Below are 144,179 nucleotides of genomic sequence, written 5' to 3'. Positions count from 1 at the left end.
TGTGCAATTTATGCAAAACATCAACCCAAAAACGAGTAAAGGGCAGTAGTCGTCGCATGCCAAAAGAAAAGGCGTGTGCTTGGCAAGTGAATGAGGGAGAATGAGAAAGAGAGAGAAAAATGTGGTCTGATATGGTTGGTGAGACAGAGTCGAAAGAGAGGGAGAGACTGTGTGTGTGTGTGGGAGAGGTGGTGTAGAAAACTGTAGTCAGTGAGACAGAGTTGAAAGAGAGGTAGAGGTTGTGTGTGTGTGGGAGAGGTGGTTGGCAACGGTTTCCACTAGATTGCGGTTGTCATCACCGTATCAGTTATCCAAAAAAAAAAAAGGAGCACCACATGATGTCGTGAGAGAAGGGTGCCATGCAAGCTAAAGAGGTGGGGTGAACCACTGCATAAGTGGCATGAAAAGAACATAGGTTGAAGGTGGACAACAAATTTGTTGGTGTTTGTCGGTACAAGGAAGTCGCATGGACCTCAAGGGAGCGGCTTGATTCTAGGAGGAGGCACTCCATGCTTCTACTTGTGCTTTTGCTATCGGTGTTTGTTGGACGGATCCGTCGCGACAGACATAAGCACAGCGAGAACTCACCTAACATATAATGTCAGCTAAGGAGGAAGCTCGACCCGCAGGCGCGTAGAAGCAAGCATAAAATGTCAACCTACACTCGACCGACTCCTAACTAATTCCTACAGAGGTCTCTACCAATTGTCTAAGTCATAGTCTTCAAGAGTGCACAAGAGGAAACTTCCTACGACGCTGTTTAAAGCCGAACACCCACCAAACAATCTCGAAACACCACAGAACTTGAAGGACACCCTACTATCACCTAGGTCGCTCTCCCTAAGGTCTATGAACCAAAACCCCAACCCAATACACCCGGTGCAAAATCACGTAGGATGTCTGGCCGAAATTTGCAGGTCTCTGTTTCTAAAATCTAAAGTGCCTAACGTGTACCTCTACTCAATGTGAATGCGTGGATATGCTGCATGCAAGATCAGACAACGTATGCTCACCGAATCACCAAATGAAGCTCATAGAAGGAGCTCGCAAAACCGGACCGTACGCGTGCAATGTAGGTATCGGCGCGTAGCTCTCGTCGGGGGCAACACGTTGCACTTCTCCGCACTCGATTCCGACCACCGCTACACATGTAGCATCAAGATGAAGCTCACACTCTCTCGTACACAGTACGCTCACTCACAGACTTCCAAACTTCTTTTAAAAATGACAAAAGGTTTTCTCATTAAGGTCCAAATTTTTATATATACCTTACAATTCTCAAACCCTAAAGTTCAAAATCAACCATCTACTCAATTTAACTATCAAAACTGGGATACAATCTGGAAACTTCTGTAAGCCCCAATATTTACAAGGTGAAAAATCGGGTTTTCTCAATAAATGAATAATTACAAAAAATAATAATCTGCCGAGAGGTCAGTTTCCGTAGGGTGTGTCCAGCTTCTAACACTCCCCCCCTCCTTACTCATATCGTCCCCGACATGGCCGTTGAGCTGCTTCTTCATCATATGGTTTCGCGCATCTTGATCAACAATTCATATGTTGCATGAAAATTCATCATTGTTGGGCCGAAAATATCAGTGTTTATGGTAAAGAAGCCGGTGTAGAACGCTTCTTCAAAGGCCTGGAGGTGATAAGATGGTAGAAACATTATCCTTTGATACAACGCATGTATCACCTCCTTGAAAGGCTGACCAGACAGATCATAGGCACATCTGTAAGTATCTTGGAAGAAGAAGATACTATCTGTCACCTGGCCTTGCTTGAATGTCTCAAATACTGCTAAAAGAGTTTTGCAGATTTTCTTCATCATGATGCACGTAAGGTCAGGTGAGCCAGTGAACAATTTGATGGCACCCGTTAGGGTTTTCACCATGTATTGGACACTTATTCAAGCCCGGCAGCTTAGGAGAATTCAGCCAAGTGGGTTGGCTCCTTTGTAATATCTCCTGGGCCTTCCACGTCCTGATCCTTGGTAGAGGACAAAAGCTTAGGTTGTCTCTGATGTTTTTGGGTGCCTCTACCAAATGGATTAGGTACTGTGGGTACTTCGTCAGCCACGCCTTCCTCCATTTTGGCTGAGAGTCAACTATTAACCTGGACCCTTCTGGCTGGGAGATATCAACGTTGTAGAGTGGCACTGTCGGATCTTCTCTAATCCTCTTATTGATGGTGGCGGCTTCATACTTTAGCAAAGGATATGGGAGAGAGGGTTGAAGCCATTCGTGCCTGAGGTTGCTGGCGTCAATCTTCTGGATGGTCATGGATTTGAAAACCCTCTGCTCCCATTCCAAGGCTTCCTTAGTCGTCTCTCTGATCTCCACCTCTATTGCTTTACGCAGGTTTTCTTCCTCTTCCTGTGTCAGATCTTGTGTCTCTTGAGAGGATACTACTAGGATTTCCTCTTGCATAGGTGTGTCCATAGGATCTGCCACATTTTCTAAATCTATGCCCTCAGTGGCCGCTGGCCCTGTGCCTTCTTGCTCTCCGGTTTGATGTCCTCTCAGCTCCTCAATCCGCTTTAGGATTTTCTGTTTTTCTGTTTCAGCTTCTTCTCCCATGTTCAAAGGAGGTCATTCAATTCGGCATTTATCTTCTCCGCCTCCTCGAGCTTTCTTTTGATACTTTCTAATTCCTCTTGCATGGCTTTTTGTTCTTCTTCCATTCGTATTTGCATAACAATTGGCCCTTCTGCCATCATCAATCATTGCTTTTTCTCTAGAGTCAGCTCTGTCTGAAGTTCTTTCATCTGTTCTTCATAAATTTGGCTTTCCGTAGTGATGTGAGTCGAGCTAGTAGCTCTGACTCTGGCAGGAGATGCCCATAGCCTCTTGATGGTTTGATCTTTCACTTTAAGCTGGTCCTTGAGCTCAAGGACCTCATCCTGATTGGCTTCTTGATCTAATTACGCCTTTTCTTTGGCGTTTTGCATTGCTTCAACTTCTTTGGACTCCTCAGCCAGCTGTAGGGTCAGGTTATCCCTTTCCCTCTCTGCATCTATCAATGATTTGTTGAGTTGCTTACACTCCTCTTCGACTCCTTGCATTCTTTGGGTTGCTGCCTGATTTTCTTTTTCCATTTCCTGGCATCTTTGCAATGCCTTTGCGAGACTGGCATGTAGCTCCGCTTCTCTCTCTTTCTGCCTTTGAATTTGTCTTTGTAAAGAGTCTACTTCCAGCTTTATCTTCACTTCAATGGCCTTGAGAGTTGCCATCTCACTTTCTGAGGCCATGGGCTGCGCTCTTAACCCGGTTAACTTTGTCATCACCACATCCCAATCGTTGGAGGGCGGGTGCAGGTCCACTGTATCTGTGGCCATCTCCTAGTTCTACTAACCTGATGCTTTGCATTTGCTCCTTAGGCCCTGTGCTTGCCAAGTAGAATGCGATTGTGGCAGCCTCTTCTTTTGTGTATCCTGCAGCTAGCAGGTTCAGAAATGTGATGTATGCTTCATGTGGCTTTGGCTTCTCACTCTTGGGTTTAACCTCTTCCCTCTCCTGGCTTTCTTCTTTCTTGGACTCTTCCTGGCCTTCGTGTTTGTCTTCCTTCTCTTTATCTTCTTGTGGAGGGCTACGAGGAGGTGGTGAGGGCGGTGGGTTGGACTCAAGGCTGGCCGGTAGAGATGTAGTCTTTTTCTTTAAATCTCGGGCTGCCTTTGTCTTCTTTTCTCTCTCTTGGCTCTCCTGCTCGTCTAGCAGTTTCTGTACTTGCTCCACTTCCTCTTCTGTAAAAGGTACATGTGGAATATTTTCTGATGTGACATCAAGAATCTCAAAATTTTTAATGTAATCTTCGAATCTATCCCTTTGCACCCTTCGGGATGATCCAAACATTGCTTCTAGAGACGGCTTCCAGAGTTCACTCAAATCGCCTTTAAGGGCTCTTTCTGCTTTGAAGCTCTCCATCAACCGCTCTAGTCTTGCCGCTTTTTGTGACTTTGTCTCTTTTTTCGGCACTTGGAAAAATTCTTTCTTTCCCTTGTTTTGCTCTGGTTGCTCTTCTTGAACGGGCTCTAGCCGTCTTTTCAATCTTATGGCAACCCTTGGTGCTTTTTGTTGCTCGTCTTCTTTGTCTTCTTTGAGCCTCAGCCAGTCGTTTTGTGATGGAGGGTCGGGCCATCTTCCCTTGGCGTGCAATGCCTCATAAATCACCTTAGTGATTAGTTCTTCTGGCACAATATATGTGGGCTTCTTGTTACCCATCTTCACTAGGTTGTCATGTATATATACTGCATAATTGATTAGCTTTGGAGTGCTCTTCATCATTGCCCAAGTGAATGTCGTGGCAATTGCTCCTGGCAGCATTTTGTACTTTTGTGGCCGCTTCGTACACATATGGAAGTATTGGTTGTACAACTAACTCATGATTGCCACTTTTGGGTTGGCAATATCTTCAAAAGTGTAGTTATTTTTCCTCTCAATGTACACCTTGACATCATCTCTTCTTTTAGTTACACTATCCCCCTTGTTGGAGAGGTCTAGTGCATCTGCTACAACTTGCTCGGTGATGACTATTTCTGTTTTTGGCCTACCTTGCAGATCTGTAACTTTGGCCACGCCATCTTCTTTTATTGTTGTCACAAATTCCCAAACTCTCTTTATGTCAACCCCCGCCAGCACTGATTCAAAATAGTTGTGGAGATCAATCTTCTCCAAGTACCTAGCCATCTTGCTTCTTACGAACTCATTGAGTTCCCGCGGTAGCATTGGTAGCTCGATCACATTCCCTTCAGTGTCTTTGAACACTCCTTGGTAGATCTTTAGGTCGTTGAACTCTAGCAGATCTTCTTGGATCCATGTGCTGGTGGGCTTTAGTGTTCCTTCTGGTATTATGATGAAGGGCTCCACTTCTTTTAGGTGATCCTTAATGGTCATTCTTTTCTTCTTTGCCGGTGACTTCGCGGCTGCCATAGATCCTGTTGCACTCAGTAGTCCGAAGTTAGCATTTTTTCCATCTTAGCTGAGAAACTGAGTTTTAACTATCCAAATGGCTTGAAAATTGAAAACAAAGCTTAAAAGGAACTCTTGAAACTGTGCATGTGCTCACAGTGCAATTCTGGCCAAAAATTTCCATTTAGACATCTTACGCGTAGGATGTCTTTTTCATCAGAATTGGGTGATACTTGACATGCTGGTAGTCCTTGGCCTATGGGACATGGCTATGTGCTTGGATATGGATTTGGGCATCAAAAAGTGGATTTTTTGGGCTGAATCAGGCTTTAGGTCACAAATTGGGTAGAAAGTCCATAACAGGTAGCAAGTGATGTCCAAATGGGTTGAAAATTGATATATGGGCTCATTGCACCATGGTATTGGCTCCCATGATGTCACTCTTTGCACAGAAGGTCTAAATTATGCTGGAGACATCCTACACGTAGGATGTCTATTTCATCAATATGGCATGGGATTTGTTCTGTGGGTAGTCCTTGGTCTATGGAACATGGCCATGCTCTTGGATTTGGATTTGGACAAGGATTGATGCTTGTAAGAGCCTGTGTAGTGTTTTTGGGCTCAAAAAGTGTATCTTGAAGGTGTTGGGGGTCAAAAATGATTACAATGGCTTCAAAATTGGTATATGAGCTCTTGATGATGATGTGATTGGATCTGGAATGGACAAACATCCTCTGTAGGCCAAAAATGTCAAATAGACATCCTACGCATAGGATGTCTATTTCATCAATTTTTGCTTCTGACCACACAGATTGGTTGGTTATGTGCTAGTAAATGTGTTGTGCAAGTTTCATGTGATTTGGACAAGATTTGGTAGGTCTATGGCCCATTATTGCCTCTATGCCCTAACTTTGCGTTTTTCATGCATATGAGGTCAATTTTTGGTCCAAATGTGATGAAACTTGGTGGCTAGCATGTAAAGGTCACTCAGAAAATGTGTGTGATGAAAAATGTTGGGATCTATGCTCAGAAATGCCCTTGAGACATCCTACGCGTAGGATGTCTCCTGATGATTTTTTCATGGATTTTGTCACTAGTGCTTGCCCTTGGTCCCCCTGAGTCCCTTTTAAGCCTAATTTCAACAAAAAAGTCAAATGGATAGAAAGTAACTCTCTATGTGGATTTCAGAGCCTCCGAGCCATTTTTTGACTTTTGGAGTGCTTTTTGGCGATGAAATTTCTTGTTGTTGGTCTCCATAGCTTCCCGATCCCTTGGGGATCCTTGCTGTATGGTTTTTGTCGACTTTGGCTTCACTAGAGCTTCATTTGGCAATTTGTCGCTCTAGAAGCACCCGTGGTTGCGTTTACATATCTTCGATGATTTGTGGTGGTCTACCACCATAGGACTTGGTTGTTGATGGTCTAGGAAAGCCGCTCGTGAAGTTTGGTGGCAAACGGGCATGCGGTTTGGCCGCGAGAGCTATTTGGCGCTTTGTGTGTCTGATGCCGTTTCTGAAGTTTAGTGCCGCTTCGGGTCACTTTTTGGTCATGTGGGCCACATAGACTTGTCGAGCATGTTGAGATGCTCCTACCCATGAATTTTGGTAGCATTTGGACGCCTTCTCGCCGATTTCCCATTTGGTGGCCTCTTGCGGGATTCTAGGAATTAGGGTTTTTCCCGATGGTTTTCTACTGCCTTTGGACATCCAAGACTGGTCTCCTATGCTAGGGTAAGCTGCCGATGAAGTCTCGTTGCTTTTGGGTTAGCCGTTAGGTGGCCACCTCTACTTGTAGGTCTCTACTGCCCGCTTTGTGTGTGAACCCTACGCTAGTTTTCGCGACAAAACGACAAACATGCGCGAAAAGCTCAAGGTGGTGAGCCTACCTCTTATGTCTAAAGTCCGTCGGGTAGTCGTGCGCATCGTAGAAGCTGCTGGAAGTTCTGCTCACTCTAGGTGGCAGAAGCTCTCTCTCAAATGTCAATAGTGAAAATGAGCTAAAAATGAGGTGAAAATTTCTTATAATGGAGGTCCCCGAACCACTTTTCATGAAATTTGACATGTGCTCCCAACTTCTTGCGAGATGCGGTTTAAGCTCAAAAATTTCTTGATTTGGACTCCATTTGTCTTGTTTACCAGAAATTTGGCATTTCGGTCAAAACCTGGCTAAAACACGCTTTCCGCTCCAATCTCATAATTGCACCCCCACTGTACCATAGGTTTTCCTATAGTCACTGATCATCCCCATATTTTTTGTTTTTCATTATGATCGTTTTTCACCTGCTTTTTGTATTTTTGAAGTTTTTTTTGCCGAAAATTAGCAAAATTAAAAGGAAAATAGTAAATCAAACCCAAAAAATTCCCAAAAATTACAATAAATCACAAACATCACCGCAAAACATTATATACACTCACATGCAATTTTTATGGCCGGATTCTTCGTTTTACCAATATTTTGTCCGAAAAATGGCTATTTCTACTTATATACACACACCTATGGGCTTGATTTGATGTTTGGCCCCAGATACATGCTGTATAAGGGCATATGTACTTAGGTTAGTCCAAAAAATTTCGCAATCAAACAACAACCCTTAAAATAGTCGAAAATCATGCCCTTTTTTGCTCTTTCTGCTATTGGTTCCGTATTTGAGAATGCCTCTCCCCCTCCTAGCCGGAGTCCTCCCGGACAACAAGGTATTGCCTCGGAGTATGTGCCGTGCATAGATTGAAAAATTTATGCTAATGCTTGGCCGATTAATGTGGCCCTAATTTATGCATACTCGGTCAATGCATGGAAAAATTAATGTTGTGCAAGAGAAGGGAATAAGCAAGATGCTTATTGGCATTCGCCGTCGAGGTTTCCTATTTTCTTTGCAAGTAACAGTTGTAACTCTACTGCTCTCTGTTTAATTGTCTTTTTTGCAAAAGGCAGTCTCTTTGCCACTACTGTTGATATAGCCGTAGTTGTTTCTGTGGAGAGGATTGGCTTGGCTGGAATGGTCGTGGTTCTTTTGCTTTCCATTGGTAGCTTGTTTTTGCCGGTTTTTGTAGGTGTTTTGCTACTTCCTATGTTGTTACTGTTTTGTTGCTGATTGGCATCCACATAAGTCGGTTTTCCTTTTTCAAATGCAGTTGTCTGCCTTTCGTTGTTGCTTGTACTGAAGGGAGTTCCTTTTGCTTTTGTTTCGGTATCCAAATGCGAGTAACATTTGGGATATTGCTGAGCATTTTCTTTGGGATCCATATCTGTTTTATGCCCTTGGTTTTTGGTTGAACTATCTGCTTCGGTTGAATTCTTTCGTTGCATTGTTTCTGGTCTGCCATGTCATTTCTATCCTTCCGCATCCATACTTGTTTCCCTTGTTTTGGTAACCTAGATCTTTGTACTGCGGTCGATGACTTCATATGTATGTAGTTAGCATGGTTGGCTTTTACCTATTTGTTAGCCTTGGGTATCATGTTGTTCTTTGGTGGCATTCTGGCGTTTGGCTCTTTTTCCAGTGATTACATTGCTGGCAGCTGATTATTCCGGTATTGCTGAGCAAAGGCTATTACCTGTTGTTCTTGTGCATGCTGAATTTTGACTACATTCGCATTCCGATCTATCTTCACATTGTACTCTTTTTGCCAAGGTTGTCCTAACAACATTGTGTGTTGTGTGCTTTCATCCTCCACCACATAGAATTTGTGTGGGTAAATATATTGATGTAGTTGTACATGCAATATGGTCCAGCCCAATGTTTTCAACGAGTGTGATGTACTACTTTCCAGCACTTGAAGAGTAGGATGAAGTTGACCTGTGGATTTGAGATGTTGGTATAATCCGTAAGAGATCAAATTTGCTTGAGCTCCATAATCAAGCAATGTCGTCGATTCAACTTGATTGCTACCCACTTTGACTGCAATTATTGGCTCCACTGTGTCTTCATCCAGCTGCGTTATTCGAATGGCATTGATTCGCAATGTGTTTCACCTTGTTGTTGTTGTCGCAGAAGTCTTCGTTTTGCAATGCGTTCTTTTGCTTCTGCTTGAGCTTCTTCTCGTACTCTCTGTTTTTCCTTCATTCGTTGTTTTCCTCGATGAATTTGTTGAAGCATATCCTGTGTGAGTGGTAAATGATATTTCTTCAGTTGACATCCACTAATCCAGTTCGGCATTTCTTCACCTGCTAATGTAGCAAGCTTGACAGCTCCGCTTTGTGATGGATCACTAATCACAAAGGGTCCCATCCCTCGCTTTTTAAGTTTCTTGGCATGTTGCTTCAAAGTATAAACAAGTACATAATCACCTGTTTTGAACTCTTTAGTGCGCACATGCTTGTCAAAAAACTCTTTTTGTCTTCTCTTTTTAGCATAGATTGAAGCTACAGCTCTCAAGCGGAGTTCATCTAGCTTTTCAAGATCATCTATTCTTGAAGAGAGCTCATGTCATGTCCATTCTAAGCGTTTCGCTACTCATAGAGTTGGAATTAAAAACTCTATGGGTAGTATAGCATTTAGGCCAAACACCATGTTATACGGTGTTGTTCCTATCGATGTTTTGTAAGCTACCCTGTATGCACATAGTGTGGAGTGTAGATGCTGATCCGAATCTGTTCTTGACTCTGACACAATTTTAGTGATAACCGTGCATAGTACTTTATTTGTGGCCTCAGCTTGTCCATTCGCCTGTGGATGGTATGGAGCAGATTTCCTATGTATGACCATAAATTCCTCTCGCAGATATTCAATGACTTCATTAAGAAAATGTGTTCCACGATCACTAACAATTTCTATTGGTAAACCGTATCATACAAAAACATTCTCATACAAAAATTGTGCAGTGGTCCGTGCATCTGCTTTTTGCGTTGCCTTGGCTTCCGCCCATGTTGTGAGATTGTTTTTTAGCCACAATGATATATTGGGTATGGGTGCGATATGCAGGGGGTGAGATAGGTCCCACAAAATCAATGCCCCATTTTGCAAATGCTCTTGCTCCCATCATTGTCCATAGTGGCATCTCATCTCTCTTTATCGGCACCTTGGTGCGCTGACATGCGTCACAACGCTTTACAAACTTTTCAGTATCCATATGCCACCATATTCCTGCGGTTAAGACAATTTTTATCGTCTTGTTGCCCGAAAAATGGCCTCCACTTATTCCGCTATGTGCATGTTCTAGAATCAGCAGGTATTCACTTTCACTTGCACAGATTCTAAGTTGATTGTCCTTTCCTCGCTTATAGAGTTGGTTCCCAATTAACTGAAAGTTGCGAGCTTCCAGCTCTATAGTCCTTTTCCGTGCTCTTGTGATGTTCTCAGGAAACGTCCTGGTGGTTAAGAAATCAATGATATATTGACTCCATGCAGGTGCAATGTTTACCTGAAACAATGTCACGTGATCCACTGGTCGTTTGGCACTACATATAGTACAATTGGTAACATAAGAATGTGTGTCCGCATACATAGTTGGCCAATAAACCCCTAACTGTTTCAGTCTCTGGTGTGTTTTCACTGTTGAACAATGAAATGCACAATCCTGGACATGTGCTTCTTCAAGGTAGCACTCGAATTCTTTTGGATTTATACATAATTGTAGGATTTGGTCCGATCCTAGATGATACAGCCGTCCTGCTATCAACTGAAAGTTTTTTGTTTGTCGAATTGTTTGTTGTTTGGATCTGTATTCCGTATTATCAAACCTACTTCCAAAGGAAAGAATGCTAACAATTTCCTGTGACCATTTGGGTATCATTTCAATATTGAAAAGATAAGCATCTTATGAGATCCCTAGGAGCTAGAGACCTGGATCCTCCAGCCAACCGCCCAGGCCCGCAGGACCCGTGTCCTGATACATCTGGTATGTCATCATCTACTCCTTCAGGAGCTTCCCCGTTGTGTATCCTTGCAAGCTGATCCGCTCGTAGATGGGTTTTATCCTTTTTTACCACCACTATGAAATCAAATTCTAGCAATATAATAAACCAACGTACAATTCTTCCTGTATTGCATGGTTTATTTACCATATATAAAAGAGCTTGATAATCTGTGAAGAACACAAATTTGTTTGCAAGCAAATAATGCCGAAATTTCTTTACATCATAAATCATTCCTAACCCTTCTCGTTTGGTGGTTGTGTAGTTCTTTTCCGCACTGTTTAACTGTCGGCTTGCATAACAGACTGGAAAATCCATTGTTTCGTCTCCAGGTTGAACCAGAATACTCCCGATTGCATATGTAGAAGCATCAATGTGAACATGGAATATCTTTTCCCAATCCGGTGCTTTAAGTACAGGTGCTGATATAAGGTTTTCCTTCAGCTTTTGGAATGAAGTTTCACACTCCTCGGTCCAATCAAAATTGACTAGCAAACGATACAGAAGTTGTGCAATGACTACATACATGTATATGAATCTTCGATAATATCCGCAGTGTTCTATGAAGGATTGCACTTGTTTAGCATTAGTAGGCATGGGTAGGTCTACTATGACTTTGAATTTGTCTAGGTCAATGGTTATGCCATTTCTTGAGACAATGTGTCCTAAGATGCAGCCTTGCTTAACCATAAAGATACACTTTTCCGGATTAAGGCAGATTCGATATGTCCTGCATTTTTCAAATACCTTTTGCAAATGGTCAATATGTTCCTATCGTAGTAGAGAGTGTACACAAAGATCATCCATGTATATTTCTAAGAATATTCTCAGGTATTCTTTGAACGTGTGCGTCATTAACCTTTGGAAGGTAGCTGGGGCATTAGTTAGGCCAAACGGCATAACTCGATACGCATAAATTTCCCATTCTGTGGCAAACGCTGTTTTGTGTTGATCCTCCCTTGCAATTGCCAGTTGGTTGTATCCTGAAAACCCATCCAGAAAGGAATAAGCCCATTTTCCGGCCACCCGCTCAAGTACATGTTCTGTGATTGGCAAGGGATAAGTATCCCTTATGGTGGCTGCATTTACCTTTTTGAGGTTTACACACACTCACAATTTTCCGTTCTTTTTGGGAACTACCACAATGGGTGACACCCAATCTGTTTGTTCAATTTCATAGATGAATTCAGCATCCATCAGCTTGTCAATCTCCTCTTTGATTCGTTTAGCAAATGTATCATTGTATGTATAAGGACGTTGTTTGCTAGGTTTTGCATCCGATTTCAAAGGAATTGTATGTTGGCATATCGATGGATCAACTCCTTTGAGGTCTTTATAGGACCATGCAAACACATCTTTATATTTCTTGAGAAGTTGTGCTAGACATTCTTCTTCTTCTGGCTCTAAATCGTTTGCTATATAGACCGGCTGAGGTTTTTCACCAGGTTCCGCGAGGTCTATTCTTTTTGCATTTTCAGGCCCATCGTAAGATTCTTGGTTGGTTCTTTCCCTGACTGGTGGTGTCATGATGATTTTTCTGTCCTGGATGGTAAATTTCCGATAGTGTGATGATACATTCATGTTTCCCTTCTCTGACTCCCCTTTACCATCACTATCTTCTTAAGTAGTCCATATCTCATGTAAAGACCGTTTCAGTTCTTGGTATTTCTGTTTACGCTCTAGTTTGGTCCACTCTTGGTCTTTTGTTGTTTCTTTTTTTTATTTTTGATATTTTTATGATTTTGTTTCTGTTTTAGCTTTTTATACCTGTTTTATTTCCTCTCGCGTTCTTTCCCTTCGATCTTTTGAGAATCTTCATGATATTTGATCTTTTACACAATCCTCTGCTTTTACAAGCATCAAATAGTGAGTTTTACCGTTTATCCTGGGCATCAGGTTCTCTCTCGCTTTGTTTCCTACTTGTTTCCTCCTATAGCGCTCCTGGCGTCTAGGGTGCTGATTAGCAAAATCATAAAAACTTTCTATTCTCTGTTTCTCTTCCACGCTCACTTGAGGTGTCTGAACACTCATTATCTGCATCATCATTTACTTCCAGATGTTCAGAGGAGTTATAAAACTCTTCTTGTTCTGGTGGTTCTATCGTCTCATCTTCTCCTGGTATAATGCTTACCATGTAATAGGGTAGCACATCATAGCCACCCTTATTGCAAAATTTTGTTGTTGAACTATCTGTAATGGTACAGACATCCAATGTTGCTAGTATGTGTTCCCATTTTAGAGATTCCAAGGCATCTTCAGGGAAAGGTTCCGAAATATACTCCTTGTCCTCAATCGCTCTTTCTAAGACGCATTCCTCCCTTCTTAAGCTTCCACAATGTGAAGCTCCGCACATCCATGGCTCTTTTTGTTGCCCTAACCATGCTGGGAGTTCCGATCCTATTACTGTACCTGAATCAAACTCTTCCACAAGTGTTTGGTTCACATCTTTGTAACTATGGTCTTTCAGGTGTATTTTAGTTGTTGTCTCGCCATGTCTCAAGTATATGTGGTCGTAACCCCAATCTTGGATCATCTTCAATTGTCGCATGAATGGTCTTCCCAAGATGATCTCATAATTGTTCTTTTTGTCGAAATCGACTATTACAAATGTATGCTCATACTCGATTCCACACGAAGTGACAATCACTTTTTCTAAGAGTCCTAGAGGCTTCTCCATGAATCCATCTGCCAATTGCAATTTCATTCTGGTAGCTTTTAAAGCTGGTTTTCCCTATTTTTTCCAAATTTCCTTGGTGGCGATAGCAACTCCCGCTCCATTGTCAAGAATAGCTTTGGAAACTACTCCTTGGAATTCTATTGGTAGCGTGGTGTTTCTATCTTCTCCCTCACAATACTCTCCAACCTGTTGGGATCGGAGAGCATACACACAGAGAGCCAACACGAAGAAGGAGATAGACGCAGTGTGTGGCGGGGCGGTACTCACACTACAATGTGTAGTTGTGAGTATAGTTATTATGAATGAGTAAATGAATGGCTATACATGGGCGGCTGAACAACGGGCAGCCGGGCACACGGGCCTTTAACCCAACAATCTCCCACTTAAAGGCAGTGTGCCTTTAAAGTGGCCAAAGTACAGCAAAAGAAGTCAAGCCATACCCATCAGCGATCTACAGTGTGCAAACCGCTGTGAGGCTAACGACTTCGTGAGTAGATCAGCAGGGTTATCGTCAGTGTGTACCTTGACAAGCTCTATGCGCTTGTCCTCTAGCACCTCTCGTATGAAGTGATATCTCACCTCAATGTGCTTTGTCTTCGCATGGAAGACAGGATTCCGTGCCAACGCTATGGCACTCTGGCTATCACAATGTAGAATCGGAGCATCACAAGCAATACCAAGATCTCCCACTAGTCGTGAGAGCCATACGGCCTCCTTGGCAGCCTCAGTGGCAGCCATATATTTAGCCTCTGTAGTGCTCAAAGCAACGCATGGCTGTAAACGTGATGCCCACGAAACAGGTCCACCTGCAACTGTGAACACATAGCCGCTAGTAGACTTCCTCGAGTCCACTGACCCTGCATAGTCTGAATCTGTATATCCGCAAACAGACATATCCTTCTCACCATAACATAGGGACAACTCTGAAGTCCCTCTCAAGTATCTGAGAATACCTCTCACTGCATCCCAATGACGCTTGCCCGGGTTAGACATGTACCTGCTAACCACACCAACTGCATGAGCAAGATCTGGACGCGTAGCCACCATGGCATACATCAAGGAACCAACAGCTGACGCATAGGGAATCTGAGACATCTCTGTAGTCTCCAAATCTGTCTGAGGGCAGTCATCATGGCTGAGTTTTACATATGGAGGCAACGGGGTACTAATGGCCTTCCCCCCTTCCATATGAAAACGCTCAAGCACCCTGTCAATGTACTCTTTTTGACTAAGAAAGAGCATCTTGCGAGAACGATCACGAGTGATCCGCATACCCAAAATATGACTGGCATCCCCAAGATCCTTCATGGAAAAGGTCTCATGTAGCCTATGTTTCAAGGCATCCACATCAGAAATACACTTCCCTGCGATCAGTATGTCATCCACATACAAAACCAAAACAATAAGACTACCATCTGCAGCCTTGCGAGTATAGAGGCATGGGTCCTCATAACTGCGTACATAGCCCAATGAACTCATGAATGCATCAAACTTACGATACCATTCACGAGATGATTGCTTCAGCCCATACAAGGTCTTGAGAAGCCGGCATACCATCTTCTTTGAACCATGAATAACAAACCCACTTGGTTGCTCCATGTACAAATCCTCGTGCAAGTCCGGATGTAAGAAAGTTGTCTTTACATCCATTTGCTTCAATTCCATGTCTTCTGTAGCTACCAAAGCAAACAACATACGCAGAGTAGACATCTTCACCACTGGGGAGAAGATCTCATCAAAATCAATGCCCTTCTGTTGCTTGAATCCTTTAGCCACAAGCCTTGCTTTGTACCTAGGCTTTGCATCCATTGAACACAATTTTATCTTGTAAACCCACTTGCATGGTAGTGCCTTCTTACCCTTTGGCAAAGGAGTAAGCTCCCACGTTTCATTTTGGATCAACGAATCCATCTCTGACTGCATAGCCTGCTCCCACTTGAGCTTGTCAACACTAGACATGGCCTCATCATAACATGATGGCTCCCCGCAATCAGTCAACAATACATAATCCATAGAAGGCACAAAACGCTGAGGCTGTCTTGCACGCCACTCTGAACACCTCAAAGACTGTGCAGGAGGTGCATCTGGTTGTCCCACATCTACATGATCTCCCAACAAGGGCTGATCTCCCACTTGAGGGTCAATGGGCTGCCCACGAGCAGCCATGGGACCATCATACCGATGACCATCCTCCTCAAATATCACACGCCGAACCTCAACCGTTCGCGGTGATGCTCTATACATAGAGTCCTCATGAAAAACAACATCATGGCTGCGCACAATCTTCCTGTCAATAGGATCCCACAATCGATAACCCATCTCACCAGAGCTACCATAACCCAAGAAGATACATCTCTTGCTCTTTGGATCCAATTTGCTGCGTTTTGCCTTAGGTACATGTACATAAGCTTCACAGCCAAAAACACGAAGGTGACCATACGAAGGTGGCAAACCTGTCCATACCTCTTCAGGCACTTTGAAGCCCAAAGGAACACTAGGTGAACGATTTATCAAATGCACAGAAGTGGCAATAGCTTCAGCCCAAAATCCATTTGACAAACCAGCCATAGAAAGCATACTACGGACTTTTTCCTGTATAGTCCTGTTCATGCGCTCTGCCACACCATTTTGAGGAGGTGTATAGGGAGCACTAAGCTCGCGCCGTATACCCTTCTCAACACATAATGTTGTGAAAGCATGAGACATAAATTCACCCCCATTGTCCGTACGTAAGCACTTCAACTTACAACCTGATTGGTTCTCAACAAGAGCCAACCATTGCTTAAATATATCAAACACCATATCCTTCTTACGAATGGGGTATGCCCATACCTTCCTGCTAGCATCATCAATGAACGTAACAAAGTACATAGCACCTCCAAGAGAAGCATTGGGCATCGGCCCACGTACATCACTATGCACCAAAGCTAGCTTTTCCAAAGATCTGTGTGGAACACTTTTCTTATGAGAAGACCGAGCATGTCGACCATAAAGGCAATGCTCACAAAACTCAAAACCACCAAAATATGAAACGGGAATGTAATCTGCACGTGCCAACAACTTCAAACCTTTCAGTGACATATGCCCCAAACGCTGATGCCATAAAGAAGCAGGAGGTTGCTCAGTGATCCCCACAATGTGATCAGCCACACTAGCTACACAAAGGGAATACAACGTATTCCTCTTAGCACCTTTAACCAAAACAAGGTTGCCCTTAGTGAGCTTCCAACCTCCATCACCAAAAGATACATTGAAACCAAGTGAATCCAACTGACCCACACTAATCAAGCTTTTTGCAAGAGCTGGCACATGACGCACACGCTGCAAGACAAACATAGTAGAGTTTGGCATAGCCAAATGAATATTTCCAATGCCATGAATTTGCATAGAACGCCCATCGGCAATCCTGACAGTACCTGTGCTCGAAGCATCATAGTCATGAAACCACGACCTATGAGGTGTAACGTGAAAAGAAGCACCACTGTCAATGACCCAATCCATAGGCATACTACTCTCATGAGTGAGAAGAAAAGCGTCATCAAAATAGGATGCAAGCAACACATCACCAAGCTCTTCACTAGTAGCACTAGTCAGAGCACATACATGGTCATCTTGAGAGCTACACTCTCCCTGTGTTGCATTTAACTCCTCAATCTTGACATTGGATTTAGGCTTGTCCTTAGCATCATGGTCTTTCTTCTTACCATCTCCATTTTCCCTTTTCCACTTGTAGCAATCCTTTTTGAAATGGCCTTTTCTACCACAATGGAAACATTCCACATCCTTTTTACTTGTGCCTGCATGGGACCTGCTTCTAGATTTACCCCTGTTGGACTTATACTTGTCCATAGTCCTGCCTCTGACAACCATTGCACTAGAAGACTTATTACCTGCATTATTTCTTTGATTAATCTCTTCCGTGAGAAGACTAGACTCCACATTAGTACTTGTCAACTCATTCGCAGGAACCGAGTTACTTATGGCTGTCCTAAATGTGTCCCATGACTCAGGCAACGTGACAAGTAAAAACATAGCTTTTACATTTTCCTCAAACGTAATTTCCTGCGTAGCAAGTTGGCTGAAAATTGTATTGAACTCATTCAAATGCGCATTCATGGAAGCACCTTCCTCCATTCGCAAATCAATAAGCTTTTTAATCCAATACACCATAGAAGCAGCCGAATGCTTATCATACATATCGCAAATCTGCTGCCATAGCTCATAAGCTCCACCCTGTGCATCTTTCACATTGTAATAAACAGACTTTGAAAGGGAAAGCCTAATGGTAGACCTGCACATCTCATCCAACTCCTCCCAATCATCCCTCTCCATGTTCTCTGGCTTAACTCCCTGCAACTTTAGAGGTCGAATCTGTTTCTTCTGCACCAAGACATCCCAAATCTGATCTTTCCAATATGAGAAGTTAGCACCATCCAACTTCTCAATATTGAAAACTGTGTCCTCTTTAGTGCCCATTACAACAAGAATGCAACAATGAGAAACCTGTAACTAACCAACAAACTGCCACAACAAAGTAGTGCTGCAAATCTGACAACACCTGCTGCTCAATCAAAGAGCAAACGCATAGAGTATAAATCAGCCCATAATATGGTCAAAAAACGTACGTAGAAATCCACAAACAAATGCATAAACCCGTGACACCTGTAACTCAACCGGCCTAGGCAAATTGTGCCACAAAATGCATCAACAATGAGCTGTCATAGAGGCATAAACATACTCCATGTCTGAATAACCACAATAGAGACATAAGCTGACCAAGCTTACACAAATCCGTGAGCATAAATGGATCCAAGTGAGCATATAACCAATGCACAAGCTCAGCGAAGTCCAATCTCTACTGTCAACCAAGTACCTGTCCGTACTCAAACCGCAACACTGCAAGCAAGAGCAAACCCGCTCTATGTATAAGTGAACCAAATCTCCACAATATCATGCATAAAGAGTGTCTATCAAACTGCCATATCCACATCCATCAACATACATAGATGATGTAAACCTGTAGCTCAAGAACACGCATAAACAGACTGCCCAGAAGAGTAGAAGCTCCCACTCAAACCACAACCATATGCATGGCTGTCCCACAGTCAAAATACATGTTTTGTAACCACAGAAGAAACCTGCATCCAAAGCTCCCTGTAACCTGTAACCTGTACCCGTACCTGTACATGTACCTGCACCTGTACCTGTACCTGTAGTCGAAGAAGACAATGTCGCCAAACTCCCACTCTATCTGTGTGTATGAGGCCACTCCAAGAAGAGGCTACACACTCTCAAATGAGCTGTGGGCTCACGTAAGTGGAAGACACTACAACAATGGCACCTGTAATGGCTATGGAAGCTCTGGCAGCAGAAAACTACCAAAGAGAGCTGAAAAACGCAGCTCCTAGTCTGTAGCTCGGATGGGATTTCTGATGGCACGAATGGCTCCGAAAGGGGGGTTAAACTCCAGGACACCCGATGAAAATACTCGCAGAGTGCTGAACCTTCCAATGCCAAGCTCAGAAAAACCTTCTGCTCTTTAGAAATGCGCGCGTGCACGAAATCGAAAAACGGCAATGAAACAGCAGCAAGTTTCAACACACTCAACACTGATGATGAAGCTCTCAATGCTCTCACTACCAAGCTCTGATACCACTTGTTGGGATCGGAGAGCATACACACAGAGAGCCAACACGAAGAAGGAGATAGACGCAGTGTGTGGCGGGGCGGTACTCACACTACAATGTGTAGTTGTGAGTATAGTTATTATGAATGAGTAAATGAATGGCTGTACATGGGCGGCTGAACAACGGGCAGCCGGGCACACAGGCCTTTAACCCAACACAACCTTGTTTAATGGTACTGGCCTAGTGTTTAATTGAAGCATGTACAACTCTCTGATCCCTTCCTGTAGCCTCAAGGTGGGGTCTTTCACTCCAAAGTTTTCTAGGCATTTACCTACTGTGGTCCACATGTTTGGTTGTAACCTTAGGAGTTCGGCTAATGTGATTGTGCATGCTACCGGGGTGGACAATAACTCAATTAATCCTTGTGAATCCATCACTTTGTTAGAAGAAAATCTTTGAGATGGGATTGCTCTTACTTCAGACTTGGCTTCATACTCTCCTAGGTAATTATAAGAGGGTAAAGTTTCAGCGAGTCTGGTTGGGTGTGCCCCGAACTAAATGATCCCTGGTCTTCCCCTTGTGAATGTATCTCAAAGTTCATTTGTGACCTTGCCTCAAATTCTTCAATAGGAGGTAAGATCACATTCTTCTCTTTTTTCGTGCTATTCATGTGGTTACTCATCCTGTTAGCCTCATTGGCCTCATAGATTTGCTTCCACAGATCGTCTAGACCGTTACAGTCCTTACCCATTTCTGTCAATGTTTTAGGCTGGAACCCGTCACTTGCCTCATCTGTTGTATTTGGCACTATGATAGGTTCTCCTCTGGACTCATAGGCATTCGTGAGTCTTTCCTTTGTTTCTACTAGTTCCTCTAAAGTTGGTTGGATAGGGGTTGGAGTTGGTGCTTCATGCCAATTTGCAGGTTTATCCAGCGGGTCTTCCATCAATGATTGAGCTGTTTCAATCATCTTTTTACACATTTTCAACCTTTGTTTTTCTATTTCAGGATATGGATAAGTTATCCACCTTTGCTCTTGGGTTTGGTTCGTTTTGAATCTGGCTTCATAAGCTTTTAGAAGCACATCCAACTGCTCATTTACTTTGTCTGCCAGTACAGATCCTCTTGATCCTGCACTTTTGGGCTCTGCTATTTCCTTGGGTGCTATGGTTGCCGTGGTGTGTGAGCTTAAGCTAGCTAGATCCTCTAACCGCTCTAATCTATCCTTAGTATGTTTTAACTCCTCGGATAGAGCTGTTTGCTTCGTTCTTTCTGGCTTTCATACGTGCCTTTCTAGTTTTCCAAGTGCTTCTCTGATTTTTCGTTTCTGAACTTTGGGCATCGGTTTTTGGCTCTTCCATTATGGGTTCGTTTGTCATTCTTTGAACTTGGGCTCGTGTCACTGCCTGAATAGGTATGATTGTTTCATTTTCTGACCCTCCACTGGAAGGTACTGTTTCTAGCATGTTCAAGGTGGTTTTTTCTCCTTTGCTTGGGTTTTTAGGGAAATCGGGAATCAAATGAGTAACTCCACACTCGGTGCAATATGCGTTGACTCTAATAATTTCATCATGAGGATAGTCTCTTAGCCAATGGTCTCCACCACACTTGTAGCAGGGTCCCTTGGGTTGTTGAGGTGCTCTTTGAGCTCCCCTTTGTGGGTATGCATGTCTCTGTCCGTCCATGCCCCCGTTGGCTATGAACAACAATGTTCATTCATCTAAGCTATATCTTCCTTCTCCTGCTGCTTGTGCAACTGTTGGTGGTCCTGTACTCCTTATCATGCTCCATGGTTCTGGTGTCGAGGGTTCTTCCGGTGGATAATAGACAGAGTTTGCTGCATATCCATTGGGATCTTCATAATATGCATGCATAGGCACCAAAGCCTTATCCTCTGATTCGGTTACGGTTGGCGTGTATCTTATACCGACTGGTCGTAATCCTGGCAGGGGTGGTTGTTGCCCCAACACCGGTTGTGGTCTTTCTACACCTACAGGTCCTGGTAGGTTGCCTGCTTGGTACCTAGGCATGGGTGGAACTTGAGGAGAAGCTACCTGAGCTTGGGGAGCGTAAGGTCTCTCTCTCACATATCCCTTGTTATAATAACATTCCTCGGTCCCATGGTTTGTCCATTTTTGTTCAATAGCACACCACTTGGGCTGTTTAGCTTGGGGTTTGGCGTACAAGTTAATCTTTTTTAGCACTTCATCTACAAGCAGCTCTTGGTTTACAGCTACTTCTTCTTTCGGTGCTGTCTTAGAAGACTTGCTTCCAATTTGTTGTGAAGATGAATCGTCGTCAAGGTCCTTGAACTCCCCCTTTTGTAGACTGCACAATTGTCCACAAGGTAAAGAGCCTCCTTGGTCAACTCATTTAACATCGTGCTCCTCTTCATATGTAAGTCTTTCTAGAGATCTACATTCCTTAGTCCTTGGATGAATATAAGCATAAGTATGGACTGAGTTGGCAGTTCTTCCACAGGACAGAACTTAACATATCTTTTTAGTCTTAGGACTGCCTTTCGTACAGATTCCCCATCTTTCTGTTTGAATTTATGGATTTGTGAGACGGTATTATGAGCTATCCCCCTTTGTGAGAATTCCTCGATAAACTCGTCAAACACTTCCTCCATAGACTCAAAGTCTCTACGCTCTACAGAGTCAAACCAAGTAGCAGCGTCATCCTCTAGGGTTAGTCCAAACCCTGCAAATTGGGTAGGGAAGTCTAACACCTCTTCAGCTCTAATTACACGCACAAAGGCTGCTACATGATCTCTTGGGTCTCTGTTATTTTTTGTATACCCATTTTTGCACTTGAGAAGGTCTAATTCTACGATGGTCTACAAACCTCATCATTGGATCTCCACGTCCTAATCGATATACCTCCTCAGGTCTTCTATAGTAGGCTGGTTCCTCTCCCAGTGGTGCTCCTAAGCCATAATTTCTAACAGTTCTCGCCATAGATGGTTCATCTCTTCGAACTCGTTCCATGGGTGGTCTTCCAAGCTCTGTTGACCCTTGAGTTTTTGGCTTACTCTCTCCTTGATACCTTGAATAGAGTGGTGGTTCTTGCAGATCCCTTAGCCCTCGTGCGGCTTGATAATCATCTCAATTTCAGCCTTGTTTCAATGTTGCACTCTGTCGAAGCCATGCTTGCAATGATGGCTGAGTTGCTGATTGGTTTTGATTGTTAAACGTCTGCAGTCGGGTAGAATGTGAGGTGGCGTCATAATCTTCTGAAAAGGGATTCGTCGACTTGCTAGAGGTGTAGGTGGCTCTTGGCACTTCGTCTGGGGCATATGTTGATGCTCCTGGAACTGTTGCCTTTTCTACCTCCTCTGGGAGAATACGTTGGTATTCTCGCCCGTATCTATCAACAAAAACTATACCCTTCCCCATAGTAGTTTCATAAGAGAATAAGTAAAGAACCTTGTCTTTGCTTAATTTGTTTAAGTATGGTTCTTTGCTGCAAAAGTAAGCGACTATACCCTCACTCTCATGCTTGTAGATTCCCACGTTCTCATTATAAGTTGAAACTCTGGTTGTTTTCTTATCATACATAAAAATAGCTCCGGGCCGATCAATGATTGGTGGCGGTTCTTGAGCTTCTGAAACCATTTTCCCTTTCGCCACGTTATCTCCATATCTGTTGTAATCTTCTGGGTTACTAACTATCAGATAGTGGTTCCCCTTTTTGTATCGGAATCTATCTCCATCATCATAGACTCGAATTATCTCCAGTCTCTGAGCCGGCCTCTCTTCAATACAAATGCACTTGCGTCCTCGATAGTCAAAATAGACTAGGACTCCCCTCGAGTTTGTTCCCTCGAAGAAGATCACAGTGAGCTTGGAATCATTCAAAGGATTTAGGGAGGTGCTTCCTCCTGGCATTGGTCCGTCATATGTGAAACCTCCTGGCTATTGACTACCCATCATGAAGAAAGATTTGTCTGACGAAGTATCAGTATCACCACCTTCCTCAATAATCGGTGCTAGTGGATCTAACCTTGCCTGAGTTACACTCTCCTTGGTGCAATTTACCACAAATCCAACCACTCACCTGGCAAAGGATCAGTCTCCGCACAACTTCTTGCTTTGCTGCTGAATATACCTGTACACAAGCGTTTAATTTCGGCAATTGAATCAAAGCATTTATCTGCTAGAGGTTATCTTAGTAATGATTGGTATAACTGGAGAGTTAATCTCAACCACTACTGTATTTTATACACTGCCGATGTTCTGGATTAGGCCTGCTAATCTGGAACTATAGTTCCCTCGGATGTTGCTCAATTTACGTGAAAAAGTTTGAATTCAGTCTTTGCTCCGTCAAATGGACAAACAAGGTCCAAATTCACTTCTGAAAGAAGTTCTGGAACCCTTAAGCCAAATGGAATCTCACTGTCTAAGCCCAGTCAAATTTTCTCTTCAGTAGGTCCTAATACACATCCTACGTGTAAGATGTCTCCTGCTTTGTTTTGCATGGATTTTTGCACTATGGATTCCCCTTGATGTGCTGAGTCCACAGCTGTTTTTACTTTTTGATTTGAACATCTATAAGCTGGTCAATGGATCATAAATCTGTTCCGACAGCCTGTTGATGATCTTGATCAGTCTAATAAACTCCAATTTGGACCAAAATTGACTAGGGGGCTTGCCTCAGGCTATACAACACCTTGCTATGCCTCTGTCAGTATCTGGCTTTAATTTCTTGCTTTAGACATCCTACGCGTAGGATGTCTTTTTCATCAGAATGGCTTCGAATTCAAAACACAGGCTTCCCTTGAGTTTCTGATCACTTTGGTATGCTCAAATCTGGATTTGGAGTGTAAAATCATACAGAAGACATCCTACACGTAAGATGTCTTTTTGGCCTATTTGACCCCAGACTTGACCCAAAGCTTCCCCTTGATGTCAGCAACCCAGTCGTATGCTTAGATTTTGGTTTGGATTTCAAAAGTCCCTAATTTTAGCTGTTCTTGCCTTTTTCATTCAAAAGTGCTAAAGTCTGCTTTGAACCCAAATTTTCTCACCCAAATGGGATGAAACCCCTCTCAGTCACTCAATATATCATGCAAGTCATGCTCATGCAGCCATCATATGGTTTTGGTCTTAAAATAATGCTTTGGCACAATTTGGGTAGGATGTCTGGCAATTTCAGTCTATCTGGCCTTATCCAGTCAAGATATGGCCAAATTTTCACTTTCCAGTTGAAACTAGGGTAAACCCCACCTTCTGAACACACTGGTCAACTCAAAATCCCAAAATTCCCACCAGATTAGCCTGTAGACATCCTACACGTAGGATGTCTCCTGGCTTGAGATTAAATTTTTTTCCTGACAGAAATGCTCCTGATGCTCTGCAGCTCTATCAGAAACACTCACAGTAACTTTTGGACTTCACTTCAGCTTTCAAACACACTTTTGCGTCTTTTTGCGTCTTTTACAAACTTGTTATGAATTTACCAAGCAAGTATACATGCATGAAGTGCTCTAGATCTTGAATCATGATGTCCTACTTGCTCTACTCCTACTCATCATGTGAAATGGTGATAATGGTGTTTTGGTTGCTTTCTGGCCTCTCCGGACTCTCAAGCTCTCCTCTCACCGCTTCTACCACTCCAACTCCTACTCAAGAACTCAACTAATACCTAAAACTATCTTAGTCTACCTAAACCTACCTAAGTCGAAGGATCTAAGCCAAACACTCGCTTCCTAGACTCCCTCTAAGACCTAGAGAGTCCTTCACCCTCTGATTCTATCTAAATGTAAAACGAGACTCTTGGCAAGCCAAAAATCCCTATCCTCAAGGACTAGTCTCGGTCACCTACCTAAGGTTTTCGTCCCCGGCAGCGGCGCCAATGTTGGACGGATACGCCGCGACGGACGTTAGCACAACGAGAACTCACCTAACATATAATGTCAGCTAAGGACAAAGCTCGACCTGCAAGCGCGTGGAAGCAAGCATAAGGTGTCAACCTACACTCGACCGACTCCTAACTAATTCCTACAGAGGTCTCTACCGATTGTCTAAGTCACAGTTTTCAAGAGTGCACAAGAGGAAACTTCCTACAACGCTGTCTAGAGCCGAACACCCACCAAACAATCTCGAAACACCACAGAACTTGAAGGACACCCTACTATCACCAATAGGTCGCTCTCCCTAAGGTCTATGAACCAAAACCCCACCCAATACATCCGGTGCAAAATCATGTAGGATGTCTGGCCGAAATTTGCAGGTCTCCGTTTCTGAAATCTAAAGTGTCTAATGTGTAGCTCTACTCAATGTGAACGCATGGATATGCTGCAATGCAAAATCAGACAACGTATGCTCACCGAATCACCAGATGAAGCAAGTAGAAGGAGCTCGCAAAACCGTACCGTACACGCGCAATGTAGGTATTGGCGCGTAGCTCTTGTCGGAGGCAACACGTTGCACTTCTCCGCACTCGATTCCGACCACCGGTACACACGTAGCGTCAAGATGAAGCTCACACTCTCTCTCGTACACAGTACGCTCACTCACAGACTTCCAAACTTGTTTTAAAAATGACAAAAGGTTTTCTCATTAAGGTCAAAAAGTGGTATATATACCTTACAATTCTCAAACCCTAAAGTTCCAAATCAACCATCTACTCAATCTAACTATCAAAACTGGGATACAATCTGGAAACTTTTGTAAGCCCCAATATTTACAAGGTGAAAAATCGGGTTTCCTCAATAAATGAATAATTACAAAAAATGATAATCTGCCGAGAGGTCAGTTTTCGTAGGGTGTGTCCAGCTTCTAACAGTGTTCTTCTACATTTGTCTGCGCTTCTAATTCTAATGCCTTGTTGAGCATGCCCTTGCTGATTGGATGATGAAGGTGTCCCTTTAAGTTTATGGTATCATTGAAGTCTATTGGAACCATGTCCCATGATGTTTGAACTGTCATAGTTGTAGAGATGGCAATCAGTTTCCGTCCCTCAAACCTTTTATGCCTCTACCTTGATTATATTATTTCCTTTCTCTAAGATTACTTTCCATGATGGGGAAAGGGAACTAGAGAAAAAAATGTTTTCCCTTCTTCCCACTTCTGTCCGAACTCAATTCCTATGACATCAAAATTTATCTAAGCCTTCTTCTTCCTCTACTCTCCACCGTAATCGCTTACCTATGGTTTTAATACTCCTCTTCTTCTTGCAACATGGCATAGCTTAGCTTTCAAGGAGGAGGCTTTATTGACATAGTAAATTCTCTAATTAAGCCAATATACTATCCTATATTGTTCATCAATGATTCCCACATGATTAGCTTAACTGATTCTACAATCCCAAAATCATGGCATACATACCCTTATAACAAACATCAAGAGTGCTTATTATGTGTAATTAACATGATTACACTACTTATCTTACTACGAAGATAGAAAAAAATTTAAATTGGTCTCTAATCAATTCTCAATTCCACTCATGATCTTATGCAATCAACATGAATTTCCACCAATTGAATCAATTCAATGATATCTAGGAACATAAGAAAACAAAATACTTAGCTGTTGATGATCAAAATGTGTGGTAATTAGACCGTAACACCTTGCTCTGATAACACTGCAATAACATACTACAAGCCATAAAACAACAGATCTGCATACTTGGCGAATCCCACAAGCCCGAAATCAACACTACACACAATATGACAGCAACAGAGAATGGGAGAAATTAATAGAGCACGCGTGAGTGCACCTCCTAGAGCGGAGTGTGCCTACACATGCATGATGAGAGAGGAGAGATGAGTAGAGAGAAGGACACATGCAATGGGTGCAATCTTCTCTCATGCAAGAGTGAGTATTTTTCTTTGTACATATTTATTTATAGATTTCTTGAATGCTCAAAGTGTTTTACAAACTGTCCACCAAGACATAAAGCGACCGTAGCTCATAAAGAGAACTTTAGCACTAGGTTGGTAACCTAACAAGACATAAAAGTGTCATTTCAAGATTTTGAAAAAAACTTCCAAAACCATAGTAGATCCACTCATTTTGGAAAATAATTTCATGAGCTTATAGTTCAAGGACTACTATATATGGAAAAATGAGAAAACTGTAAAATTTCTCAACTCTTGGTCGCAACAAGTCTCCAAAGTTGATGGACCGGTCCATTTTGTCCAAAACAACACTTTCTTACGGTTGATTGCATATAAATAAGGATGAGGATTTTTGTAGGACATGAGATAAATTTTCCAATTAACTTCAATGGATTGCTGATTTGAAAATATGGTTTATTTTGCCTCACTATTTTGTTTTTTGGCAAAAGAACTAGGTGCAAAATAGTTGCATTTTTGCCATTCTGCAGACCTATCATCAAAGTTTCTATAGTCACGCTCAATAAAGATACTATATACATGTTTTCGTAGTTCCCTTTTGGCCTTTGGGTTCAAAAGGAGACATGGAGCATGTCAAAAGAATAATAGATCTCTTACCAAGTGGAATCTTGGGGACAATGATGAAGTGCTATATACAACAAACATAAAAAATTTGGATTTAACATTATGACATGTAGAATCCCATAGAAACTACTCAATATCTAGCCAAATTTGAAGTTTATGATAATTGAAAAACTCAATTATCGCATCATACTATGCTATATAGGGTATTATGTTCTTTAAAACTCAAGGAAGATTAACTTTATGTTATACATACCACTTACACAATCAAAGCTGCATTTGGAAATCAAGAAAGCCTCTTAAACAATCATAAAAGTGTTAGCTTTGGTAAAAAAACAGGATTATGTAATTCTTGTAATTTGGTTATAACTTTCAACTTTAACACTTAACTCTAGAAGCATCAAAACATGTTAAGAACTACTAAGGCTAATCCTCTAGCAATCTAAATATCCCAAGCATGAATTTTAGAGTGATATAGTTGCAAAACTTTGAAAAATGGTCAAAAACAGGATCTATTTTTCACGGAGTTTAAGTTGAGAAATATTGTGCAAGAGTAAGGTCCATGGTGAGATCGATATTAAAAAAATATCAAGTTTTTTTCAGCTCATAAGGCAACTTTGTGGATATATAGCACTTGAAAACACATTTTCAAACTCTTCAAATAATTCAAGCAAAATGGTGACTTAGCATGACATAAAAGTGTCTCAAGACATAGAAGTGTCCCATTACCAACCTAGTGTTAATAATTAAATATCCATAATCTTGCTATCCCTTCATATATTCCATTGCTTTTGCCACGTGTCAGCTGCATTGAAGAATTATTTAGCCATTTCATTACAATGTAAGTCTTCACTTACGAACAAATCGAGTGTGTTATCGGATTGGTAGGGCATTCACGTTGAATCTAGGAGATTGAGGGATTAAGCCCCACCCAACCCCATTTTTGCTTCCATGAAGAATCCATCGGCGTAGAATGTTTGTTGACGTAGATTCCCTCCAAGATTGAGGCTTGTGTCACGCACGAGCGCTTGACAAGCCTAATAAAAGCCTGCGTGGGCACCCTTGGTGTCACGCAATGGGCGGATAAGGTGTAATATTAGAATCTCTCTTATTGAAATCACTAATTGGTAATAGCAAGATGACATATGACGCATGTCGTTCAATGCCTATCATTGAATTTCAGTCCTAGCCTTTTTCAGCATGTCTGCTCAACATTAAGGATGGGCAAGGGAATCAAGGTGGAACAATTTGTGCTCTGCAGACTATGCACCCAACCAACCCCCTTTGGCCACGTTATCTGCACACACACGTCCTAGCAAGCTTGTGAGACAGGGACCTTCTGAACATATAATGTATATGGTTATATAAGGGCATGGTCACACAAGGCTTAGTTAGAACTAAGCCCTGACATCCTCTGGCAGGAGCTCAACGCCATGACCGTCTGTAGCGAGAGAGGAACAACAAAGCGCAAGCAGGAGAGAGAAAGATGGTGCTGACCGATAGTGGGTGGGCATAGTTGTGTAACTATGCCTTTTTAGGCATAGTTAGCCTACTATGCCGGTGGATGCCTACAAAAAGCTGCCGACCGTCAGACCTTGCCGGCTCAAGTTACGAGAAACTAAGCTCCGCGTGACCATAGACTAAAAGCGTGCATTTTTCCGGATTGAGCGATGGGCAGTTGCTTCCTACCTTTAGTTGGTCGAAGAGCCAAAGGTGGCTGCACTAGATGCGGGGGAACGTCGGGATACCCACCATTGCGCTATCAGTCTTCAGCTGACTTGCTGAGTCTATAATATAGGTTAACGCAAGAGAAATTTCTTGGGAAGTCTACTTTGTCGAGATCATGGTGGAGGACCGGAGGTCTAATCAGGAAGACAAGCAGCTGATAAGCCGGCGCCATGGATTTTGTTGAGCTCTCACAAGCCTAGCCCGGTAGCAATGGCAGTGGTTGGCGACACTAGTATTTACCGATCGTCTATCTCATCATTAGAAGCTCAACATATCTCGAAGGAAGGGCGCGTTGTTCCATTATCGCCATTTCTTCGGCTTTCTGCTGAATCTTGGACCCCCCCTCTATCAAGGCTCGCCATTCCACCTTCTTCCAGGTATGCGGGAAGCTCCCAATTCTTTTGTCATTCACGAAGACAACCTCATCCCCTGCATGTTTTAGAATTAGGTTTAGGTTCTGGGATCCAGGCTCGGTATTTTTTCCCCTTGGGTTGCTTTCATGGCATTCCTCTCCGCCAGGTTGCCCATATCTCCTATGGTACAGACAGCTTGAAGATGACTGAAAGCTTGACTCCATTGAATTTTCGAAGGCGATTATGCAACCTGAAACTGTGCAACAGCCATGTAAAAAGGTGCCTGGGGTGTACAACAGTGGCTTGTTCACCTGGTGATGGAAAAGATGGTGGAACCATTTTGAGTGTGGGAGAGAAGAATTGTCATAGTGGATTGTCATTAGATTGTGCCAATAGTGCTGGCACTTTGGCTGCTAGCGCTTTGCCATTGAATGCAAGTGAAGGTGAGGAAAATTCGATAGAGCATCTTAAAGGAATGCTTCAGTCTGCTCTTGAAGAGCTGGACTTGGCCAGATTGAATAGCTCCAAAATAGAAGAAGATGCTCAAGCGATTACAGAAAGAGCCATTGCCTTGCGCGATAAGGCTGTTGCCGCGGAAGCCAGGGCTGAGAATGCAGCTGCTACGGTCAGTGGCCTACATAATGAAGAGCTTGGACTAGAAGGTCACCTTTCAAAGGCGAGAATTTCGCTTGCAGAAGCAGAAGCACGACTCGTCCTTGCTCAGAATGCATTGAAGCAAGCAAAAGAAGCTGGGTCAAGTAGTTTGCCTGATTTTGCCCAAGCGGAGCTAGAAAATGTTGTCGAGGGTGCATCAGCGTTTGTTTCACGAGATTCTTCTGCAGAGCTCGAGGCTTTGGAAAGTATTGGTGCTGCTGGTGATGTAAGTGGAGAGTCAGAAAATGAAGCTTCTACATTGTCAAAGGAAGAAGAAGAACTAGATGCTGCTGAGGCAGAGTTAAAGGCTTTTAGGCTTGCAGTAACTCAATATGAAACTGAGCTTATGCGCTTCGCAGACTCGAAGTCGGAGTTGCAGAAGGAGGTTATAGAATTGGCAGAAGCTGCAAAGGTGGCAAGAGAAATTGCTATCAAAGCTGACGAAGAGGTTACTCGAATAATGTCTCTAGCTGAACAGGCAGTTGCAGTAGAAGTTGATGCTGCACAGAGGGTTTGCATTGCTGAGATAGCTCTACAGAAGGCAGAAAAGCTTGCCTCTGAGGAGCTACATATTGATGCTACTGAGGCAAGTACGCAAGATGTTGAGTCTGTTGGTAACGCTACTGCTGTATTACAAGGAGAGTCAGGTGTGGAATCGGACAAGTTTGCTAGAGATATGACTGATGGTCATGAAGTTGAAGCCCTAGAGAAAGTGCAAGAATTGGAGCAGATGAAGCCTTTCTCTGCATCTTTTGATGCCGCTGATATTATTGATGACACTGTGAAGAGGATTTCAGCAGCTTTGAAAGTAGAAAGCGCTTTTCAAGATCCAGAGGCCGAGAAGGTTAAATCAGGACAACAGCAAAAGGAGCCTGTTAAAGAGGCCACTTCTGCTGGAGTTCCCAAGTCTTCCACAAAAAGATCTTCAAGATTTTTTTCTGCGTCTTATTTTTCATTCAATGATGACGATAAGGAGTTCACACCCACGACTGTGTTTCAAGGAATCAGACAACATTTTTTGAAAGTGTCAGTTGGTGTATTGTTACTTTGTGGAGGGTGAGCTATATAGCTTACTGATTTATTCTTATTATCAAGCATTTGTCTCCTTGTTTTGGGCCTTGTTCATTACTGCATTTTGCACCTTGATTCCAGAAGTCTAATGTTGAAGAACCGGATGGAAAGTCAACCGCAGCTTGCAGAGCGCACTGAGTTTGTTTCAGAGGTCACCTCAAGTGCTACTAAGCCTTTGGTCATGGAGTTGCGAAGGCTTCCCAAAAGAGTACAGAGAATGCTAGAAAAGATTCCACATCAGGAGGTATATCTCTATCCTGGAAAGTAGTTTATATATGTTGGTGGTCTTCCTCTCAACAATGCCTTCATACAAAGTAGTAGGTTGTCTATGTTTGCAGGTTTCTTGTACGTTACTTAGTCATCTATGTAGTGGAAATTTGGGCTAACTTAGACTCATCTAGATACATGCTGAAAGTTTTTTGCAACAACTGTAATTGTGAGCTGAATATGCCACTTTTTGAAGACGGCCCAAAGAAAAAGCCCATGTGTAAAGCTTTACAGGAGAATGGACGATTTGAAAGATTTCTAGAATATTTTTGAAAACAGAAAAACAGTCGTAAAGCGTGCCTTGCTTCCTTTTTGGTCATATTACCTGTAAAACTTATTTTTAGATGATGCTTCATGCGTGGGCAACTCTCCCGTGTGTCCTCACAAATCTCACCAGCCAATGACTGGTGAACGCCTGGTCACCTTTTGTCAAACAGGTGAAAATTCGGTCAAGACAGTACTCTTACTGCCTTCTTTCATCATGCGCGATAATGTTTGCACAAAAAGGTACCTTCTTCTTGGCCAAAATCCCTGAAGTCATTTGCTTCTCTTCACCATCAGAACCCTCAATCTCTTGACCGAGAAAATAATTTCTGAAAACATTGCTCATTCCCTGGTTGTTTGCACAGCCGAAGTCTGTGGAGTTGTGCGTCTTTCATAATGCAATGATAGGACCACCCTTCTTGCAAACGGCAAGGAGAGACTGAGCTGGGGTGCCACTGGAGAAGGGTGATGATAGTGCTCTACGGATGGCCATATATAAAAGTTGGAAACACTGAATCTTCTTTCGTTTATAGAATAGCATAAACTGCTACATGTGCAACAGTTGCATAATCATACTAAACAACCGAAAACAACTTGATACAACACACACACACACACACACACACGTAATGATTGCCTAAGAGAAATCTTGAAGAGAGGGAATGGGTCCGCATGAGTACGATGGAACATGTAAGCATTACGTTGACTCCACAAGGTCCAATAAGCCCAGTATCTGACCCACATAAAGAAGACCGCAAAACGCTGTAGTGTCGGTGAGAATGCCCAGAACCTTTTGTGAAAGACAACCCCAGGAAAACGGAGTTGCATACAGGCCGATACACGACGAAGGAAGTCTCTAGTAACGCAGCAATCCCACAAGTGACAAATATCCTGTTCTGCAGTCGAGCAATAAACGCAAGAAGAAGGACGAATATGACGCTCCCGAAGAAAAGTGCCAACAGGAAGCACTCCAAGCAAACAGCCCCAAAGAAACCGGCGCTCTTTCAAAGGCAAATGGCTTTTCCACAAGGCAGAGAGGAGCCTCCTCCACCAGAGGTTAGATTTATGCATACGCCAAAGGGCATTACAATGACCATCAAGCCATGGTTGTGGTAGCAGAAGAGCATAAATTCGACCTGCAGAAATATCTCGAAAAGGCATTTCCCGTAGGGCCCAATCATACATACGATCACCATCAGGCAAAGGTGAATCAGGCAAAAAGTCGAGCAGCATGCGTTGAAGCTCTCTCTAAAACTGATGGTAATGCATGCCCAATCCAAAACGACGAGTAGCAAAGGGAAACTCAAAAGTATATCCGGCCTCATCGACCACATCCTCAACCACACGAATGCCACGTCCAGAGAGAAAGTGAGCCTGACGAGGGGAGCGGTTGACCAAAGTAAGAGAGAATGCCCGGCTCCAATGGAGACTTTCCAAACGGATCGAATCACCTTCGTGCCGAGGATTCCACGATAAATGCATCGTAACCTCTTTCCAGGCAGATACTAAAGTGGAAGCAAGAGGACATCCAGGAATGCGCCCTGCCATCTTGCCAAAAATCACCTCCCAGATAGAGGGTTTCCCATGGCCAAAAGTAGAAGTTACAACATGTTGACTGTAAGGTGCAGCGGAATGAATGTTGAACTTTGCTCAAGATGAGTGCTCCGAAGTGTGCTCAAGGTTCCTTTTATTTAGGGAAGGGAGAGTCCTCTGTTCTTTAATGAGAGAGTGCAAGTGATCACAAACAAAGTGGATGAACACTGTGAATGAAGGTGCATGAGACTGAGAGATAGAGAGAGAAGAGAATACGACACCAGGAAGTTGTCAAACCCTCCTCCGAAGGCCCCACTCTCTATGGCGAGAGCGAACTAGACTGAAAGAAAGTGAGACAAGAGAGAGAAAGAGATGACACAGGGTTGGCGGGTCCCAACTCTCAAGGGCCCCCTTCCTCTGTTGCCAGAGCAAGTACTTTCTTTATTCTTGCACAAATACTCATACAATGACTGAATGCTGAGATGCTGATGCTAATGGGTACTGATGGTACTGATGTTGCGTACTGGTAGTGGTACTGGTTACTGTGTCGATGACGGTGACGACAATGACAATGATGATGACGACGACGGCGGCTGCTGCTGAATGCCGAACTGCTAACTGTGTCGACGGCAAGGGGACTGCAACCTCGATGAGGCTAATGCGGGAATCTGCAACACTTCAAAGCTAAAACGCTGGCTGTCCAAAACTGACAATGCTGGTCATGGGAGGTTGAAAATACTGGTCAAGCAGGCTCAAGGCAGCCCTCACGATTCTATTAGATGGCTAAAGTCACTTATTAATTAAGTGACCCAACTAAGAGGTGGTTCATGCGGCACAAAATGCCTACATGTTGAAATGCTGTCCTGTGCAAGAGAGGGTATGCAACCATGACTGGCCTGGACATGCACGTTGTGCTAGAGGCTCACAAAGGTGACAGGCTCAGTCCTAAGCTACTGGATCATGCTAGATTGTGGCAGAACATGTCCACGTAGGGCAAGTGAAGTGCGTACGTGACATCCTGCCTTCAGGCACTTTGCTTTATTTACTTGCCATTTCTGGCAATGCAAGACATAGTCTTGAACATAACCGTGTAAGCCTGGCAAGTGAAACTATCGTTATACGAGTGCATAAGGTTTCTTTATGCCTGGGTACCCCGCACTATGACATTCATAAAGAATTTGGCGCTGAATGTCCGCGTGCGTTGGTACACAAACTCTCCCTTAATGGAGCAGGTATTGATGAGCGGGCAACAGTGTGTGCAAGTTATAGAGCACGAGGAGAAGTGCAGGGCTTGAGGCTTGGAGAGAAGGCACTCTTCTGCAGAGATGGGGGGCTAGGAAACGAAGAAGGGGAGAGAGAGAGAGCGCTACATGATATTGTGAGGGGAATAAGTGAGTGAGAAGGAGAGAGAGAGAGAGAGAGCGCTACACGATATTGTGAGGGGAATAAGTGAGTGAGAAAATTGGGCTCATATTCCCTTTATTAAAGTATAGGACCATTTTTAAGTTAGTGGCCAAGTTCAATGTGAACTTGGCCAAAGGTTAGTAACCTTTAAAAAATGTACATAAAAGGGGTCATTTGGGCCTTTAACCCAACAACCTCCCACTTAAAGGCATAAACGACGCCTTTAAGCTACATGACTCCCACCATCTGTATGCATAGCTGATGTTGTGCTTTGGGTAAGCACTTAGTGAGAGCATCTGTTGGATTTTGTGATGTATGGACCTTAACCAATGTGATAAGGCCATACTCAAGCACTTCTCGAATGAAGTGATACTGCACATCAATATGCTTTGTGCGTGCATGAAACATGGCATTCTTTGCTAGACATATGGCACTCTGGCTATTACAACCAAGCATAGGTGCCTTGTCAGGCAAACCAAACTCGTTGCATAGACGTGCTAACCAAATGGCTTGTTTGGAAGCCTTAGTGGCTGAAATATATTCAGCCTCTGTAGTAGACAATGCAACGATCTTTTGCAATCTAGAATACCATGAAACATCACCTCCTGCAAGAGTAAACACATAGCCACTTGTGGATTTCCGTGTATCCACATCACCAGCCATGTCAGAGTCACAAAATCCCTTCAACTCCAATGGTCCTTTACCATAGCAGAGACATTTGTTTTTAGTCCCTTTCAAGTACCTCATAATGGACTTCACTGCATCCCAATGCAACCTGCCTGGATTAGCCATAAACCGGCTCACAACTCCCACTGCATGGGCTATGTTAGGCCTAGTAGCAACCATAGCATACATAAGTGAACCACAAGTTGAAGCGTAAGGCACACTTTGCATATCATTGGCTTCTTCCTTTGACTTGGGGCAATCATCCTTGGAGATTTTGACATATGGCTGCAATGGCACGCCAAGAGGCTTTGCTTCAGCCATGTTAAATCTGTCCAACACCTTTTCAATGTACTTTTCTTGCGACAAATACAATATGCGTTGGTCCCTTTGCCTTCTAACTCGCACTTCAAGTATATGTTCAGCTGCCCCAAGGTCTTTCATTGAAAATGCAGATTTCAGCTGCCCCTTAAGAGCATCGACAATGCTTCTTTTCTTTTGCAGCTATCAACATATCATCCACATAGAGCACAAGAATGATAGGTCTGCCATCCTCATCACGTTTGGTATACAAATAATGGTCTGTAAGGCTTCTTTTGTAACCATGTTTGAGCATGAAGCGATCAAACTTCTTGTACCATTGTCTACATGATTGTTTCAGCCCATACAAGCTTCTATTTAGCATACATACCAAATGTTCCTTGCCAGGAATAACAAAACCCTCGGGTTGCTTCATGTAAAGCTCTTCCTCCACATCACCATGCAAGAAAGCGGTATGTACATCCATTTGGTCCATTTCCAAATCAAGGCCAGCCACTTTGGCAAACAATACACGCAAAGTGGTCATCTTCACAACGGGAGAGAACACTTCCTGAAAGTCGCCCTTGGTTTGAACATATCCCTTTGAACCTAGCCTTGCCTTATACTTGGGTTTTGCATCAAGTGTTTTGATTTTATACACCCATTTGTTAGGAATAGCCTTCCTTCCTTTGGGCAATTCCACCAAATCCCAAGTATGATTAGATGCAAAGCTTTAATCTCCTCCTGCATAGCAAGCTCCCACTTGTCGTTGTGCTCACATGTCTTTGCCTCTTTATACGTAAGAGGCTTTGCCTCATCTGTCAACATAATGTAATGCAAAGAGGGATCATATCTACTCACAGTCCTTCTTGGACGAGTAGACCGCCTCACCCAATGATCCACATTATCCGGTAATGGGTCTACATCAGGTGGCATGATAAAATCATCAACAATGGGCTGCTGTACATCATTTTCAGCACCATTTTCAGCATTGTTTCGTGGCTGCAAATGCCCTTGAGGAGCCTCAATTTGTTGCCCAACATCTTTTGGCTCAAACACCACTGGATCATCTTCATTTTCAGCCATATGTGGTGCATCCTGAGGGTCAATAATAGGCCTAACAGGTGGCTGGTCATGCTGAAATTTGACCCTTTTATGGTCATGCTTTGAGGCACAATTGTTTTGAAGCAGCCTTGCCTCATTAAAAACAACATCTTGGCTGCATACAACCCTTTTGAACTGAGGTAACCAAATCCTGTAACCCATTTTGCCTTCTTCACCATATCCCATGAAAAGGCCTTTAATGGACTTTGCATCTAGTTTGCTCCTCAACTCAGGTCTAACATGCACAAAAGCTTCGCAACCAAAAATGTGTAAGTGATCATATGAAGCAGGCTTGCCAGACCAAACCTCTTATGTCACCTTTCAAAGACATGTGAGGGAATCGATTGCATATATGCACTGCAGTTTTCAAAGCTTCTCCCCAAAATCCATTAGAGAGATTAGCTGTGGACAGCATGCATCTCACCCTCTCACAAAGTGTCCTATTGAATCTTTCAGCCACACCATTAGAAGAGGGGCTGTATGGCACAATAAGCTCCCTCTTAATGCCCAAATTTTCACAAAATTTGTTAAATTCAGTACTTGTGAACTCCCCCCCATTGTCCGTACGCAAGCATTTCAGCTTTCTACCTGTTTGGGTGGTCACAAATGCATGAAATTTCTTAAACGCAGCAAAGGATTCATCCTTAGATTTAAGCAAATAAACCCAAATTTTCCTAGAATGATCATCAACAAAGGAGACAAAATAGCATGCACCTCTCATAGACTTAGTAGGCATGCTATATACATCAGAATGTACAAGATCCAAGGTGGTACCAAACATACTGTAGGTGGCGTATATGTACGTACTGTACGTTGTTTCGTACAGGAAAAATTTTTATGTACGTAAAAATACGTACTCTTGTAAAAATACCGCAAATTACTACATTTTCTAGGACTTTTTCAATATAAATAAAGAGAGAAGCCGACAACTTATAGAGACATTCAAAGACATGTTTTACAAGACAACCACATGCTGTGTAACTACTGCAAGAGACTTAAAAGTTAAGACGACATTGATAATTGAACAAGAACATCAAGGCTCAAGAGTCAAATGAGATCTGAAATAACAATGAATACACCAATGCTGAAAACATCAAATGACAAAGTACCATAGGTGATAGCCTACAAGGCCCACGCCATAACAAAAGGCTCATCAGCCATCATAAATGAAAGCATCCTACTCGAAAAGTCTGTCTATATAGTAGTAGAAAGCACTAAATAGCTAGCTCAAAGCTAGCCCATCATCCATGTGATGGCCCCATCCTCAAAAGTCATCAGCAGATGCAGATGAAGACTCTGTTGAAGAGACCAAGTCCCCATCCGTCAGGACATTTCCCTCTTCGTCGTACTCTGGCTCTGCCATCACAGACACCTGTGCCACATGTAGATCATCCTCTACTGCCTGTGTCGAAGCCTCAATGAGATGAACAACCTCGTTTGCCCGTTTCCGAGAAGAACGAATAGGTAGCTTCCCTTTACGAATGCTCTCTCTTCAAGCACTATCTGGGTCCGGATCATGCTCACGTAGAGGAATAGCCAAAGCTCGTGCGTGTGACCTCGTCACACTCCGATCAACACTCTCCAACTCCCTGTGAAGTAGCCGAATAATTTCCTCCTGCTCATTTCTGATTTGCGCCTCCACTTGCTCATAGCACAAGGATCTGCCACCATCTTCACCTTGGTTGGGTCCGCCTGTTGAAAAATGAAAACAGAGGAAATGTTATTTAGTATGTACTAAGTACTCAATGGCCGAGTGTATCATGATTCATGACTCAATCAGTCATGTGAAAATTAATAGTAGACCTGCTTGGGTGTTCCCAAAGCGTGGTAGGCTCGCACAAGCCTCATATTTGCTCGGCAATAGACTAACTTCTCTAGTTGAGAAGTGCTGAGACGATTGCGGATCTTCGTATGTATCAAGGAATAAGCGCTCCAGTTGCGCTCGCATGCACTAGCCGAGCAATCCTACAACAATGAGCATTGAGATTTAATATATGCTATATGGCAATAGTAAGTACTAAGTACATTGTACAAAAATTATAAGTCTCAACATTCTCAATTACCTGCGAAAGTACCTGTAAAGCAAGATGTGTAAGCGTTGGAAGACCTTGTCTCCCATAATTCTGCCACCATGTAAGAGGAAACTTGGTAGCCTCTGGCCTCAAACAGCTCTAGCAAAGGATGGTCTTAGATTGTTCATGAAGCTGATCATCTCTGCATCAATCTTCAGCTGATCGTCAATGTTGTACATCATATTGATGTAATCATCCTTGAGCTTTAAGAGAGTGCTCTCATGGATCCTTTCCGTACCGTACGGTTGATAGGTAGATGAGGCCATAGTTGCACGAATAAGAGGGCTAATACGCTGAATTTTTAAGAAAAATGCACCAAAACCGGAGTATAACCTCACAGAAGTGTGCACTACAACTCCAAATGGTCACAGGAGCAATTTGGGGCAAAATGGGTCGATTTAGGTGCAAAAAAACAATTTCTGAAATTTATGCGCATGAAATTTTAGCGAGTGAATTTGTGCTCAAAAACAACAATTTTAGTTGTTTTTAGCCTCACAGAACATACATAAGGCTAATGCACAGCCTTTAGAAGCATGTATGAGCAAAAGCCCCAATTTGTAGCATCAAATTGCAGAAAATTGAGCCACAAATGGTCATACATAGCCAAAACTTGTCAAATGTGCATAAATTGCATCAATTTGCACTTTCCTCAATGTAGATGCATCAAATATACACTTGCAAAAACTTGCGTAAATCTGAAATTTGTTGAAAACACCTGTTTTGGGACCTGTTTTTCGGCAATTTCTTTGTTTTCGGGTAGCGGGGACCTAGTAAGGATGTTCCCACACCTTAATACATGATTTGCAAAACTTTTATTTTTCTGTCATAACCTGTAATTTGCTGATTTTGACCTAATTTCAGCCTGTTTTAGGTCAATTTGACTTGCCGGGAGCCCTCTAGTGTCCGGGGACGAGTCCTTGGCGATAAAATTGCAAAATCTCGCGTGAAAGTTGACCTCCTTGGCTGAAAATCAGCATTTGCAGGTTTGGGAGAAAACCCTAATTTTGCTCTGATACCAGTTGATGAGCGCGCAGCAGTGTGTGCAAGTGATAGAGCACGAGGAGAAGTGTAGGGCTTGAGGCTTGGAGAGAAGGCACTCTTCTGCAGAGATGGGACGCTAGGAAAGGAAGAAGGAGAGAGAGAGAGTGCTACACGATATTGTGAGGGGAATAAGTGAGTGAGCAAATTGGGCTCACATTCCCTTTATTAAAGTATAGGACCATTTTTAAGTTAGTGGCCAAGTTCAATGTGAACTTGGCCAAAGGTTAGTAACCTTTAAAAAATGTACATAAAAGGGGTCATTTGGGCCTTTAACCCAACAAGTATGTCAAGGTATGTCACGTGAACGGGCACCACGTGCCAACGGAAAAGAACAGAGTGAACAACTTGAAGCACTTCAAATAACAATTGAACAGAAAGAGATGCATGACACGAGACGGACAGTGGCGGAATTCCACCCCAAGACAGCACTGGCCCCAAATCTTGGTGCCCCTTTCAGTATTTCTTTATATTTGCTTCAACAAGGTACAACTCCCATGGCTGTGTTCTGTATTTCCCGCGGGTAGACTGCCAGAGTGAGAGCCCATGGGTCATATTTAAAGGCCCTTGGCCTCTTAAATGCAGTTTACATGAAAAGCATCATACTCAAAAGCATTTGGTCCAAAAGCATCTTGCCCAAAAGCTACCAATGCAAAACAGAGAAATCCGTACACTGCCACGTCAGCACATGTCAGTGCAAAATGCGGAAATCCGTACAGGCTGCCACATCATCAGCTTCTGCGCTTTTTGTATGTGTGTGTGTGTGGGCTGCTTTACTTTAGGCCCCATCGGACGGGAATCTTAAGTTGGTTGGAACTTCTGCTTCTGCTGCTTCTTGTAGAGTTTAGTCCCTCGGCCGGGATCCGCAGGTTGGCTTTGTTCTTTAGTGGTTTGACACGTCAGCAATTTGTGACATTCCCCCTTCTTGAAAGAAAGTAATTGTCCGCGATTATAGTATATCTACAAAACAACTCAAGTTAGCTAAAAAATTTCCGAGGGTCATTTCGAGGGACAATCTGAGAGACAATCAGTTTTCTCATTCCAATCGGAGCTCTTGATCTCCTGGGTCATTGGTTTCCCAGAAGAATCTCATCTAATAAGGAGTCTCATTCGAGATTGGAAATCTTGATATCTTGGGTCGTTAACTTCCCAGAAAAATCTCATCCAATAAGGAGTCTCATTCCAGATGAGAACTTTTGATATCTTGGGTCGTTGGCTCACTAGAAAAATCTCATCCAATAAGGAATATTCAGTGGTTGGCACATCACAATGCAACACAAATGCTCACATATGCATGTTACAAGACATAGAAACATAAAGTCGTCGATGAATACTCCTCGCGCATAACCTAACAAGGTCCGGCCGGGAGATATAGAGGCCTTTTACAATCAAACGCCCCCCAGACCGTAGCCTTGCGTCGTTTGGAGGTGCTGAGAGTAACCATTGCTGAGACTTCTTAATACTCCTCCCGTAAATAACCATTCAAGTCTGGGCCGAGAGTAACAACAACAATACTTTTCAAGCATTCAATACTCCCCCCGCAAATAACCACAAGGGTCCGGGCCATGAGTATGTGCAATCATTCTCAAACATTTTTTCTCACTACTCTACCCGGGAGTAAATCACCAAGCATTGAAACCAGTATTAAAACCAAAGTCAAACAGTTCAAATCGGCACCAAGACAAGTCCAAAATAGATACCATCCATTTCAAACAGATATCCAAACAGGATCACCAAACAAGTTCTCAAGCAGATTCAAACTTAAAAAGCAATCTCGACATCAAGTTGCGTACCTTGTCACGAACTGTTGACGTATCAAACCATTGAAGAACGGAGCCAACCTGCAGATCCCGGTCGAGGGGCCTAAACCCTAAGAGAAGCAGCAGCAGAAGAAGTTCCAACCAACTTAAGGTTCCCGTTCAATGGGGCCTAAAGTAAAGCAACCCACACACACATACAAAAAGCGTAGCAGCTGATGACGTGGCATCCTGTACGGAATTCCGCATTTTGCGTTGGCTTGCTGACGTGGCAGCCTGTACGGATTTTCCCGTTTTGCGCTGACATATGCTGTCGTGGCAGTGTACGGAATTTCGTGTTTTGTGCTGGCGGTTTTTGGCAAGATGCTTTTGGACCAGACGCTTTTGAGTATGATGCTTTTTATGTAAACTGCTTTTAAGAGGCCAAGGGCCTTTAAATACGACCCATGGGCTCTCACTCTGACAGTCTACCTGCGGGAGATGTAGAGCAGAGCCATGGGCGTTGTACCTTGTTGAAGCAATATAAAGAAATACTGAAAGGGGCGCCAAGGTTTGGGCCCAGTGCTCTCTTGGGGTGGAATTCTGCCACTCTCCGTCTCGTGTCGTGCATCTCTTTCTATTCAGTTGTTATTTGAAGTGCTTAAAGTTGTTCAGTCTGTTCTTTTTCGTTGGCACTTGGTGCCTGTTCACGTGGTAGTGGTATCAGAGCTTCAGGCGTGTGCTTTTCTGAAAGCATATCGGCTCTACCAAAGAGCAGACAGAGCAAGGTGGCGTTTCCAAAGTCTACTGGAATTTGATTTGAAGTATATTCGTGCCCCGATTCCAGACTAATTAGCCATTCCCACCCTTACTCCATCGTGCATCGGGCGCGCTCCCGTCTGCATCGCTCTGTCTGACATGGCATAAGCCATAAAGATCACTTGCAAGAGAAGGATCAAAGATTTTCTCGTGCTAAAAGCCACACTCCTTGACCACTGGTCACACCCCTTCACCCAATGGTTGCAGCTCTTCATCCAAAGGACGTGTCTTCTTTACGTCTAAAAGAAGCCCGAAATGAACTGCGAGCATACAAGAAATAAACAATCTTGGCTAATTTAGGACCAAACCCAAGACAAAGCATCGTGGCTGCATTGTAGTCCCATTGCACAGTGTCAAAAGCCTTTTCTATATCAACTTGCATTATAAGTACATCCTGTTGCGTGTACTTTGCATATTCCATGCCAATCTGAACATTAGCCAAGTTGTCATTGGTTTGACGACGTGGTATGAAACCATATTGAGCTGGATGTATTCCTTCAAAAAGATGATCCTTAATCCGGTTAACCACCAACTTAGCCAATATTCTATACAGTACAGGCATCAACATAATTGGTCTCCAATGCGCGAAATGCTCACAAAGTGCCTGCTTGGCCAACAATTTAAGCAAGCCTTCTTTCCAAGAAACTGCTCTTGTTTCTCCCATGCAACATTCATCATGAAAAGTAATGGTTCTTTCAAAGACTCCCAAAAAGAGATAAAGAACTTCATAGTAAGCCCATCCCAGCCAGGGGATCGCCAACGGCCCAATGAAAGCAATGCATTCACGCGCGCACACACACACACACACACACACACACACACACACACACACACACACACACACACACACACACACACACACAAAAGAATTGCGTGAAGATGATGAGGTGGCTGAACTGTACGGATCTGCCCGTGATTTGCGGAGGCTGCTAGTGACTTGGCAATGCTGTACAGACAACCCTCTGGGCGAGAGTTTCTGGACCAGATGCTTTTGGACTTACTGCTTTTCGTGTAATTGCTTATGGATGGGCATAGGGCCTTTAAATAAGCCATGCGGGCTCTCACTTTGGCATTCTACCCACGGGAGAAGCAGAGCAGAGCCACATGTTGAAGCAATATAAAGAAATACCAAAAGGGGTGCAGGGTTTGGGGCCAGTGCCGTTTGGGAGTGGAACTCCGCCATTTATTTAACTTTTCCACATTGGCGGCTACTGGTTTCAAAAGTTTCTTTTACTGGTCAAGTTGTATTTAGAATTTTCTTATTGGCTGTTTTTAGCAACCTGGTAACCAGATTGTGTGAGTTGTCCCTTAGCATCTAGTAAATTAAAGAATCACTGCTAGGGGCACCTAGTTTAAGGTCTATCGGGGCCCAAATTTGGCCCGCCTCAAGTATTCAAGGTTAATATGGTTTCAAACAAGAATGAAATTTGTGCATTGTGTTTCATTTGCTATGGGCTACGACACAAATCTATGCCAATATTTATGTTTGCATAGATTATTTAAAGTCACATCTTCAAGTAATTGGTTTCTGGTCAGGTATGGTTGTTTTGCTTTATGAACAAATATATCCAGTGTTCATAGCCAAACCAATTGTATTCTTGGACGTTGCTTAAAAATAGTAGGCGGGTCAGATCTTCAAATTTCTTTTGAGAAGTGCTATTGGCAGGGGCATAATTACATTACTCTTGTATACATTTAACCCAAAGCTGTTGTTATCACATTTATTTAAATGTTTCTCTACTGAATCAGTGTGTTTGGGGTCATTGTTAAGATTCAACAAGTTGGTTGGCAGGTAAATGAAGAGGAGGCCTCGCTTTTTGATGTGCTATGGCTACTACTAGCAAGTGTCATCTTTGTGCCCATATTTCAAAAGCTTCCTGGTGGTGAGTTAAAGGTGTACCTGTGCTCTTTTAAATATCAATCAGATTTGCTAACAAAGATTATTTTGTTTTAATCTTATAAGCACTGAAGTACAGAATTTTAATATGACAGTTTCCAAAAGCATGAGAGCCATAGTTTGCAAATGATAAAGTCTCATTTTGAAATCGATTTGCTCCGAAATTCTATCAGAGGAATAATGTTTTATTCTGGAATTGCATGAGAATCATAACTGAAATTTTCTCATGGATGACTATTATGACTCAACAACTTGTAAAAGGAATAATGTTTCATTCTGGAATTGCATGAGAATCATAAGTGAAATTCTCTCAGTCAAACCGTTTGGAGAAAATGGGAAAGCCCAGGAACCGTCATGAGAATGATCGGAAGCCTGTCAATGCATGAACTTGTAACCTAGTGTGGCCAGGTGGCTAAGCTGTGTAAAACTCTAGGAAGGCCAGATGAAGCAATCTGCACCATAAACCTCCTCCGAAACAAGGAAAGCCAGACTAAATAGTCTGCACTGTAGAAGCTACCGTAAGCTGTAGCAGTCACCGGGAGACCGCATGGACCACCACCGGATGGTGTCCTGTCAGTAGGTAGGTTAATCCAAGATGAGGGGAAAGCCAGACTCAACAGTCTGCGCTGTGAAGGGCCTCTGAGAAGAGGTGTGGTCAGACCAAGCTGTCTGCACCGTAATCATCCTCTCTGAAGAAGGGAAGCCAGACTGAGAAGTCTATGCTGTGAAGATCCTCTGAGAAGAGGAAAGGCCAAACCAATCTGTCTACGCCGTCTTGCCTATGTCTCCTGCCTCCAATCCTCGGGTGTCATCCAAAACAGAACCCGCGCCAACAACGCCACCAAACCGCAACTCGGTGTGGCTCTCAATGTGAATGAGCTGGGAGTGGCCTACTGCCCAGGTCGGGGGATAAGTCTGTTGTAAGATTACAGAGGGTGAGTGTAAGCAACTCTGAAGGTAGCAATCCAAATGATCAGGGGTGTAGAAATGCAACTGCACTACCATCCAAGCCAAGCTCCGAGTGACTCCGGATGTAGTCGTGGGATGCTTGATCTCCTGCATCTCTTGGGTAAACTCTCCAAGAGAGTCCAAAGCATTGAAGTCTCACTCTAGTCTGTAGATCCAAGCAATGAACCTGTCCAAGAAGAGATCCAAGATCCTCTCCCTAAGTCCATGTAGCTGCTCTTGTCTAAGCAAGTGATCTAACGTGTCGAGGTCAAGTGGTAAGTGTCTGTCCACCCAAGATGGTGGTGTCTTTTCTAGGAATGTTGGAATCCCATATGCCCATGAGCATGGCCATATCTCGTGTGAACTCCTCTGATGAGTGCATAGGTGTGTCCATAGCAAATCACAAGTCACCACCCCCTCTGGAGTGCGCAACCGCCGAATGATGGCTGGAATGAATGCATCTCCAAGGATAGTACGCCCGTAGATGATCAAGCCGATGTCGAAGATACTGTGTACTGCAGCAGTCAATGAGAGAACGCACAGACCACCACCGGATGGTGTCTTGGTAGGAGGTAACTTCACCTTCTATGATAAACACAAGCCAAGAGGCTTCTGTCCACCCAAAAATGCAACTGCGAGGTGTTGAAAATGCTACTGTCCAGCGATTTTCAGCGTGCTCGTACGCTCCTGGCAAGGTCCGGAGCGGTCCAGTGGGTGTAGGGAGGGTGGGGAATCAAAGTCACTACCCCTGATGGGCTGAAAACAGAGAAAACAGCAGGGGTAAGTGTCTGAAATCTGATGATTCGAAGAGGAATAGGACCGGCAAGGCACCGGATGCCGAGCCGGTGTGGAAGGCAAGATCTCGAAATGGGCATAGCGCTCTCCCATCCTCTGCTCTGCAAAAATGCTTCAGCCTGTAAAAAAAAACACCAGATCTAGTTGAAAAACAAAAATAGAGGAGAGGGGTTTTCCGTGACGAAAAGGCCCAAATAGGCTAGCACTGGCAGCCAGAATACAAAAACGCCAGGTATGAATGCAAAAACGCAGGTTGAGGTGAGGTCCTCCGTGACAGAAAAGCTCCTGTTTCTTTGCTTGCCTGGCTGATGCAAAAAAAATTCTGGCTGATGTGACCTTGGGAGGAGTACCTGATGCGGGTATGCGCCTTGGATCAAGAAGTTTGTGGAGCAACATCTTGGGTTTCGTATACCAGGCAACGAGGATTGGTCTATCAGTTGTGGAAAGCATTGTATGGGTTGAAGCAGGCTGGACGACAGTGGTACCTCACACTTGACCAGTTTCTCGTGAAGCTGGGGTTACGGCGTACCTCATCATATTCCAACAGTTATGTTGTCTCTGATGGCTCTTTGGTTGCGATAGTGATTGTCTATGTGGACAATCTCATTTTCACAGGCTCATGGACCAACAAGATCAAGTCGATCATGAGAGCTATGGAGACACTTTTTGAGATGACTGATCTCGGGCTTTTTCACTATTTTCTTGGATTCGAGATCTTTCAGACACCAGACGGAATCTTCTTTTCTGAGCGGAAGTATGCGAAGGCTATCCTGGAGAGATTCCAGATGACAGGCTGTTGATCGATTGACACTCCTCTTGAGCTCGGGGAGAACATGTCGCTTCACGATCCTTCCCCACGGATTGACTTGGAGCAGTACAAGAATGTTGTTGGCTGCCTCGTATGGCTTACTTATTCCTGACTAGACAACATCTGTTACACAGTTTCTGTCCTCAGTTCCTTCAACACCTAACCTCGTCAACGACATTGGCAGTGTGCCCAGTGTACTTTGCGGTACATCAGCGGCACCTTGGACCATGGTGTGTTCTATGGTTGCTCCAAGGGTTGCACCTTACTTGGTTGGTGTGATCCAGATTGGGCAGGAAATCCAGATACTCGGCGCTCTACTACAGGAGTAGTTTTCACACTTGGATCAAGACCCATTTCATGGAGCAGGAAGCGGCAACCCACAGTTGCGCTATCTTCCACAGAGGCGGATACATATCAGCTTGCTATGCTGCTTGTGAGGCCATATGGCTACGGAGATTACATGGAGAGTTGTGTTTCCCTAGTCTGCTGTGACTCATCTTTTGTGCGATAATCAGAGTTGCATTGCTATTGCCAAGAACCCTATCTTTAACGCTCGGACAAAGCACATTGAGGTGCAGTACCACTATGTTCGGGAGTGGGTTTTGGTTGGAGATCTTCATTTGGAGTATGTCCCTACAACGGACAATGCAATAGACATCTTCACGAAGGTTGTACCTCAACGGACCTTGGCTTTTCACCTTCGACTCATCTGTGTTGTCTCAGCATGTGGTGTTGAGAGGGGGTGTTAAGAGTTACACCACCGTTGCTTCGCCATTTTGTACGGCTAGTGATTGTCCCATGTTGGCCACCCATCACACATCATGTAGATTGCAAACCATTGAAAGGAGGCAACAAAGTGTCATAAATGTCCTGTGAGCTTACATTACTGTCTCTAGTACATGACATCAAGGGCCGAACAGAATCTTCTACAAACACTACATCCCGTGAAATCAGAATACGCTTTATTTGCGGATGATACAACCTGTAACCTTTGCATTCAACACTATAAGCAACAAAAATACATATGACAGCCTTATCATCCAATTTTCTGCGCCGTGTTTGTGGCACCAAAGCATATGCCAAACAACCAAAAACACGCATGTGCTCAATAGAAGGTTTTCTATCATGCCATGCTTCATATAGAGTAATAGACTACAAAGCTTTCGTAGGACACCTGTTAAGTACATCAGTGGTACACATGATAGCCTCAAGCTAAAAAGAATGCAGCAAAGCTTGACTTTTGACGATACATCGTGCCATTTCCGTAAGTGACCTATTTTTCCTCTCAGCAACACCATTTTGCTGAGGCGTATAAGGCACTGTACATTGGTGTTTTATCCCACGACTAGGCAGAAATGCATTAAATTCTTGATATATATACTCCCCCCCTCGATCGGAACGGAGGGTGGCCATAGTACATTTCGAGACATTTTCAGCCATAGCCAGAAATTGTTTGAAGCACATAAAAACTTCGGACTTCGCTTTAAGTGGAAATACCCATGCATGTCTGGAGTAATCATCAATGAAAGTCACGAAGTAAAGGTAATTGCCCAAGGACGGAGTTTGCATGGGCCCACAAACATCACTATGCACAAGCTGCAACCTGCATGTGACCCTAACTGAACTATCCTTTGGAAACTTCGAACGCTGCATCTTACCGAAAATACAACCTTCACAAACATGTTTGACAGGTGCTTCAAGAGGCGGCAAAGAAGCAACCATATCAGATTTCGGCAAACACAGCAAACTGACAACATTCAGATGACCAAAATGTGCATGCCAAAGTTTTGCATCTGAAATAGCCCTTGAATCTACAACTGCATTTGCAAAATTTTGTCTACACTTGTCATACAAAGTGAGCTTATACAACCCATGGCACAAAAGGCCAGATGCAACAATTTCATCACCAAAACTGAGATCTTGAACTGTACATCTGTCATCCACAAATTTGACTACAAGTCCAAGTCTAGCAAGTGCAGATACAAACGTCGTGGGAAAACGTAGCTGCATACACGCAGAAACCCGACGAAGGAATTCTCGAGTGATACGGCAATCCCACAAGAGGTGACAGACATCCTCATCGGCAGATAAGCAACGAACACATGATGAAGAGCGAATACGGCGCATCCGAAGAAAGGTACCCATTGGGAGCACACCAAGTAAACACCGCCAAAGAAACAAACGCTCTTTCAACGGCAAACGACTTTCCCATAGTGCAGATATAATCGTGCGCCACCAAATATCGGATTTATGCATGTGCCAAATAGCGTTGCAATGATCAGCAATCCATGGACGAGGCAGCAGAAGAGCATATGCCCGGCCAGCAGAAATATCTCGAAATGGCATTTCCCCAAGCTTCCAGTCAGACATGCGATCACCATCTGCCAAAGGTGAAACCGGCAAGAAACCTGACAACATTTGCTGTAACTCTCTCCAAAACTGGTGATAGTGCATGCCCAATCCAAAGCGGCGAGCGGCAAATGGAAATTCAAAAGTGAAACCATCTGCATCCACCACATCCTCAACCACTCGAATGCCACGGCAGGAGAGGAAATACGCCTGGCGAGGCGAGCGGTCAACCAAAGTAAGAGAAAAAGCCCGACTCCAATGAAGACTCTCCGCACGAAGCGAGTTTCCTTCCCTCCGAGCATTCCAGGAAAGATAAATCGTAACTTGTTTCCATGCAGAAAGCAAGGTGGCAGAAAGAGGGCATCCAGGAATACGAGCATTCATCTTACTGAATACTGCCTCCCACATGGATGATTGCCAGTGACCAAATGAAGATGTAACCACATGCTGAGTCAAGTGTGCAAACATAAGAGTCCAAGGCTGAGATTGTTGCACAAGTGTAGGCAAAAGCATAGCCTTCCTGGCAATGACATGCCTACGCAGGTCCAATATATTCAAACCACCAAAGCGCTTTGGTGTACATAGTTTCGCCATCGATATCAAGCGCAACCCTTTTTCGTGAGCACGCGTTCGCCACAAATGAGACAAAATGGCCGACATGAGAGAGTCAAGACAATGACGGGGCCAATGCAACAATGGCAAAAAGAACTGAACATATGCCACAAGGATACTCTGAACAATTCGAAGGCGAACATGTAGCGGCCAGGTAGAAAGCTTCCAGTAATGCAGTTTAACATTCACACACACACACACACACACACACACACACACACACACACACACACAGACCACTCGCTGCACCAAATCACAGAAGGTACAGCCTGCCTGTTGCTGAGGATTGACGAGCAAGAAGGCTGCGTGCTGGTAGGGAAAACGTCCAGACGCCTTCGTAGTTAGGGTTTGCGACCTGTGGCGGTCAGGGTTTGTGGCCTGAGACTGCTAGGGTTCGTGGTAGAGTACGCTGAGGGCTGGTCGCTCTACGTATGTATTATCCACACATTGAATGATTAGTTGTGACATGACATGATGTTGAAAGGTTGCCTTTCTTAATTGCAGGCTGTGTCATTAAGCAAACAACAAATACAAAGCTCTTTATTTACACTTAATATGTTTTTTTGTAGGTAGCCCTGTTTTAGGATACCTAGCAGCTGGTGTATTGATTGGGCCATATTCTTTGTCTATCATACGGCACGTTCATGGAACCAAAGCGATTGCAGAATTTGGTGTGGTGTTTTTACTCTTCAACATTGGACTAGAGGTGGTCTCCTTACCTTAATCTAACCATGTTCTGTTCTCACGTTTTTGAAAAACATTTTATTTGTGTGTCACAATGACTGTCCATGCATTTCAGTTTCACAGGATAGGTAATAGGACAATTCTGTATTTTCATTTTGAAGCTAGCTTTCATGCATGTTTCTTTCAAATTCAAAGTGGATATTGCAGTTTGTGTATGTGCAAGACTTGCGACAACCTGGTTTACTACATCTTGCCCGACTCTTCACTCTGGATTCATGCACAACTTTCTGTGGAGTGGTGAGATGGGTCTATTGACACATGGCTGCGAGTTCACCGGCATACCATGGTCTTGCCTAGGGAGGAGGGTGGATTGGGGATTATTGATCCAGAGATGCACAATTGTGCAATGCTTACCAAGGTCATAGTCCGCAGTTTGTTCCTTGGGGACGAACCTTGGAACCAATTTTTATACCATGCTTTGTCGCACACTTCTCCTCCTTTTGGGCCTATGGATAGTGACGGTCTATGGTGCTTGACGACTCTTTATATTTTCATAGATGTACCGTTGGCCAAATATGTCTCATTGTCACCTTTATGCGCTGCTTGTTGAGGATTTGGATGACTATGCATCACGCTTCGATTGGACAACCACCTTGTTGTTTGAAGGAAGTTGAGAGGCAACGACTGATTTGGAATGCTTATGTGACGGATCTAGAGGGTGGACAGTTTTGAGAGAGGACACAGATTGATTGGGCGAGATGGGAGGATGGTCCGGCACTATCTTTACATCAATGGTTGGAGGCCTTTTTGGTTGATGCAGAGATAATTGGCTCTACTTATGGGATTCGTAGATGTATGCAAGTGACTGATGCTGCTATTCCTACTGACTTGCATGACTTCATTGGGTAGGCTTTTCTGCTTCCTCATCAGGGCTGGTGGGCTGTCTCTCCTCTCGACAGGTTGCTGCTCAGCATGGGATCGGTTTTTGACATTGTAGAGACTGGCCATCCTGGCTATCACCCGAGACTTACTTTTCAGGGTGAAGTACCACTTGATCGATGTCTAGAGGCTCATTGGAAGCCCATTATAGTGGTGGGCTCTTTGGAGAGGCACTCTAATGTTGACCTTGATTTCATAGCAGAGGAGGCACCACTGTGGAGGCTTTGGATTTGGGAGGGCCACCTCCCCTTGACAGGGTGGGTTTGGGATCCGGGTGAGTGGCAGTGGCCTTCTGGACAGATGGACAGGGATCTTGTTTCATTCTCCGAGTACATTGTTTCCATGGGGAGGTGTGTGCCTGAAGCAGAGATGGTACAACGTTTTGAGCTAGCTGTGGTTCCTGAGATCAGAGAGCTGGTAAGGGGAATTGAAAATGAACATGGGAGAAGTTGGGAAGCATTTAAATTAGCCGTGAAGGAAGAGTATTTCATGGAGGACTTTAAAAGGGTGACAAAGAGAACATTTTTAGAGTGGGTAGTTAGGCCAAAAGAGGGACTTTCACCTACCGAACTTCTAAGGGAATTTGAACGGCGCTATGATCAATATTCAAGGACTATTAAAGCTACCCTAAATTTAGAGAAGACGGAGCTCTTTTTGCAGGTTGTAGGGAAAGAGATTCAAGAGAAGTTGGAGTAATTACTTGAGGACAAGGATGCTTAACAGGGCTTAAAGAGCGATTGGAATGAGGTCGAAGATGTAATATCACTTTTAGCTAAGGGACAACGATAAAGAGATAAGATGCAACCCTCTTAAAGTCCCAAGTGTTCCTGAGTGTTCCATAAAGCCTGCTATTGTGGTTCCAAAGAGTGACAAATCCATCTTCGATGATATTGTTGAAGGAATGCAAGAGCTAAAGTTAAAGCTTACAAGGCTATAAGAAAAGTGGCAACCATTAGGCCAATCTAGAGGGCAAAGACCTCAAACCGAGAAGTCTTTGTACATAGATGCATACGGTGTGACAATACTGACCATGCAACAAAGGATTGTGAAAGTTTCAAAGATGCTCTTATTAAGGAGCTTGTCGGCAGGATTCACTTAAGTGAAACAGGTAAGCCCTTGGGGACAATCTTTGGCAACGGAGGGATAAAGAAGCTAGTTGAGGAGATGGCTACTAGCATGCCATCTCAATGGTTGAGGCAGCCGTCTATGGGTTGAACGTGGAGCCTCTTAACAAGAAACGAGTTAGGTTTGGAGAAGAAACATCTAGTGAGATTGGAGAAATGTCGCCATGCGCAATAGAATCTACTATAAAGGGTAAAATGACTAAAGAGGTTTTGCATGAAGCTGGTGTCACGAGGCTGTGGCACCTACTAGCCTTAGTTGTTAGTTTCTTTCCCATGATTTTCATTTAATTTTTGGGACCCTCTTTATGAAATCACAAATGTCCAGACATTGTGTAGCTAGTGTGAAAAGACCGACCGCCAAGAGTTTCACCTGTAGCAGTAAAGGCCAGGTCGCCACGAGTTGGCCAATCGACACTGAAATCCGAGCAGTAAAAGTATGTCTAGGCTCAATTCAAAGTCATTTAGGCCCCACACGAAACTTATAAGTTTGTGGGTACTAGGAAATTAACTCAAAAGAGTCAAACTAGACACACGGCGGCTCCAAGTCGATTCTACAAGCCAACTCAGCTAGCGGCGCCCAAATTTGAGAGAAAAGGCTCGTCTGGGCTTCCATCTTCTTCATTAAGTGCCCACTGTGTGTGTGTGTGAGTAGTGGCTGCAGGTCTTACAGCTTTAATGGAAAGCTTGCCTTCTCCCTTGTCTTATGTAGCGCGATGATTCCGCTCTTGTGCATCTCTCTTCCCCTCTGAATACAGAAACGTGATGCCCTGCTCGAGGGCTTTTCATCTGTATGTACAATTGTGTGGGTTCATGTGCGATTGCCGAGGCAAGAGCTCTTGCATGGGTACTAGATTAACTAATTGCTAATCCCTTGGAGGTACATGTGAACTCGGAGAGATTTCATGCAAGAAATCGCGTCCGATTCAAAGGGCAAGTAGCCTTGCAGGTGCGGGAGCTTGAGAGCTTGCTACGGATGCGACCAACACTTGAAACGGAGCCCGAAACAGTAAAGTACAGCCTGCTGTGTATTTTTGCAGGTTTAGGGTTTTGACCATCATTGATCCCTAATACTTGTAGGAGCGTGGGGAAAGCTAGGGGATCACTGTACAAGTGTTCTGGTGCATTTTCGGGGCAGAGAACATAGGAATCAGCGTGCTGCAGATTCTCGCCAGGTTTGGGAAATTGCTCGAATGTGTCGCCAAAGTCACCTCTTGCATGGGGGTTCTGTCTGTGAAGCCTCTACTGCGGTTATGCTACCAAAATCAGGAGAGAGTAGGCCATTTTCAGCCCGGTAAAGGCGGGACACCTCCTAGGAGTTGGCGGGTTTTCTCCCAAGTCTAATAAGAATAAAGAAATACCGAAAGGGGCGCCAGTCTTTTGGGCCTATAGGGTGTCGCTGTTTGCTTGGAAGCACTCTAGCTCCCAGGCCGTGTTTTGTTTGAAGTATAATTTCCAGTCAGAGGATTATTTGTGAAGTTCATCTGTGTCATAAAATTTACAGTGTTAAGATTGGGTGAAAGCTAAAGTTGACGGGCCTCTAGTGAGTCTACGGGCTGATTTCATGGTTCTGTCGCCAAGACCGAATCACTTTTTCCTTAAAGAGTGAGCCTTGGTTGGTTTTCGGAGAGGACACAAAGCACAAGAACTTGGAATTACACTATGGCTGATAGAGTGAATCACACCAGGGAAGAGGGTTCCTCTTTATAGGACAGACAGACTGTTCCTCTAGTGTTCGAGCGTGGCGAAAGTTCGTGGCCACCCCTATCTCTACCTTGTTGATTTGAATGCTCCACAAGGTCAAAGGATTTATGATTGGGCAACTAGATGAGATGCTTTCAGGACACAATTGGTTGCTTCTGTGAATGTGTTTTCTCGGTTGGTGCAGAATCCTAGGTTTATGGAATTTCTGCAAGCGCCACCAATATCACAATAGACAAGGAAACTTTCTCATGGAGGAGAGCCCGCTCAGGCTCAAGCCCAGGTCCCTTATGTGTCCCAACAGGGCAGGTAGCACTTGCATGTTGCGGAGTGGGTTGGGGCTCCAAGAAAAATTCCTTCTATCCACGAACAAGTGGTTAGGATGCCGATTCCACAGGCTTTGCCAGTTCAGCCAGCCACCTTTCAGAGTCTAAATATTGCATTAAATGGACAAGGGGCCAGTTTCCAAGCTATATAATAGGTTCTTCCACCACCCACAATACATCGTGGGTATTTCAAGGGTGGATCTGTTTTTGAGAGCATGGCTGGTTATGCCCCTGGAAGCCATCAACATATGCCAGGAACAATCTTTGGGGGTATGCAAGGCATGATGCCAAACCCCATGTATCGTAATACTCGTATGCAGCAAGGGTTTCAGTGTAATCAGGGCTAGTTTGGGGTGCCACATGCAATGACATGGCTGGTTTTTCTGACGAGTAGGCAAATATGGCACCAATGACTCTTCAATGTCAATGGCCAAGGGGCGCCGATGATCCCTATTACAATGGCCATGTTGCAGACACTTCCCTATGATAATTTGGGAGCACTGGAAAAGCCAAAACCGTACAAAGAAGGTGGCGCAATTGTGAAGTTTGATACTTTTAGCGGATTTGAGGATGAGACGAAGGATCTTACTTTCCTCCAACAGTTTGATAGTGGGGGCACGGAGGAATTTTACAGAAGCTTCCAAGTTCAAATAAGCTGCCACTTTCTTGAAAGGTAATGCGTGTACATGGTGGACGACACTGTGATGCAAGGATAGACACCCGCCACATGGGTTTACTTCAAGAAAATGTTTGCATCTGTGTGGTTCTCAAATGAATTTGAAGTCGATGCCATGACGGATTGGCACTAACTCACTGCGGCTACTTGGAAGAGCCTAGAGGAGTACAATCGGAGGTTCTGTAAAGCGTTGCTCTCAGTAACCTCCTACAGGTTTGTGCCATTGACAGAACAGATTGAGAAGTATTGTTGTGGGTTGCCTAAAGGGCTTCGAAACACAATACAAAGAACAAAGTGGCCTTTACCCAACTTATGGAAGTTGCCAACATTGGTCATGCCTTGTTGAAGGGAGAGGATAGTGGGTTCCAAGGCAACGCGAAAAGGGTCGACCGAAGAAAAATTCAGCAAAGAAGCCCTTTGTGAAAGTGACTTCTGAAGCGTCCCAAAGGTCAGAAAAACAGATAAAGGCAAGGACTCAGCTGAGACGTTTGAAGAACAGGCTAAGAAAAGGAAAAGAAAGCCTTCGTTCGAGGAAAAGAAGGCTTTAATGGCTGAGAACAATTGTTTTATATGTGAGCAGCTTGATCATTTTGCTGCAGATTTTCCTTAGAGGAGGAGGCTAGCTGACTCAGAGAACAAGGAGGACAAGAAAGGGAAGAAGCCCAAACCCACTTCCCGGTTGGTGCAAAATATGGTGGGTGATAGGCCAAACTTAGATGCCAGTGAGTTATGGAGAGCGTGGGATAAAGTCAGAGACCCGACATCACTTATCTTCTTTGATCTAGGTGCTAAAGCATTATCTCACCAGAGTTGGCCATCAAATTGGCATCAGTGTTGAAGAGATGGGGTACACAACAGAGCCAGGCTTGGTGTAATGTGCAGCAGAAGAGAATGATGGGTCAAGCTTAGGATGAGTGATCAGTGAGTGTTCAAGGTTCCTTTTACTTAAGGGAAGGGAGAGCCTTCCTCGACTTGGTGAGAGATTGTGCAATTACCAAAACAAGAGAGTGGAAACTGTGAGAGAAAGTGCAGAGAGAGAGAGAGAGAGAGAGAGAGAGAGAGAGAGAGAGAGAGAGAGAGAGAGAGAGAGAGAGAGAGAGAGAGAGAGAGAGAGAGAGAGAGAAGATACGACACTAGATGGGGTCCCAAACCCCCCTCCAAGGGCCCCCCTCTTTATTGCTATAGAGGTATTTGCTTTAGATTGCACAAAAGTCTGGTACAAGGGTTCTAAATGTTGTAAGGCTTGACGACGACGACGACGAGGTCGAGGCTAATGGCTGAAATCTGAAAACGCTAGGGATGCTGATGGAAATCTACTAGTGCGGCAAGGCTATGGTGCTGAACTGTCGTCGTCGGCGACGACGACGACGGCTGAAAACTGAAAAATGCTAACTGGATTGCTGGCTGAATTCTGAAAATGGTGTTTTGGCCGCGATGGAAAGGGCGACCGTGATGAGGCTACGGCTGTCCGTTGTGGATCTGCTGCGGAATGCAGAGGCTGTTGCTGAAAATGCTGATGGCTGATCTGGAAAACGCTGGGATGGTGACCGTTACCGGGTGCTAGGTTCTGTTGGTCCTTGAGAGGCTCCTTCACTGCTCCTCTGGCTTCTACTAGTTCACCAATGGCTGGTTGAATAGGTGCACAAGGCTGGGTCGGGCAACCTTCCCAACAAAGCTCACGATTTGGAATTTGAAGAGTCGCTTTAATAATAAAAATCTGTGTTAAGAGGTGGTTCACGCGCGGTAGGGAAATTGGTTCTGTGCGGTGAAAATGCTTATGCTTGATGCAAGGTACTGATGCTAGCGCTAATGGGTTGTGCAATAGGAGGGTATGCAGACATGCATGTCCTGCGTACATGCTCACAAAGGTGCCAGAACACTTTCCAGGCTACCTAAATTCTAGAAGTAGGTACAACTTGTCCACATGCACATAGGGTTTAGATGTGCACGTGACATCCCCCCCTTTTCAAGGTGAGGTACTTGTACTGAGCTATATGGCTTCTATATAGTCCGACAACAACTCTTGGGAGTCTGCGAAGAACTCTTCGCCGGCCCAATCTGTTGCGTGGGTCCCTCGATACTTGAACTTCCAGAAAGTCTGCAATGCTTGCTTCTTTGGGCCGCACCAAAAGCAACACAGAATAATCTGCTTTGCCTCTATGTCTTTAACTTTGTCTACAATCTCGGGTTCACCTTCCTCAAGAATCTCCGTTGAGGAATATCCCTAAAACCACTTCAAACACAAAATCATACACATGTATTCCTTGTCGAGTGACTGAAAAGAGACTGTGCTTCATAAACGACTATGTATGGAATGCAGATGAACAATGTGGGTGAGTGCCAAACCGTTCATGCCACAAACTGTTGATGTGTCAAAGCCTTGAAGAATGGAGCCAACTTGCAGATCTCGGCCGAGGGGCCTAAACCCTAAGAAGAACAAGTGACAGAAGAAGAAGTCCTACCAACTTATGGGGACCCCGTCACGGATTGGACCCCAATGACATAAAGGAATTAAAATAAAGCAGGACCCACACACACACACACACCAAGACTTGCACAAAAAATTGATGACGTGACAGTTGTACGGACGCTCCAGATTTTCCGTTGACTGATGACGTGGCAGACTGTACGGATTTCCGTGTTTTGCGTTGACTGTTGATGTGGCAGTTGTACGAGTTTCCGTGATTTACGCTGACAGCTTTTGGGCATTGCTTTTGGACCAAATGCTTTTGAGTTTGAAGGCTTTTCATGTAAACTGCTTTTGGGGCCTAGGGCCTTTAAATATGAGGCCATGGGCTCATTCTCTGGCATGCTTCCTGGAGAAGGTGCAGAGTCTGGAGTATCGACTTGTACTGTGTCGATGCAATATAAAGAAATACCGAAAGGGGTGTCAAGGTTTGGGGCCAATACTCTCTGGGGTGGAATTCTACCACTCCATGTCGCGTGTCGTCTCTCTCTCTCTCTCTCTCTCTCTCTCTCAGTTCGGTTGTTATTGAAGTGTTGAAAGTCTGTTCAGTCTGTTCTTTTCTTTTGGCACGCGGTGCCCGTCTTGTGACAATGGTATCAGAGCATCAAGCGTGTTCTTTTCTGAAAGCATACCGATCCTACAAAAGAGCAGACAGAGCAAACCGGCGCTTCCAAAGTCTATTGGAATCTTAGTTGGAGTAGCTTCGTGCTCCGATCCGGACTTATTAGCCACTCCCACCCTGACTTCATTACGCATCGGGCGTGCTCTCGTCTCCACCGCTCATGTCTTACAGGGCATAAGCCATTAAGATCACTTGCAATAGAAGGATCAAGGTTTGTTTCGAGCTGCTGTTTTTCTGAGATGCAGTGGTGGATGTCTATAGCTACCAAGCCGCTCACTCCAAGGACTTGGCAAGCTTTCAAGAAATTTTTTGCCCGAAGTTATATGGTTTTTGGCAGAGTGGGGTATCCTGAAATGCTTGCCATGGAAACCCTAGCAGATTATAACTTGAAATTTCTCGACATCTCTTAGTAGGTGTCTCTTTTCGAGCTAAAAACCTTGGAGGTCCAGTGTGATTGCCAGGTGAAACCGGTCCGTAGGGCAATAGGCGTTAGCTTTCACCCGAAATTCTTTACCTTAGACACACACAGAGCACTTTGCAAAGGTAACCTGTAACGAGGATTAACACCTAAGTACACACACGGCTCGGAAGCTAGAATGCTCCGAGCAAACACCGACAACCTGTAGGCCCCAAAATTGGCGCCCCTTTCAGTATTTCTTTATTCTTTGACAGAGGGAATAAAACCTCTGATCTCCTACAAGCTGCCCCGCACAATCTAGGCTAAGAAACACGTGTATAGGCCCGATTTCGGCAGCATAACTGTACTAGGACGCTTCACAGTCAGTATCCCCACACAATAGGTGACTTTTCCGACGCATACGGACATTTTGCAAAACCTGGCGAGAATCTGCAGCACGCTGAATTCTCTGTTTTCCGCCCCGAAAATGCGCCAATTCACCTGTACAGCGGTCCCCTCGCGTCCCTGAACCTCTTGGGGGTATTAGGGTCCGTTTAGGGCCGAAAACCCTAAACCTGCAAAAATGCACAGCAGGCTGTAATTCCCTGTTTTGGGCTCCGTTTCGCGTGCCACTCGCATCTGTAGCAAGACCTCGAGCTCCTGCACCTGTAGGGCTACTTGCCCTTTGAATCGGACGAGATTTCTGACGCGAAACCTCTCCGAATTCACCTGTACCTGCGGGGGATTTCTTGCCTCGGCAATCGTGCATAAACCCACATAACTGTACATTGGTCAAATGAAAAGCCCACTAGTGGGGCATACCATACTGCACGTAGGGGAGAGAGAGCAGTGCGTAGCGTGCAGGGCATCACTCCTGGCATCGCACTGTACAGAAGAGGGAAAGGAAGCACTCCATAGCTCTTAACCTGTGACAGAGTGCAAAAGAGACCTCCTCCCAGCTTAAAAATCAGCGCCCATTTTTTTGCAAGAGGAACGTTCATGAAAAATCTACACTTGGCGCATTTACAAGCATTTGCCCGTTTCAGGTTCGCCGCTTAAAAATATCTCAACTGACGCGTCAGTTGACTTCGTGGCAGAGTTATAAAAAGTTCCCCTAGTCATACGGAAGGTAATGATGCGAACACATTTCTCAGCCCAAAATAGCAGTTCCCTAAATTTTAGGAGATGCTTCCATTGGGCTCCCACTGGTCTTCTGACCATCTATCCTCATTGGGACCGCATCCAAAAATGCAATGTGGCCCAACTATCGGATACTTTCAGTTGGTAGTCACACCTTGACTTTAGGCCTTTATTAAGTTCACTTCCTAGTATCCACTAACTTGCTAAGTGCGATGGGGGGACCTATATGATCTTGCTCTGAGCCTAGACATCCTCTTACCATACGAATTCCAGTACCGACCACTACCCATCTGCGGGTGAAACTACCGTTCACATTGGCCATGCAATGTCCGACCGTTTGCTACTTCAAGAAGAGGGTCTCAAAAATAAAACAAAACCCCTTGGAAAGAAACCAACAACTAAAGTTAGCAGTTGCCACGTCCTCGTGACATAGTTAACAGTTGCCACGTCCCCGTGACATACCTCCCTCTTGAAATCGCAAACGTCCTCGATTGCATACCATAAATACACGCCACTGATGATCTTGTGCTATCAACACTCTTTTATCATCGCATGTATCCGCAAGAAAGGAAAAGGGATCACATAAAGACGCTAACTAAAATACAGGAAACGATCACGAAGGAAACACTCGTACAATGCGTGCTGACGAATCATTCGAACACATAGTACTTCCTGTGAGGGTTCTTTGGACCTAGGCTCGAGAGCCAAGATCGGTTCTTCCTGTTTGATCGAATCTTCCTGTGGGGGTTTTGTGGACCTTGACTCGAGAGCCAAGATCGGTTCTTCGTGATTGATCGAATCTGCAATGTGGTTAGCTTCACTAGAGAAAGTATCAACTAACACATCATCCTTCTGAACAATCACATCATCTTCTTGCAAATCATCATGCTTGTGAGAAATCACATCTTGATCATGCAAATCATCATGATTGTCATTGTCATGCAATTCTTCATGCTTGTCATGATCATTCAAATCATCATGCAATTCATCATGCAAATCATGTGTGTCATGCTTTGGAGAAGAAGAGACTGAGAGAGTCTCCTTTTCCCGAATCTCTTGCATCTGTGCCTGCACTTGAGAAAAGAGTCTCAAGAACTCTTTCATGTGTTGGTCGCTCTTTTCTTTTCTTGCTTTCTTCTGGCGAACAAATTCTGCTTGTCTTTCCAGGCGTGCTTACTCGTGCTCACGCTCTATGGCTTCCATCCTTGCTTCGTATTCACGATCTATGGCTGCCCTTCTTTATGCGGATTCACGATCTATGACTGTCATTCTTTCTGTATTTCTTGCTTTGCGTTTTAACTTCCTGTCCATCATCCTCTTGTCGAAAGCCTCCATAGGAGTTAGTGCAATCGTTGTCATAGATGGGGAAGGGAGAGGGTCAGGAAAACGTCCATGGTGAGGAAATTCTTCTTCACCTCTCTCATGCTCATCACCTCCAAGCGAAGTATCCATTCCGCTTGGAGTGATGACCATCCACTGAAGTCGAGGGTTCTTGTGGTCTTGGGTTCTTAATTTCACGAGGAACTTGGGTTCTTGGGGGTCTTGGTTCTTGGGGTTCTTGGGTTCTTGAGGTTCTTCTTTCACTTGTAATCTGTGTTAGAGAAGGATCTTCTCTTCACCCGAGTTCTGCTCTTTTCCGCGGGCGCACCCCTTGGCGGCCTTCCGCTCACACCAAGGTTTCTTTTTCCCACCTCACGTCGATTGGCCCACCGCTAAGTGCACGGTCCGCTCTCAATGAGTGAAAAGAGGCACAAGGGGAGGCTGGACAAGCCCTTCTTTCTTGGGTTTCTTGTCACTCTTCAAAAACACGATTAGGAATCGACATGCCCAAGAGGACTTGGGTTACGTGCGACCGCAACAAGCAAAAAAAATTTCTGTGGTTCTTTCCTTGAGTGATATTGAACACTGCCAAAGCTCTGATACCAATGTTAGGTGCAGCGGAAGTGAATGTTGAACTTTGCTCAAGATGAGTGCTCCGAACTATGCTCAAGGTTCCTTTTACTTACGGAAGGGAGCGCCTTTGGTTCCTTAATGAGAGAGTGCAATTGACACAAACAAGTGAATGAACACTGTGCGTGAAGGTGCATGAGACTGAGAGATAGAGAAGAGAATACGACACCAGAGACGTAAAACCCTCCTCCAAGGGCCCCACTCTCGATGGCGAGAATGGTCTACTATTGATTGCACAATCTGATACAAGATGCTGATGCAAATCTAATGGGGCTATGTCGAGGTTGACGGTGTGGACGACGAGGACGAGACTATGGCTGAAAACTGAATGCTTCGAACCGGTAACTGTGGCACCAAATCAGGGGCTGATCTGCTAACTTGATGGCTGCAAAAATGCTGCTTCCTATCTGCTGAATTTTCTGCCTAAACGCTGAGGTTGCTGGTCCTTTAAACTGCTGCAAACCCTTGCTGAAAACCCTGCCAAGCTGATGTAAAAACGCTGGTATGGCTGGCTGAAAACGCAAGTTGCAGGGCTGAAAAACGCTGGCCTTCTGCGGTGAAATTGCTGATCTTGTTGGGCTTCACAAGCGCCGAAGGGGTGAGGTTTCCAAGGCTGAAAACGCTGAAGGGGCTGAGGTTTCCAAGGGGGAAAACGCCAGGCTGAGGTGTCGTTCTTGTTTTGCTTGAGAAGGTTCTCCATAGGCCTGCTGCACTGAGTGCCTGATGCTCTCCTTCCTCTTCTGCCAGATGGTGCTAGCTTTGGTTTGCTTATATATTATCTTAGCAAAATTGCCCTACCTAGTTCCCAACAAAAGTCACTTAATAAATAAGTGAAAAATGTCAAAAATAGGGAAAATAGGTTTAATGCACTGGAAACTTGATGGATTCTGATGGATTCTGATGGGAATACTGATGACTATGTTGTGTGCAAGCGGAGGATATGCATCTAATCTAAGTGACTGGTTATGCATGGTCTGCGAATAGACTCACAAAAGTGCCAGATCACTTCCTATTTTTGACTGACTTGACTGACTGAACCTGGTCATGCTGTAGCTTGTCCACGGACACATAGGATTGGATGTGTCACGTGACAACTTCACTCTCGTCCCATGAACCACGAACTAGAGACAGCAGCATGGATTCTATATCGTCTACCAAGTGAAGTGGCGGAGCTAGTCATTGACAAGGTCTTCGACACGGGGTTCGCTTGGCGGAGAGAGAAAACCCTCCACCTTCAAGGAGTGCTACTTGTGGATCAAGGCTATGACAACAACTTTGTAGCTTGCTACTTATCAATCCAACTAGGATTAGTATAAGTGGTAAGAGTCACCAGTTATCTCATCACATGTGTGTGTGCATTGGATGACTCTCTCTCTTGTAGGAAAGTGAAGCTGCTTAAAGAGAGAGTTCAGGCTCTTTCAAGAGATTGCTAGAGGGGCAATCCTAGAGCTAAAAGACGAAGACGACCTTGTCTTGTGGTACTACAAATTTGACCTCGACTACCAAGAGCTCTACACCTCCAACTATAGCATTTCATCACAAAGGAAGGAGGCCTTCCGTATTATCATGTGATGGATCCAACGCATTAACCTTTTGCAAAGGGATCAACCTTATGCACCAAACGAATTCAATCAATCAAAGTAATCTTGAACCGCAAGATGTTCAACTAGCAACTTATTACAACCATGTTCGATAGAGAGCGACTGCAAGAGATAAACACCTCTAATCTATCCTTTATCCTCCCTATGATTAACCATGAAGTATGCTTTCATGTAATTATTTTTATCATGGTATTGTATGTTTTCCATCTACCACGCACTCATGTTTTGAATCTTTAAAAAAAAAATCGTTTTTCAAGTGAAGTTAATTTTCTCACTCTTACAATGGCAAGTGTAGCATTTTCAACCTTCAACGATAAGGTGGGTGAAGATGCTACAAACTTTCTAGACAACTTGGAAATAATCCGTGTCATCTCTAAGAGAGATGATGATGCTTCGCGCTTGTGTATCTTCCCACTTCTAATGAAGGTGGAGGCAAGGTCATGGTACGATGCCTTTGCTCAAGCAACCAAGGAAAGGTGGGACTTATTAAGAGCAGCCTTCGTCAAGCGTTTTGGAGAGGGCACAACATCGGTGAGGCTATGACAATTGTTGAGAAATGTGAAGCAAGATAGCATGATAGCCTACGTATCATATGAGTGGAAGTTTGTAGATCTATAGGGGCGATGGGTTGCATTCTGAGAGAGGATGAGGGGACACCTGATTCGCTAAAGAAGGATCGGTTTGTGGCTGGGTTATGTCCAACTCTGAAAGAGAAGGTAAAGGAAAGGTTTCCTACTATTAATGAGCTAGCAGTTGAAGTGGCCTGCCTTAAAGACAAGAAGTTGCATCTACAAACTAAGAATGCCAATAAGGAAGAAGCCGTTAGGAACGGACCACCTCTAGCACTACTTGCAACAGCTACCTAGAGGAGTCAACCACAAGAACTAGTTGAAGATCAGTAAGACTTGCTCAACCGAATCACCAGCAAGCTTGAGAACCTCTGAGTCCATTTGGTGCAACAAGGGCATGCTCACAACTACAATCAAGAGCGAGGGAGAGGACAATAAAGGTAAAATTAGGATTATTATTGCAGTAATTGTGGAGAAGACGACCATGGCATGTATTACTACCCACACCCAAGGAGAGAGAATTTTAAAAGAGGAGCAAGGCAAAACCAAATTTCATAACCAAGAGAAAGATCACTACCACCCAGACCACCACAAGCATCACCTGTGCAAATTTTACAACCACCGGTTCAATCATACCCACCACCATAATAATTTCTCATTCAATCCTTACCCCCACCACCAACCGGTAACCAAACAGTGGATGCGCTTTGAAAGTAAGGACAAAGTAAAAGTGAAGGAACACATCAAAGAATTGCAAGAGGTAAGACTAAGATAGAAGAGGTAGACGCCATGGGAGTAAAGCGTGCTAGGCATGGTGAAGCTTCCCAAAAGGAAGAAAAGATGAAGACTAAGGGAGAATCCAACAAAAAGCCGTCCAAGTCACGACGTAAAATTGACATTGTAGATTTTTCTTTGGTTGAATGTTCTAAACCGTTTGATTTGGCTCAAGATGTCTCTATGCAGGACTCAAATATCACCTAAAATCAGCTACTTCATCATGTACCTAAGGTAAGGAGACAATGGATAAAGATGGTTAGCACAAGGCGAACAAAGCCGAAGATAGCTAGGGCTATCTCTGGGAGAAATCTAGAGCATATACAACCTATGATGGATGCTCACAGGTTGTATGTGCTCTAGATTTCTCCCGGAGATAGCCCTAGCTATCTTCGGCTTTGGTCGTCTTGTGCTAACCATCTTTGTCCATTGTCTCCTCACCCTAGGTGCAAGATGAAATACCGAGGCTAGGTGATCTTTGGGTCCTGCATACAAACATTTTGAGCCAAATCAAACGGTTTATAACATTTATCCAAAGAAAAATCTACAATGTCAATTTTACGTCATGACTTGGACGGCTTTTTGCTGGACTCTCCCTTGGTTTTCAACTTTTCTTCCTTTTGGGAGGCTTCACCATGCTTAGCACGCTTTACTTCCATGGCATCTATCTCTTCTATCTTGGTCTTACCTCTTGCTACTTCTTTGATGTGTTCCTTCACTTTTACTTTGTCCTTACCTTCAAGGCTGATATCACTCACTGCCTGGTTGCCGGTTGGTGGTGGGGATAAAGGTTGAATGAGAGATTATTATGGTGGTGGGTGTGGTTGAACCGGTGGTTGTAGAATTTGCACGGGTGGTGCTTGTTGAGGTGGTCTGGGTGGTGGTGGTCTTCCTCTTGGTGGTGAAATTTGGTTTTGTTTTGCTCTTCTATTGAAATTATGTCTCCTTGGGTGTGACCAGTAATATATACCATGGCCGTCTTCTCCACAATTATTGCAGTAGTTATCCTAATTTTGCCTTCGTTGTCCTCTCCCTTGCTCTTGATTGCAATTGTGTGTATACCCTTGTTGCATCAAATGGATTGAGAGGTTCTCAAGCTTGCTTGTGATTCGGTTGAGCAAATCTTGTTGACCTTCGATTGATTCTTGTGGTTGACTCCTCTAGGTAGCTGTTGCAGGTGGTGCTAGAGGTGGTTGGGTCTTAGTGGCTTCCTCTCCATTAGCATTCTTGGTTTGTAGACGCAACTTTTTGTCTTTAAGGCGAGTCACTTCAACTGCTAGCTCATACGTAGCAGGAAACCTTCACTTTACCTTCTCTTTAAGAGTTGGCCATAACCCAGTCACAAAACGATCCTTCTTTAGAAAATCAGGTGCCCTCTTATCCTATCTCAGCGATGCAACCCATCACCTCCATAGATCTACAAACTTCCACTCATATGATGCGTACTCTAGCATGCTATCTTGCTTCAACTTTATCAACAATTTCCATAGCCTCTCCGATGGTTCCCTCTTCAAAATGCTTGACAAAAGCTGCTCTTAATAAGTCCCACCTTTCCTTGGTTGCTTGTGCAAAGGCATCGTACCATGACCTTGCCTCCACCTTCATTAGAAGTGGGAAGATGTGGAAGCGCGAAGCATTATCATCTCTCCCATTATCATCTCTCCCAGAGATGACATGGGATATTTCCAAGTTGTCTAGAAAGTCTATAGCATCTTCACCCACCTTATCGCTGAAGGTTGGAAATGCTACACTTGTCATTGTAAGATTGAAAAATTAACGTCAGTTTAAAAACTTAAATTTTTTTTTTAATACATGGGTGCGTGGTAGATAGAGAACATACTATACCATATAATTACAGGAAAAGATATTTCATGGTTAATCATAGGGAGGATAAATAATAGAGAAGAGGTGTTTATCTGTTGCAGTCGCTCTCTGTCAAACATGGTTGTGATAAGTTTACCGAAGTAAGAATGCCCATGCACTCCTCCTTCACTTTGGGTTGCAGTCATTTCGGAGGTGTGGTTGTTGGCAACAATGTCAGCATGATGCGGCTCGTGCCTTGCTTTTACGTCTACGGTGATGATGAGAAATGTACACAGTTAATAGAAAAAGAGGGTCTTACTACCTCTTCAACACTGACGATAGAGCACCCTGGCAAGAGTGTCTTGATGACTTGCGTCAAGCTTTCTTGGAGCTCATCCTCTTCGGTGGTCCAGTTGGAGAATTCGAGAAGCCACTCATCCATGAAGAAAGGTAAACATGTCAGTTTTGTAAACTGAAGGTTTCAAAAGCCCTCCTCAGTGAGGGCACCAAATGAGAGGCAGTTTGCAGGATACACCCAGTGCCTCAATACCAAGGCTAACGCGTGATGGCCTCGTCACGAAAGACAAACAATAAGGGGCACCACCTAGCTTGGGGTGTGGCTAGGACGCAACGTGAGCATCATTACATCACTCATAGACCAGGATATGGAACTACTCACTCCCCATCACTTAAATATAACCAAAGGTGATAGACTCTATCCACCCAAGGGTGAGTTGATGCACGAGCGAGAGTGAAATATAATGAGGGGGGAGGGGAAGAAGGGGGGAGAGAGAGAGACCCAAAACGATCATACCATGCAGCCCGTCATAGATTGTGAATTACAATCGTCGCACAAATATGCTTATGTTAGAACACGAGAGGGTGACTTGAATTTACAAAACAGAAAAACTCTATTATGATGACTCAATCGTTGATGTTGATGCGTATGCCAAGATGCTCTACTATCACCGGATGTGTGTTGCCATAGAAGATCTACGGGCCGTGCTATTTCACAAAGCATCGCCAATGGTGCTAGCGACATTTTGCGGCATATGGTGCGTTGGATGATTAGTGCAATCTATACATGCGGCATGATAGAGAAAGCGACAAAGTGTGATAGTTGTAATTTGTGCTAATCATTAGAAGTGTGACATCATGAGAGAGAAACCTATCTAACGTATGGTGCATAATAGGTGTTATTGAGAATGGAGGACATGCCGGCGGTTGGCGTTGTAATGGTGTGTGTGATTATGTTTTTTGTTTGTTGGCAACCTCTCCTTATATAGAGAGAGAGGGTGGAATTTACTGTATTTTCTTATTGGTGAGTGACCTACACCATGTGACTATGGGTTGGCCATGTCCACTGCATAACGCTTGTGACAGAGGTCCACTGAGAGAAAATAGTAGCGGAAGAGAGAGATGGAGAGGGGAGTAGGGTAGAGGGATTGGGTTTTTTACAAGGTGTGTTAGTCGTAGCTAGCTTATTGAGAGAGGGGAGAGGGGCTTTTATAAGAAGTTACCAAGGGTAGCTTGTCGTTGGAGAAGATAAATCCGCCACTTATAGTGGTAGTGACTCTAACTTTGGCCAATACCTCATTTAATACGGTCTTGTCTCTCCAATCTAGAGTGAAAATATATACAATGATTGAGTTTTTAATACAAGAAGAGAGAGATCATGAGAGACGTAGGTGGAGTAAAAAGATGATTACGAGGTTTGATGTTGCCGTTTGAAACTGATGAGAGACAGCCATAGCCCACCTAGTTGGTGCTTTCGTAACTCGATGCTTTGCTTGGGCATGCCTTTTCTTGTGTCGTGTCGTTCTCAACGGTCATAATCGAGTGCCTTTGCGGCCATGACACAAAAAACATAATCACACACCATCACAACGCCAACCGTTGGCATGTCCTCTTTTCTCAATATGAAGCACCTATTATGCACCACGCGCTAGATAGGTTTCTCTCTCATGATGTCACACTGCTAATGATTAGCACAAACTACAACTATCACATATAATCGCACCTATCATGCCGTATGTATAGATTGCAATAATCATCTGATGCACCGTATGCTTTAAAATCTCGCTAGCACCATTTTCGAGGCTTTGTGGAATAGCAGGGCACCTAGATCCTCTATGGCAACACACATCCGGTGATAGTAGAGCATCTCGGCATACGCATCAACATCAACGATTGAATAGAAGTTCTCCCATTTCGTAAATTCAAGTCATCCTCTTTTGTTCTATACATATGCATATTTGGGTGACGATTGTGATTCACTGTCCATGACGGGTTGCTTGGTATGAACATTTTGGGTCTCTCTCTGTCTCTCTCTCTCTCTCTTCCCCTCCTCTCTCTTATCCTTCACTCTCGCTCGTGTATCAACTTACCCTTGGGTGGATAGAGCTTATCACCTTTGGTTATGTTTGAGTGGGGTTGGGGAGAAGAGTCAGTAGTTCCATGCTCTGGTCTGTAAGTAATGTGTGTTGATGCTCACCCTGTGTTCTAGCCGCACCCCAAGCTAGGTGGTGCCCCCTATTGTTTGTCTTTCATGACAAGACCGTCACGCACTAGCCTTGGTGTTGAGGCCACTGGGTCTATCTTGCAAACCGCCTCTCACGAAGTACCCAAGAATCCCAAGTTTCAACAATAAGAAAGCTTTCAAAGAGATGGTTTGGCCCTTATGTGGTTAAGCATGTATATGGGAATGCAACTTACACTTTGCATGAGTTGGATGGGACATAAATGAAAATTCCCGTTGCAGGAAAAATGATCAAGCTGTCCAAAAGAAGAGGTTACAGAGATTCTTTTGACACGCAAGAAAGTCAAAGTGACGATCATGATAAAAATGCTATGAATGAGGATGACGGAAGAGAGAATGATCTGCTAAACTTTATCGAAGATGAAAATGAGGTTGATATTCTGTTGGCCTAAATGAAGACCGAAGCTGCAAACAAATATGTGTCGCACATGCCGAAGGTTATGTAGGTTTAGAGGGGGTGAATGTCCTGTTCTGGCACGTGCATAATGTGAAACTATATATCTACCCACTCTTAATGTTTTTGTTATTTGGGACCAATTGTTATAATGTACACAGTGTGATTTATGTTACCATATACATGTGGTACTGATGTGTGTGAACACACTAGGACTGCCGGGGCATTTTTTCCCTCTCTAGGAGGTTTTTTCCCCCAAGGATTGTATATACGCCCATTTCTCTAGGGCTATCTATCTTTCCATTGCATACTAAGTAACACACTCTCTATTGTGTGCCTTGAGCTTTCTTCGTCTTCTCCAAGCTGTGCGCGTTTCTTTGCAACCCTAATTCCAACAATTGGTATCAGAGCAGGTTGCGTCCTCCTCGGCTTAGTCGCCAGCTGCTCCAGCACACGCCTGCTCACTTTCTCCGATTTCAGTGAGCTTTGGGAAGCGTTCGTAGGTCGCCAAAAATTTCGGGTGAGCTCGTAGAGCTCAATCTGCTCAGATTTTTGATTTGGCTCATTTCGGTCTCCGTTTCCACTACAAGTAGTACTGCACACGCTATTTCGTCATTTTGTGTAGAATTTTTGTCAGTGCCGTTTTCTGCATAACAAGTGCCTCATAGTCTTCTACGGTTTGTGCTATATAGCACGTGTTGTTCCCGCTCCGTTCTCCTATTTTCGGGCAGTTTTCACATCAGGTGCAGCATTTACCATGGCTGACAACAACACAGATGTGTTCAAGATGTTTGCTGCTGAGGACAGGTTGGATGGGGACAACTACCCTATGTGGGCTTATACGATGCAACATGTTCTTGTGTCAAAGGGCGTCTGGAACATTGTGCAGGGCATTGATGTACATCCTGCTTCTAAGGATGTAGGCGATGTTGAGGATGTTGCAGGTCTTGCTGCAAGGATTGCTGCTATTAGAGTTGTTTTGCCTACGACAGAACAAGCTCGTTGGGATGTATAGGATGCCCAGGCTCATGCATTGATTGCGTTGTCTGTGAAGCGCTCCATTGTTTCTCACATTCGTTCAGCAAAATCTGCAAAACAGTCTTGGGATATTCTAGCAGGTCTTTATGCAATCCGCAATGAGGCTAAAATTGCTTTGCTGCGTAAAGAGCTGGAGTCGAAGATTATGCATGAGGAAGATGATATGGACACTTTTCTTGCTAGTGTCAAGGATATCAATGAGCAACTTATTTCTGCAAGTGAAGTCATTTCAGACAGTTCCCTTGTGCAGACTGTTCTTGATGCCTTACCAGATTCTTATGAGACTTTTGCTAGTACTTGGAGACTTATGACCCAAGGAAATCCTGAAGTTGTCAAGTTTGATGCATTATGCACATTGCTGTTGCAAGAGTCACTTTCCAGAAAAAATAGGACTAGGCAGCATGCAGTTGAACAGGCTTTTATTGCTTCTCAAAGAAAGGGTGGTAACAGCAATGCAGCCACTTCTTATGGTTATGCTGCGAGTGGCAAAAATTGTGTTTCTAATGCTTCTGCTGGCAGCAATTCGTCTGGAAATTTTGGTGATAAGGGCAAAAAGAAGATGCGTTGCCATTATTGTAAAGCTAATGATCACTTGATCAAGTCGTGTCCTAAGTTGAAGGCCAAAGAGGCTAAGAAGAAAGAGGGTGGTTCCACTGCAAATGCTGGTTCCACTCCAAATGCAGCCATTGTTGAGTCTTCTGTGAAAAGAGACTGTGATGCTGATGTTGAGGGCTTTTAGCTCAGAGTGCACTTACAATCTTGCTGTCCATGATGCATGCTTGTCAGTTGTTGCAGATTCACATGTGTGGTATTTCGATAGTGGTGCTACAAAGCATATTATCTCACATCGTGAATTGTTTACTTCTCTCGAGTCTGTCCCTCATGGGAATTCAGTCACTTGTGCCAACAATGCCTCTTATCCGGTTCAGGGAGTTGAAAAGATTGTGCTTACTGCTGCAAATGGCAGTTCCTTCACACTTGTTGATGCAGTTTAATTCCTGGGATCAAGAAGAGTCTCTTGTCTGTATCCGCACTTGCTAGACTTGGACTTGTAGTCAAATTTGTGGATGACAGATGTACAGTTCATGATCTCAGTTTTGGTGATGAAATTGTTGTATCTGGCCTTTTGTGCCGTGGGCTGTATACGCTCACTTTGTATGACAAGTGTGGACAAAATTTTGCAAATGCTGTTGCAGATTCAAGGGCTATTTCAGATGCGAAACTTTAGCATGCACGTTTTGGTCATCTGAATTTTGTCAGTTTGCTGCGTTTGCAGAAATCTGATATGGTTGCTTCTTTGCGCCTCTTGAAGCACCTGTCAAACATGTTTGTGAAGGCTGTATTTTGGGTAAGATGCAGCGTTCTAAGTTTCCAAAGGATGGTTCAGTTCGGGCCACATGCAGGTTGCAGCTTGTGCATAGTGATGTTTGTGGGCGCATGCAAACTTTGTCCTTGGGCAATTACCTTTACTTCGTGACTTACATTGATGATTACTCCAGGGATGCATGGGTATTTCTGCTTAAAGCGAAGTCCGAAGTTTTTACGTGCTTCAAATAATTTCTGGCTATGGCTGAAAATGTCTCGAAATGTAATATGGGCACCCTCCGTTTCGATCGAGGGGAGGAGTATAGGTCTCATGAATTTAAAGATTTCTGGCCAGTTGTGGGATAAAACACCAATGTACAGTGCCTTATACACCCTCAGCAAAATGGTGTTGCTGAGAGGAAAAACAGGTCACTGACGGAAATGGCACGATGTATGCTCAAAAGTAAAGCTTTGCCGCATTCTTTTTGGCTTGAGGCCATCATGTGTGCCACTTATGTACTTAACAGGTGTGCTACGAAAGCTTTGTAGTCTATTACTCCATATGAAGCATGGCATGATAGAAAGCCTTCTATTGAGCACATGCGTGTTTTTGGTTGTTTGGCATATGCTTTGGTGCCACAAACACAGCGCAGAAAATTGGATGATAATGCTGTCAAATGTATTTTTGTTGGTTATAGTGCTTAAAGCAAAGGTTATAGGTTATATCATCTGCAAACAAAGCGTATTCTGGTTTCAAGGGATGTAGTGTTTGTGGAAGATTCTGTTCAGCCCTTGCTGTTATGTACTAGAGACAGTAATGTAAGCTCACAGGACATTTATGACACTTTGTTGCCTCTTTTCAGTGGTGGAAATACGAATGTAATTTCCAATGAGGCAAATGTACAGCCTATGGGGGTTTCTGAAAATGTTACAGATCAGCCTATTACTGATGCAGATGTACATGATGTACTTGATGAGGAAAGGGATGAAAATGAGCAGGCTAGAGATATGCCAAAATGGCTGGTGCACACATTGCGTGACAGTAAATTGGATGCATCTTTGTCTAGTCATACTCGTTCAGGCTCTCGCCATGCATCTTATGCATCAGATTGTTATGCCTTGGCTGTGTCTAGCTTACATGATGTTGAGGAGCCTCTGTCTTTTGATGAAGCACAGAATTCAGAAAATTGGATGGCGGCCATGCAATCAGAATATGATTCACTTACAGAAACTGACACATGGACTTTATGTGATTTGCCTCCTGGCAAAATGGCCATTGGTACGAAGTGGGTTTACAAGTTGAAATGCAAGCTGGATGGTGAGATTGATCGCCATAAGGCTCGACTTGTTGCAAAGGGTTATGCACAGCAAAAAGGCATAGATTATGAAGAGACTTTTGCTCCCACTTGTCGTATGACTACTGTGCGTTTTCTATGTGCATTGGCAGCTCATTTTGGTTGGGATGTACATCAATCAGACATTGTTACTGCTTTCTTGAATGGTGACATATTTGAGGAAGTTTATGTAACGCAGCCTTGCAGTTTTGTCATAAAAGGACAAGAGGACAAAGTGTGCAGATGTAAGAAGGCTTTGTATGTGTTGAAGCAATCTCCTCGTGCTTGGTATGAGAAAGCTGACACTCATTTGGTTAAACGAGGCTTTCGTAACAGTCCAACAGAAAGCACATTGTATGTAAAGCGTGAGGGTGATGTACTTCTCATTGTGGTTCTTTATGTGGATGATTTGCTGATCACTGGACCAAATGAGAGACATATTGCTGAATTTAAGGCTGATTTGAATGCTACTTTCAAGATGAAAGATTTGGGGCTGTTGCATCATTACTTGGGTATACAGTTTAAGCAGTGTGATGGTGGTATTGCTGTGTGTCAGAAAAGTTACATAGAGACATTGCTATGTAAGTTTGCACTTAAGGATTGCAAACCTATTGCCACTCCCATGGAAACAGGTTTGAAGTCGAGTCTACATGATGCTGGCGATCCTGCTGATGTCACTCTTTACCAAACTGCTGTTGGCTGCCTCATTTATGTATGCAACACGAGGCCAGATATTCAGTTTGCAGTCTCACATGTCAGCAAATTTATGCATAGCCCAGGGTCTAAGCATTGACAGGCTGTCAAGACGGTTTTCCGCTACCTTATTGGCACTTTACATCTTGGCTTGTTTTACCCCAAGGGGGGATCATTGCCGCCAGACTTACATGCTTTTTCGGACTCAGATTGGGCTGGTTGTTTTGACACGCGAGTGTCCACAAGTGGTTTTTGTTTCATGCTTGGCAGTTCATGTAAATCATGGTTGAGCAAGAAGCAACCTACTGTGGCCACTTCGAGTTGTGAGGCTGAGTACAGGGCAGTCTTCACAGCTACGGTTGAGCGTGTATGGCTCAGACGCCTTATGGCTGATTTGGGTGTTGGACAGGACACTGCCAACACTATCTACACTGACAGTCAGAGCGCATTGGCAGTTGCGAGGAACCCAGTTTTTCATGCTCGCACAAAGCACATTGAGGTGCATTACCACTATGTCAGGGAGAGGCTCTTAGCAGGAGAGATCAACTTGGCTTATGTGCCAACATAGGACAACCTTGTAGATCTTTTCACAAAGGCATTGTCTTGTGAGAAGCTTGAAGCTTTCCGCAAAGCTTTGGGCTTACTCCCCTATGTGGACTGATCATGTCCTCAGGGCATGGCACTTCCCTTTACTCATGTGCCAGCTCTCGTTCACCGCATCACTCTAGGGGGGATTTGTTTCCATATACATGTGGTAGTGATGTGTGAACACACTAGGACCGCCGGGGCATTTTTTCCCTCTTTAGGAGGTTTTTTCCCCCAAGCATTGTATATACGTCCATCACTCTAGGGCTATCTATCTTTCCATTGCATACTAAGTAACACAATCTCTATTGTGTGCCTTGAGCTTCCTTCGTCTTCTCCAAGCTGTGTGCGTTTCTTTGCAATCCTAATCCCAACAATGTATACAGACCCTATCAAGGTGGTGAGGCTCTTGACGTGGCACTATGGCGTACTGTGGCACTATGACGTATTTTCTCTCAATAAAATATGCCTAATTTGCAAAAATGTACAAATGTCAAAGTGTTTCGAAGTGGCACGTTCGTTTTGCTTAGAAAGTTCAATGCGGATGATTTTGGTCAAAAAATAGCGGGATTTGTGTGCAGCTGTAAATGATGCATCTAAAGTGCTTGCCAAGTGGAAAAACGAGGTTCCTCATGTAATTTGAGCCCAAGGGAATTTTGCCTCAAATTTAGGGATTTTTTCGATCTCGTTTGGGCTTTTTACGGATAAAAAGGCTTTTTTGGACTAAATTAGCTAAAATGGGTATGAAATAGCCCAAAATTAGTGTAGAATAGCTCAAAATTCCACATCAACGATTGTGTCGTCCTTGCTCAAGGTGAGGATGAGTTTATAGAACCAAGAATTAACTCATTTGGATATCTAGGGAAGGAGATACAACCATTGCAAGGGAAGGTGCTAGTGCAGTGAGGTGCTGCTTCCATCCTATATTCGAGGCTGTGAGGCCACCGATTAAGCTTTTCCCTCTTCACATTACCATTTGGGCGTGTCTAATGAAGTTCTAAGGCTTCCATGGAATGGTCACAACGACGATTTGAAGCGTTAATTTAGGGTTTATAACTTGGAGAAGATGAAGAAGATGAAGGCACACAATAGAGATTGTATTGCTTAGTGTGCAAATAGAAATTTAAGTTATCTCTAGAGTGATGGAGGTATATACAATGCACGGGGGAAAAAACCTCCTAGTGAGTAAAAAAGTGCCCTGACGGTCCTTAGTGTATTCACATACATCACTACCACATATATGGTAACAAATCCTCCATGGGAGTGATGTGATGAACGTGAGCTAGCATATAGTGTACGGAAGTGCCATGCCCTAAGGTCATGATCAATCCACAAAGAGAAGCAAGCCCAAAGCTTTGCGGTAAGCTTCGAACTTCTCATGAGGGAATGCCTTTGTGAACAGACCAACAAGGTTGTCCTGTGTCAGTACATAAGCCAAGGTGATCTCTCCTGAAAATCTGTCCCTGACATAGTGATAATGCACCTCAATGTGCTTTGTGTGAGCATGAAAAACTGGTTCCTTTGTTCCAACTGCCAATGCGTTTTGACTGTTCCTGTAGATGATGTTGGCAGTGTCCTATCCAACACCCAAATCAGCCATAAGGTGTCTAAGCCATACACACTCAATGGTAGCTGAGAAGATTCCTTTGTACTTAGTTTCACAATTGGAAGTGGCCAAAATAGGTTGCTTCTTGCTCAATTATAATATGCATGAACTGTCAAGCATGAAACAAAACCCACGTGTTGACACTCGTGTGTCAAAACAACCAGTCCAACTTGAGTTCGAAAAAGCATGCAAATCTGGCGGCAATGATTTCCTCCCCCCCCCCCCAAATCCCCGGGATTAAAAAACCCAAGATGCAAAGTGCCATCCAACTAGCGAAAGATCCTTTTAACAGCCTGCCAATACCTGGGCTATGTATAAATGTGTTGACTTGTGAGACTGCAAACTGAATATCCGGCCTCGTATTGCATACATAAATAAGGCATCCAATAGTTTGATAAGAGTGATATCAACAAGATCTTCAACATTTATAACCGGTTTGCAATCCTTGAGTCCAAACTTACCTAGTAGTGTCTCTATGTATCTTACTTGACACAAAGCAATAACTCCATCACACTGCTCAAACTATATGCCTAAATAATGATGCAAAGGCCCAAGTCTTTTATCTTGAAAGTTGCTTTCAATTCAGTCTTGAATTCAACAATGTATGTTTCATTCGAACCAATAATCAGTAAATTATCGACATACAAAACAACAATGAGAAATACATCACCGTCAGGCTTGACATACAAAGTGCTTTCAGTTGGACTAATACAAAAGCCTTGTTTAACCAAATGAGTGTTAGCTTTCTCATACTAAGCACGAGGAGTCTGTTTCAACCCATATAAAGCTTTCTTACATTTGCACACTTTCTTTTCTTGTCCTTTCTTGACGAAACCGCGAGGTTGCGTTACATATACTTCCTTAAATAAATCACCATTTAAGAAAGGAGTAAGAGTGTCTACGACAAGTGGGAGCAAAAGTCTCATCATAGTCAATGCCTTGTTGCTGTGCATAATCTTTTGCAACAAGTCTATCATTGTAGCGATCAATCTCACCATCTGGCTTGTAAACCCACTCCGTACCAATGGCCTTTTTGCGGAGAGGCAAATCACATAAAGTCCATGTTTCATTTTCTATAAGCGCATCATATTCTGATTGCATTGCAGCTATCCGATTTTCTAAATTTTGTGCTTCATCAAAAGAAAGAGGTTCCTCTTCATCACATAAACTAGAAACAACCTAAGCATAACAATATGACGCATATGATTAATAGGGAGAACCTGAATGAGTTAGACTAGATATAAGTGGTTCCAATTAGTGTCATGCAAAGTATGCACTAGCCATTTTGGTATACCCCTAGCCTCTTCATTCTCATCCCTTTCCACATCAAGTACATCTGCATCGGTAATAATCTGATATGTAACCATTTTGGAAACCCATAGGTTGTACATTTGCCTTATTGGAACTTACATTTAAGTTTCCATCATTAAAAAGAGGTGACAAAGTGTCATAAATGTCTTGTGCGCTTATTTTATTGTCTCTGGTACATGCTAACAAAGGATGAATAGAATCTTCCAAAAATACATCTCTTCGTGAAACCAAGATACGTTTTGGTATAACTTGTAACCTTTGCTTTCAAGACTTTAACCAACAAAAAACGCATTTTACTGCCTTGTCATCCAATTTTTTGCGTTGCGTTTGTGGCACCAAAGCATAAGCTAAACAACAAAAACGGGCATGTGATCAGTAGATGGTTTCTTATCATGCCATGATTCATAAGGAGTCATAGAGTGCAAGGCTTTGATAGGACACGTGTCAAGTACATAAGTAGCACACATGACAACCTCAAGCCAAAATAAATGTAGTAAAGCTTGACTTTTGAGTATACATCGTGCCATCTCCGCAAGCGTCCTGCTTTTTCTTTCATCAACACCATTTTGCTGAGGTGTATATGGCATTGTACATTGGTGTTTTATCCCACGACTAGCCTTAGATGCATTAAATTCGTGAGACATATACTCTCCTCCTCGATTTGAATGGAGGGTGCCCATAGGACATTAAGAGTAATTTTAGCCATAGCCAAAAATTGCTTGAAACACATGAATACTTTGGACTTGGCTTTAAGCAATTACACCCATGCATGCCTGGAGTAATCATCAATGAAAGTCACGAAGTACAGGTAATTACCTAAGGATGGAGTCTACAAACATCACTATTGACAAGTTGCAACCTGCATGTAGCCTTTACTAAACCATCCTTTGGAAACTTTGAAAGCTGCATCTAACCCAAAATACAACCTTAAGAAGCATGCTTAGAAGGTGCTTCAAGAGGTGGCAAAGAAGCAACCATAATAAATATTTGCAAACCCAACAAATTGGCAAAATTCAGATGCCCAAAACATGCATGTCAAAGTTTGGCATTTGAAACAACCTTTGAATCCTCTACTATATTTATAAAATTGGCACACTTGTCATGTAAAGTGAGCTTATACATCCTACGACACAAAATGTCAGGTGCAACAACTTCATCACCAAAACGAAGATCATGAAATGTGCATCTGCCATCCACAAATTGGACAACAAGACCAAGTCTTGCAAGTGCAGATATAAACAAAAGGTTCTTTTTGATCCTTGGTACTTAAAGTGCATCAACAAGTGTGAATGAACTGCCATTCACAACACTTAGCATAGTCTTTTCAACTTCCTGGCCAAATAAGAGGCATTGTTGGCACAAGTGATAGTATTCCCGTGAGGGAAAGCCTCCAGAGAGGCAAACAAATCACGATTCTAAGTAGTGTGCTCTGTAGCACCAATATTAAAGTGCCAAACGCGTGACTCTACAACAACTGTCATACATGCATCATGGACAGAAGGGTCATACGTACACTCGACACTGAATGCCCACTCTTCATCTACATCAATATCACAATCTCCATTTCCAGAAGATTCTACAATAGTTGCATTGGTAGTAGAGCCTCTTTCTTCTTGGCTTCTTTTGCCTTCAACATAGGACATTGCTTTATCAAGTGACCGTTAGCCTTGCAATAATGGCAACGTATATCCTTCTTGCCTTTTTCGAGAGAATTCCCAGACGAGCTGCTATCAACAGAAGGACTAGACAAAGGTGATATGCTACTCATAGAAGAACCACGAGAAGTGGCTGCATTGCTATTACCACCTCCTCTTTGAGCAGCCACAAAAGCCTGTTTTACTGCACGTTGTTTAGCCCTGCTCTTTCTTGAAAGTGACTCTTGTAACAACAATGTGCATAATGTATAAAACTTGACAGCTTGAGGGTTTCCTTGGGTCATAAGTCTCCAAGTACTAGCAAAAGTTTGATAAGAGTCTGGCAATGCATCGAGGACAGAGTGCACATGTGAATTGTCAAAAATAGCTTCACCTGTAGAAATGAGTTGCTCATTGCTATCCTCGATATCGACAAGAAGTGTCCATGCCATTTTCCTCTTGCATAATCTCCTTCTCCAACTCTTTACGCAGCAAGCCTCATTGCTACTTGCATAAAGACGAGCTAGAGTATCTAGGTTGCCTCTTGCTCAACCATGATATGCATGAACAAAGCATGAAACAGAAACCACTCGTGGAACTCGCGTGTCAAAACAACCAGCCCAATTTGAGTCCGTAAAAGCATGTAAATCTGGCGGCAATGATCCCCCCTTGGGATAAAACAACCCAAGATGTTGAGTGCCACTCAAGTAGCGAAAGATCTGCTTGATAGCCTGCCAATGCTTGGACCCTAGGCTATGCATAAATCTATTGACCTGTGAGACTGCAAATTGAATATCCGGCCTCATGTTGCATACATAAATGAGGCATCCAACATCGGTTTGGTAAAGATTGTCATTGGTAGGATCACCACATCATGAAGACTTAATTTCAAACCTTTTTCCATGGGAGTGGCAATAGGTTTGCAATCCTCAAGTCCAAACTTACATAGCAATGTCTCTACTTAACTTGTTTGGCACGCATGAGCTTGTGCATCTCTAAAGTCCTAAGGAGATTTTTTAATCGTAGGCAAAACAACTCTAGCAACAATAGATCTGCTAGAACTTGCAACATCCTCTACAGAGCCTGTATCCACAATAGGCGAACGTACATCAATGCCGTGCACAACATTCTAGACGCCCTTTGACACAAGAACATGCTTCATCATGTAAGCCCACATTGGGTGGTTATCTCCATCCAATTTGTCCTCAACAACAAACATCTTGAAAACATCTGTGTTATTGTTAGTCATGGCGAGTGATTGCACCTGATGTGAAAATTGTTCCGAAAGCGGAAAAAAGAAATAGGACTAACACTGCTATGTAGCACAACCCGAAAAGGATTGTAAGGATGTGTTGTGCAGAAAATTGCACTGAGAGAAATTCTGCACAAAAGGACGAAATTTCTTACTTAGTATTGCTTGTAGTCGAAATGGAGGCCGAAATGAGCCCGAATCAAAATTCTTAGCACACCAAGCTCTACAAGCACGCCCGATGTATTACGCGACTTGCTAACACTCTCCAAAGTTCACCTAATTCGGAGAAAGTGAATAGGGGGTACTGGCGACATTGGCGACTATGCTCGAGAGGATACAACGCGTTGTGATACCAATTGTTGGAATTAGGGTTGCAAGGCTGCACACACAACTTGGAGAAGATGAAGAAGCTCAAGGCACACAACAAAGAGTGTATTGCTTAGTGCACAAATAGAAAGATAAGTTCAGGTGTTTATCTATAATTTTAGCATCTTTTAACTTAGTCTTTTGCATCAGACATTGACAATGTGATGATAATGTTATTTTTATGGTCTCATAGGTCCTTTAGGCTTTTTTTTGCAGTTGTAAGTGAACATTTTATCTCATTTCATTTCTCTCCACTGCAGTTGAGCATTATGTTGCACCTCATGTGTTTTTGCATCTGGCAGCCAGTGGAATCTTTTACCTTATGCTTTCGCTGGAGACATAGTAGGTCTACCCTTTGCCTATCCCCTTTTTGGACATCGAGCGGTTTGTTGCATGAACTTGTGCTTACATGAGCTTTTCTACCCTCTGGTTTCTGTTTTATTGGATGACCTCGGCAGAAAAATTTGTGTTTATATGTTTTCGTGTCCCTAACTATGTCCACTGTGTATCAGCTGCCCCCAGTACGTGCCAAGTGACTGTTCTTTTTGCTCTGAAGACAATGTTTTGAGCCTTCCATAGTGGTGATTCAGTGTGGACAGCAGTGAGATCTTTTGCCATTCATGTGTAGACCTAGGTCTGCTGCCTCTTGTTGCCTATCTTCTCTCCTTGTCAGTGAGTGTACACTTATTTGGGCAATGATCTGTTCCTGTTTTAGTTTCATATTATCCTGTGAGGCAAGATTCCTTTGTGAGGCCGCTTTCTATTTGGTGAGTGGCATTATGGCAGGCAATGCATGCATCTTCGAGATCCTTCATGATTCCACCTTTGCCATACATAAGGTGGAATTGCAGAGCATGTTGATGGTATGAACCTTCTGTCATAGCGTCCTCTTCGTATCAAATGCCACTTACCAAGTTCTGACCCCATCTGCCTCTACATCTTCTGTCGTTTCTGGCCGTCGGTGGTGGATCTGGCCTTGCTTTGTATTGGCACGAAGATTTGATTGACCCATGGCATGAGAACTTATGCTTGGTACTTGTCCCTCTACCGTGATCCGTATCTTTGTTCAGTTTCTATACTTACCACTTATTTTTGTGGTATGGGAATCCATATGCAGTGTCTGCAAGGTGAAGATTTTTGGAGGTGACTTTGGTGCTGACTCTTATCTTCTTAAACTGGTGCTTTGCTCTTTGTGGTCTCTTTTAAGGATATGGCTTTTTGTTCGTTCAGATAATTAGTATTGCTTCTCTCTGCAAGGCAAGACCTGGAAAATCCTGATTTTTTGTATTTGAAGGAATTTGGACTTGTGGACTATGTCTATGGATTATGAATACTGAATAGCATGAGTTTGTTCTCATAAAGCTGGAAGGTAGAACTTGTTGTGAGGCTGTACCCATTGCTCTTTGGTGTCTAATATGCCCGTTTTAACATGCAGCTTTCTGTTGAAAGGCTTAGCTCCATGAAGAAGTACGTTTTTGGACTTGGAACATCACAGGTATAAAGTTACTTAGTTTATTGTTATTTTTTCCTTAGAAGATTTAATGGTAAATAAGTTTTCGCTTGAGTGGTGCTAAATGGCATTGTGGCTTTTTATATGGTGACTATGTAACCGACAATCAGCTTTTTTGCTGAAACTCTGTTCTCCGCGTGTTGCAGGTTTTTGTGACAGCTTTAGTGGTGGGTTTAGTCTCCCATTTTGTCTGTGGTTTTTCAGGACCAGCAGCTCTTGTTGTAGGCAATGGGCTTGCTCTTTCTTCAACTGCAGTTGTTCTTCAGGTACTTTTGAGTTGTTGCATATATCCGAGTTCCTAGGTCCTCTTATGCAGTCATTTTGTGCATAATTGTTTTCTTGTTTACAGCAGCCATTTTAACTTAAAAATCTGGTAGTCACATGAAGCTGAAAATTGTTAATGGAATGGACTGTTTTGGGGTCGAGGAGTATACTGTGATCGGCACTCTAATTTCGATGTTACTCTCTTTGCAACATGTAATTGGACAGACCAAATCTCTAACAATCTTTAACGTTACACAACATTACACCACATTTTGAAATGCCTCAGGAAAATAAAAATTCAGGCTTCCTTCATCATGCAAAACAAGGTACTTTAAATAGAGTCATGCAATGTTCCGGAAGGGCAGCAAGAATTATGCAATTCTTTGAACATGTTCCCTCGTTCCTTCACTCCCTCAACCGCAAGGCCATGGTCCACTTGACTATGTTATACATCCCAATTGCACTCTGCTGCACCTCTGATACTCCTGATTGCCCCAAGTAACTTGTGAATGTAGACATGTACCTTCTAGCAAATTCATAATTCTAGACATGGTAGGTACCTGGTTTGTCAAACGTAGTTAATGATGCTCACAATGGAAACGTAACGTGGGGCACCCCTATAGCTTGGCCTCCTTGCTGTTTGGAAAACACATTCCCTAAACCCAAAACCTTAGCCAAATACACAAGTGGGTCTCCTTTCTCCCAATTCTTTGCCTTTTAGGTTACAAGCACCCGCCAAACGAAAGATTTGCGAGACGAATTGTAAAGCGTTGGCTTGGAATTACGAGCACACGCCAACCAAGACAACTAAGAGAGGCACCAAAAACACCATTTCCTCAGCCAACAAACCTCCACTCTCAAAAACCTCTAAGAGCATCCCAAAACTCCAATTTCTCTCACTGTTTCTTGTAGCCTTGCCTTCAATGAGACAATCATAACTCCAATTCGCCCTACAGAAAGCCCTTCTCTCTTCCCTCAATTCTCCATTAACACACGCTCACAAAGACTTCAACACTCTCGTACAAAACTCTACAAACAAATCTGAAGAGAGGAAGCCCCTCAATTTTCCATCAACGCACACTCACAAGGACTTCAACACTCTCGTACACAACTCTACAAACAAATGTGAAGAGAGGAAGCCCTAATTTACTTCTTCACTCACCCAAAAACAAGAAGGAAGAAAGGCGGGACAGCATAGGAGCACCCCATGAAAGCTATTGTCTTCTTCTTCATAAGCACTCAAAGTGCTGATATTTGAACTAAGCAAGCAACCCCTCAGCTTGACCATCATGCCACCGTGACCGACGTGGCATTTTTGACCACTTTTGACCCATTTTTAATCAATTTTAGGCCAATTTACTACTACTGTCGGTTAATTTTCACTCTAAAATGACCTTAGTTTGAGCCAAAAAACGTGCATTAGGTGGAGAAAATTCCAAAATCAAGTTCAAAGCATATTTCAGCTCTAAACCCATGGAACCCCACATGGGTATATACCGCTCATGGCCTCTATACACATTTTTAATAGGCCCCATAACATGTGGATCCTGTATCCTTCGCAATAAGCAATCAACTTCAAAATTTTCCACAAAGTAATTCGTATCTTCTTTTCCAAGACCTTGAAACGTGGAAAATAGATGTGCTATAGATGCTTATTTCAAGAACCAAAAACCAAACCAAACTCTTTGACTACATCAATCCCACAATAAATTTACATATTGCAAAGCCCTCCCCTGTGAGGGCACCAAAAACTAACAAAGGAAGCAAAACATGGGGCACCTCTATCAGTGTAACAGGGAACGGGGGGAACACAACCCAAACGTTCCAAAACAACGTTCTGGACGAGTCCCGTTCCGGAAACGTAGTCGGGAACGGAACGCCGTCCCGGAACGAGGTGTAACCGGAACGGTGTTCCGGAATAGGACGGAACGGTGGAATGGGGGACGGAATGGTCAAAAGTAGGCATTTGGGGGCAAAAAAGTAAGCATTTGAAGGCAGATTTGGGGCTGTTTGGGGAACATATTTGGGGGAGTTTGAGGGCAGGTTTGGGGGCAAATTTAGGGGCAGTTTTGGGGTTGTTTAGGAGTTGATTTGGGACTTAGCTGAATGGAGGTATTAGTAGCCTTACTTTAGTCAACCGTTCCGACCGCGTTCCCGTTCCGGCCAGCCTCCTCCTCCGTGTTCCCGTCCCGTTCCGGGCCCTCCCGTTCCCGTTCTAGGTAACTATGACCTCTATAGCTTGGCTTCCTTGTTGTTTGGAAATCACACGTCTTAAACAAAAATCCTTGCCAAATTCACAAGATAGTCTCCTTTCTTCCAATTTAAGCCTCACGTTTTGGGAATTACAAGGACCCACCAATCAAAATACCCTGTGAGAAGAAGCATGGGCTTGGAATTACGAGCACATGCCAAACAAATCAACAAAGAGATACACCAAAACATCATGTTCTCAGCCAACAAAACTGGACGCCCAGAATCTCCAAGAACATCCCAAAACTTCAATCACTCTTACCATTTCTTGTAGCTTCCCGTATGATGAGAGTTGCAACTCTAATTCGTCCTGCAAAAAATCCTACTTTGTTCCCTCAATTATCCATTGACGTAGAACTTAAAACATTCCCATACACAACTCTATACGCAGATTTGAAGAGAGAAAACCCTAATTCACTTTGTCACATACCCAAAAACAAGAATAAAGAAAGATGGGCCAACATAAGAGCACCCATGAAAGCTGTCGTCTTCTTCTTCATTAGCACTCAAATGTTGATAATTGAACTAAGCATGATCATCACGCCATCGTGACTGATGTGGCATTTTTGACCACTTCTGACCCGTTTTTAATCATTTTTAGACCATTTTACTGCTACTGCTGGTTAATTTCACCCTAAAATGACCTTTTGTTGAGCCAAAAAACCTGTCATAGATAGGGAAATTTCCAAATCAAGCTCCAAAGCAATTTGAGCTCCACAGCCATGGAACCCCACATGGGTACACCTCTCATGACCTCTAGATGCATTTTTCACGGGTCCACAAGCTAGTTTCTATATATAGTCGGTGACTGCTCATGTCAAAATTTTTAGGTGAGATGCGAACTTGGCCACATTGCATATCACTTATTTACATTAAAGAAACCTTTTTTACATGTTTTAGAGCATCCCAAGAAGAAAGGCACCGCATTTAGGTACCCAACTCCCCAAAAACATGTAAAGGGCTAACTATCTCAAAAAAACGCACAGAGTTATGTACACTATCTACATTGCACTATCCACATATCATGCATAAAAAAAAGTTGGCAAGCTTTCTTTTTTTTTTTGATTTTTTTTTGCATTCCGAAAAATGTATGACGACGACGGCTTCAACAATTATTTTTTCAAGAAATCGTAGAAGCAGCTACTTTGCTTTTTTCACATGGGTTCATAGACCTGCGAGGTCATGATCACAATATAACAATTGTCCTTTGCATTCAATCCACTTTCTCTTCATTAGACAATTCAACGACGCTTCCATGGTGGTGAAAGTTTTAGCAAAAAGCCCGTTGTTCTTCCAGGTCTTGGGCGAACACCACAAAACCGCCCCCCCCCCCCCCCCCCCCCCCCCCCCCCCCCCCTTCTCCTTGCCCCTGATCTCATCTCTCTAAAACTTGAAGCTTTCCTGGTACATTGGAAAGTATGAGCCCTAATCTTTTCACAACTCCGTTCTTAGACATGAAAAGTTTTATAATTACATAGTGTAGCAGTTGTGGGCCTTCATCTTTAAAAACTTGCTGGCTTACTCAGTTTGTACTTCTTGACTTGGTAGCACTTTTGTCAACCCTAGGTAGACGAAGGGAAAGACGTCCTTCTTACTATATAGGAGGTTATGATGTGCACTACTACCATGTCTTGCTCATAAGAAAGACGGGAGGAAAGACGCAAGTAAGGGAGTGGAATAGAGTCATTGAATCCATTTGTGTTCCTATTGTTGAAACCAATTTTAGAACCCAATCCATTTTGAAAACAAGTTTTGTTATTAGATTGACTTCTCTTAGCTTTCATCTCTACACACCATGCTAACTTATCTAATCTAAATAATCAACCATGCTAACTTATAATCTATATAATCAAGCTTCGTAGCATTGCTAGACCAAAATAGACCAAAAGGAGGACTCTCTCTCCCCCCCCCCCCCCCCCCCCCCCCCCCCCCCCCCCCCCCCCCCCAAAACAATAGAAGTAGACCGCTCCTAAGTTTATTGAACAAGGTCTAGCATCTCATAAAAAATGATGTTTATGAGAGAAGCTCCCAAGCTCAGTATCAAAGAGTGCATTGTAGCATCTTTTTTTGGTAGCAGTTTGGGCATTCATGCTCGATCAGATACAAGAGCTCCTTCGGGCATTACTCGGCCGCTATCAAACCCATGGCCCATGTCACAAAGAGTAATGATAATGTTCCACTTGGAAGAGAAGATATCCCTACGAGAATAGAGGCAATGTTTCTTTGACCGCAGCAGCGAGTAGGTCACATTCTAGTAACATTTAAAAGGCCATGATTTCTTTCTATTCACAAGACTTTTAAGGCCCCTTAAGGACACTTGTCTAACAATGAAAATTGAACAACCTTCACCCTTTGGGTACTAAGGCCTTTAACAGGCCAAAAAGAAAAGGGAAGTTCTTTTTGGCTTTAAAAATACCCATTGTCTCTAATCTCGTTGCCGATATGCATGCTCCCTTGGGATCCTTCTTTTGAATCCCATGATGCATCCCAAGACGTGTCATGTGCGCACTTCACTTGTGCCATGTGGACAAGCTTCTGCTATAGTCTAGCGCCAGTCTTAGTTAGCTTAGGATCTAGCCTAGCATTTTGTGAGCCTCTAACAGGACGTGCATGTCCAGGCTGGTCTTAGTTGCATACCGTCACTTGCACAATTAAGTCACTTAAGCATATATGCATATGGACAATCATTTAAGTCATTTATTAATAGGTGACTTGACAGAACATTTATTAAAAATAGGTAGGGCAAATGGCTAAAGGACCTATAAAAGAAGCCCTTTGGGCGCTTGAAGAGGCAGAAGAAGTATCTGCAGCACCTCTTCTGAGCAGTACCCAGGAGCCATCGACGTTTTCAGCCAGCCTTGGCGTTTTCCCTCAGCCTCTCCCACGAGTGTTTTTCAGCCCTAAGAACCCTGAATTCAGTGATTAGCCTTGCAACTCAGCAGCGTTTTTCGATCAGCTAGTAGGACCAGGGTTTTCAGCTTTTCAGACATCATTGTCCTCGGAGATAGCAGATCAGCCCACAGCCTCCTCGTCGTCATCATTGTATCAGTACCAAGCATCTCAGCAGTCCCACAGTACAAAGTACCAAGAACCCGCAATTCCAAGTACCAGATACTGGCAGTACCCTTCACTATCTCGCATCTACATCAAGTACCCATTAGCATCTCAGCATCTTAGCATTTAGCATTATTGTATCAGCATTTTTGTGCAAGAAATGAAGCAAGTACTTTCTCTGACAAAAGAGCAGTGGGGCCCTTGATGGTGGTTGGGACCCGACATGCGGTGTCGTCTGTGTGTGTGTGTGTGTGTGTGCGCGCGCGCGCGCGTCTCTCTTTCATTCAATTCAGTTTAGTTCTTTCAAGTGAAGTAAAGTAACCTTGTGTTTGTGCGGAGTACTAGATCCGAGCTAAATCCTTAACCACTTCCGCTGCGTTTGACATTGGTATCAGAGCTCTGTGTGTGCTTCGACTTCACGAACTCAAGGGAAGAACCAAGACCTTGAAGCACTCAAAGTACCGGGAACCCAAGCAGAAGTACGAACCCAAGTATTTTTTTTCCCCGAAGAATCTTCGTGCCCCGATCCCGGACTTATGAGCCACTTCCATCCTTAGTCCATCGCGCATCGGGCGCGCCTTCGTCTTGATCGCTATGTCTTTGAACAAAGATCGACATCGGATCCACGAAAATCCAGATCTTGAGTACCAAGATCTACTTGCCTCCTATGCGGATGTGGAAGCTGTTGGAGAAAGGATCACTAACCCTCTTCTGCATTCGCATTCACATGTAGCGTGCATCCAATTTGTCCACAAGCAACCCTTGGAAATACCTCTGAGCAACCTTACCTTTCATCTTCACTCGCAATGTTTTCACGAAAGGCTTTTCGAGTGGTTGTACTTGCTCGCAAGGCAGAGTCAGCATCAAGGCTAGTATTCTGCGACAGTAAGGCTACATAGTAACTCGGTTGGTCGGTGTTTACATCGCAACAGAACCTACATCCGCAATATCCATCAGTTTGGAGAGTTTTCATCGGTTTATTTCGTCCACAAGCATCAGAAGCATTCAACTTCACAAGAACAGCAAGAATCCCAAGGTAGAAGTTCGGCAATTGTGCCTCGTCTTTAACAGGGGAATGTTATGCGCGTACTTCACTTGCGCCAAGTGGACAAGCTTCTGCTACAGTCTTGTGTCAATCTTAGTTAGCTTAGGATCTAGCCTGTCATTTTGTGAGCCTCTAGTAGGACGTGCATGTCCAGGCCGGTCATAGTTGCATACGCTCACTCGCACACTTAAGTCACTTATGCATATAGGTATATGAACAGTCGTTTAAGTCATATATTAATAAGTGACTTTGACCTGACAATTTTTTCCGAGAAGAAGATCCTTCTATTAGTTAATGAAACTGTCCATAGGGCTACAACCACCTCTACTAGAGAGGGCTACAATAGTCATTAGGGGGAGACTCTCCCAATGAAAAACAACATATGTACAATGAGGCTAAATCAAGAGATGGGAGGAGGGAAAAGCTACACAGGTGGACGGTAGTGCCATCTCAGCACACCCTGGACCATGGTGAAGAAAGGCCCAGGGAGCCAGAGTCGAAGGAAAGCCTCTCTACGCTCCGCATGCGGTCGGAGTTGCCTTGGAGTCTCTCAAACTCTCCTCTGAGAGTATGGACCAACTCTAGCCAAAGATCACGAACAGTCTCTGCTGGTGGTACAGGGCGAGCCTCAAAGATGCGGAACTAGTAGGCCCGCCAAACGAACCAAGAGTGTCAGGCCGCAAATGAGCTCCCAACACTCCTCTCTCTCACTACACCACTCCTGTGGAGTAAGCTCTATAGCAGGCTGGAGTGTAGGTCGACCCCCCTGCATCACTATCATCCTGTTGGTGGAGGATAGCTCAAACTGAAGTGCCGGGCCCGTGAGAGTGAACCAAGCAGCCCCAAGTGTACTGCCGTGCCGTGGAAAGAGCTGGCATCAGCCGAAGGACACGAAGCCAAACCTGCTGTGCCAAACAACAATCCCGAAGACAATGGCGCTGACTCTCCACAGGATGGTCACAAGTTGTGCATGCTCCTGAGAGACCACTATGTACAAGCCAGCTCCCAACTGCTATAGCTTGATGTGGAACCAGCCACTGAAACAAAGTGACTTGCCGCGGCTGTCTGGAGTCCCACAACCTCGCCCAAAAAGCTGACAAGAACTCATCTGTGAGCCCCTCCTCTTGCCAATGAGGTGCTGTAGCAGGACGAGCCTCTCTCCGTGCTGCCAGTATGTGACGTTGTTAGGCATTTTTCGGATGAGCATAAAGTCATTAGATCATGCCAAAAAGCTTGCCCACTAGCCTCATGTATGTATGTGTACATAGCCCTGCAAGTCTTAGAAGTGACCATGTAAAAATTCATGTATAAAGGTGTGGTTTTGCCAGGCTTGGGTGCTGATGTTTTGGATTGTTCAAGTCTCCAAGATATGATTTTTAATAAATATTTTCAGCCGTGCTTTATAGCTCATGAATCGGACTTCTACATCATGAGTTATGAGCATCCGAAGTGGGCGGTCTCAACTTAGAAAGTGAGTGCAGCTGCATAGGACAAGGGCAACTGGGCCAACTTGATAATTTGAATTAGAAATTGAGGTTTGAGAATTCTAGAAGTAGTCCAGGACTTGGGCTCCAAGTCGTGTGTTACGGTGTGTCATTCGATGACCGGAGCAGTAAGCTATGCTTCTAGAAAGATGGAGGTAATCAAGTTTGTGTGATCACACAGTCATGTGTCAAGAGACAGGGTCTCATTACATGCAAAAGCTTTGGGTTTAGGATTCGATTAGCAAACTATGCCAAAGTGAAGTGTGTGGGACTGATTAAGAATTTGGAAGTTGAAGTCTTTAACGTGAAGGTTATAGTGAACTTTTATGTTATGCCGGCGGGCCTGGGAGCTTTTTCTCTCATTTTGGGACGACCTTGGTTGAGAGCTGTTTGTGCTGTGCAAGATTGGGGCAAGGGCACAATCTGTGTGTATGACAGGAAGGGTGAAAAGAGGGTGTTTGATATGACTACCAAGCAACCTTTGGAACTAGAAGATGTGAGTGAAAATGATGAATCCGAAGTTACCAGTGAAAGCAGTTCTGAAGATTCAGAAAGTAGCACTACTTCCAGTTCCAATGATGAGGGTGAAGTGTCATTCTTGTTGTTGGATGAGGAGAAGAGAGAAGTGGGTGAAATGTTGCAAGTGTCAGGGGATATAAATGCTTCAAGCCGTTTAGAGCAACTTGAGGAGTTGATGCAGCTTAACAGGAATTGCCAGTGAAGAAGGAGTTGATTCAAAATATGTTGAGTACTGATTTGACACAAGGAGAAAGAAGGGAGTACTTAATAATGTTGGACAGGTTTCCAAATCTTTTCATCACTTCATATCAAGAAATAAGGGGTTTTGTTGGAGATCCTGTGAAGATCGAACTAGTTGAAGGGGGAAAGCCAATACGACAGAAATTAAGAAGGATGGGTAAGGAGCAAATAAATGCTTTAACGGAAGAAGTGGATAAGCTTTTGGATGCAGGGTTCATTGTGTCAGTTGATAATGCTGAATGGGTGAGTCCCTTAGTGGTCACTCCAAAGAAAGATGGATGTTGGAGAGTTTGCGTTAATTACAAGCCATTAAATGCATTGACTAAGAAAGATCCTTACCCTTTACCTTTCATCGATCAACTTTTAGATGCAGTGGTTGGCTTTGAAAGATATAGTGTCTATGATGGTTATTTTGGATATTTTCAGCTTATCCTTGCTCCTGTAGACCGAACAAAGACTACTATCACGCCATGGGGTTGTTTCTGCTTTTGTTACCTTCCTTTTGGGCTAACAAATGGGCTGGAGCTTTTGAAAGAAAAGTGGATTGGGTCCTTACCCCGTTCCTTGGAAGTTTGTCAAAGGGTTCATAGATGATTTCTATGTATACAGTTCAAGGAAGGAGCATGTTCAAAAGCTTGAAATGACTTTTACAAGGTATGATGAATGCGGGGGTCAATTGAACCCTAAGAAGTGTCATTTGGCGTAGCGAAGAGTGAAGCTTCTTGGACATGTGATTTCAGAAAATGGGATAGAAGCAGATCCAGAGAAAGTAGAAGCTTTGTTATTGCTATCATCTCCAAAGGACACCAGACAGTTGGCCTCTTTCATATAGAAGGTTAAATACTTGTCTCGATTCATACCCTTAGCATCACAGTTATTGTATCCATTGCAGCAAGCAATTAAGAATGATCCCTTGGAGTGGACACGTGACTGTGAAGATGTTTTTGACAAGAGTCAAAGAAGTTTTGAGTACATTACCCATTATGCAAGCTCCTGACTGGGAAAAGGAGTTTTATGTTAACCCATTAGTGGGAGACGATGCCATTGGGGCCATGTTGTTGCAAAGGGGGAAGGAATCTTAGTATATGAAGCTTGTTCATTATGCTAGCAGAGTGAAGACTCCTCATGAAAGAGATTACTCTGACATTGAATTGGTAATGACCAGTATGGTTTATGCTTACAGACGATTCAGACATTACTTGTTGCAAAAGTCGTTCACTTTTCTCACCAGTTATTCATTGCTTCCTCAGCTGTTCAATAATTCAAATATATCCAAAACAGTCATAAAATGGGTTATTGAACTTAGGAGTTTCAATTCACCTTTTTGGTAGAAGGGAGTACTCGGGCTACCTCGACAGATTTACTCACTTATAAAGATACTCCTGTTTTAGTTAAGGAAGAGGTAGTGTGAAAGAAGGAAGTCGAGACTCTTGCTATATCTGATGCTTCACTCTTATATTTTGATGGCTCTTATCGAAGAAGTCATGATGCTGCTTTGGAAAGCATTGTCATTTACAATGCACAAGGAAAACTTGTGAGGAAACAAGGGCTGAAACTTGATGCAAAAAGTAACAATGAAGCAGAGTACATGGCTCTTGAAGGTGGTCTACACATCTGTTTATGTCACGTGTACATCTAATCCTATGTATACGTAGACAAGCTACTTCATGACATGGGTTCAGTTCAGTTAGATTAGGAAGTGATCTGGCACTTTTGTGAGTTTGTTCGCAGATCGTGCATGTCCAGGTACTTAGAGTAGATGCATATCCTCTGGTTGCACACAGCATGATAATCAGATTACAGTCAGAACCCATCAATAGCATCTTTACAATGCATAGACCTATTTTTCCTATTTTTGACATTTTTCACTTATTATTTTTAAGTGACTTTTGTTGGAAACTAGGTAGGGCAATTTGGCCAATGATGTATATAAGGAAACCTAGTGCTAGCACTTTCTGGCACAAGAAGTAGCAGGAACTTCGGTTCAACAGGCAACTTCTCAACAGGAACCCCCCAGTAGACCTAGTGTTTTTGCACCAAGACCAAGATCAGCCCAGCGTTTTTGCATTGCGGCAGCCTGGCGACGGCAAGACCGTAGAATAGCCCTAGCGTTAGTAGATTCCCTGCAACAGAACAGTTTTCAGCCCTATCGTTTTTGGTTTGCAGAGCAGCCTCGGCGTTTTGCAGATTAATCGCGAGCGAACACCAAGAAGCACGAGCGTTTTCAGTTTTCAGCAGTCAGACATTGTAGAAGAAGTCCCAAACCTCGCAGATCTCACCATCCCGCAGTAGATCCTCGCCTTACGGTTAGATCTCGCGTAGTTTGCAGATTCAGCCCGGAAAATGCAGATTTTAGCATCTGCGTTTTCAGCGTGTTGTTGTTGCATCGTCATCATCGACATCGTCACGGACATAGAGTCAGAATTCAGCAGATAAAGATTTGCAGATTTTAGCAATTAGCGTTTTCAGATTTCAGCCCGTCTCGTCGTCGTCCTCATTATCGTCGACATCGTTGGCAAGTCCAAAGCATTGTAGAGATTTGTGCAATCATTAGTAGACTGTTCTCGCCATAGAGAGTGGGGCCTTCGGAGGAGGGTTTTGACAACATTCTGGTGTCGTATTCTTATCTCTCTATCTCTCAGTCTCAGTACCTTCATTCACAGTGTTTATTCACTTTGTTTGTGATCACTTGCACTCTCTTACTAAAGGAACGGAAGGCTGTCCCTTCCATAAGTAAAAGGAACCCTTGAGCACAATTCGGAGCACTCATCTTGAGCAAAGTTCAGCATTCACTTCCGCTGCACCTTACATTGGTATCAGAGCTTTGGCAGTGTTCTGTATCACTCAAGGAAAGAACCACAAGAACCACATAATTTTTTTGCTTGTTGAGGTCATACGTAACCCAAGTCCTCTTGGGTGTGTTGATTCCTAATCGTGTTTTTGAAGAGTGACAGGAAACCCAAGAAAGAAGGGCTTGCTGAGCCTCCCCTTGTGCCTCTTTTCACGCATTGAGAGCGGACCGTGCACTTAGCGGCCGGCCAATCGACGTGAGGTGGAAAAAAACAACCTTGGTGTGAGCGCCAGGCCACCAAGGGGTGCACCTGCGGGAAAGAGAAGAACTCGGGTGAAGAGAAGATCCTTCTCTAACACAGATTGCAAGCGAAAGAAGAACCTCAAGAACCCAAGAACCATAGATCCACAAGAACCCAAGTTCCTCGTGAACTTAATAACCCAAGACTTGAGTGGATGGGTCATTACGCGAAGCGGAATGGATACTTTGCATGAAGGTGATGAGCATGAAGAAGGCGAAGAAGAATTTTTCCCACCGGGAGGTTTTTTTGACCCTCCCCCTTCCCCATCTACGCCACGGTTTGCACCAAATCCTATGGAGGCTTTGGTCAAGTTGATGATGGACATGATGGCACAACAACAAGAAGCAATCGCATTGCGATGGCACAACTAGAAAGAAAAGCAGAACGACAGGAAACCTTGGAGCATGAACGCCAAAACAGACAAGAAACCTTGGAGCATGAGCTGAGCAAGCGCGCATGGCAGCCGTAGAAAGACAGGTAGAGCGTGAGGCACAAAGAGAACTATGCATGCAAGAATTGGCTCGACAGGTTCTCACGTCGAAGTTCGAGCCAACCAAAGATGTTGGTAATTCATCAAGTGGCGCAAGCCGAGATTTGGACTCCAATAACCCCGTTACAGAGAAGATCACGTTCAGTAAGTATGATGGTAAGATGGATGCTACGATTATTCATTCTTGGTTGCATCAATTTAATGCTTATTTTGCGACAACTAAGAAGACAGGAAATAGCAAGGTTTCGACGGAAGCTAGGTACCTTATTGGTACCACGCATGGCAAGAGGCACAGTTGACCGCGCATCTAGAGGAAGCCGAGGATGGCACGCCTCTTTCTTTCAATTGGGCCGACTTTCAAGACAAGCTCAAGGCGCGGTTTATGCCCCCACAATACCTAGCACGGTTGAAAGACGATTAGCGCAGTCTCAAGCAAAATGGTATGCGAGTTATGTCTTTCTCTAATCGTGTTTTGCAACTTGGCACTCAATTACGCAAATCGGATGCGGAGCGCAAAGAGGCATTTCTTTATGGATTGGACGAGTATATCAAGTTTGATGTGGAGGTACTTGATCCAAACGATCTCAACAAGGCGGTAGCGATTGTTCTCGCACAAGAGATGAAGCACAACAAGGAAAAGCCTAAGGAAAACAAGACTTCCACAAGTACCTCTCAGACTTCTCAGAACCCTCAGAACGGTAAGAACGGTAACTCTTCTAAACAATCTTCTAATAGTCTCTCAAAAAAGAATTCTCAAAATGAATCTAAGGGTAAAGGTAACACAATTGCTAAACCTAAGCTCACTCCATATGAAAAGGCAGAACAAGGAATTTTAGGAGGATACTTCACGTCGAAAGAACAAAGCATTTATTCTAAGGAAGGTCGTTGTTTTCATTGTCACATCAAGGGTCACATAAAAAGAACATGTCCTAAGCTTGAATCTAATGAATCTAAAGAACCCATAGAACCCACTTCCTCTGTCAATGTAATAAATGAGAACACGAGTGTGACCCAAGTCTCTCATGATCCTCCCATTGATGAGTCTCTCACTAAGTGTTATAGTTATGTGAAGGGTCAGCGTTTTGTCATATTGTTTGACCCAGGCAGTATGCATAATTTGATTAGTGACTCTTGTCGAAAGAGCCCGCTCTGCGGTTCGCAAGACATCTCCTTTTGAGGTGTTTGGCTTCTCTCTCGGTATGGACTCTCTCATCACGCAAGAGTGCCTTGATGTTTTGTTCACTGTTCAAAAAGTGTCCTTTCGCAGAAAATTTGTAGTCTCTCCTCTTTCAGGATGTGATATGTTTTTGGGCATTCGATGGTTTTGTGAGCATAATCCTCTCATTGATTGAGCGGAAAATACGTTCATTTTCAATGCCAAAAGTGACTCTCCCCTTATCATTCGTGGAGAGCAAGTTGTTCATTCTTCATCTCTCATTTCTAATGTGCAGACGAAGATTGGAAAGAATCCAGAAAAGGAGACTCTCTCAGTCTCTTCTTTTCCAAAGCATGACACACATGATTTGCATGATAATGATAAGCATGATTTAGATGTGATTTCTCACGAGTATGTGATTTGCATGATCAAGATGTGATTATTCACAAGCACGATGATTTGTAGGAAGAAACTGTGATTGTTCACAAGGATGATGGTTTAGTTGATACTTTGTCTAGTGAAACTAACCCTATTGCAGATTCGATCGATCACGAAGAACCGATCTTGGCTCTGAGTCGAGTTCGAAAGAACCCCCACAGGAAGTATTATGTGTACGAATGATTAGTCAGCACGCATTGTTCGAGTGTTTCATTCGTGATGCTTTCCTGTATTTTAGTCACCGTCCTTATGTGATTCCTTTTCATAGGCATGACATATTGCACAATGAACACGATTCACTCATGAATGAGCACGGATGTATGCGGATTACTGATGGAAAGATGAAATGTTTGCACCCAAGGAATTCACATTCCATGTCTCTTCCTTGGCATGACACAGTATCCAAAAGAGCACAAAAAAATTGAGCATCAAGCATCGGCATTTCCATTGTGTTTTGCCACAGTTGATTGATTTAGATCAGAAAGGCGAGATTGGACTCCATTGTTTGCGTGTGTTTGATGAACGGTTTGGCACTCCGTCACTTTGTTCATAATCACTTTGGGTTGATTATGTCCCAGTACTCTAAGAAAAAGCTGGGAGTCAAACCATCATCACTTAGACAGCTACCACGGGGAAGTGCTCTGAGGGCCGCGAGGAACTCCTCTAACTGAAGAGGCAGCTCGCGCATCTCCTCAGTCACAAAACAAGGCGTTTGTGCCCACACCTGCTCTCTGCATGCATTCTGACGCTCTGATTGAGGCTTTGCTGACAGCAAGTCACGATAAAACTACACGCATGTCCTCTGGCTCTGAAGGAACTGACCCGTCAGGCCTCCTCAACTTGCTGACCCTAGCATGTGCATGTCGGGGCCCCACTGTCTCAAAGAAAGCCCCTGTGACTCTGTCACCCACCTGGGTCCACTGAGATGCTTGTTGATGAGAAGCAAACTCCTAGCGCCTCTCCTTTGTGCTGGCAAGCTCCTGGCGAGCCTGTTGCAACTGCTCCTCCAACCAAGGACTGTCTGGATGTTGCTCCTGCGTCCTCTGCAAGGAAGCAACGCCTCGTCAGAGACGCTGCTCCGAAAAAGAAGTCCCAGCCAGAATGCAAACTGACCTACCTAAGTCACAGAAGTGGTCACTAGTGTAGAAGCGATCTATCCGAGATAGATTCACCGCTCCCACTTTGCGGTCCGAACGAGAGAAGGCCAGATTGTCTGGGGGCCTCACAAAGCTAGAATGCTGCCACACATCTGAAACCCGCAAAGTCATACATAACCTCTCCCAAGCTGCCAACTCAACTCCATGCACAGTAGTATGGCTATCTCCAATCCTGTCAGAGGGGTCCTCCAATATTTTGAAGTCACCCCCAGTGCACCACTGCTGTGCCTGCAACAGAGACTCTACAATATGAGACCAAAACTCTGCACGTGCACTCGCCACATTGGGTGCGTAGATGTTCAGGAAGCCCATGAGGCAACCCTGAATCTGCATAGTAATCCACTGAGCCCTGCCTGGCACAATAATCCCTCTGTCCACAATGGCTTGCTGCAAAGAATCCGCAGTAGTCATACACACCCCACCCTGGATGCCTCCAGGTCCGGACCAAAACGTCTCATACTACATAGCGACCACGCAAAATCTTACCACACCGTCTAATGCGGCTCTCACAAAGATGATGCTCCTGTAGCATAAGAATGTCAATCTCACCACCCACAAGGCATCTCTGAAGCTCCTGACGTAGCCACCCCTTATGACGCTGAAATTGGGGCCCTCCTAATCCCTGCACATTCCATGAGATGATCCTCATGGAGTCAGTGGGAGAAAACAGATGGTGCCACAACAGCCAACCTCGCTATCTTTGAGGCCGGTTTGGATGGGGAGTAATCCACATTTGAAGGACCTCTAGACAAGCGTGAAAGATGTGACTGTCCCGCCCAGGCCCAAGCCGAGCGTGTAGCCCGAAGGGCTACATCCTCTGTCCAAGAATCCTCATGTACAAATACATAACAAGGAGGGCTCTTAGTGTCAGCAAACAAATGCACCACAATGTGCCTGCAACCCGCTGCATCCGGAGGTGTCATGCTGAACTTGGCAAGAGGCCAAAGTGTCTGCACCAGATCTGTCACCCCTATGTCCCCCTGTATGGTGTGTGAACTCAATAATCCGAGTCTGGAGCCAATCAAGAACTCTGTGCTCGGTCCGCTCTGTGAGATCCCTACCGCACAGCGGAAAGGAGAAACCCACCGCTGTGTCCAAAGCTTCAATGCTTCTAGCTGCAAGAAAGAGGACGTGGACTTGAAAGCAAGCCTCCTCCAGGTCAGGAGAAGAGTCACCCAAAAACCGTGTGAAATTGTAGTCGAATAAGTCCCAGCGTCTGCGAATGTCAAAGCTAGTCAAACCTCTAGGGACTGCTGCAAAAGGAGAAGTCTGCACCAAAAAAGGCGGCCTCAAGTGGGGTTGTCTCTCTCGAGCCACACGGCTCGTAGCGAAAGCACTACCAAGACATCGCCTCGCCACAGACGCGTCACCAGTCCGGTGCGTTTGAGGAGGAGTGGTGGAGGGGTCGGGAGATGAGGTTGTGGCCCCCACCGGGGAGAGAGGAGGGGCGGGAGGCGAAGGTGGAGGAGGGGGGGGAGGGGGAGGAGGTGGAGTGGCAGCGTCTGAGGGAGGAGGGGGTGGAGGTGGAGGAACTGAAGTGGACGGGGTCTCCTTAGGTGGGTCCTGCTGAAGGGGGTCAAAATGATTCCCAGTCGGAACCCAGTGCTGTTGAGCTGCAGAAGTTCGGCCATCAGGGGGAGCAGTGGGGCGAGCCCGCCCCTGTCGGCGGCGCCGAGGCACCTGCTGCCAACCGCCAATTGCCTCATCACTGGTCTTAGTCGAGGTCCAGCCTGTGCGTCCTGTGTCTGGCTGCTGGGCTTGCTCAGCCTTAGGAGGCTGCGCATGCGCTGTGGGTCGAGGTCTCCTGCGAGGACAGGCCTTTGCTAAATGGCCCATCTGTCTGCAAATAAAACATTGATTCGGGAGGCCCGAATACTCCACGCTTTGACGGAACCAACCCCCACTCACTCGAGGTAGTAGGATGACCTTCGGGAGAGTGTGGTTGTCCCGAAACAGAACACGTACTGAGGGGATGCTGGCCGCCTTGGCAGCTCCAGAGGCTGTTGTCCGATGTTTCCCCCGGACAGTCCCAATCTCTGGGCCTATCCTGGACAAGAGTGGCAAGGACTCCCTCCTCAAACCGGGGAAGCCGACGGAGATGGGAAGGTCTTTCTCCTCTACCAGAACATCTGTAGCTGGATCAAAACCATGCCTCCATTGTCGAAAGTGGGCTCGAACTGCTCGGATGGCCACGGGGCTCATTGCAATGACCTTGCACGTCATCTCGGAAGTCTTGAACTCTATCTGATAGTAGCTGCGTTCGAGGAACTGAACATCCAAGATCTTGCCCACCTCTTCGAGAAGGCGGGCGTGGAGAAGATCACACACCTCTTCTCTGCTGGGTGTGGTGCCGAGAATCTTGCAGATGATGGAAGTCGCTTGAAGGCGTTTCTCCTCTGCTGCGAGGCTTGCTTGCTCTGTCGGCGAAAGAGCAAGTCGGATGGTAGGCTCTGCAGGGTCGGGCGAGGGGGCTTCTTGAGAGTCCCTCTGAGGTGGAGCATGAGCCTCCATCAGTGTCTGTTGCTGTGGAGAAGGGGCGAAGTGACGTCGGCGAACGAAGGCCTTCTGCTGGACCGAGCACGTCGAAGGTACCCCAAGAGAATGGGGGAATGCCATGGCGAGCAGGGAGGCGGGGGGGAAGAGCAGCAGCAGCGAGCGCGTTCATTCTCTTCTACTTTGACCTGACATTTATTAAAAGTAGGTAAGGCAAATGGCTAGAGGACCTATAGAAGAAGCCCTTCGGGAGCTAGAGAAGGGAGAAGAGGCAGAAGAAGAAGTATCTGCAGCACCTCTTCTCAGCAGTACCCAACAACCATCAACGTTTTCAGCGAGCCTTGTCGTTTTCCCTCGGCCTCTTCCACCAGCGTTTCTCACCCCCAATTCCTGAATTCAGCAATCAGCCTTGCAGATCAGCAGCGTTTTCAGATCAGCCAGCAAGACCAGCGTTTTCAGTTTGTCAGCCATCGCTGTCCTCTGCGACCCATTACCTTAATGGCAAGTCTAATTGTAGATTTTGGCCTGGTGAATGGAGTTGTTTTGAACTTGGACTTTTTCAATAAAGGACATATTCCTAACGTATGTTGAATCTGAAAACATACTTCTCATGATTTATTCTTTCAAAGGGCTTCTTAGTGTTTCGGAGCAAATTAAAGAGTGAATGTTTTGCTTAAATGATTCCGCAACAGGTTCTTGAAGAGCTTGGATTACGTTGAAAAATACTTTTTGGCGGTTTTACCTTCCACTAACTTAAACTGTCTGTCAATCATATGGTATCAGATCTTGATTATTAGAGACATGGATCTGAACAATACTCCCACAAAGGTAATGGTAGTGGGGCAAGTGTATTGCTCACATTGATATGCTAAATTACGTTTATTTGGAGGTAAAAAACTGGAAGATAGGTGGTTGAAGTTTCTGATGTTATTCCTCAGTAGTCTCTGAATCTTCTGAACTAGCTGATTCCTAAATAATGCAACAAGCTTCCAAATGTAAGTAAGCTTATACTTAGATATGGCTGTTTTGAATGTGTGCTATATTGAGAAGCGTCAAGCTTTAGTAATGATGGTCTCTACCACTGTAAAGAGTTTTCTTTGAGGAAGCAAGTGACACTAGCAATTTTGGAGACCAGCGCAGTTGCTATTAACATAAGCAATTTTGGAGTCCAGTTAAGTACACTGTCAATAATTTTTACAACTGTGAAGTATTAATACCTGTCTTTACTCAGAAGTGTCAAGACTTCATATTAGGTCCTTCCATCTTCAAATGGTTTGAGACTAGGGATGGATGACAGAAGGAGACACGGGTTGAATCCTGGAAACGTGCCCTCAGGATTTGGGCATTCGTGGAGGATTTATTGGAGAGAAAGGTGGTTGAGAAACGTCATCAGTCGTTTCAAAATGTGCTTGTTATGTAGTAGGGGTGGTATAGATGGATTAATCGTTTCAGGAGAAAAATTTCGGATCCAAAACATGCATGCAAATATACACTAAGATGTGGATAGACGCTGTTGATGCTAAACTTGAGTTGCTATGGGATTGCTACCTTCAGTGGTTGGCTTGCACTTGAAGTCTCTTGAATGGCAACCCCCACAAGGAACTTTCTCCCCTGCATTGGCGCTGCGACCTGCTCACATAATGAGACCTTGTGACTGTTCCCAGGGAAGAGGGATCCTTACTTTCTCTGCCCCAGATTTACGCTTGTAGGGACAAGGCTTGTGCAACCATGACACAGTAGTTTCTGTGCAGGACTTTTCATGCCTCTGCTAAGTGTTGCAGTGCGTATGCCAACACTCAGTCTGAAGGTTGCCTGTTATGTTTCTAGGGGAGGCATCAGAGTTTAAGACAGTTACAGAGTTTTATATTAAGCACGCATGTTTCCAAGAAAATTTGTTTCTGGCTTGTCTTACAATACAACACCCTTGGTCGGAGGCAAGGCAGCTTTGATTCTTTTTAATAATATTCTCAGGATCAAAGCCATAATGTGCTAAAATCGTGTTCAAAGAAAATCTTCAGTCTGATTCTCTGCTTGTACTACCCGCGGCTTTGGTACAGCTATTTTAGTAGGAGATGGTGTGTTTACTCGTTCTTGATTTTAAGCTACTGGTTTGTGATGTTTTTACCAGGTTCTTCAGGAAAGAGGAGAGAGCACGTCTCGGCATGGTCGTGCAACATTCTCAGTTCTTCTGTTTCAGGTATCGTGCTAGAAATGTTTCTGGGAGTCTTGTCTCCTTCATGCACCTCTATGTGAATGGGCCTGGACATGACAATCTTTGAGAACCTATTTCGCTAAGGTTTTTCCTCTTTACATTTGGAGTACTAGCCTGTACAGTTTTGCAACATCTGTGTGGAGCCAGTGTTCTGGCTTCGAAGTTTTAGTAACTGCAGAAGCTGCTTTGTTTGGTTGTTGAATGTGCAGGACCTAGCTGTCGTTGTCTTGCTTATTCTGCTTCCTTTGATCTCCCCGAGTTCTTCAAAGGGAGGGGTAGGAAAAGTCTTCAGGCTGTCTTTTCATTTATTTTAAAGAATTTAAGAATGAATGAGTGAAAGTATATGATGATTGCATTAAAGGTTTCTTGCATTGCAGGTTGGCTTTCAAGCCATTGCGGAAGCTCTTGGAGTTGCTGCGGTTAAAGGTGTTGTAGCTATAGCAGCCATAATTGCTGGTGGACGTTTGGTAGGTGCTTACTGTTGCAGAATCATCTTTACACTGTTCATCCGGATTTCATATTTTAACACGTGCTGCTCTGTGCAAAGCTTCTTCGTCCGATCTATAACAGGATGGCTGAGAACCATAATGCGGAGATTTTTGCTGCGAATACGCTTTTTGTAGTACTTGGCACTAGCGTGTTGACTGCTAGGGTAAGATATGTTTTCAGGCTGTACTCTTGGTGAGGACAAATATTGTTTTAAGGAAGAGATGAGTGCTGATGTTGAAGTTCTTCTGTTTTTGAAATCAATCAAACCCTTTCATAGGCGGGTCTTTCTATGGCTCTAGGAGCATTCTTGGCTGGTTTGCTACTGGCGGAAACAGAGTTTGCTCTGCAGGTGGAATCAGACATCGCTCCATATCGTGGCCTTCTTCTTGGACTCTTTTTCATGACTGTAAGTTTCTACTCCTAAAAATGGAATGGTTGTTTAGTTGGATGTAAGACGGATATCCACCTTCTTCACTGTCAGTATGGTACGTGATGCCATTGATATACTAGACACAGGCAGATCACACTAAGCATTTATGTCATCCCTGAGATACATTGGCACCTATGTTGGCAGACATGTTTAATAGGGCCACATGCAAAGGATTTCCTAAGAAATGGAGCACTAACACTATTGTACAGGGTTATAAAGGTTCTTCCAGGCTCGCTACTGCTGCTCGCCCCCCCCTTGCTGCGCCATCGCTACCCTCCCCCCCCACCCCCCCCACCTGCTGCCCCTACACTGTCCCCCCACCCCCTTCAGCCCCTGCGCGTTGGCCCTCAGTCCACCCGCTGCCTCCCCCTGTCTGCGCGCTGCCCCAAAGGCTGCCCTCCTCTCGCTTTGCCTTCCCCACTCCATCCCCTCGCTCGCTGCTGCTTGTGCACCCGCACATTACATGGCTGCCCTCTTCGCCCTCGCCGTCCCCCCATTTCCCCCCCCCCCCCCCCCCCCCCCCAATCCTCTTCGCTCTCGAAGGCCCTCTGCACCTGGCTCGGCAGCACTTTCTCTTCAGAAAAGTGCCTGGCTGACTTGTTTGCAGGTTTTTTCTTCACCACCCGCTTCTTCGACTCAGCAGTAGACACAGATGGAGGCTCCAGCTTCACCACAGAGGGACTCGCCTGAAGCCCCCTCGCCCGACCCCGCTGAGCCCACCATTCGACTCGCTCTCTCGCCGACAGAGCAAGCGAGCCTTGCCGCAGAGGTAGAACGCTTGCAGGCGACTTCTGTCATCTGCAAGATTCTCGGCACTGGTCCTAGCAGAGGAGAGTTGCGAGACCTGCTCCAGGCCTGCCTCCTCGCAGAGGTGGGCAAGATCTTGGATGTCCAGATTCTCGGACGGGGGTACTACCAGATTGAGTTCGAGACTTCCGAGATGGCCTCCAAGGTCATAGCTATGAGTCCATTGGCCATCCGAGCATCACGCGCCCACTTTCGACAGTGGCGACATGGTTTTGACCCGACTTCGGATGTGCTAGTAGAGGAGGCGGACATCCCCATCTCAGTCTGCTTTCCGGGTTTACGGAGGGAGTGCCTTCCACTTCTCTCCTGGATTGGCTCCGCCATCGGGACTGTCTTGGAGACACCTCGTACGGCAGCATCAGTAGCCTGCCAAGGCAGCTGGCATCCCTTCAGTTCGAGTTTTGGTCAGAGATACCCACACGCTCCCGAAGGTCATCCTTCTGCCTCGGGTGAGTGGGGGTTGGTTTAGACAGAGTGTGGAGTACTCGGGTCTCCCCAACCAGTGCTTCATTTGCAGACAGATGGGCCACCTAGCGAAGGCCTGTCCACGGAGGAGACCACGACCCGCACCTCAACCTCAGCCCCAGCTTGCCAAGGCTGGGCCGCAGCCACAGCCAGCGACACAGCGCACAGATTCAGCGCCACCCTCCGAGCCTGGGGCTCCAGCGGAGGAGGGGTGGCAGCAGGCCCGTGGCAGTCGACGCCAGGGGCCACAGCGACAGCCTGGCACTTAGAGTGGCCCTCAGGTTCCTACTCAGCAGCAGTGGGTTCCCACGGGGAACCGCTTTGGTCCTCTTGAGTAGGAGGAGCCCCCTACGCCAGCCTCCACCTCTGCTTCACCCTCGCCAGCCGCTCCGCCTTCCGATCTCCCCTCCTCCTTCTCATCCCCCCCCCCCCCGCTCTCTGCTCCCGCCCACTCCCCACCTCGCCCCCCCCATGTCTCTGTCGCCCCACCCCGCTTCTCTTCTCCCCCCCTCCCCCTCAGCCCCTTCTCCCCCTCCTCCTGCTTCAGTACCACAATCGGCTCAGGAGACTGGTCCCTCGCCGGCGGCTAGGAGATCTCTTGGCAGCGCCTTTGCCACGAGTCGCCTAGCGAGAGAGGGTCAGCCCTTCATGCGGCCCCCTCTGCAGATTCAGACATCTTCTCTTGCAGCTATCCCTCGTGGTCTGACGAGCATTGACCTCCGACGCCGTTGGGATTTCTTCGATTACGGGTTCACTCGCTTTCTCGGCGATTCCGCAGCAGACCACGAGGCAGCCTGCTTCAGAGTCCACGCTTTGTTCCTCGCCGCTATGGGGACAGAGGCCTTGGACTCAGCAGTTGGTTTCTCCTTCCCCCTCTGTGGTAGGACTGAGATAGAGTGGTCCCTCGACTCAGTGGTGGGATGGTTGCATACACAGGTTCTCGAGTTACAGATTTGCTGCAGACTTTGTGGCCACTGGCCAAGTTTGCGGTGACACCCCCAGACTCAGCAGGATGTAGACACATTGTGGTGTACTTTTTTGCTGATACGCAGTGTTTGCCTTGCTATGTATACATTCATGAGGACTCCTGGACAGAGGAGGTTGCTTTACGCACGGCTCGCTCTGCTTGGTCTTGGACCAGGCACTCACTGCAGTCTCGCCTATCTAGAGGACGCTCGGATGCGGATTACTCCCCATCCAAGCCAGCCTCGAAGATAGCTCGTCTTGCTGCTGCGGCAGCATTTGTTCTCTCTCGCTCCCCATGAGGATTGTCTCGTGGAACGTGCAGGGACTAGGTGTGCCCCAGTTTCAACGACAGCGGGGCCGATTGCGTCAGGAGCTTCAGCGTTGCCTTGTGGGAGGAGAGATTGATCTCCTTATGCTTCAGGAGCATCATTTGTCTGAGAGCCGCATTCGGCGATGTGGTCAGATTTTGCGTGGACGCTATGAGACCTTTTGGTCAGCTGCTTTTGGACCTGGAGGCATCCAGGGAGGGGTATGTATGACTATTGCGGACTCATTGCAGCAGGCCATTGTGGGCAGAGGGATTATTGTGCCAGGCAGGGCTCAGTGGATTACTATGCAGGTTCAGGGTGGCCTTGTGGGTTTTCCTGAACATCTATGTGCCCAATGTGGCGAGTGCTCGTGCAGAGTTTTGGTCACAGATTGTTGAGTCTTTGCCACAGGTTGACCAGTGGTGTGTAGGAGGGGACTTCAACATGTTGGAGGACCCTTCTGACAGGATCGGAGGCAGCCATGCTACTGTGCATGGAGTCGAGTTAGCAGCTTGGGAGAGGTTGTGTATGACTTTGAGGGTCTCGGATACATGGCAGCATTCTGGCTTTGTGAGGCCTCCAGAGAGTCTTGCCTTCTCTAGATCGGACCGCAGAGTGGGAGGAGTGAATCTATCGCGCATAGACCACTTTAGTGACTTGGGGGGATCAGTGGGCATCCTGGCAGGGACATCCTTCTCGGACCATGCACTAGTGATCCTCACAGTGGCAGACAGACAGAGGAGTGGGAGCACGATGCTTCGCATCCCAGAGCGGGTCTTGTTGGACTCAACACTCAGAGAGAGGGTCGAGGCTCTATGGACAGAGGGCATGGACAGCCAGGCTCCACCTGCAGACAGAGTGGCCTCAGGCCTAGCTCAGCTTAGCCACTTCTTTCTCCAGGAGTCTCTGGCTCGACGGGCTGTAGTGAGAGAGGAGGAGCAGCGTCTCAGACGAGGCATTGCTTCACTACGGAGCATGCAGGAGCAGCATCCAGATAGTCCATGGTTGGAGGAGCAGTTACAGTAGGCTCGACAGGAGCTTGCTTGCACAGAGGAGAGGCGCCATGAGTTTTTCTTTCACCGATAGGCATCTCAGTGGACTCAGGTGGGTGACAGAGTGACAGGTGCTTTTTTTGAGACAGTGGGACCTCGGCACTCGCATGCCAAGGTCAATCAGTTGAGGAGACCCGATGGGTCAATTGTTTGTGAGCCAGAGGATATGCGTGCAGTTGCTACTGACTTTTATCGTGAGCTACTGTCGGCTGAGCCTGAGTCAGAGAGACAGGATGCATGCAAGGAGCAGGTTTGGGCACAGATGCCTTGTCTTGTGACTGAGGAGATGCGCCAGAGGCTAGAGATACCTCTTCAGCTTGAGGAGCTGCACACGGCTCTTAGGGCCCTCCCTCGTGGTAGCTGTCCAGGTGAGGATGGGCTGACTCCCAGCTTCTTCTTGGAGTACTGGGATCTGCTTGGCCCAGATCTTTGTAGTGCCTTTCAGTACATTCTGCACACAGGAGTGATGCCGGATAGCATGAGTGAGGGCCTAATTTACCTCATTCCAAAGGAGGGTGGCTCCTTGGATGAGATTCGACAGTGGCGCCCCATCACCATTCTAAACTCAGCCTACAAAATTCTTGCCAAGGCTCTGAGTTTGAGGATTCAGCCACTTTTGGAGAGCCTTATACATGGGACTCAGACAGGTTTTGTCAAGGAACGCAGTATCCTTGACAACATCTTCACTTTTTGGGAGGCGTCTGCCCTTGCACGGCTCCGTGGGGAGGACCTTGTGATTCTTCTTCTTGATTTTGAGAAGGCATACGACAGAGTTGACTGGGACTTTCTAGAGGGCACGCTATGCAGGATGGGCTTCTCAGATGCTTGGATCAGAGGGGTGTCAGCTTTGTACAAATAGGCTCACAGTCAGGTGCTGTTGGCAGGAGGTAGAGGTGAGCGCTTCATGCTCACACGTTCGGTTAGACAGGGCTGTCCTCTTGCCCCTTTTCTCTATGTGTTCTATGCGGAGGCGATGAGCAGATTTTTGGTGTCACAGCAGGTTGGTTTGAGAGGCTTAGCACTCCCTGTACGGGGAGATGAGCTTCTGGACACTGAGTTTGCCGACGACTCAGCCTTGTACTTAGAGGGCCAGGAGGCCAATCTACACAGATGTGAGCAGGCTTTGGAGACCTTCTACTGTGCATCGGGCGCATTGATCAACTGGAGAAAGACAGTGGCTTTCTCGGTTGGCAGTGCTCCTGTGCCAGATTGGATGCCAGGAGAGGGTTTCAGGTGGATTTCTCCAGGGACTGCAGTTCGGTACTTGGGTTGTCAGGTTGGTCTGGACTTGTCCCCGGAGCAACAGATTGCTCCTCTTCTCTTGTCCATCAGGAGAAAGCTGTTACATTGGAGCTCCGCACGACTTTCTTTGGCTGGCAAAGTTGTAGTGGCCAACCAGGTGCTGTTGGCTACTATGTGGTACATCACTTCTTGCTGGATCTTCTCGAGTTCTTGTATTAGCCAAGTAGAGAGGCTGATCAGGAACTTCCTTTGGTCAAGTCGCAATACTCAGATTGCCCGAGCCAAGGTGGCTTGGTCGGTCATTACACTTCCTTGTTCTCAGGGAGGGCTTGGGATCATTGATCCTGCACAGCAGAGCAGAGCCCTTCTTGGGAAGTTTGTCGTCAGAGGACTTCTTCCAGGCGCGGAGCCCTGGAAGGAATTCTTGTTGCAGAGGCTTCGTGCCAGGGTGCCTCAGTCAGAAGGCCCTTGGCAACCTTCGACCAGATGGATCTTTTGAGAGCTGCGCCGAGTTGGTTTGAGCAGGAGACTGGAGGACAGATTCGCTGTCAGTTTGCTTCGATCTTGGGAGCTCTTACGGCGTGGCCTAGAGCAGAGACAGCCGACGTGCACGGAGGAGCGCCTACGACAGCCCCTCGTCTGGAACCCCATGGTTAGCACTCAGAGAGGCTACTTGGTTGGGAGTCGACCTCATGTTTCTTGGGGTCCCATGGCGGCAGGTCCAGCGCGTTCACTAGGTGACTGGCTAGAGTTCACAGGTTTGTCAGAGGAGGTGCAGGCTGTCCAGCTGCAGGGTATGAGAGGGGTGCAGAGCATGTGTCAGGACATCTCAGAGTCAGTTCCATCTGAGTGGCTCACGCCTCTCGAGCCAGTAGCACCCCGGTGGATGGGAGCCTTCACACGACTAGAGGTTCTCATTTCAGTCAGGGCTTGCTCAGAGACTGTCCCAGCCCTGTTCTTCGAGCTTCAGGGTGGGGGACGATTACAGCGAGTTGCAGTAGAGGCCCCGCAGGTAGCAGAGTGCTGTTTCCAGAGGATCCGAGTTGTGGGCATCTGTGGGAGGACTTGTGTCATAGACCCTGACCCAGCAGCTCTTAAGACTGGACACTGGAGGCTATGGGCTTGGGAGTGTTGTCCACTGGCATGAGTACAGTGGGATCCTGGTGAGTGGCTATGGAGGGACCCCTTCTCTTCTGCCGACCGCCCAGGAGTCCCCTTCTTTCAGTACACTGTTCAGCTTGGACGTCATATACTTGCAGCACAGAGAGAGGCCCGCCCCGCTGCAGCACGTCATTGGCAGGAGGAGGGCCTCACAGTCGAGTTCTTGGCAGCTTTTTGGCAGAGGCTGTGGGACTCCAGACAGCCGAGGCGAGTCACCTTGTTCCAGTGGCTGGTTGCACACAGAGCCACAGCAGTAGGGAGCTGGCTGGTGCATAGTGGTCTCTCGGCCGCATGTGCAGCTTGTGACCAGTTGGTGGAGAGTCAGCGTCACTGTCTCTGGGACTGTCCCTCGGACCAGCACGTGTGGCTACGTGTTCTTCGGCTGATGCCTGCCCTCTCCACGGCTCGACAATACACTTGGGGGGCAGCGGCTTGGTCCGCCCTCACGGGCCCAGCACTTCAGTTTGAGCTATCTTCCACCAGCAGGATGATAGTGATAAGGGGGGGTGACCTACACTCCAGCCTGCTACAGAGATTACTCCACAGGAGTGGTGCAGTGAGAGAGAGGAGTGTTGGGAGCTCATCAGCGGCCTAGCTCTCTGGTTCATCTGGCGGGCCCGTTGTTTCCGCATCTCTGAGGCTCGTCCTGTGCCACCAGCAGAGACTGTTCTTGACTTTTGGCTAGAGTTGATCCATACTCTCAGAGGACAGCTTGAGGGACTACAGGGCAGCTCCGACCGCATGCGGGAGTGCCGCGAGGCTTTTCTTCGACTCTGGCGCCTTGGGCCTTTCTACACCATAGTCCAGGGGGTGCTCAGATGGCACTACTGTCCACCTATGTGGCTCTTCCCTCCTCCCATCTCTTGATTTAGCCTCATTGTATATATGTTGTTTTTTCATTGGGAGAGTCTCCCCATCATGCTTGTTGTAGCCCTCTCTCGCAGAGGTGGATGTAGCCCTATGGGCGGTTTTCATTAACTAATAGAAGGATCCTTTTCTCGGAAAAAAAAAAAACACTATTGTACAGATATTGAAGGTTGGGGATTCTGTGTTTCCTAGTAGCTATCTTATCATCATGATAGGCCGCACATTGGCCGAGCTTTATGCTTCTGTGATCGAGCATGAGCTGAGTGGTTGGGCAGAGAGAGAGGGTGTCCAAGCAGGAGAACAGGCTGGGTATAGGTGAGGATTCTCTTTCCCTGATCATTTACTTACACTCCGAGCTATCATTGAAGAGGGTTGAGCACATGGATGTTGTATCTATTGTTGCTTTGCTTAGGTTTTGCCACTGTACTGAGAGCGAGATTGATGCATAGATTGTATGATTTGGGTTTCGAAGCGACTTTACATGGGGTATCTTGGCACTTATTCAGACAGTGATAGGTAGAGTGTGCGCGCTAGAGGGGCCAGCAGAGACAGTTCACTCTACCGTTGAAGTGAAGGAGGGACTCGTTTTCTCCTACAGTTTTTGGTTTGTTTGGGCCTCTGTCCAGGGTGATGGATTACTTGACGTGAGAATATTTTTGCTAGAGCTATGGAGGCACCGACATGCTGTTACAGGCTTGGACACCCAAGCGAGAAATCAATAGCAACACACCAACAGAAACTGCAACAACTGAACTTGAAGAGAGAAGAAACGAGAGTTGACACAAAGCGGTTGAGTTTTACTTCCAAAAATGCACTGGCCCCAAAGATTGGGGTCTCTTTCGATATCTATTTCTTTATCGCCAATCACCAAGGTACAAGTCCCGAGGGTCCAACTCTCGGCGACTCTGCTCCCAGATGCTCTGCTAGAGAGTGGCCTCTAGGGGCTCCTCTTAAACTTACATGGGATGCTAAATGTAGAGCCCCCCAAGTCATCGGTTTCCAAAGGCTGTTCTCCCAAAAAGCTGGATGCTAAATGTAGAGCCCCCCAAGTCATCGGTTTCCAAAGGCTGTTCTCCCAAAAAGCTGGTGTTCCAAAAAGCTTGAGCAAAATTACGATTTTTGTACTACGTTCCCACGTCAGCATATTGTCAGTGTAATTTACAAGTTGTCCGTACTGTTTTGCCACGTTGGCAATTTTTATGCAAAAGCTGAATTTTGGCCTGTCAACTTTGTCCCTTTGCAGTATGGTCCCTTGTGAACCCTAATCCTTGTTATGCCAGTCCATGCCATGTCACCCTCTTGTGACATACCCCCCTCTTCAAAGAAAAGTAATCGCCCTTCATTACTCTTATAAGACAAACAAAGGCCATAAACTAGCTCAATAGACATTGTCTCTATGTACCTATGTGCCAGAGACCACAATCACTGAACATTCACAGTTGCCGTCAAGACCTCAGATGTAAATCATGATAATTGAAACATATTTAGCAATCACATCCATTTCATGAATCCTTAGTAAGTCTTGTCACTATCAAATTCATATGCTTTCTCACATTTCAAGCAAACATTTGTGTCATTGTCAATGACCATCTCAAACAAGATAAAACATTCACAATGCATGCATTTCACAAATCAAACACTTAGTTCACTTTGAACACTCAGGTGCAAACATTCAATAAAGTCACCTCATATAGTCCAAAACTCTTGATGCACCTAGATCTCTGTGTAGCCATCTCATCCTTCCTGAAATCTTGATGCATTAACAACAGTATCCAGGTATCTTATTCAAATAGAAATCTTAATGCACTGGAATCATATTTCTGACTCACTTAGCCATCACATCTAAATTTCACTGATCTCTAGCAGATGTCTAGATGCACTAAATTCATCAGATCAATCATGAAACAAAATGGTTCACTTTGAACACTGAGGTGCAAACATTCAATGAAGTCACCTCATATAGTCCAGAACTCTTGATGCACCTAGATCTCTGTGTAGCCATCTCATCCTTCCTAAAATCTTGATGCATTAACAACAATATCCAGGCATCTCAATCCAAATAGAAATCTCAATGCACTAGAATCATATTCCTGACTCACTTAGCCATCACATCTAAATCTCACTGATCTCTAGCAGATGTCTAGATGCACTAAATTCATCAGATCAATCATCAAACAAAATGGTGCACACATTTCATCTTTGCAACATATATTCTAACAACACACACGAAAGATCTCATGTAAACAAGTTCAATCTAGGAAATTTCCAATTCAATATACATCTTTTCATAAAGTCATTATGCAGAGTATTTTTTTTCCGAGAAAAAGATCCTTCCATTAGTTAATAAATCTGCCCATAGGGCTACAATCATCTCTACTAGCGAGGGCTACATCAAAAACAAGGGAAGACTCTCCCAGTGAGAGAACAAAATATATTCAATGGGGGCTAAAACACGAGATGGGAGGAGGAAAGAGCCTCATAGGTGGACGGTAGTGCCATGTGGGTGCACCATTGACCAGAGTCGCAGGAAAGCCTCTCTGCGCTCCCGCATGCGGTCGGAGCTGCCTTGGAGTCTCTCTAACTGACCCTGAGAATGTGAATCAGCTCCAACCAAAAATCACAAATAGTCTCTGCTGGTGGAACAGGGCGAGCCGAAGATGTGGAAGCAGCAGGCCCGCCAAATGAACTAGAGTGTCAGGCCACAGACAAGCTCCCTAACACATCTCTGTCTCATTGCACCACTCTTGGAGGGTAAGCTCTGTGGCTAGCTGAAGTGTAGGTTGACCCCCTTGGATCATTATCATCCTGCTCGTGGAAGGCAACTCAAAATGAAGCGCAGGGCCTGTGAGAATAGACCAGGATCCAACACCCTAAGTGAGACCCTCCTCTTGCCAATGATGTGCTGCAGTAAGACGAGCCTCTCTCCGTGTTGCTTGTATGCGACGCCCTAATTAAACCGTGTACTGAAAGAAGGGGATCCTAGGGTGATCACCTGAGGAGAAGGGGTCTCTCCAAAACCACTCTCCAAGGTCCCACCACTCGTGCGAGAGGGCAGCTCTCCCAAGCCTAGAGCCGCCAGTGGCTTGTCTCAAGATCTGCTGGGTCAGGATCTATGACAAAGGTCCTCCCACAGATGCACAAAACTCGTATCCTCTGAAAGAAACACTCTGCAATTTGTGGAGCTTCTACAAAGACTTTGTGAAGGCGACCCTCTCCCTGAACCTCAAAGAATGTGGAGTACAGACTCTGAGGAAACCTGAACTGCGTGGAGGACCTCTAGCTGCGTGAAGGCCCCCATCCATCTGGGAGGTGCTGTCTCTAGAGGGGTGAGCCAATCAGCTGGTAAAGCCTTTCTAATGCCCTGGCACATGCTTTGCACTCCCCTCTTGCCTCGTAGCTAGATGCACTGAGCCTCCTCGGAGAAACCTGAGAATTGGAGCTAGTCCCCGAGAGTGCGGGCTCGACCCTTTGCCATGGGACCCCAAGAAACATGAGGCCTACTACCAACTGGGTGGCCTCTATGAGTACTAACCATGGGGTTCCAAACAAGGGGCTGTCTCAAGCGCTCCTCCGTGCAAGTGGGCTGATGTTGCTCTAGGCCACTCCTCAACTGCTCCCAAGACCTAAGCAAGGTCGCAGCAAAGCGATCCTCCAGCCTCTTGCTCAGACCAACTCTGCGCATCTCTGTGAAGATCTACCTGATGGAAGGGCTCTAAGGGCCTCTTGCATGAGGGAGTCGAGCTCGAAGTTGGTGAAGCAACAACTCTTTCCAGGGCTCCTCCCTTGGAAGCAGTCTTCTGACCATAAACATCCCAAGAGAAGGGCTCTGCTTTGCTGTTTTGGGTTGATGATCCCTAGCCCCCCCTGAGAACATGGTAAGGTGATGACCTACCAGGCTAGTTTGGCTCGGGCGAGCAGGGTGTCACGCTCTGACCAAAGAAAATTCCTGATTAGCCTCTCCTGCTGGTTGATATAGGAGATAGTAAATATCCAGCATGACATGATGTACCACATAGAAGCCAACATCACTTGGTTGGCTGTCACAAACTGCTGACGTGTCAAGTCACTGAAGAACAGAGCCATCCTTCAGATCACGGCCGAGGGGCCTAAACCCTAAGAAGAACAAGCAATAGAAGAAGAAGTCCTACCAACTTATGGGGCCCCATCCGATGGGGCCCAAGTGACAAAGGCATATAAAAAAAGCAGGACCCACACACAAAGCCCAGATTTTTCGTTGACAGCTGACGTGGCAGTTGTACGGATTTCTGCAAAACGCGCTGGCAGATTTTAGGCATTGCTTTTGGACCAGATGCTTTTGAATTTGAAGGCTTTTCATGTAAATTGCTTTTGGGACCTAAGGTCTTTAAATATGAGGCCATGGGCTCATTCTTGGGCATGCTTCCTGGAGAAGGTGCAGAGTCCGGAGTACCGGCTTGTACTATGCTGATGCAATATAAAGAAATACCGAAAGGGGCGCCAAGGTTTGGGGCCAATACTCTCTGGGGTGGAATTCCACCACTCCGTGTCACGTGTCATCTCTCACTTAGTTCAATTGTTATTGAAGTGCTATAATTTTGTTCAGTCTGTTCTTTTCTATTGGCATGTGGTGCTCGTCTTGTGACAGTGGTATCAGAGCATCAGGCGTGTGCTTTTCTGAAAGCATCAAGGTTGCATCCATACGCATGTACTGATCCGTACAGTACGGTACGGTTCCGTACGTACGGATAGGTAGTGTACGTTTTTTTTTCACTTTTTTTTTGTTTTTTTCTTTAGGGACATCTTGCCATTAGTATCTAGATTTTAGACGTATTCAATCGAATACAGAATGGGGAGGTAGTAGCGGGATATTCCATTCGGGATGGCTACTTGATGAAGAAAACGTTGTTGTGCTTTACACAGCCATTAAGATTGTTTTTAGGAACCAGATTGAAGCAGTATCTAATGGATGTTTGAAGTAGTATCTATGTCTAGACTCTATGTAGTTCCTAGTATGTATAGGCTGAAAAAGGCTAAAGGCACTATTCTTTATGTTGTTACAAATGTTACGTATTGGTCACGTACCTTAAAGGCAGATCCGTACAGAAGTACGTACCTTACGTACTGATTACGTACTGTACACTCCGTACCTTTCATCCTTTCAAAGCATACCGGTCCTACCAAAGAGCAGACAGAGCAAACTGGTGCTTCCAAAAGTCTATTGGAATTTTATTTGAAGTGATCTTTTTGACTTATTAGCCACTCCCCCCTTCATGCAACACGCATCGGGCGCGCTCCCGTCGTCACTTGCAAGATAGGATCCAAGATTTGTTTGGAGTCACTGTTTTTCTTAAAAGCAGTGCCATGCAGATGTTGATGTCTATAGCTACCAAGGCGCACACTCCAAGGAATTAGCAAGCTTTCAAGAAAATTTTTGCCCGAAGTTATATGGTTTCTGACATCTTCCTTCAGAGTGGAACTTCTGGCAGAGTGGGGTATCCTGAAATGCTTGCCATGGAAACCCTAATAGATTATAACTTGAAATTTCTCGACATCTCTCAGTAGGCGTCTCTTTTCGAGTTGATAACCTTGGAGGTCCAATGTGACTGCTATGTCTTGGGACTACCATCAACGTCACAGGAACACTGTCTGTCTAAGAGCTGTGGACCATGCTGTGGTCGGCTACAACCTTATGGAAGAAACCTAACCCTAATTTTTGATGCAGGTTTTAGGATGAAAAGTCAGTCGAATTTTCGAGCTCAGTTAATGTCGAGATTGCTTTTTAAGTTTGAATTTTGTTTTGAGAATCCGTTTTGAAAATTTGATTGAAATGGATGGTATTTGTTTTGAACTTGTCTTGGTGCCGATTTAAAATGTTTGACTCTGGTTTTAATATTGGTTTCAATGATTGTTGATTTTACTCCCGGGTGGAGAAGTGAGAAATACTGTTTTGGTATTGTTCGAATCTCGGAAGGACGAAGACCGATGCCTAGGGAGCGTTTCATTGTATGTTTGAAAACCTTGGAACGACGCAGGCCGATGTTTGGGGAGCATTCCGTTGTATGCTAGAGCGTTTCGTTGTATGTTTGAAAACCTCGGAACGACGCAGACCGATGTTTGGGGAGCGTTCCGTTGTATGCTAGAAAACCTCCGAATGACGCAGGCCGATGCCTAGGGAGCGTTTGGTTGTATGCTTGAACCTCCAAGCGACTCAGACTGCGGTTTGGGGAACGGTTGGTTGTATAGTCCTCTAAGCTCATGGCGCGGACCTTTTTAGGTTATATTCGGGGGGAGTGACGAGGTAGTCGTTGAGTAGCTCCATACCGCAGACCGTTTGTCTCGGGGGAGTGCTTAGCGGCGCTGTTTGTTGTGTCTTGTAACGAGCATTTGTGTTGCATTGTGATGTGCCAACCACTGAATATTCCTAATTGGATGAGATTGCCTAGGTATGTAATTTTAGTGCATCAAGACACCCATGGAAGATCAACGCGGTCTTGGTGTGATGGCTAATTTTACTATGCCGGAATATCAAGAGTTCTGATGTGGATGAAAGGAGAAGCCAACTCCTTGATCAAAAGAGCCGCAAGGAGAAGCCAACTCCTTAACAAAAGGACCAAACTGATTGTCCCTCGGAGTGACCCTCGGAAATTTTTGAGCTAACTTGAGTTGTTTTGCAGATATGTTGTAATCGCGGATGATTACTTTCTTTCAAGAAGGGGGGATGTCACAAACTAGTGACGTGTCAAGTCACTGAAGAACAGAGCCAACCTTCACATCACGGTTGAAGGGCCTAAACCCTAAGAAGAACAAGCAACAGAAGAAGAAGTCCTACCAACTTATGGGACCCCGTCCGATGCGGCCCAAGTGACATAAAGGCATATAAATAAAGCAAGCTCCACACACACACACACACACAACCCAGATTTTTCGCTGACAGCTGACGTGGCAAATGTACGGATTTCCGCAAAACGCGCTGGTAGGTTTTAGGCATTGCTTTTGAGTTTGAAGGCTTTTCATGTAAACTGCTTTTGGGCCCTAGGGCCTTTAAATATGAGGCCATGGGCTCATTCTCGGGGATGCTTCTTGGAGAAGGTGTAGAGTCTGGAGTACTGGCTTGTATAGCGCTGATGCAATATAAAGAAATACCGAAAGGGGCACCAAGGTTTGGGGCCAATACTCTCTTGGGTGGAATTTCGCCACTCTGTGTCGTGTGTCGTCTCTCTCTTTCTCTCTCAGTTCAATTGTTATTGAAGTGCTAAAAGTCTGTTCAGTCTGTTCTTTTCTATTGGCACATGGTGATAGTCTTGTGACATTGGCCACTACAACCCTGCCTCCCAAAGAGAGAACTTCAATGCAACAACTTCCTCTTAATGGACATGAGGAGGGGAGCAGTCTGCTGCTCAGGGGACAAGTCCAGGACAACCTGACAACCCAGATAACGAATTGAAGTCCCTAGGACGTGAAACCCTCATGTGGCAACCAATTAGACGCAGGAGCATTGCCAACCTAGAAAGCTACTGTCTTCCTCCAGTTGATCAGTGTGCCTGATGCACAACAAAACACCTCAAGAGCCTGCTCACACCTGTGCAGATTGGCCTCCTTGCTCTTCAAGTACAAGGTTCAGTCGTCGGCAAACTCAATGTCTAGTAGCTCATCTCCCCTAATAGGGAGCTCTAAAGCATGCAAGCCAACCTGCTGTGAAGTCAAAAATCTTCTCATCGCCTCATTATAGAACAAAAAGGGAAACCCTATCTGACCGAACGTGTGAGCATGAAGCGTTCCCTTCTTCCCCTGTTAAGAGCACCTGACTGTGTGCACGCCTGTAGAGAGTTGACACACCTTGTCATGTGACACATCCAACCCTATGTATCCGTGGACAAGCTACAGCATGTCCAGGGTTCAGTTCAATCAAGTCAGTCTAGAATAGGAAGTGATTTGGCACTTTTGTGAGTCTGTTCGCAGACCGTGCATGTCCAGACACTTAGATTAGATGCATATCCTCCGGTTGCACACGACATGATCATCAGATTTCCATGAGAACCCATCATGAGATTTTTTTTACAGTGCATAGACCTATTTTCCCTATTTTTGACATTTTCACTTATTATTTTTAAATGACTTTTGTTGGAAACTAGGTAGGGCAATTTTGCTAAGTTTGTATATATAGAAACCTAGCGCTAGCACTTTCTGGCAGAAGAGGCAACAGGGACTCCGGTTCAACAGGCACCTTCTCAGCAGGACCCCGAAGATTCTCTAGCGTTTTTGCATCACAGCAGTTGATAGCGTTTTTGGATCAAGAACCAAGATCAGCCAGCGTTTTTGCATCTGCATCAGCCTGGCGACAGCAAAGGACGGATCATCCCTAGCGTTAGTGGTTTGCACTAGCAGATTCAAGCGTTTTTGCAGCAGGACCCATTTTCAGCCCTAGCGTTTTTGGTTTGCAGATCAACCTCAACGTTTTTGCAGATCTTCGCGACGGAACAGTTGAAGCATCAGCGTTTTTAGTTTTCAGCACTTAGGCACGGCAGAACGACCCCAAACGTCGCAGATCTCACCTTCCCGCAGCAGATTCTCGCCGCACGGTCAAATCCTGCGAAGTTTGCAGTTTCAGCCCGAAAAACGCAGATTTCAGCATCTGCGTTTTCAGCGCGTCGTCGTCGTACCGTTGTCATCGACATCGTCACCAACATAGAGTCAGAATTCAACAGATACAAGATTTGCAGATTTCAACCATTAGCGTTTTCAGATTTCAGCCTGTCTCGTCGTCGACATCGTCGGCAAGTCCAAGCATTGTAGAGATTTGTGCAATTAATAGTAGACCGCTCTCGCCATAGAGAGTGGGGCCTTCGGAGGAGGGTTTGACAACATTCTGGTGTCGTATTCTTCTCTCTCTATCTCTCAGTTTCAGTACCTTCATTCACAGTGTTTATCCACTTTGTTTGTGATCACTTGCACTCTCTCATTAAAGGAACATAAGGCTCTCCCTTCCGTACGTAAAAGGAACCTTGAGCACAGTCCTGAGTACTCATCTTGAGCAAAGTTCAACATTCACTTCCGCTGCACCTTACATTGGTATCAGAGCTTTGGCAGTGTTCTGTATCACTCAAGGAAAGAACCACAAGAACCACAAGAATTTTTTTTGCTTGTTGCGGTCGCACATAACCCAAGACCTCTTGGGCATGTCGATTCCTTATCGTGTTTTTGAAGAGTGACAGGAAACCCAAGAAAGAACGGCTTGTCCAGCCTCCCCTTGTGCCTCTTTTCACTCATTGAGAGCGGTTTGCACTTACAACCGGCCAATCGACGTGAGGTGGGAAAAAGCAACCTTGGTGTGAGCGCAAGGTCGCCAAGGGGTGTGTCCGCGGAAAAGAGCAGAACTCGGGTGAAGAGAAGATCCTTATCTAACACAGATTGCAAGCCAAAGAAGAACCTCAGGAACCTCAAGAACCCCAAGAACCAAGACCCCCAAGAACCCAAGTTCCTCGTGAACTTAAGAACCCAAGACCACAAGAATCCACAAGAACCCAAGACTTGAGTGGATGGTCATCATCCGAAGCGGCATGGATACTTCGCATGGAGGTGATGAGCATGAGGGTGGTGAAGAAGAATTTTCCCCACCTGGAGGTTTTGGTGACCCTCCCCCTTCCCCATCTACGCCAAGGATTGCACTAACTCCCATGGAGGAGTTGAAGCAGTTGTTTATGGAAAGGAAGTTAGAACTTGAAGAAAGAAAGGCAACTATTGAGCGTGAGCGTGAGCAAGCACGTTTGGCGGCCGAAGAAAGAATGGCAGCCATAGAGCTCGAGCACAACGAAAAGAAAGACGCCTTGTTCTGATTCTTTTCTCAAGTGCAGGCACATATGCAAGAGATTCGGGAAAAGGAGACTCTTTCAGTGTCTTCTTCTCCAAAGCATGACACACAAGATTTGCATGATGAATTGCATGATAATGATGAGCATGATGGTTTGGATGATAAGGACAAGCATGATGATTTGCATGATGATCAAGATGTGATTTCTCATAAGCATGATGATTTACATGAAGATGATGTGATTGTTTACAAGGATGATGTGTTAGTTGATACTTTCTCTAGCGAAGCTAACCTCATTGCAGATTCGATCAATCACGAAGAACCGATCTTGGCTCTCGAGTCGAGGTCCACAGAACCCCCACAGGAAGATTCGATCAACCATGAAGAACCAATCTTGGCTCTCGAGCTTAGGTCCAAAGAACCCCCACAAGAAGTACTATGTGTTCGAATGATTAGTCAGCACGCATTGTTCGAGTGTTTCATTCGTGATGCTTTCCTGTATTTTAGTCACCGTCCTTATGTGATCCCTTTTCACATGCATGACATATTGTTCGATGAGCACGATTCTCTCATGAATGAGCACGGATGTATGCGGATGATTCATGAAAAGATGAAATGTTTGCACTCAAGGAATTCGCATCCCATGTTTCTTCCTTGGCATGACACGATATCAGAAAGAGCACAAGAAAGATTGAGCATCAAGCATGGGCATGTCCATTGTGATTTGCCACAGTTGATTGATTTAGATCAGAAACACAAGATTCGATCTCATTGTTTGTGTGTGTGTGGTGAATGGGTTGGCACTCCGTCTATTTGTTCATCTATATTACATTCACAGTCTTTCAAGAAGACGAGATTTTTTCCAGTCACTTTACATGGAATGGATATGTTCATGTTTTTGTGTTGGAAGTGGTTTCAGGAATTTTCAGCCACAGAGACGCATGACTCTAGACGAAGTGGAAGCATTTAAGATGACTTTGTGTCGCTTTCGGCGCAGCCCAAAGAAGAAGACTTTGTAGACCTTTATGAAGTTCAAGTATCGCATGACCCACATCTCAGAGTGGGCGGGCGAAGAGTCCTTTCGAGGGTTCCGGATGTTGTTGGCGATCTCCCTCGATGCCATACAGTTCGGTACCAGTATCTCCCTTTGAAAAGGAGGGGATGTCACGTGACACATCCAACTCTATGTGTCCGTGGATAAGCTACAACATGACCAGGGTTTAGTTCAATCAAGTCAGTCTAGAGTAGAAAGTGATCTGGCACTTTTGTGAGTGTTCGCAGACCGTGCTGGAGCTTGGACCCTTTGCCATGGGACCCCAAGAAACATGAGGCCTACTACCAACCAAGTGGCCTCTCCGAGTGCTGACCATGGGGTTCCAAACAAGGGGCTGTCTCAAACGCTCCTCCATGCAAGTGAGCTGATGCTGCTCCAGGCTTCTCTGCAAATGCTCCCAAGAACGAAGCAGACTCACAACACAGCAATCCTTGAGTCTCCTTCTCAGAACAACTCTGCGCATCTCTGTGAAGATTCATCTGATGGAAGGTCTCAAGGGGGCTCCTCCCTGAGGCACTCGAGCTCTAAGCCGCTGAAGCAAAAACTCCTTCAGGGCTCCTCCCCTGGAATCAGTCCTCTGACAACAAACTTCCCAAGAAGGGCTCTGCTCTGCTGTGTTGGGTCTATGATCCCCAACCCCCCCAAGAACAAGGTAGACTGATGACTTGCCAAGCTACTTTGGCCCGGGCTATTTGAGTGTCGCACCCAGAACAAAGAAGGTTCCTGATCCGTCTCTCTACCTGGCTGATGTAGGAACTCGAAAAGATCCAGCAAGACTGCCTGTCAGAGAAAGTCGTGCGGAGCTCCAATGTAACAACTACCTCTTGATGGATAGGAGGAGGGGAGCAATCGGTTGCTCAAGAGACAAGTCCAGGCCAACCTGACAGCCCAAGTAGCGAACTGCAGTCCCTGGGGGAATCCATCTGAAACCCTCACCTGGCAGCCAATCAGGCGTAGGACTATCTTCCTCCAAGTTGATCAGTGTGTTTGATGCACAACAAAAAAGTCGCTAGACCCTGCTCACATCTGTGAAGGTTGGTCTCCTAGCCCTCCAAGTACAAAGCTGAGTCGTCTACAAACTCAGCATTCAATAGCTCATCGCCCCGAATAGGGAGCACTAAGCCACGCAGACCAGCCTGCTGTGAAGCTTTTTACAAACTTAGCTAAGCTGAATTTTTCTTTAGCTTATCATCTTCAGACAGATGAACAAAGCGAAATTGTCCTAAACATTTTAAAGTACAATGTCTGAGATAACCAATGAGAATGGGAGAAATATCTACCTCTTGCAGAATTTTCCTATAAGAACACTGTCCATTCCTCTACAGGAAAAGCTCCTTTTGAGGTTATTTATGGCAAACCACATCTTCCCCCCATCCTTCTTACCAAGGATAAGATATTCGCAATTGATGAATTTGTTCGAGACGTGAATACCGCTTACACACAAGTGAAACGCGTTATCCTAAGATCTCAAGAAAAACATAAGAAAGCAACAGATAGACATCGTCATGATTTGAAACTAATCGAAGGACAATTTATTCTTCAGAAGTTTTATAAAGCGCGAGTGATGAAAAAGACTAATCAAAAAGGGAAAGTTGTCAACAGCTTTTATAACCTGTTTAAGATTACCAAACAGAGAAATGAAATTGCATTTAGATTGGATCTTCCAAAGACTTAGAAAATCCATAGTGCTTTTCACACGAGCCTTCTACGACCTTTAGTTGCCAAACCTCCTACAGAACTAGTTACTGAAGATCCCTCTGACACAGATGAAGCTGAAGAAATACTTCTTCAAGAACAGATCATTCACCGTGAAGAGCGCCAACTAAAGTCTAAAAGAACTCATCGTAAGTACTTAGTAAAGTTTAAGAATTAGTCCCCTCTAGATGCTCAATGGATAACAGAATCAGAATTGCAAGATTTTTCAGACATGCTGCATCAGTATCATGAAGCCCTACAATTGAGGACAACTGTTTAGAAGCCAGAGGGATGTAATATTTTTAGCTACGGCTACAAATAAATGAAATCGATTTTTATGGATACAAAATGAATTTATGAATTTATTGGTACCAATTAAGTATGGACGGGTAGATTTTCCGGTGCAATGTGTCATCTGGAAATTTATCCTTGTCCGAATAGTATGATAAGTAGATAAGTAGCTGGACAAAGTTCAGAATACTACAGAACAAGCACATGAAAAAAATGGTGTCCCCAACTCGCTCCAAAAAACTATAATTTAATAGTTCTGCGGCGGCCGCCCAAGAAAGTGGCCGACTGGACATAGTGGAAATATGATTTGGCGGCAGTCGGCAGATTGAGTCGGGAGAGACATGAAATCGGGCAAGTTATTAATGCTCCAGATTGGCCGGAAGACCGGGTTTTTAACTCTCCTCCATGTATTTGTCGAGGGATGTTAGGTGAACATATTTATCGAATCTCACGCCCTGTGATGGCTCAAAATGTCCATAGAGAGCAAAAGTGCGGCAGCTTGCTCTAGGTCACAAATAGGAGCTCTCTCTCTCTCTAGCTCAGCAAGTGAAAATGAGGCTTGATTTCCCCTAATTTGCCTATAAGTGCTCAACTTACCTAGTGTCCCAAGTGCATACTTATCTTTCTTGCCTTGATTGCCCATGGTATATCACCTACGGCCCAAACGGCTTGTCATTTGGACTTTTGGTCATTGATTGCCCTCGATTTTGCAAATTTGATCCGTCGTAAGTTTGCCCATTCTCAATTTGTGTGCTTAATATCCTCTGTTTTTCTGCTCACTCCAGAGCCTTGAAGCTTTGCATTTGGCCCCCATTAGCCCTTGATTCACCTTTTTCAAATAGGTGTGTGGTTGTGTGTGTGTCCTATTTGTGGGAGCCACCTCCCAACATTGTCTTGCTCGACAGCCTCACCTATTGCCCTTTGCAAATCCAGCGAAGCCTTTTATCTTTTTGATGTTGAGCTGTACGATCTTTTGCAAGACCAATATCTTTTGCAGACCCGTGCGTTGACCAGCCTTCACCTTGTTGTCCACCATAAGCTATGTGTAGCTGTCGTCATTCAAACCCCGGCCATCTCCTTAAGCTACTAATGTGCAAGACCTACTGCCATCAACAACCGGCCTCACTGCATCATCAAGCTAACCTGTGCATCCAGTTTTCCATTAGCACAGCATCCACTGCAGAAACTTCTCCATTGTCAGCTGCTTGTGACAACATCTACCGCTTCTGCAACTTGCCAGAGGCACCCGCTACCCCACACTACTCGTCATCCACTCCCCGCCTGCGAGCTTGACATCTCTTCCTCGTCAAAGCCCTGTTGTAATCGATGACGACCGACTGTCAGATCGGCACGTGTGCAGCCTATTTTGACTTATCTATTTAATGTTTACAGTTTTTGCTTTTCAAGGTCTAGTTCCTGGCTTCAACTTCAAACCAAGTAGCAAGAAGGAATTTGAGTATTCCTCTAGTCACACATCTTGCCTTACCGATGTTTTGACAGCAAGCGCGATAATGAATATTCACATTATGCACCATTTTGAATTAACAAATGATGTGTATGTAATACTTGTGAACAAAATCACTATCCACACAAGCACAGGACTAGACACTGCCATTGATCATGGTAAGACCTTCCCTACAGACATGAGCACACGCATGATGAGCACGCACACAAGCATCACGCTTGAAATGTGTGTGTTTTACACCATTAGCCAAGAAGGATGCATCCTCAACAAATCGGACCAATGATCTACATCAACAGGAAGATCACGACATGAAGAAAAACAACGAGATCAACGACATGAAGATCAAGACAAAGATCAACAATGAAGGGGACGTCATCTATAACCCTTTACTTATGAATTAAAACCCATGACATGAATGATGTAAAAAACCTTAGGTCACTAATGAACCTACTAAGTCCCACTTGTGAACCATAGCAATGAATGAGAGAACTGCTATGATGTATCATGGGACATTGAACCATGGTCACTGAATCCGCTGAGAATCGTCACGATGAATCTGTTTGAGAAACGTGAAGTGTTAAATCTAGTGAGGAATTGCCATGATGTATCAGATAGATGAATCATGGTAGCCTAGGAGTACACCATGACACGAACATATGAATCCAAAAACACATGAAGTCTTTGTAAAACCCCCAAGTTTCGCTGAAGGGGGTGTGCCTCTCCGCAGGTGTTGCCAAGATGGAAGCAAGCTCATATCATAGCAAACGGTCCTTCCATCTCTTGCTCAAGTCCACTATGCACAACTCTGGAAACCGAGCAAGTGGAAGGGCTCCATGGGGTCATGCGTATGTGGGACCCAAGCACGAATTTGATGGAGCAATAGCTCCTTCTAGGGGTCCTCCGTTGGAAGGAGACCTCTCACAATGAGCTTCCCTAGAATGGCTCTCCTCTGCCGTGCTAGGCCAATGATCCCAAACCCTCCTGGAGAGCAAGGTTAAGTAATGACCTGGTACGAAACTTTGGGCCGAGCAGATTGTGTCTCGCCCTGACCACAAAAAAAATTCTTATCAAACTCTCCAACTGGCTGATGCAAGAACTAGAGAAAATCCAGCAAGACGACGTCAAGAAGTACGTAGTGGGGCTAGGAAAGTGTTGGGTCTCTGATTGTGAGAGTTCGCTACACAATCAAGCAAATCGTGGAACCTTCCAAGAAAAAGACACTAGAAAAGAACAAAACTCAACCCATGAAAGCTTCAGTCTTGAAAACAACCAAGATAACTCAAAACTCTTTTGTGTGTGATGGCACTCGAATATGAGGGAAGAACAATGGGGGACTGCATTAGCACACCATAGATGAAGCCTATGTATCCCTTCTCAAAGAGGCTGAAAGTGTTGATATCTTTCTTCAAACATGCTCCTCATTACTCATAGTCAGGCATCGTGAGTGATGTGGAATTTTGAGCCATTTTTTTGCCCAAAATGGATATTTTTTGGACGATTTTATGGCCTTTTTTTTTGGCTACTTTAGCCCAAAAATGACCCATTTTGCCCGTAAGATACCTAAACGATGTGGGAACAATCCCTAAAATTGTGGTAAAATTCCCTTAGCTTAATTTACATGATGAATGTCATTTTTCCTCTTAGCAATCACTTTAGGGCTACGCATGAAACCTGCTATTTTTGGACGAGATCGCCAACATTGAATTTTCTAGGCAAAATGAGTGTGCCATATCAACGCACTTGACCATGTACATTGCTAAACCAAATAAAGCATGCTTTATTTTGAGAAAACACGCCATTATTGCCACGTCCAGGGCTTTGCTTCCCCGGTAAGGTATGTATACGATTACAACCATGGCAACGGTTTTCACACGACATTATGTATAGTGTAGCATTTGGTGCCACATATCAAAAGGCATAAAAAGTAAGGTGAATATTTTAATCGACATTGTAAACGTGCCACTACATGACATCCACCCCCTCTAAACTTGCATCTCCTCCGGCATGTGACAGGATAGTCTTTCGTAAGCATCAATACTCATTGTCAATGAGATATCTTGAGTTTCACATCGAGATCCATCATCTTCTTGACTTGCTTGTGCATGAAACGGATCAAGATCTCCTCTTCTTTTGAACAGTGTAATTCTTTTTCTTGCAATGGGAATTCTCAATTCTGTCCCATTTAACTCACGCAAGGTACAAGTTGCATTCCCAGGCACATAGTTAACAACGTATGGAACAAACCATTTCTTTGCAAGCTTCCTTATTGTTGAGTGTTGGTTATAAAGACTACTGTCATACACCAACACCCTATCACGTCCCTCAATATCTTTTGGCTTAAGCCTATGCCTCTTATCAAACCTTCCTTTATTCTTCAACCTTGCATCTTTCAATCGTGATATTGCAAGCTCAATATCTTCGGGCCTTCTTTCTAATTGCTGGTTTTGCAAAGCAAAAAGGTCTTCCCTAGTCATTCCATTCTCCCAAGGCAATATATTCCATATAGAAACCACATCCTCAATTGGCATTACATGTTTTTGACCATACATCAACTCAACAGGCATATAACTAGTGATTGAGCTATGAGTTGGCATAAGGCAATAATCTTGGCCGCTCTCCAAGTTTACCTTTGCAAGCATTAGCCGAAGCTTTGATGATTGGAGAGTACCCATGCTCAGATTTACCATTCTCTTCAGGATTGTAAGTATAGTGAGAGCAAGTTTGATACCCAACTTGGAAAAGAACTCCTTGGCTTCTTCAACATCCAACTCACTCCTATTTGCCGTTTTCCCAACACAGCCATAACGACAAATTACATCTTCAAGGAGAAACTTGCATACTACCTCTGTTTGTTCTTAATGCCGATCTTCCACTTGGTTTGACAAATCCGCTCTTGCAAGAACTATGTATCTCATTTGCCATAATCCCAAGGGCAGAGTAAGTAGATCTACAACCCAATTGTAATGCATGGCTAAGGGTAAGTAGGGTGCAGCCCATCACGATGCCTTCCATTTGAATACATTGACAGGTTACACAAGACTTCATACATTGAGATACATCCTTGTACATTCCTTTCCACCTATACCTTTCTTTTATTTTGGCAAATGTTGCCCATACACCTCGATTGACCAGCCTATATAGTGCCATCAAACTCCATGATAAGCTTCATTTGAGTGTCCTTGTCACATACTACCCTTGGTGGAATTCCACCCCTTTGTTTTGGATGCTTCCACAAGTATCCATTCTTCAAAGAGTACCCATATGCCTTCCTTATCCTCTTGAATTCGTGTTCAGACCAATCTTCTTGCTTTTGCAAGGTACTTAAGTAGCGCCCAATAAGCAACCACTCACCCTCATACATCTCCTCTTGAAATGGCTCAAATGACACTACCGAACACATTTGATCACCCTTAGCATGAGCATTGGTGTAACACTTTGTACCTACATCATCTCCATCAACAACCACATTCTCTTCATCGCCAGGCGCTCCCATGTGGCACCTACAGTCCTAACCTGCCCACATAAGCAGAAATTTTGACAAAGTAAATTGTAAATATGGGTAGGTCAGCTTCTTTTAAGTTTGTGCTTCAACAGATTGATTGCCTCATTTTTGATACGTGCCAGGGGAAACCAATGCAGACAGATCAAGGTAGGCAGGTAGGCAAGCATGCACACAGATACCAGTGTTTTCTACCCTGGCAGACATAGTGTTTCAGAGACCTGGAATGATTTTTACTAGCTCAGGGTTGTTCACTTTTCAATTTCATGCCTGAATATACAATTTTTGTACCGCAGGTTGGAATGTCGATTGATCCAAAGTTATTTATCTCAAAATTTCCCATTATAATTGGAGCACTGAGTTTGTTGCTCTTTGGCAAAACTTTCCTTGTGGTCACTTTGGGCCGAATTTTTGGACTTTCTACTGTGGCAGCTGTTAGAGCTGGGCTCTTACTGGCACCAGGTGGAGAATTTGCATTTGTAGCCTTTGGTGAGGCTGTAAATCAGGTCATTTATTCAACTCTACTTATTTTGATTTGTTTGTGCCTCCTTAACAGTATAATTTTCAACTTTCAAATTGGAGCTGTAGGTTATACGAGTAGTGGAGACATTGTGCAACTTGTTTATGCCGATGTTATGGCTTTTGTCCTCTCTGCAAAATAGCATGAAATGCATTTGTGGCTTTTCTTAACTTGATGGTATTGTCTCTTTTACATGACAGCGGATAATGACACCGAGTTCATCTTCTTTACTATTTCTAGTTGTGGGTTTGTCCATGGCTCTAACACCCTGGTTAGGAGCCCTTGGCCAGTTTATATCATCCAGGTTTGAGCAACAGGATTTACGCAGTTTACTGCCTGCTGAAACTGAGGCAAGGGAGACAGTGGTTTTTTGTTGAACAGTTTTTAAACAGAAATTGATGTGTCCTATTTGGTTGAAAAATTCTCACTATAACAAACCTATTCTTGCAGACAGACGACTTGCAAGATCATATTATAATTTGTGGTTTTGGTCGTGTAGGGCAGGTGAGCATGCTCAAGTCTTTCAGTTTATGACCTCAATACTATACTTTCTCACCTAATCTTTTTTTATTGGGGGCTAAAAAACCAGATTATTGCACAGCTCTTGTCTGATCGTCTGATACCTTTCGTCGCTCTTGATGTCCGAAGGTGAGTAGAGTGCCATGAAGCCTACTTGTCTTAAGCTCAATATTATTGGAACGAATGTCTTACATGAGCGTGGAGCACTCAGTTTTCCAGTATGAAAGTGACTTTCTATGGATCCTTCTGATGCACCCTTTTTTTGGATGTATCAACCCCTTTTTTGCAATCTTCTTGCTGTATCCTTCTCAAGGGTGGGAGGGTAGGATTGCCCCCCTGCATGGAAATTCTTGAAAAGATAGCAGCTGTGATCAGGGTCTTCCCTACCTCACTGTTGACTCTGTCTTACTGAAAGTTCCATGGTTAATGATTGGTGTTTGTTCTGCATATTCAGTGAACGTGTCAGTGCCGGCCGTGCACTTGATCTTCCGGTGTACTTTGGTGACGCAGGCAGCAAAGAGGTAGTGCAAGCTTGTGCTTTGAATTTGGTTTACCATTATACTGAGTTCTTGCACATGATTTCAGGTGTTGCACAAAGTTGGTGCAGAGAGAGCTGCATGCGCTGTCATAACCTTGGATACACCAGGTGCAAATTACCGAACAGTCTGGGCTCTTAGCAAACATTTCCCTAATGTGAAGACTTTTGTTCGAGCACATGATGTGGAGCATGGCATCAATTTGGAGAAAGCAGGAGCTACAGCTGTAAGCCTAAAACATTTTGTATCTGTGTTCATGAGTAGCAATTTTCTTCAAATAACATGTGTAATCTATTTACTTTAGGTGGTACCAGAAACGTTGGAGCCTAGCTTGCAACTTGCAGCAGCTGTTCTAGCACAGGTAGATTTCGGATGTTAGAAGCTATTACGTGATAGACCTTTGTAAAAGTGTTATTGCTTAATCTTTGCTTGTAAAGGAGAAGGTAGTATTATTCTCATCTGTGTCAATTGTCTCTCTTTTTGTACGGACGAATGTTGTCCATTGGTTTCAACTTACCAGTGTAATGTCTTCAGCATTATTAGAGGGGTTTGTTTCTGATGGTTGGCTAGTCTTTGCTTGTTTTCTCAAGTTTTTCAAATTGAGCTTTATTCCCCGTGTTCTGTAAAATTTTCCGGCTCAAAGAAACGCTAGAGTAGACCTTCTGCAGAAAAATATTTTTACTTCATATTTAGAGCGAGACTGCTTATTACTTTCAATACCTAGAATGATCTTCTGTTTTGCTTCTGTCATCATGATTATGGAGTGCTTGTTGCAGGCAAAACTTCCAGCATCAGAGATTGCAGCAACAATTGATGAATTTAGAACTAAGCATTTATCTGAGCTCACAGAGGTACAAACTTCTGAACCAGAATTTCAATGCCCAATTCATGCCAAGTGGATTTTCAATTTGTATCAGTTGCTTGTTTAGCACTCTTTATTGATTTTTATTTTTATTTTTTCGTTTTTGATAGCTCTCTGAGATCAGTGGAGCATCACTGGGTTATGGATTCTCTCGTAATGTGGGGAAATCAAAGGTGTCAAATGAACCCAGTGGGCAAGGGATAGCCGGAAATGATATTGTGAGTGAGGCCCAGCAAGAAGCATTGATGGTTCCTTGAAATAGGAGATAGGTTCTGTGGTTGATGATTGTTACAGGCAGGGGCTTTCATACTGAAATTTCGAGAACGGCTACTTTACCAGGTGAAAGCTCTACCTGTTGATGTAAGCCTTCTGCCGTATGCCAACACTTTGTAATGTCTAAAGGGGTTCAGAGCGCTTCTCGTGCACTTGGATGGGCTTGTAGTTCTTGTGGTGGTGTGTAGCACATGTTTGGAGCTATATGAGATTGAATGTACTGCAAGGAACATGGCCCTAATTTCCTGGTTTGTATCAGAGCCTGGAGGATCCATTGTCTGTACAACATCTTCTGGTGAGGAAGGTTATCGGTGCAAGCAAAGCAGGTCCGTGAAAAAGGGTGAAGCCCAGAATGTATAAATCAGTCTTTCCAACCATTTTGCATAGAGGTTGCTTGTACAGGATGTGGAAGAAAGGGGCCACTCACACCTTACAACTATGTATATTAGCTGATACTTCAGATATTTGTTGCATGCCCCATTTACATGAGACGATGATGAATATACTCCATTCTTTAAATAAGGAATTTGACTCTTCACATTGCTTTTACTTGTAAATTTAACCTATTCATGAACCTGTGTATAAGGGGTTCTTCGCCTTTTTTTGTTTTTGGTTTTATGGTTGCTTAGTTCCTTACATAGCGCGATGAAAATCACATGTTCTGGTTGTGTGCAACCTAGTTTTAGCCCTTGTGATTTTGTTATGGTGCTAATTTGCTTGAGGTGGCCTGTGAAAAGATGGGCTCTGTTGCTAGTTGTGGGATGACCCTTCCTCAATATTTATCACTTGCTCTGAGCTTATACCCCTGAAATTGATAATGAGAAGGTGATAACAGTGCCCCTGGCGCCTTTGAAGCCCACCATCTTGGCAGCTCCACAGAGTTGAGTTGAATGGTGATGGCCCCATTTGTGTGAAGATATTTGTCTCTTTTGATTGCATTGAGTTGCTGTTGTAGCCCTATCTTTTTAACCTTCTCACAACTGTGGTAGATTGGTTATCCTAGTTTCCATTGGAGTATGTTCAAGACTCTCGTTGAGAAAGCTTAGGAGCCCTTATTTTTAGGAAAGTGGCCATTAAACTATTTTGTGATCCTCTAGTAACTTTAAAAGTTTGTTCAAAAATTGAAAAGGGATATCCGTATTCAAAAGCAAAGGGATAGTTGAATTGATTGCATGATACGCAGAGATGTGACAGTTACCAAGTGAAAATTAAAGACACGCGAGCCAAAGCTGAAAGCCGACAATACCTCGGAGGTCTAAATAAATAAAAGGCAAGGAGCGAGAGAACTCGACAATAAAAATTTTGTGCGGCGGTGAGAGCACAGGACCGAGCTTGCAACTCCACCACCTTCTCTCTCCATGACTCGTTCCAAGGCAATTGACAAAGATGGCGATTAAGACATAGTCCTTGCTATACTTGGTAACGAGGCTACGAAGGCTTTGCTGGTGGGCCTTGCTATATAACAATCATAGAATATAGCAAGACATGCAAATTAACATTTAGCATCTAGCACTAAAGGGAACAAGATTGTGACTTAACTCGGCAACGGCCTCACTGCCTGAAAGGGAAATACATTTAGAAATTGTTATTATATTCTTGGTTAGAGACAAAGTGAAGTGACATCAATTAATAGAGATTATAGGGGTGATTTTTAAGAGAGTTAGTTGAGTTTTAAAGAGAAGCACACATTTTAAAATTGTTATTGTGTTCATGGGAGGATACAAAGTTAAGTGCATCAATGAACTGCAACAGGAAATGAGGTGCTTTACTGACCTTCAATGTTGTACTTGTGCTTTTTGATTGTCCAATCTATAGGCCGATATTTGAGTCAAGCTACAAAAAAGCAGTGAGAATAGTTAAACATATCATCTTATAACAAAACCTCACAAACTGGAAGTGCAAAATATGCAATGCACGTCATGCAGAGGTGCCATACAAAAGTATGGTGGAGAGTTGGCATTGTGGTCTCTCCAAAAAAATTATAAGAAACGGAAGCCGTGTCCTACCCCGTAGAGTTTATGTGTTGCGCCAAGCAAACGCATGCACATGGGAAATTGGATGCAAATAACGGACCTTGTATTGTTGTCGAGCTGGAGATGCACTTGCAATCACAAAGTCCAGTGTTGTGAATATATGTCCTCCTTACACAAAACACACATTAAGAGAAATACAAAAGATGTAGGATATTTATTAAGCTTAAAGAGAAGCAGATGTAACTTTATGTTCTATGTCCTTTAATCAATATTAGCTTCTCTCTCTCTCCCTCTGTGTGTGTGTGTGTGTGTGTGTTGTAAGCTACTTCCGTCGATAAGTTTGTCTTCTTGCCTCCATGATGACTAACATGTAATTCTCCATGATAATGGGCGTCTTGAGTTCGGTGTCCCCATAGCAGAAGGCACCATATTCACTCTCTTGCATGCACATCAAATTCACTACCCTGTGCTTTTAGCTTGGGCGTGCAGTTTAAACGCCCCCTAAAATTTGATTGGGAGAAATTGGCCCAATCCGCCTAATTGGAATGGGTTCTCTAGCCAAGTTCTAATTATATATATATATATATATATGTAAAGGGATTGAAGCCGCTATTTTCTCACCACAACATTCGAGAGACAACCACGTGCAATTCTAATGAAGTAATGAATGGCCTCCAGAGTCCAAAGCCTTTCAAGCACCAACAGCATAGGCCGCGTTAGCTCCAAACACCCATCCCACCAACACCCCCTCCTCCCTCCTCCACGTACAGCTCGCCTTCTAACCACACACTCTCTCTCTCTCTCTCTCTCTCTCTCTCTCTCTCTCTCTCTCTCTCACCTCTTAGCCTCTCATTCTCTCATCTCTTGCTCGCCCTTTTGCCCTCACCTTGGCGCATAAACTCGCGTGGGGTTGTGGGCTTGTGCATTGAATCAAACTTAGAGGCCATGCATATGTGTACTACACACATTTTAAATTAATTAAATGGATTGAAAACTCTCTCTCTCTCTCTCTCTCTCTCTCTCTCTCTCTCTCTCTGCCATAACTAGAACCGATGTAAAATAAAAGACTCGGATCACATCTATCGAGGCCTTCAGCAAAGGGCAGAACATCCCTCCATACTAGAGAAGAGAGTTGCTATCTCACATGGAAAATATGAAAGAATCCACATGTGGGATCATTAAATGACAAACAAAGACAAAACTAAATGAAAGAGCTAGCTCAGTGGAAAAGGAGGTCAAGAGCAAATAGCAAGGATACTGCTACAGCTTAGCCTCAAGGTCCAACTAAATCAGCGCGGTTGTTTCCAAGCGGTGAAGAAGACGTATTGTTGTGTTGGAGACGTAAGGGCCGCAGATTGCGTTAGCACTGAATGCCGAAGCTGGGCAGCGAGACTCACTGGCGTGCCAGACGGGGCAAAATATGGTATCGGGATTTCGACAACTAAGCAGAGGATGGGGTCGAGAGTGGAGACCTTGCAGGCTGGGGGTAGCATCAGGGCGCCTGTTATGTTGATGTCGTGAGGCTCTGTACGGAAGGTAGAGTTGTAGAGCTAGTAGAGGCATTGTGGTGCAGTCTGGACGATGGAGGATAGGTTTCTACAGTATGTAGATTGGGATTACGTGTTCATCATCCCCGACACATACCCCAGGCAGTCCACCAACTCCAGGACCATTACTGTGCCACATTCGCCAGCTCCGCTCGTTGGAGTTGTCACATGCGCCTACCATGTTACCCCATATGCTATCATCATCATCGGCATCATGATCGCACACATACCCAGTACTCCATAAGTGGCCTTGCTGCTACCCATGATCTTCTGGGATTTGACTTTAGCTCAAGCTACTCTGCGTTGTTTCTCGACTCCACTGTTCTCCCTTGTTTTTGAAACACGCACGCTCTCTTTCTTCTTCTACAAAACCTTGCGTCTTCTCTCTCTCCCCCCTCTCTCTCTAGCGTAATTTGTTGTCTGTATTAGAGGACGACCTCATATATCCATGAAGTTATTCTTAATTACAAGATGAGAATTGGTCTTCCCTTGAAAACTACAGATTGCGAGGCCTGTTCCTTCATGCTACAGGTCAATCTTAAAGCAGATAAGAGAGAGAGAGAGAGAGAGAGAGAGAGAGAGAGAGAGACCTCTTGCTGGACTTGCAACCGGCTCAGGCTACTTTGCCACGAGCGCAAGCTAGCTGATGTATAGCGAAAGCGCACACACACACACACACACACACACACAGAGAGAGAGAGAGAGAGAGAGAGAGAGAGAGAGAGAGAGAGACCTCTTGCTGGACTTGCAACCGGCTCAGGCTACTTTGCCACGAGCGCAAGCTAGCTGATGTATAGCGAAAGCGCACACAGAGAGAGAGAGAGAGAGAGAGAGAGAGAGAGAGAGAGAGAGAGAGAGACCTGTGCGTAGTACTAGAGGTAGATTGATTGCAGAGCGAGCGCTGGAATTCTGGGTTCAGGACCCAGGTCGCCACCAATTCTGTGGGAGCCGTAGAGCATGCAACCGTTATCGACGTGGGTGTAGAAGACTTGATCTGCCTCACTGTGTTGGTGTGGAATACCTCATGCCGGTTAAAACCCAAAGATACCCATATCAACGTTGACATGCCTGTCCGATGATGACATACGGCTGTGGACGACGATGTTGAACTTGGTACGTCGACAACGATGAGTGGTTTTTTATGTTGGCTGCGGGTACGTGTGGGGGTTGAAGGAGGATGCTAGCCTCCTGCTGTGCACACGATCCGCCCTATTAGTGAAGAATTTGCCTCGTTGATTGCAACGTTCTGAACTCCTAAAAGAACCGGAGCTTCTTGCGGGTACATTTAACTCCACCAGTTAGTGTCCTTCTCTTCCTGCGTCGTGAGCTTCTTCATCACCATAGCTATGGAGCATGGAACCTGCAGTGTGGACGAATGTCCATTAAGGCATGGTCGCCATCTTGCCGAGTTCAGGATAGGCGGAGGGGCTCTGTTGTGCGTGCCAAGAGTCGGAAAAGAAAGCAATCGTGAGATATTGCTGTGCGTGATCGAAAAAGCCAAACCAAAAAAAGCAGTGCTAGGAGCTGTCGTTTGCCGTGAGATTCGGGTCAAAGCCAATGGCTTAGATCATGCCAAGCGGCCTCTTCTTGGCTCAAGAATCAGCAAAACCATCTTAGGCTCACCAAGTAAAAATATAAAAGATTAATGAGCATGATGCTTTCATCGGAATTCCAAGCAGGGCTCATTTTTGAAGGCTTCGGTGCCCTTCGGAGGCCTTGTAACCTTTCAGATAAGGTTTCTTTTTTAAATCCCTTTCAAGTGAAGGTCAATTTTTGGGATCTCCCTTCGTGCGTGAAGGGTGCCTTTTAAAATGTCCTTCAAATGAAGGGTAGCATAGCAAATTGCCCTTCAAGGACTAATACTTACAAATTCATATAATATATATACATAAATGTATGCATATATACTCGGAGAGCACGAGTGAGTGACGAGTGTCTAAACTATGGAGTCCAGAGGTCCCAGGGTCAGGACTTTGAAGTTTGGACTTCATTAAAATTGAAGAGTCCATGGCCCAGGCTCCAACAGGCAAAAAAGGCCTTGATTTGAAGCCTCATTGAAGTCTCAAGCTCAAACTTCAGTGAGCGCGCTGCGCCAAATTTCGAAACTGGTTACTGAAGTCTGAGACTTGAGTCTTGAGTCGCTCACTGGCACTGTGCACTAGTGAGTCGGTGACTGGTGCGCAACTCTCTCACGAGTCACATTGGACCCTGGTTAGTCAGTGAGTCGTGAGTCTCTCGTGACTGCCTCAGTGCCTCAAGGCTCACACTGCAGTCACCAGTGGTTTCTCCAAGCTGCTGCCTCCGCACTACGCACAGTGGTTTCTCCAAGTCTCAAGACCCTGATGCCTCCGCACTGCGCAGCCCGCTCAAGCCTGTTGCCTCACTGCTCAGCCCTGCGCACCTGTGCTCACAACTCCGATTCCCGTCTGCAGGACCCAGGTCACAAGGCTCCAGAGCGCCTCCCCTCAGCCCTTCGCACCTGCGCCTCCCCTCCAGAGCGCCTCCCCTCAGCCCTTCGCAGCTGCGCAGCCTGCGCTCACAGATTTCTCCAATTAAAAGAGGCTCCCGTCAGCCCTGCGCTCACAGGCTACAGCTTCGTAGATTATTCAGTGGAGTGGCTTTAATCCTCCAAATTTCCAAATTTAAATTCCAAAGTTCAAAGTTAAAACTACAGTCACACACAGATTGATCCAGAGTAACGTCCGTCCTCTGGAGTCTGTTGTATTTACAACTTACAACTCAGTGGTGGGTATTATTTTTGCTGTGATTGAGAAAAACAAATCAACTTGTGAAGAGCTCAATAAGTTTTCTTTTTCCTTGCATTAGGGTCCACTTTTCTTGTCTTTCGTGTTATCGGAGGCATTACTTTCACAATCTCGAGATCTATTGTCCGGACTCCGACATCAACGACCGAAAAGAAGACAGGTAGACCAAACTTTTTAAGTGTTTTTTCATATCTTCGAATTGTGTGAGTAGTGGATACTAGATAGCTTTGCTTCCGGCTTTTAAGTTTTTTACATAAGCCTTGTCCATAAAAACGTGGTACCTTTACAGATTTAACTAGCACTTAATTCTTACTAAAGTTCTGCTCGTTTAATTAAAGCTTTAAAAATGAACTTTTTCCTATTTTATCTTATTGAGTTTTGGATCTTTTTAACAGTCCAAAATGGCTCCCAAGTCGAGCAATAATGCATCTAAGCAATTGTCGTTGAGCCAAGCTTTCAATTTGACAAAGAGGGGAAGGGAGGGTGACACGTCCCAAGTTGCCTTGCAAGTCAATTTGAATGTAGACCCAATTGAGCTTCCGAGTGAGTCGGAAGATAAGAAGAAGAGGAAAGATGCATACAAGCGCACTTTTCTTTCTTCCTAGAGAATGAGCCATCCATGGGCTTATTCCATTATTGATAGTGATGGCATAGAGCGCGTGAAATGTACTACATGTGTGGAAGCTAAAGAGAAAGGTCGTTTTGCTAGTATTGGTGCCATCAACATTCAAAAAGGGGCATTGCGTGATCATGAGAACTCTGACCCTCATCGAAATGCACTCAAGAAACTTGCTATGTTGTCCAAGATGCCGGAAAGGATCATAGAGAAGCATGTAGAGCTAATGGTCGATGCCGAGAAGAATCGCATCATTAGCGTATTACAGGTTTTGTGGCACATAGTAGTGCACGATGCTTCCATTGAATCCTTTGAGAGAGAATGTAAGTTCCATGTGTTTATGGGGACTCCTCAGATGCCTTTGACAAATGAGTATTCCTCGTACACAAATGCAAATGCCGCAAGAGAGTTTCTGAAAGCAATGTATGAAGTTTCATGGCAAACTTTGCGGGAGGACATATGCAAGAGTCCTTTTTTCTGAATCATGATAGATGAGAGTACAGACCGTCAGTATGAGAAACATCTCATCATCTATATCATGTATCTTACCAATGGTGGATATGGTGTTCCTATGACACGCTTTGTGCGATTGGTACATGTTAGGGATGGAAAAGCCAAAACTATGTATGATGGCATTATGCAACTCTTTGTGGATATGAAATTAGATGTTAAGAAACTTGTTGGCTTTGCATCCGATGGAGCAAGCTCCATGGTGGGTATACGAGAGGGTGTAGTGGCAAAATTACGGCAAGTGGTGCCTCATATCATTGGCGTGCATTGCATTGCACATAGAGAGAATCTTGCCGTTAAGGATGCTTGTGAAAACTTTGTTGAATTCGTGCATGTAGACAAATTTGCAAATAAGGTGAGAGAGTGGATTGGCCATTCTACTCTACGTAGAGAAGAGATTTGCGAACTATATGACATGTTTCATATGAAACATTATCAAATTTTGCAAATGCATGGAGTTAGATGGTTGTCACGTGGAAAAGTGATGATGCGCCTAGTAAAAATCATGCCAGTTTTACTTGCCGATTGGAAGTCTAAGTATCCAAAAATGTATGAAAAGGCAACATCCTTTCAAGTGCAATTTTTGATGCATTTTCTTGCAGATTTTCTTGAGCAAGTAAATATGTTGAACTTAATGTTTCAAAAAGAGCATGTAGATATTACGTCTATTGGGCGTGAGATTGATGCAACACTCACTACTCTCTCTACGATGTACTTGGGTCATAAATTTGGAGATGGTTCCAAATTCTTGAAATTGTTTTTGAAAAATGTTGTTGCGGGTGAGCTTACATTCAAAGATGAAAATGAAAATGTAATCGGTGTTCATAAGTTGCGCTTTGAAAGCTTGCCTGAAAGTTCTAATGCTGGAACATTAGAGGCAAGTATTGAATTGGGTAGACAATTTGTAAATGATTTGATGGCCAAAGTAAGCGAGCGATTTTTTGACAATGCACTATTTAATGCTGCGAAGTTGTTCTCTCCAAGGAATTATCCAAACGACATTAAAGATAGAGGCCAGTTTGCAAAAGATAAGCTTGGCAATCTTTGTGTTAGATTTTGCATGGGAAGTCCATCTTTCATTGATAAAGAAAGGTGTGAGGGTGAGCTCATTCGATTTGTGACATACATGATGAATTCTTATCCAACGAAGGGGCTTTTTGAGACATGGGCTCAGTGCAGTGGTGAGATAGAATGGAGACAAATGTTTCCTGAAATATTCAAGCTATTTCAAATTATTATGGTTCTCCCAGCAAGCTCAGTTATGTGTGAACGAGGCTTTTCTAAGCAGAATAAGATCAAAAGTCATGGTAGAGCTTCACTTAGCTTGAAAATGCTAGATAGACTTATGTTCATGTCTCTATTGCCTGAAAAAATTCCACACAAAGTGGATTGGGATGCATACTTTGAGGCATGGAAATCAATGAAGGAAAGGAGAGTCTGCAAGGTAAAGAAGACTATGGATGCTCCAATCGCATAGATCTTTGTGAAGTGCATAAGCACACTTAGGACTGCCGGGGCACTTTTTCCCCTCTTTAGGAGGTTTTTTCCCCCGGCTTGTATCTACATCCGTCACTCTAGGGCAAGCTTCATCTTTGTCTCCTCAGTGGATAACACTACTTTTTGGGTTGTGTGATCTTTAGTTTCTCCTTTATATTATCCATGTGTGTGTGCAGATTTGCAATTGTATTTTTAATAATCTTTACTTATCAATGCTTATGGATTATATAGCTACTTGAGAAATAGATTTCTACTTTATGTTTTTCGAATCATTAGTTTTATCTCATCATGCAAATTAACTCTAGAGCTTCTCTTATGATTTATAGATTTGTTTAGTCAATTAATAATGTTTTTGGATAAGTATATTTATCTATGTTACATGTTAGCGGCTATTACACTGTGTCAACAATTTAGAAATAGTTGTAGTTATATCTAGCTTCATGGTGGTACAAAATTCTTGGCAAGATAATTAAAAGCGATAAATCTTTAGGAATCGCGCTACGAAGTGTGCATAATTTCTAATATGGCAAATGAAGGGTAAACTCAAAATTTGCCCTGCGCATAAAAAGGGTTAAAAATTTCCAACCCTTCGCATGAAAGATAGGGGCCACCCTTCAAAAATGAGCCCTGATTCCAAGCAGCGACTTGGAAGCAAAGGCTCTCTCTCGCTCTCTCTCTCTCTCTCTCTCTCTCTATTTGCATGCCAGCGACCACGTGTGGCTCTCTCTCTCTCTCTCTCTCTCTCTCTCTCTCTCTCTCTCTCTCTCTCACACACACACACACACACACACACACACACACACACACACACACACATCGAAGCTCTCTCTGTTAGCAGCCTTGGAATCCTTGCTCTTGGAGTGTGCGAGGGACTCTGTCTCATCTCTCTCTCTCCATGGACGATAGCGCACGCCTACATTTGCGCCCAAGCCTACCTGTGCACCCTTAGCCTCACATCTCCTCCTCCCATTGGCGAATGGACGTGCTACTGCGGACGATTTTGCTCCATCTCCTGTTCTTATGGTAGCCCGCCCTGCATCTGCTACCATAAGCCATTTGGCTTGTGCTTGCAGAGATGAGGTATCTGCTATATATATATATATATATATATATATATATATATATATATATATATATATATATAGAGAGAGAGAGAGAGAGAGAGAGAGTAGATTTATTACTGTGGACGATGGCTGAGGCAGCACAACCGAGGTAGGGGGTTATGGCGAAGGAGCGGGAGAGGAGGGAGACTATTGAGACTATTGGAATTTCATTTCCTTCTTGCCAGTAGGTAGGGGGTATATGTAGAGCCAAAAGTCACAACTTTTCAAGAGGTCATCCATTCGCATAGTGTTCTGATGAGTGCACTTAATCGAAAGGTAATTAGATGTTAAGTTGAAAAACCTCTTTGTTGTTTATATTCCCAAAAGAATGTGGAACTAAGCTTCAGTTTCATGTTTACCAAAGCAGTTGTGTAGGATAAGCATATGAAAGAATTTCTAGAACTATTCAAGTAGGTAGGTCCCGCCAATCTTTCTTTAAGGTGCTTATTAAGGGGAATCTCGTTGATTCCCTTTTGGGTTTAAGAGAAAAAAGAAGAAAGGTGACACATGCAAAGAGGAGACAAAAAGGATTTTTTAAAGGGAAAATTACCAAAATGTTCTTTAATTTGTGGAAACTCCCAAAATACCCCTCAAATTTCAAAATTTCTTAGTATCTATTTTGGTTGGATTGTTCAAGATTTTCTAATCTTTATTATCAGATTTTGAGTGCTTAGCATGTAATTTGTCACAAATTACCTCGCAAAAAAGGCAATCATGTCTAAAAATAATGAAGCAATTCATCTCCCAAGCTTGCATAACCAACTCAAATTATGACAACCAGTCTTCTTATGAAAAGCTGTAGAATTTTTTGTTTTTGGAGAGTTCTCACAACCAACGGTTGGGAATTTTGAACAAATTTGAAGGGCATTTTGGGAATTTATGGCAAATATTGGGGTCTGTAGCTCGAAGCAAAAAGAGAGATATTTTGTGCACGCTCGCTATGCCATAGCGAGAGTTGAATGTGTTCAGGGCTCTTTCTCTTGGGCATATGGTGCGAGGGTGCAAGCTTCTGGAGCTCATGGCAAGAAGGCGGAGGCAGATCACCAATGGAGAGAGAGAGAGAGAGAGAGAGAGAGAGAGAGAGAGAGAGAAGATCCCTTTGCGAGCGAGATAGTTTTTTGGCCTTGTGTCGTGTCAACGCTGTGATTTGTGGGCAAGAGTGGGCGAGGTGTCGTCGTTTGCAGGCCTCTTGGATCACGATGGGAGAGAGAGATGATGTAGTCGTGGACTGCACCACTGCTTCTCTTTGTGTGTCTCGGGGTGGTCCTTTGCCGACGATCACGAGGGGTTGGTGCCGTCCGGTGTCCTCGTCTGTGCCTTTGTGCAGGGAGACTTGCCGTTTGCAAACACACACACACACACACACACACACACACACACACACACACACACACACAGAGAGAGAGAGAGAGAGAGAGAGAGAGAGAGAGAGAGAGAGAGAGAGAGAGACTTGCTGTTTGCAAACACACACACACACACACACACACACACAGAGAGAGAGAGAGAGAGAGAGAGAGAGAGAGAGAGAGAGAGAGAGAGAGAGAGATTCTTTCTGAGCGCAAACACAGAGAGAGAGATAGGGAGGGGGAGGTTCTAAGCATGGGAGCAAGAGGGAGAGATGGCTTGTCTCAGCGTGAATTCATAGAGAAAGGGAGAGTAGCCAATCCTCGTCACTATATGGCACGGCTCTGGGTCAGAGGGGATCTAGGACCCAAATTTGGGGCGCGAGGCGGCTTTAATCTCCGGCGTCGGATCACAAAGTGAACTAGGGGGGAACTAGGGGTGGGTGAACTAGGGGTGAAATGAGGGTGAACTAGGGGCAGGTAAGCTAGGGTGGGTGAACTGGAGGTGAACTAGGGGCGCCTAAACTAGGGTATGATCATGTGCCATGCCAACATGGACAGCGACGCGCGCTAGCGTGGTGGTAGGGCATTCGTGTGGCAACTGAGATGTCCCAGGTTCGACCCACACCCCGCGAGACGGGTGAACTAGGGGGGTGAACTAGGAGTGAACTTGGGGCGCCATTTTTGCCCCGAGTTCACCACTAGTTCACCCCCTAGTCACCCCCAGTTCACTGCGTGATCTGACGGCCGAGATTAAAGCCGCCTTGCGCCCCCAAATTTGGGCCTTAGATCCCCCCTCGCCAGAGCCGTGCCATATAGTGACGAGGGTAGCCAATGTGTGTGTGTGTGTGTGTGGAGAGAGAGAGAGAGAGAGAGAGAGAGAGAGAGATGTTTTGCAACCCTGCGCAAGGAGTTTTTCATTTTGCTTTGGAATGCATAAGGCCTTTGTAGATTCGCATTCTTGAGAGCTAATTAATGGGTGTCTTATTGTAGAGCCAAAAATAGGTCCAGCCAATCGTCTCTACATTTGATGTTTGCTTCTAAATTTTAAATTCAAAGGGGATACCAACAGAATTTATATGTATTCTATAATGACAGAGGGAGTGCGCTTTACATGTGTCGAAAACTGCAAAATGAAGGCTTAAGTCCAAAAAAGAGAAACTCCTTTGCGCATGATAAAGATAAAGAGGGAGAGAGAGAAAGAGAGAGAGGCCGCCGAAGGCAACCGACCGTACTAGTTTGGTGTATAGACCTTTAAATATATGCAACTTTACCTCAAAAAATTTCCATGCCTCTTTTCTAGTCTTCCTTGCCCTTAAATAATATACCCACGATCTTGGACCCATACTAATAATATACCAAGAAAGTATACCCATACTCATCTTCTAGATAGATCTCAGTAAGTACCTTCGATTTTGATATAAATCTGCATTGCTAGACTCACCTTAAATCAAGGCTAGGAAAATGGTTTGTTCTCAGGAGTGCTAGCTTCCACCCTAGAATCATCTCTTTCTTCTATAAACTTAACACTTGCAATGTGTCTTTCCCCTTTTTTGACCTCTCACCCAGACTCTTCTCCAAGGGTTTCCTTGGCCAAAACATCATTTCTACCCAAAGAAAAAAAAAAGGCACAATTATATATATTTTTTGGTTATTATGTTAAACTTGGAAGCATTTTCTGATATCTACACTAAACTTTGTAAAATTTGATCAATTTTCTTTGCGGAAAGCAGCCCCAAAATTTGCAATTTTAGCCAATATAAAATACTATGTGCCATGATTTTTTTTTATGGCGTTGAAAACACCTCTCTCTCTCTCTCTCTCTCTCTCCCTCCATCCCATCGCAAACTAAGGTTTTATCCTTATCCTTATATTGTACCAATTTGGAATGTTTTGTCGTTTTCGATAGATGGAGGACATACACACATGTATACTTTATTTGTCTCATAGGTCAACCTCAACCTCACATAGACGTTAAAAATCTTTCTTTCTTTCTCTTTAATTTTACAATTTGAATTTTTTCATTTTTAATAAATCTTTAGTGCAGTTTCCTTTGCACAAGCCGACAGTAGAGCGTTTGCCAGCATGGCACATCAAAATTTATCATTAGCCACTGGGTGAGCACTATTTGCAACCGTTGGTAGCAAGTCTTCTTGTCAGACGTTGAGGAGGGGTAGGTGAGGAAGCAGGTGCAGCCAGTCACGCTAGCCATGGGCTCTCTCCATTGCTGGCCCTCGTCACTAATTGACATCTCCTTTTGGAAGGTGGGATCAATGTCTCATGATCATTGTTTGATTGTGACCGTTGGATTGCCTAAGGAATGCAAAAGATTCTTACTTTTCCAATTCCGGGGCTTGAACCCACTACCCTCTCCTCCTTGGAATTGACTATAGCCGCTAATCTATC

At 44.5% G+C, this 144,179-nt stretch overlaps 3 protein-coding genes and 1 pseudogene across 7 annotated transcripts; 2 read left to right on the top strand and 2 right to left on the bottom strand.

Moving 5' to 3' along the window:
- The first annotated feature begins 29,185 nt into the window (after positions 1 to 29,185).
- Positions 29,186 to 131,020, top strand: LOC147436449 (K(+) efflux antiporter 2, chloroplastic-like). 4 transcript variants are annotated; one of them, XM_086489342.1, is made up of 21 exons: positions 29,186 to 31,276; positions 31,376 to 31,535; positions 44,284 to 44,374; positions 50,470 to 50,606; positions 82,163 to 82,222; positions 82,384 to 82,503; positions 102,048 to 102,116; positions 102,341 to 102,406; positions 102,509 to 102,598; positions 102,679 to 102,783; positions 102,898 to 103,026; positions 128,006 to 128,215; positions 128,430 to 128,579; positions 128,680 to 128,733; positions 128,819 to 128,877; positions 129,203 to 129,269; positions 129,334 to 129,510; positions 129,589 to 129,645; positions 130,061 to 130,135; positions 130,257 to 130,364; positions 130,486 to 131,020. In XM_086489342.1, exons 1-21 carry the CDS (start codon positions 29,424 to 29,426, stop codon positions 130,537 to 130,539), a joined length of 3,891 nt encoding a protein of 1,296 aa, XP_086345468.1. In that variant the 5' UTR covers positions 29,186 to 29,423; the 3' UTR covers positions 130,540 to 131,020. The 4 variants fall into 4 exon arrangements, 3 of the variants coding, with proteins under 3 accessions (XP_086345468.1, XP_086345467.1, XP_086345469.1); XM_086489341.1 differs by having other exon boundaries at positions 29,187 to 31,276; positions 31,373 to 31,535; XR_015185189.1 differs by having other exon boundaries at positions 29,188 to 31,276; positions 31,373 to 31,535; positions 130,257 to 130,485; positions 130,679 to 131,020.
- A 653-nt stretch (positions 131,021 to 131,673) lies between these two features.
- LOC147436447 (uncharacterized) lies at positions 131,674 to 135,339 on the bottom strand. 2 transcript variants are annotated; one of them, XR_015185058.1, is made up of 4 exons: positions 134,800 to 135,339; positions 132,493 to 132,560; positions 132,193 to 132,252; positions 131,674 to 131,977 (listed from the first exon to the last, which is right to left on the bottom strand). XR_015185058.1 is itself a non-coding variant. In XM_086488168.1 (3 exons), the coding sequence occupies exons 1-3, from the start codon at positions 135,003 to 135,005 to the stop codon at positions 132,248 to 132,250; spliced, it is 279 nt and encodes a 92-aa protein (XP_086344294.1). In that variant the 5' UTR covers positions 135,006 to 135,339; the 3' UTR covers positions 132,002 to 132,247. The 2 variants fall into 2 exon arrangements, 1 of the variants encoding a protein (XP_086344294.1); XM_086488168.1 differs by lacking the exon at positions 131,674 to 131,977 and having other exon boundaries at positions 132,002 to 132,252.
- Positions 133,255 to 134,932, bottom strand: LOC147436448 (uncharacterized; annotated as a pseudogene).
- A 2,465-nt stretch (positions 135,340 to 137,804) lies between the features above and the next one.
- Positions 137,805 to 139,307, top strand: LOC147436446 (uncharacterized). Its single transcript, XM_086487858.1, has one exon. The coding sequence runs from the start codon at positions 137,805 to 137,807 to the stop codon at positions 139,305 to 139,307; it is 1,503 nt and encodes a 500-aa protein (XP_086343984.1).
- The last annotated feature ends 4,872 nt before the right edge of the window (positions 139,308 to 144,179 follow it).

Source organism: Adiantum capillus-veneris, chromosome 18 (assembly GCF_014529385.1).
Source record: "Adiantum capillus-veneris isolate H3 chromosome 18, ASM1452938v2, whole genome shotgun sequence".
Taxonomy (NCBI): domain Eukaryota; kingdom Viridiplantae; phylum Streptophyta; class Polypodiopsida; order Polypodiales; family Pteridaceae; genus Adiantum; species Adiantum capillus-veneris.
Note: the sequence above shows the minus strand (reverse complement) of the source record. Positions and strands in the feature narration are given on the sequence as shown.

Excerpts from the sequence above, each read along its gene's own strand:
- LOC147436447 (XM_086488168.1), bottom strand. The coding sequence starts at position 135,005 with ATGTCAACGTTGATATGGGTATCTTTGGGTTTTAACCGGCATGAGGTA. Across the intron at positions 132,561-134,799 it reads ACCTCTAGTACTACGCACAG|GAGGACATATATTCACAACA; the intron begins GTCTCTCTCTCT and ends GTTTTGTGTAAG.
- LOC147436446 (XM_086487858.1), top strand. The coding sequence starts at position 137,805 with ATGATAGATGAGAGTACAGACCGTCAGTATGAGAAACATCTCATCATC.
- LOC147436449 (XM_086489341.1), top strand. The coding sequence starts at position 29,424 with ATGGCAGTGGTTGGCGACACTAGTATTTACCGATCGTCTATCTCATCA. Across the intron at positions 31,536-44,283 it reads AAAAGATTCCACATCAGGAG|GTAAATGAAGAGGAGGCCTC; the intron begins GTATATCTCTAT and ends GTTGGTTGGCAG. Across the intron at positions 44,375-50,469 it reads ATTTCAAAAGCTTCCTGGTG|GTAGCCCTGTTTTAGGATAC; the intron begins GTGAGTTAAAGG and ends GTTTTTTTGTAG.